The sequence below is a fragment of the Schistocerca piceifrons genome, chromosome 9 (genome assembly GCF_021461385.2).
Source record: "Schistocerca piceifrons isolate TAMUIC-IGC-003096 chromosome 9, iqSchPice1.1, whole genome shotgun sequence".
Taxonomy (NCBI): Eukaryota; Metazoa; Arthropoda; class Insecta; order Orthoptera; family Acrididae; genus Schistocerca; species Schistocerca piceifrons.
Genome location: NC_060146.1, coordinates 165,798,959 through 165,943,137, shown reverse-complemented (window position 1 = coordinate 165,943,137; position 144,179 = coordinate 165,798,959). Strand labels below are relative to the sequence as shown.

The 144,179-nt window shown below is 43.8% G+C and overlaps 1 protein-coding gene across 1 annotated transcript; it reads left to right on the top strand.

The window, feature by feature from the left end:
- The first annotated feature begins 73,727 nt into the window (after positions 1-73,727).
- On the top strand, positions 73,728-141,614 carry LOC124716811 (transcription factor HES-4-B-like). Its single transcript, XM_047243361.1, has 8 exons — positions 73,728-73,850; positions 97,578-97,673; positions 108,382-108,516; positions 114,379-114,692; positions 122,256-122,373; positions 133,499-133,591; positions 137,494-137,507; positions 141,464-141,614. The coding sequence occupies exons 1-8, from the start codon at positions 73,728-73,730 to the stop codon at positions 141,612-141,614; spliced, it is 1,044 nt and encodes a 347-aa protein (XP_047099317.1).
- Positions 141,615-144,179: the final 2,565 nt, after the last annotated feature.

Below are 144,179 nucleotides of genomic sequence, written 5' to 3'. Positions count from 1 at the left end.
CAAGAGAATCAGAGTAATTAGAGATGATACGGAGGTTTTGTCGAGAATCATTTTCCCCGCATGCCATTCGTGAATGAAACAGTGAATGGGGAAGGGATGCTGGTTTCGCAAACACCCCCCGCCACACACTGTAAGCTGATCTGCTGAGATATTTTCTGATTGCGTGTTGCTCATGTAACGCTTTGCTTCGTCCCACAGACATCTCACGAAATGACCTTTACGAGAAAATCAGAGTAATTAGAGATGATACGGAGGTTTCGTCGAGAATCATTTTTCCCGCATGCCATTCGTGAATGAAACAGTGAATGGGGAAGGGATGCTGGTTTCGCAAACACCCCCCGCCACACACTGTAAGCTGGTCTGCTGAGATATTTTCTGATTGCGTGTTGCTCATGTAACGCTTTGCTTCGTCCCACAGACATCTCACGAAATGACCATTACGAGAAAATCAGAGTAATTAGAGATGATACAGAGGTTTTGTCGAGAATCATTTTCCCCGCATGCCATTCGTGAATGAAACAGTGAATGGGGAAGGGATGCTAGTTTCGCAAATACTCCCCGCCACACACTGTAAGCCGGTCTGCTGAGATATTTTCTGATTGCGTGTTGCTCATGTAACGCTTTGCTTCGTCCCACAGACATCTCACGAAATGACCTTTACGAGAAAATGAGAGTAATTAGAGATGATACAGAGGTTTTGTCGAGAATCATTTTTCCCGCATGCCATTCGTGAATGAAACAGTGAATGGGGAAGGGATGCTGGTTTCGAAAACACCCCCCGCCACACACTGTAAGCTGGTCTGCTGAGATATTTTCTGATTGCGTGTTGCTCATGTAACGCTTTGCTTCGTCCCACAGACATCTCGCGAAATGACCTTTACGAGAAAATGAGAGTAATTAGAGGTGATACGGAGGTTTTGTCGAGCATCATTTTCCCCGCATGCCATTCGTGAATGAAACAGTGAATGGGGAAGGGATGCTGGTTTCGCAAACACCCCCCGCCACACACTGTAAGCTGGTCTGCTGAGATATTTTCTGATTGCGTGTTGCTCATGTAACGCTTTGCTTCGTCCCACAGACATCTCGCGAAATGACCTGTATGAGAGAATCAGAGTAATTAGAGATGATACAGAGGTTTTGTTGAGAATCATTTTCCCCGCATGCCATTCGTGAATGAAACAGTGAATGGGGAAGGGATGCTGGTTTCGAAAACACCCCCCGCCACACACTGTAAGCTGGTCTGCTGAGATATTTTCTGATTGCGTGTTGCTCATGTAACGCTTTGCTTCATCCCACAGACATCTCGCGAAATGACCTTTACGAGAAAATGAGAGTAATTAGATGTGATACGGAGGTTTTGTCGAGAATCATTTTCTCCGCATGCCATTCGTGAATGAAACAGTGAATGGGAAAGGGATGCTGGTTTCGCAAATACCCCCCGCCACACACTGTAAGCCGGTCTGCTGAGATATTTTCTGATTGCGTGTTGCTCATGTAACGCTTTGCTTCGTCCCACAGACATCTCACGAAATGACCTTTACGAGAAAATCAGAGTAATTAGAGATGATACAGAGGTTTTGTCGAGAATCATTTTTCCCGCATGCCATTCGTGAATGAAACAGTGAATGGGGAAGGGATGCTGGTTTCGCAAACACCCCCCGCCACACACTGTAAGCTGGTCTGCTGAGTTATTTTCTGATTGCGTGTTGCTCATGTAATGCTTTGCTTCGTCCCACAGACATCTCGCGAAATGACCTTTACGAGAAAATGAGAGTAATTAGAGGTGATAGGGAGGTTTTGTCGAGAATCATTTTCCCCGCATGCCATTCGTGAATGAAACAGTGAATGGGGAAGGGATGCTGGTTTCGCAAATACCCCCCGCCACACACTGTAAGCCGGTCTGCTGAGATATTTTCTGATTGCGTGTTGCTCATGTAACGCTTTGCTTCGTCCCACAGACATCTCACGAAATGACCTTTACGAGAAAATCAGAGTAATTAGAGGTGATACAGAGGTTTTGTCGGGAATCATTTTGCTTCGTCCCACAGACATCTCGCGAAATGACCTTTACGAGAAAATGAGAGTAATTAGAGGTGATAGGGAGGTTTTGTCGAGAATCATTTTCCCCGCATGCCATTCGTGAATGAAACAGTGAATGGGGAAGGGATGCTGGTTTCGCAAATACCCCCCGCCACACACTGTAAGCCGGTCTGCTGAGATATTTTCTGATTGCGTGTTGCTCATGTAACGCTTTGCTTCGTCCCACAGACATCTCACGAAATGACCTTTACGAGAAAATCAGAGTAATTAGAGATGATACAGAGGTTTTGTCGGGAATCATTTTTCCCGCATGCCATTCGTGAATGAAACAGTGAATGGGAAAGGGATGCTGGTTTCGCAAACACCCCCCGCCACACACTGTAAGCTGGTCTGCTGAGATATTTTCTGATTGCGTGTTGCTCATGTAACGCTTTGCTTCGTCCCACAGACATCTCACGAAATGACCTTTACGAGAAAATCAGAGTAATTAGAGATGATACGGAGGTTTTGTCGAGAATCATTTTCCCCGCATGCCATTCGTGAATGAAACAGTGAATGGGGAAGGGATGCTTGTTTTCGCAAATACTCCCCGCCACACACTGTAAGCCGGTCTGCTGAGATATTTTCTGATTGCGTGTTGCTCATGTAACGCTTTGCTTCGTCCCACAGACATCTCACGAAATGACCATTACGAGAAAATCAGAGTAATTAGAGATGATACAGAGGTTTTGTCGAGAATCATTTTCCCCGCATGCCATTCGTGAATGAAACAGTGAATGGGCAAGGGATGCTAGTTTCGCAAATACTCCCCGCCACACACTGTAAGCCGGTCTGCTGAGATATTTTCTGATTGCGTGTTGCTCATGTAACGCTTTGCTTCGTCCCACAGACATCTCACGAAATGACCTTTACGAGAAAATCAGAGTAATTAGAGATGATACAGAGGTTTTGTCGAGAATCATTTTTCCCGCATGCCATTCGTGAATGAAACAGTGAATGGGGAAGGATTGCTGGTTTCGAAAACACCCCCCGCCACACACTGTAAGCTGGTCTGCTGAGATATTTTCTGATTGCGTGTTGCTCATGTAACGCTTTGCTTCGTCCCACAGACATCTCGCGAAATGACCTTTACGAGAAAATGAGAGTAATTAGAGGTGATACGGAGGTTTTGTCGAGCATCATTTTCCCCGCATGCCATTCGTGAATGAAACAGTGAATGGGGAAGGGATGCTGGTTTCGCAAACACCCCCCACCACACACTGTAAGCTGGTCTGCTGAGATATTTTCTGATTGCGTGTTGCTCATGTAACGCTTTGCTTCGTCCCACAGACATCTCGCGAAAAGACCTGTATGAGAGAATCAGAGTAATTAGAGATGATACAGAGGTTTTGTCGAGAATCATTTTCCCCGCATGCCATTCGTGAATGAAACAGTGAATGGGGAAGGGATGCTGGTTTCGAAAACACCCCCCGCCACACACTGTAAGCTGGTCTGCTGAGATATTTTCTGATTGCGTGTTGCTCATGTAACGCTTTGCTTCGTCCCACAGACATCTCGCGAAATGACCTTTACGAGAAAATGAGAGTAATTAGATGTGATACGGAGGTTTTGTCGAGAATCATTTTCTCCGCATGCCATTCGTGAATGAAACAGTGAATGGGAAAGGGATGCAGGTTTCGCAAATACCCCCCGCCACACACTGTAAGCCGGTCTGCTGAGATATTTTCTGATTGCGTGTTGCTCATGTAACGCTTTGCTTCGTCCCACAGACATCTCACGAAATGACCTTTATGAGAAAATCAGAGTAATTAGAGATGATACAGAGGTTTTGTCGAGAATCATTTTTCCTGCATGCCATTCGTGAATGAAACAGTGAATGGGGAAGGGATGCTGGTTTCGCAAACACCCCCCGCCACACACTGTAAGCTGGTCTGCTGAGTTATTTTCTGATTGCGTGTTGCTCATGTAACGCTTTGCTTCGTCCCACAGACATCTCGCGAAATGACCTTTACGAGAAAATGAGAGTAATTAGAGGTGATAGGGAGGTTTTGTCGAGAATCATTTTCCCCGCATGCCATTCGTGAATGGAACAGTGAATGGGGAAGGGATGCTGGTTTCGCAAATACCCCCCGCCACACACTGTAAGCCGGTCTGCTGAGATATTTTCTGATTGCGTGTTGCTCATGTAACGCTTTGCTTCGTCCCACAGACATCTCACGAAATGACCTTTACGAGAAAATCAGAGTAATTAGAGATGATACAGAGGTTTTGTCGGGAATCATTTTGCTTCGTCCCACAGACATCTCGCGAAATGACCTTTACGAGAAAATGAGAGTAATTAGAGGTGATAGGGAGGTTTTGTCAAGAATCATTTTCCCCGCATGCCATTCGTGAATGAAACAGTGAATGGGGAAGGGATGCTGGTTTCGCAAATACCCCCCGCCACACACTGTAAGCCGGTCTGCTGAGATATTTTCTGATTGCGTGTTGCTCATGTAACGCTTTGCTTCGTCCCACAGACATCTCACGAAATGACCTTTGCGAGAAAATCAGAGTAATTAGAGATGATACAGAGGTTTTGTCGGGAATCATTTTTCCCGCATGCCATTCGTGAATGAAACAGTGAATGGGAAAGGGATGCTGGTTTCGCAAACACCCCCCGCCACACACTGTAAGCTGGTCTGCTGAGATATTTTCTGATTGCGTGTTGCTCATGTAACGCTTTGCTTCGTCCCACAGACATCTCACGAAATGACCTTTACGAGAAAATCAGAGTAATTAGAGATGATACGGAGGTTTTGTCGAGAATCATTTTCCCCGCATGCCATTCGTGAATGAAACAGTGAATGGGGAAGGGATGCTTGTTTTCGCAAATACTCCCCGCCACACACTGTAAGCCGGTCTGCTGAGATATTTTCTGATTGCGTGTTGCTCATGTAACGCTTTGCTTCGTCCCACAGACATCTCACGAAATGACCTTTACGAGAAAATCAGAGTAATTAGAGATGATACAGAGGTTTTGTCGAGAATCATTTTTCCCGCATGCCATTCGTGAATGAAACAGTGAATGGGGAAGGGATGCTGGTTTCGCAAACACCCCCCGCCACACACTGTAAGCTGATCTGCTGAGATATTTTCTGATTGCGTGTTGCTCATGTAACGCTTTGCTTCGTCCCACAGACATCTCACGAAATGACCTTTACGAGAAAATCAGAGTAATTAGAGATGATACAGAGGTTTTGTCGAGAATCATTTTTCCCGCATGCCATTCGTGAATGAAACAGTGAATGGGGAAGGGATGCTGGTTTCGCAAACACCCCCCGCCACACACTGTAAGCTGATCTGCTGAGATATTTTCTGATTGCGTGTTGCTCATGTAACGCTTTGCTTCGTCCCACAGACATCTCACGAAATGACCTTTACGAGAAAATCAGAGTAATTAGAGATGATACAGAGGTTTTGTCGAGAATCATTTTTCCCGCATGCCATTCGTGAATGAAACAGTGAATGGGGAAGGGATGCTGGTTTCGCAAACACCCCCCACCACACACTGTAAGCCGGTCTGCTGAGATATTTTCTGATTGCGTGTTGCTCATGTAACGCTTTGCTTCGTCCCACAGACATCCTGCGAAATGACCTTTACGAGAAAATGAGAGTAATTAGAGATGATACGGAGGTTTTGTCGAGAATCATTTTCCCCGCATGCCATTCGTGAATGAAACAGTGAATGGGGAAGGGATGCTGGTTTCGCAAATACCCCCCGCCACACACTGTAAGCCGGTCTGCTGAGATATTTTCTGATTGCGTGTTGCTCATGTAACGCTTTGCTTCGTCCCACAGACATCTCACGAAATGACCTTTACGAGAAAATCAGAGTAATTAGAGATGATACAGAGGTTTTGTCGAGAATCATTTTTCCCGCATGCCATTCGTGAATGAAACAGTGAATGGGGAAGGGATGCTGGTTTCGCAAACACCCCCCGCCACACACTGTAAGCCGGTCTGCTGAGTGTAGGCGGTGCTGGGGACGAGTGTCGGGGCGCGTCGCGCATTTATTCTGGACAGCTGTACGCATCGCATCGACGCAGGCGCGGCCGTGCTCCCCTTTAAGCACCAGGGCCGGCCCTTCCTTCGCAGGCGCTAATATCCGGCTGCGGCCGCCCTTTGCCGCTATTAGCAGCCCTTCGCAGACCTACAGGCCCTCGGCAGCAGTCACTTCTCGATTCCAAAGTGCTGCAAAGATTGGCGACTCTCCTTGGGCCCTCAGAGCATAACGTTCACGAGCGATATATCCTGTGAGTATAGCGACCTCCTTCTGTAGTGTAATCCGCTGTGCGCAAGCTGGTCAGACAGGGAGGTGACAGAGCCAGATCTAATTCACGGGCTGGCACTTCGGCTGTGGTGTGCTGATACGAGGTGCATTCAAGTTCTAAGGCCTCCGATTTTTTTTCTCTGGACTGGAAAGAGATAGAAACATGCGCATTGTTTTAAAATGAGCCCGCATTCATTGTCAATACGTCCCAGAGATGGCAGCACCGTACGGCAGATGGAATTTTACCGCCAGCGGCGAGAATGAGGACTGTTTTAAATACTTAAAATGGCGACTTTTTCCTTACTTGAACAGTGTGCAGTCATTCGTTTTCTGAATTTGCGTGGCGTGAAACCAATTGAAATTCATCGACAGTTGAAGGAGACATGTGGTGATGGAGTTATGAATGTGTCGAAAGTGTGTTCGTGGGTGCGACAGTTTAATGAAGGCAGAACATCGTGTGACAACAAACCGAAACAACCTCGGGCTTGCACAAGCCGGTCTGATGAGAAAGTGGACAGAATTGTTTTGGGGGATCGCCGAATGACTTTTGAACAGATCGCCTCCAGAGTTGGCATTTCTGTGGGTTCTGTGCACACAATCCTGCATGACGACCTGAAAATGCGAAAAGTGTCATCCTGGTGGGTGCCACGAATGCTGACGGACGACCACACGGCTGCCCGTGTGGCATGTTGCCAGGAAATGTTGACGTGCAACGACAGCACAAATGGGACTTTCTTTTCGCCGGTTGTGACAATGGATGAGACGTGGATGCCATTTTTCAATCCAGAAACAAAGCGCCAGTCAGCTCAATGGAAGCACACAGATTCACCGCCACCAAAAGAATTTCGGGTAACCGCCAGTGCTGAAAAAATGATGGTGTCCATGTTCTGGGACAGCGAGGGCGTAATCCTTAGCCGTTGCGTTCCAAAGGGCACTACGGTAACAGGTGCATCCTACGAAAATGTTTTGAAGAACAAATTCCTTCCTGCACTGCAACAAAAACGTCCGGGAAGGGCTGCGCGTGTGCTGTTTCACCAAGACAACGCACCCGCACATCGAGCTAACGTTACGCAACAGTTTCTTCGTGATAACAACTTTGAAGTGATTCCTCATGCTCCCTACTCACCTGACCTGGCTCCTAGTGACTTTTGGCTTTTTCCAACAATGAAAGACACTCTCCGTGGCCGCACATTCACCAGTCGTGCTACTATTGCCTCAGCGATTTTCCAGTGGTCACAACAGACTCCTAAAGAAGCCTTCGCCGCTGCCATGGAATCATGGCGTCAGCGTTGTGAAAAATGTGTACGTCTGCAGGGCGATTACGTCGAGAAGTAACGCTAGTTTCATCGATTTCGGCTGAGTAGTTAATTAGAAAAAAAATCGGAGGCCTTTGAACTTGAATGCACCTCGTATAGCGACCTCCTTCTGTAGTGTAATCCGCTGTGCACAAGCTGGTGAGACAGGGGGGTGACAGAGCCAGATCTAATTCGCGGGCTGGCACTTTGGCTGTGGTGTGCTGATACCACACGACAAGAGCTTACGACAGTTGGTTCCAGAAGTACCGTGGACATCCGTCCGCAGCAGGAACACCGCTGATCGCAAACCAATCACGCTGCCCGCGAAAAACACGTCCCCTACAGCGGCAGCGCCATCAGGGAGAGAGACGTGCTCTTAAATAACCGTGCACCAACAGAAGTTGCGAGTCATTACGAGTGTTGCTACGGAATTCCTGCAGAAGTTCGTGGTATCCTGAAGTCTTCAAGTCGCAGAGTGGGATAGAAACAGTAGTCGATAGATAGTGCTTAGTCTTCAGTAGAAACAGTGAATACAGTTATGTACGGACAGAGACCGCCTACCTAGAGATTCGCTACGTACTGTTAGTGTGGATCTGTTCTTCGAATAGAACGTCAAGACAAAAGATTAGTTTTCTTCCGACTTTAGTTCATGGAACATTATTTAGTTTGCGTTCACGGAATTGTAGCCAACACAGGACAGAGGGACTAAACCTGCATTCTACAATTTGCAGTAACCAGCGCTGCCAAAGTTGAGTAATATATTTTGCCATTCACTATTCTGTGTTACTTTCATTGTGTCTGTGCTGCCCTAGAACCCACACATCTGTCCTACCAAGACACCTTTACTAGCCTCTTCCAGCGGCAGGGAGATTTTCATCAAAGTGAATGCCCCAAGTCCACAACAAACAGTAGGGAAATAATAACAGTATTGCTGTACATTTTCTTAGAAACTGAGAACTGTCCCAGCAGCTGTCTCGACTAGCACAGACAAGCCATGTGCCTTCGATCTGAGTATGGCTCGCCTTCCTTCCCACATACCAAGCTAAGTGGCGCAGTGGTTAACACACTGGACTCGTTCCGAGAGGACGACCATTGAAAACCATGCTTGGCCATCCCGATTCAGGTTTCCTGTGGTTTACGTAAATCGCTCAACACAAATGTCAGGATGGTTCCTTTGAAAGGGCACAGCGAGTTTCCTTCCCCATCCTTGACACAATCCCACCTTGTGCTTCATGTCTAATGTCCTCGATGTCGACATGGTGTTAAACCCAATCTTCCTTCCTTCCTACATGCTGGTATGAGCTACATTGTACCGGCATGTCATATAGTTCTGGTTAAGAGACTGCCAACTGTTGTAATTGCTCAACTCTTTCAGATACCTGGGTGAAACAATTTGTGGCGATGTGAAATGGAATCATGAGGTAGATTCGGTCGTAGGTGTAACACACAGGAGGCATCAGTCGTTTGCTGGAATACTCGGAAAACATAGGCAATCTGCCGGCCGCGGTGGTCTCGCGGTTCTAGGCGTGCAGTCCGGAACCGCGCGACTGCTACGGTCGCAGGTTCGAATCCTGCCTCGGGCATGGATGTGTGTGATGTCCTTAGGTTAGTTAGGTTTAAGTAGTTCTAAGTTCTAGGGGACTGATGACCACAGCTGTTAAGTCCCATAGTGCTCAGAGCCATTTTGAACCATAGGCAATCTGCAAAGAAGATTGGTTACACAACACTCTCGCATCCCTTCCTAGAATATTTTTCAAGTGTGTGGGACCCGTACCTAACAGGACGAACAGCAGGTACTGGGTGTATACAGATGGGCAGTAACAGTGGTCACAGGTTTGTTTGAATTCAGGTGAGCGTCACAGAAGCAGTTAAATAACTTGAATTGGCAGACACCTGAAGACAGACGCCAACAATCAGGCAAATGTGAGTACTTACAGCAGCAGTGGCCAAGATTTCGGCCCGTAGGCCATGCCTGGACCTAAGTGCCGAAGCGCTCAGCCTCGCTTCACATTTCCCCAACCGCCCGCCACGCTGTTTGAGCGCGAGGAGGGGGAAGAGGGGAAAACAGCGAACGCGCCGCATTTACGAGGGCTATTCACAAAGTACATTACGTTTTGGGATTAAAAATAAATAAAGTATTGGAATTTTTTTTATTATATACAGATGAAAGCCACACTTAAATACTACTTTTCTACATAGTTGCCATTTAAATTAAGGCTCTTATCGTAGCGATGGACGAGCTTGGAAATTCCCTCGTCGTAAAATTCGGCCGCCTGCGCCTTCAACCACGTAATGACTGTCTTTTGGGACAGAAAAGGTGTTATTTTTGTGGATTTCCTGGAAAGAGGCACTACAATAAACTCTCAAAGGTATTGCCAAACTCTGCACAACCTCAGAAGAGCAATACAAAACAAGCGCAGGGGAAAGTTGGGCTCAAAGATCTTGCTGATTCACGACAACGCCCGGGCCCACACGGCAAATGCCACTCGTGAAGTTCTCGAATCTTTTAAATGGGAGTTGTTTCCTTATCCGCCGTACAGTTCAGACCTGGCACCGAGCGACTTCCACTTATTCCCAGCAATGAAGAAGTGGTTGGCTATGGAGCGTTTTGATGACGACGCACAGCTTCCAGAAGAGGTAACCACGTGGTTGAAGGCGCAGGCGGCCGAATTTTACGACGACGGAATTTTCAAGCTCGTCCATCGCTACGATAAGTGCCTTAATTTAAATGGCAACTGTGTAGAAAAGTAGTATTTAAGTGTGGCTTTCATCTGTATATAATAAAAAAAATTCCAATACTTTATTTATTTTTAATTCCAAAACGTAAAGTAATTTGTGGATAGCCCTCGTAAATGGCAGTGAGTCGCACTGCAGACGACTTGGTTTTGTATTTCACATTTCTCAACTACATGGATCAGAAACAAAACAGGTTTTCAGTATTAATTATTTTCGGAGCGCTGGGGATATAATATAATTTTTATCTGGTTCAAATTGTCGGTATACAGACGTCGCAGACAATTTCACAGAGTTTCTCACACTAGTTACCACGTAACTGTGACATATTTAGTTTCATAATCGAAAAACGGTCTCACACAGAGATAGGTCGTTCGAAATGTTGTAGCATTTTTGCAACCTCATTATGGAGACTTGGTAAATCTACCTGAAGACAGCAATGTAGACGTCCTAGACAGTTTTAACGTAAGAATATTTGTCATTAAAATTGAAATTACCTTGCGGGTCAATCATTTACATCTGTACATGTACAGGGCACTTTCAATTGAAATAGCAAATGACCTCAAATACAACTCGTAAACGGATGTAAGATTAACAGTGTTCTCACAAACTTTATAAAACTATCGTTGTAATTATTGCAAGATCACAATGAATTCTTCAAACCTTGAGATTTCTTTGATGCCAGGGAGCTTAGGCAAGTGAATTTATCTTTGTCAGAATATGTCCCTTGTACAACACAATTTTCTTTTTAAATGCCTCCCCGTCAAATCAGAAAGAAGTTACCTTGCAATGCCTTAGTGTGAGCGGTGTGCAGTTAGGTCCATTTAAAAAGTCATTCCGGATGTTTTAATTTTCGTTCCTGCACTCGTTTTTCCATCATAGATACAACAATAGCAAGTTTTAAGTCGAAAAATCGTTCCAGGTATGACCCTTAACTTAACCAACATACTCTACAATATATATGAAGTCTCCATGCTCTTCGTTCATTTCCGCTGAGAACTGTTGGAACTGAAAATGGAGTAATAGGTGCGACTTCAGGACTTTTACTGTTTGTAACACCAATTTCTTTACGTGCTCCTTGCCTGCAATTTTAGCACAAAGTAGAAATAACCTTAGAGGTCGGGCAACTGCAGCTAAAGAACTTGTATATAATGTGAACGTCAATCAAACAATTTGAAATAAAAGATGGTAAAATAGTCTATATTAAACTGTCTTACCGAGCGGTTCTAGGCGCTTCAGTCAGAACCGCGCTGCTGCTACGGTCGCAGGTTCGATGCTGCCTCGGGCATGGATGTGTGTGATGTCCTTAGGTTAGTTAGGTTTAAGTAGTTCTAAGTCTAGGGGACTAATGACCTCAGATGTTAAGTCCCATAGTGCTTAGAGCCATTTTGAAACTGTGTGAAAGTCGGCAGTAGCTGTTTATTGTATTTTTCCCCGTATGACGACCGGTTTCATGCGCTGGGGGTATATCTTCAGGTGATAAAAAACTAATACTTCATGTGCCACGACTTCCAAGGTGCAAGTGCGCATAAAAACATATCACTCCTCGGTAAAACCATGGATGAACCTGCAGATATACGCATCGCATCCAAACCGTGCCTGATCAGTAAAACGTCTCAGAAACTCTGTCAAAAGACGGGCTAGACAGCACACGACAATCCACATCTGATAAGATCAAACCATAGTGAAAATCCGCGGGGGAAACAAAGAATTAAGGGACTTTGGAAAGGCTCTGGGAAAGTGAAATTAATCTGTAAAGGAAGTCACATACAACTCTCTAATGCGACCAATTGTAGAATATTGTTACAGTGTTTGGAGTCGATACCCATATGCGTCAACAGCAGACGTCGGACGCATTGACAGAAGCGCTATTAGGATCGCGACAGGACGGTATACGTCTTACGAAAGTGTTGCAGATGTGTTCGGTGAACTAGAGTGGGAACCGTTGGAAGAAATACGACGTACGGAGTTTTGGCAGATTTTAATGGGTAAGTTTTGAGAACCCATATGCTCATGTCTGGGAAGTTTGGTGGTCTGCGAACGTGTTTAAACTCAGAAGATTTTTCCTGGAGCCACTCTGTAGCAGATCTGGACGTGTGTTGTGTCTCATTGCCCTGCTGGGATTGTCCAAGTCCGTCGGAATGCACAGTCGACATGAATGGATGCACGTGATCAGACAGGATGCTTACGTACGTGTCACCTGTCAGAATCGTATCTAGACGTGTAGGTGTCCCATATCACTCCCACTGCACACGCCCCAAACCATAACAGAGCCTCCACCAGCATGAACAGTCCCCTGCTGACATGCAGGGTCCATGGATTCATGAGACTGTCTCCATAGTCATACACGTCTATCCGCTCGACACAATTTGAACAAGGCTTGTCCAACCAGGCAACATGTTTCCAGTCTTCAACAGTCCAATGTTTTTTTCTTGTGTTGACGGGCCCAGGCGAGGCGTACCTTCGTATCGTGCAGTCATCAAGGGCACACGAGTGGGCCTTCGGCTCCAAAAGCCCATATCGATGATGTTTCGTTGAATGGTTTGCACATTGACATTAGCTGATGGCCCAGCATTGATATCTGCAGTAGTCGGCGTAAAGGTTGCACTTCTGTCACGTTGAACGACGGTTTTCAGTCGTCGTTGGTCCTGTTCTTGCAGGATGTTTTTCCGGCCGCAGCGATGTCGGAGATCTGATGTTTTACCGGACTCACGGTCGCCACTTCATCGCTGCCTCGGAGACGCTGTGTCTCATCGCTCTTGCGCCGACTATAAAGCCACGTTCAGACTCAATTAAATCTTGATAAGGTGCCATTGTTGCAGCAGTAACCGATCTAACAACTGCGACACATGTTTTCTTATATAGGCATTGCGTGTATTCTGCCTGTTTACATATCACTGTATTTGAATGTGCATGCCTATACCAATTTGTCTGGCACTTCAGTGTACTGATCATCTCGGTCCCACCATGAGTAAATCTAAGAACCCACCAATGTATCGTCAGGGGTTACTTCGACAAGTTCCAGTTACTAGTGGCCGTGGTCGGACACAAAGCAGTCAGCTTGTAGTCTTGCAATTTCTGCCAGTTCAGCAATAAGGAGTCCAGCAATCGAGTAATCTGCAACTAATAGGTGTAGTACACACGTATTAAAATTCTCGATTTTAAATGGGAATGCAAGATGTGGGTGTAGCAAGTGCCACTTGGGAGAGAATTGGTGCAGAAGAAGCACGTTTCGTAGCAATTGCCTACCCTCAATGTAGGTACTTAGCTTTCTTTTCTGACAGGGAGTTACAAGCACGGAGAATTGCCTTGTCATTTAATAAAAAATGTTGTTATAAATAAGCAGTACCAGTTTTCATATTTGCTCATTTGTTTGTGGTTTAATGAAATACTCGCAAACGCTTTTTTCTTTTACCTTTCGCCCTTCCTTCCTTGTTCCGGGGGCGCACAGCTATCGCCGCATCCTGCGTCTTTGTCACCAGACGCTTCGATCTCAGTATTCTTTCTCATGCTCTTCCATTTCTCTCCTCTCCATTGCTTCTTGGATACCACTTAGCCACATTTTCCGTGGTTTTCCTCCTCTTCTCCTTCCAGGAAGGTGCCATAAAATTACTCTATTGGTCCATCGGTCTTCATCCTTTCTTTTGACATGCCTAAACTATCCTAGCTGTCTTTATTTTATCTGTTCTACCACAAAGGACCTTCAAGAAATTTTGCACAGTTGTCTCTTTTTTTTAATTTTTTGCAGGAGGAGAATGAAATTTTTTGTGAACATATTTGGAACATTCAGCTATACACTGAGCCTGCTCAATGTCGCCTCCACCTGCTGTGACGCATCTGGCCCAACGCTCTTTCCATAATGTAAATGCACGTTGGTAAAATTTTAGGGATTGACTTTTACACCATTGCTTGACACAGAAAATAAGGTCTTTGTCACTATCAAATGTTTTACCGCGCAGATGGGCCTTCAGACGACTAAAGAGGTAAAAATCGGACGGAGCCAAATCCAGACTGAAGGGGGACGAGGAACAATTTTCCAACCCATTTTCCTGATTTTCTCCTGCGTCATAAGGGCTGTATGGGGTTTGGTATTGTCATAGTGTAGTCTGGTGAGCTGACCCTGAAGCTGTGGTGTGTGGGTCTTGATGGCACGTCGCAGCTTCTCCAATGACAAACAGTAAGCTCCCGGTTAATCGTGGAGCCAGGTTCCATGAAGTCAATAAAAATGACACCACACTGATCCCAGAAGAAGGAGGCCATCACCTTTCGGCTTGCTGTTCGTGAAAGGCTTGGTTTCTTCGTCCGAGGGGAACCCGGATGACGCCACTCCTTGGATTGGGTTTGCTCTCAGGTTCGGAAAGAAACAACCATGTTTTATCCTGGGTAATGACGCCGTCAAAACACTGTTTCCACTCTTCAGTAAAGGTCTTCATCAGTCCCTCGCACACATTCTTCCTCATCGTTTTCATTTCTCTTGTCAATAATCTAGGCACCCATCGTGCACAGATTTTTCTGTACCCTAGTGACTGTGATACTTATAACTCCTTCTCAGAAAAGAAAGCTAAGTACCTACATTGAGGGTAGGCAATTGCTACAAAACGTGCTTCTTCTGCGCCAGTCTTCTCCCCAGTGATACCACACTATCCAATGACAAACGAGTCATTTCAGCAAGCTGTCGTGTCGTCACACATCTGTCATTTTGGATGATTTGATCAGTGGTCTCGTTATTCACATCAGTCACTGCTGTCGATGGTCTACCGCATAGCGGATTGTCCAGTAGAAAGAAATCACCTTGTTTAAATCTCTGCAACCACCGTTGGATACTGCTGCGGTCCACTGTGTCCTCCCCATAAACAGGGAGCAACTTTCTGTGCATCGATGTGATAGAGTCATCGCCGGTCTCGAAGAGGAACTTTATCACCGACCGTTGTCGCAACCTGACATCTACTTCACGGTCCATTGTGGCTCACCTGTAAATAAAAGAAAATACTTTTGTACACCAACTTACAGCTAAATGTTCCAAGTATGTTCACAAAAAATTTCATTCTCCTCCTGCGAAAAATAAAAAATTAGAGACGACTGTGCAAAAGTTCTCGAACACCCTTTGTATAACGAGTCTGTCTCCTTTGATTTCCTCAGTTCTTACGAGGTCATATTGAGAAATTCTACAGGCTCTTCTGAAGTGGCTCATTTCTAAAGCTCTAAGTTTCTTTTTATTTCTTTCTGTGAGTTCCCAGCACTAACTGCCATAGGTTGCTTGTTACTGGTTCCACAATGATTTGCATAAATGAATTTCAAACTTCGAACTCATTTTTGAGGATCAAAGCGGAGGATTTAATTTTGGGATAGCCGCCCTTTTCTGCCTGATCCATTGTTGGGCATCTCTTGTTACATATTCCATCACATGATGCGATGCTATTCAGGTACTTAAACTCTTTACACACCTTAATAAGATGTCCATCAGTCTCCAGGCTACTTCCCTTTTCTCCGCAACTTATTCTGTCTTCTCAAAATTAATTTGCAGACCTCACTTTTTATACTCTTCCAACGACTTCCTGAGCATCTAGCATACGAGTATATTCTCTTCATGGTTTGCTGCAACGATCTGATCATCAGCATACAAAAGTGTGTACATACACTGGTTCCCTATTTCAATATCCATGCCAAAGCACTTTCTACACCACAGATTCAATGTCTTCTGCACATACATCTTAAAGAGTGTGAGAGACAGACAGCATCCTTGTTTCAGTCCCTTAGTTATTCTAAAGGTGCCTCTAGACATTTCTTTTCCTACTTTAATGACACATGCTGCTGACTTGCAGAGGTTTCTGATGGTTCTTACATAACGTTTGGCCAGTTCCCCTGACCACAACACCTCAAACAAGCGTTTAGTGGAACTGTGTCATATTCTTTCTCGATATCTATGAAAACCAAACGACTACTTGGATTTTCGTCATTTTAAAAATCAAAAATTTCGAAGAAGATAAAAAATATGTGTGAAATCTTATGGGACTTAACTGCTAAGGTCATCAGTCCCTAAGCTTACACACTACTTAACCTAAATTATCCTAAGGACAAACTCACACACCCATGCCCGAGGGAGGACTAGAACCTCCGCCGGGATCAGCGGCACAGAAATTTGGAAGAAAATTTTTTCTCGTTCTAAAAGTTAGTTAGGCGCTGATGTTGCTGATGTAGTAAAGAGGATGGGTGAGGTAACGAAGCAAAATTTCATTACACTTTGGTAGTAAGCTGGGAACCACTGATCTAGGTGTAGGAACGGAAATCTTGAAGCAGATTAACGCGTATAGGTGTTAATTGGTGAAATGTATTGGTGGATGCGGCGTGTGGGGTTCGATGGGCGGATTGGAGCGTGGAGTGAGGGCAGAGGGGGGCCAGAGGGCCGCGAAAAGACGCAGCGCCGATTTCTGGGCGCCGGCGCAGCGCGGCGCGACTTGCGGACCGCACTGTAGCGTAAATAGCGGGCGGCGCGGCTCGGCGCGCGGCGTCGCGACGCCCGGGCCGCAGGGGGGGAGGGGGGAGGGGGCGGGGAGGGAGAGGGGCGGGGGAGAGTAGGGGAGGCGGCGCGCTGTGACCTCAGGCCCGGCACGCGCCCGCCGGGAGACCGTCGCACACGGTCCGGGGAGCGCCTCACACGATCAGCAAGCGCGACAGCGGTGCGACGTCACGGTGCGAAGTCCAAGGTATCCAAACACGGTGCAGTCTTTATAAAAGTTGCGAGAGGGCAAGATTCGACTAGCAATGAGTACAAGATGTTCAGATAGGGCACTGAGGTTTTTGAAAATTAGGTACAGATTAGATATGAACTGTTTCTCCAAAAATAATACCAACATTGGTGAATTTTACGGGGTATGAAAGAGAAGATGCTAAGAACGAGGGTCAAAAAGCGACCTTTACTGTAGTCTGATTAAAATTATTTGGTAGTTGACAGCTCACACATTGTAGCTGGTTTCTACCAGAGCGCTCAACGTCTTGCTCGAACCGTTCGCCATTGCCAGACTGCCACAACTATGAGCTCACTTCCATTCCCTTGTCCGGCTTTCTTTCTTGATGTCACTGGATCCCAACTCCTGGATCTGAGTCTTTTATTTTGTATTTCATCACACATGATAACCACACTGGAAACAACAAACGTGCGCGCGCACGCACGCACACACACACACACACACACACACACACACATATATATATATATATATATAGACCCGCAACCAAGCGCCTCCCCAGGTGGCGGATAGGGGAATGCCTCCTAGATATAGGTGGTACCGAGGAAATGAAATACTCGGGGCGGACCAAAACTACTAGTAGCGTCTGTTCCCACAGTGGGTGGCTACAAAAGGCGTCTGCTCCACATGTCAGTGGCGGCCTCAACCAACCTCCTGATCTGGAAAGTCAGGTTGTAGTCGGCAGCATGCCATACATCCAACTACTAAACATCATGATGGTACAACAAGAAAAATCTCATTACCCCGGGCCCCAGTCAATAATAGACTGGGATCGTCGTGAGCATCGGATTCCGGGGGCTCACGGACATCATGAGAAGAATCGGAGCTTCTCAAACTCCCTCAAGACCAAACGCAAACACTACATCGGCACACTCAACGTGAACACACTGATGAAGACAGGAAAGATGAAACAACTGACAGACACTCTCGAAAAATTTCAAATCAAAATATGTACACTGCAAGAAACACGATTCACAGACGAAGACCATTTCAACACGGAGAATTTCAGAATATACAAAGGAAAACCATCGAGACAACTGAAAAACCTAAGGCTTTTTGGCACAGGATTTGCAGTACACAGGTCCATCACGGACAGCATAATCGACTTTTCGTCACCAAACGAAAGAATCAGCACCATCACAGTGAAATCAGCCAATAAATCCTACACAATAATCAACGCACATGCACCGACTAATGACTACAACAGGAAAAACCCGGACGAAATTGATGACTTCTGGACGACAATGGAAGAAACTGTCAGAAAAATTCCTGCACATAGAGTCAAAATACTACTGGGAGACTTCAACGCTAAACTCGGAAAAGAAAAGATATACAGACATATCACAGGAAAACATACTCCACACAAGGACACCAACAAAAACGGATAACATCTGATAGACTTTTGCAAAAGCCACGACATCGCCATTATGTCAACAAAATTCAAGAAACCAACACGAAAACTTACCACATGGAAACTCCCCAGCGGAAAGCAAGAACTACAAATCGACCACGTAATAGTCCAGAAAGACTCACAAAAAGAAATTTTGAACATAGACACCCGTAAAGGCTACTTCGACTCAGACCACCACCTACTACAGATCAGAATTCGTCTTTTGCCCAAGAAAAAGCTCCAGAAGAGCAAAATTGTTAGACCAGATCCAGAATACGTTACTTTAAACCAGACACAAATATTACACAAAATTAAAATGGAGAAAACGACAGACTGGACACAACTTTCACGAAGAATCCGAGAGGCCATGAAGCTAGCACAAGCACCACGCACACGGAAACACCGTTGGTGGAACCACACATGTGACCACGCTATTGACCAACGAATCAGTGCATGGAAAAAATTTAGTAGCCATAAATCCCAAGAGAATTGGATGAACTTCTTGAAAACACAGAAGCAATCAAGCAAAATCATTCGCAGTGAAAAACGACAGTATGACAAACGGCGACTGACAGAGATCGAATCGGACTTCATGAAGAACAATACAAGAAACTTCTACAGAACATTCAGAGAAAATATGACTGGATATCAACCACCCAACTTGTGCTTCAGAAGACCGGATGGAACCCTAGAAACCAATACCAAAAACAATTGTGACATTCTGGCAAAGTACTTCGAAAAACTGCTCAACACGGACCCCCCTATGGAAAAAATGATGACAGAAACGAGCACATACAATCCAAATAGTGAACCTCCAACTCTAGAAGAAGTTAAAGAAATAATCAAGTCACTCAAGAATCGTAGAGCACCAGGAGAAGATGGCATCATCGCGGAAATCTGGAAGTTACAAGACCCAGAACTCACCAAAGACATCCACAGGATCTTGGAAGACATCTGGAAGACCATGAAAATTCCTGACGACTGGAAAACTGCCCTGATACATCCACTACACAAAAAAGGTGACAAGACTGACCCGAATAACTACAGAGGAATATCCCTACTACCGGTCACATACAAGATCCTCTCTAAAGCTTTACTGAACAGACTAGAATGCCAGACCGACCACTTGATTGGGGAATACCAAGCAGGCTTCCGTAAAGGGCGGTCTTGTGCGGAACAAATTTGGAACCTGAAAATGATTTTACAACACAAACAGAACCTGATCATTACCTTTGTTGACTTCAAAAAGGCGTACGACTCTATCGACCGGAAAACTCTCTTCAAAATTCTAGCAGAATACAAAGTAGACAACAAAACACGGGCTATCATAGAGCAAACCTTAACCAACACGACCTCCAAAGTAAAGTTCTGTGGTGAACTATCAGAGCCCTTTGAAATTCGAAAAGGTGTCCGACAAGGCGATGGCCTCTCACCTCTCCTTTTCAATCTGGTGTTAGATAAGGTCATAAAAGAATGGGAAACATCACAACAGGGGATAACCTTAGGAAACCTACAGATTAAATGCCTGGCTTTTGCAGACGATTTGGCGATTGTCACGAAAGGTATAAAGGAAACAAAAGACGCTATTGAAAAACTGCACGAAATAGCTTCCAAAACTGGACTACAGATCTCTTACGAAAAGACACAGTTTATGAGCACAAAGTATGGCACGATTTACAAAACGGCAAACTTCAAATACCTCGGTGAAACACTACAAATGAGTGGACATAACAGAGACTCAAACGAAGAAAGAAAGACTAAACTGGACAAGGCATACAAAGTAGTGTGGAATCATTACAACAAGAAGTCTATCTCACAAAAAGCCAAATTACGCCATTACGACACGGTGGTGCTCCCCGAGGCACTATATGCAGCAGAGACCACACTAATCCTAGGCCATACACGTATCTGACAATTAGAAAAAGTAGAACGGAAAATACTTAGGAAAATATTTGGCGCAACTAACAACAATGGGATATGGATCAAGAAACCTACAGAGGAACTGTACAAACATACGGAGACAATCACAGAAAAGATTAGAAAACGCAGACTACAATTCTATGGACACCTATACAGAATGCCATCACACAGGCTGACCAAACAGATGTTTGACTGGGTAACCACTAGAAACAACAAATGGGTGGCAGAGGTAGAAAACGACCTGAACCAACTCAACATAACAGCAGACACAATAAACGACAGAATAAAATTCAGAAACATCATTAAGAAAAGTAAACTACATGAGATACAATGTGACAAACGAACAGGCATAAAATGGACCGAAGAACGCAAGCAACATCACAGCCAGAAGATGAAAGAAATATGGGCAACCAAAAAGGCAATCAAGATAAAGCCGAAGACACAAAGCCGACAACAAGCATGGACAGAGGACCGGAAACAGAAACACAGCGAGCGAATGAGGGAAGTTTGGGCAGCAAGGAAGGCAGCAAAAGGAACTGGCCATGTAGTTTAGTCCAAATGCGCTCTTTAAGGGCAAAACACCAATAATAATAATATATATATATACAACGTTGCATACACAGCACTAACCAAACACTTCTGGATCTTTCCACACAAGACAAGATTCAACGTCATTTATACAATTGTTATAATCACAGAAATCGCCTTGCATATGAAAAACTTCACATGATATTGTGGGAAGTCGAATTTTTGAAGGCCACCAATTAATCATTATTATTATTATTTTTGAGCTTTTCCTCATTACAGAGGCTTATCTCCAACATAATAATTTACTTGGAAATTACAATACAAACAATAAACGTTCTTAAACTATACTCTCAAAATATTTCTCCAGGTGTTTCGATCTTGCGTGTCCTCTTCCTCTGCGGCCATTCTCCTCGCTGTGTGCTGTACATTTTGGAGCCAGGTTGTCACAGGTCGTCCTCTTCTTCTTCTCCCCTCCAGTGTTCCCACTCCAATATCACTTTTGGTATCTGGCTTCATCCATTCGTCGTACATGCCCGTACCACTGTAATTTCTTCCTATCCATTACGTCATATATTCTTTCTTTTATTTCCATTCTCCTTATTACTTCGGTGTTCCTTATCTTTTCTTTCCTGGAGATTCTTGCCGATCTTCTCCAAAAGTCCATCTCCAGAGCTTGTAATTTTTTAATGTGCCTCATGTTAATTGTCCAGGTCTCCGTTCCATACAGAACCACACTCTCTAATATGGATTTGTATATTAATTTTTTGGTTCTGCTCATTACATTCCTGCTCCATAAGACTGAGTTAAGCATCCCAATGACCCTCCGTCCGCTACTAATTCTTTTATTGATTTCTGACTCTGATTTTCCCTCGATTTCTAAAATGGATCCCAAATAACAGAAAGTGTTTATCTTTTTGATTTTCTTTCCTTCAATGTATAGCTCATCTGAATCATTAGTCAAGTATTCTGTTTTTTGGTAATTAATCTTCAAACCCAAAGTTTTGTATGCTACTGCTAGTTGATTGCACATATAGTTAGCATCCTCCCCATCTTGTGCTACGACTACTTGATCATCAGCAAATAATAAATGACGTAGGTACACTCCATCTCTTATTTCTAATCACGTACTATCACATTTACGAGACCATGTTCTAAGGCTAATATCTATATAGATTTTAAATAATGATGGTGACATGAGACAGCCCTGTAAAAGGCCTTTGCTTGTTCTAAATTTCTGTGAAAGTTTATTACTAACTTTAACTTGGCAAATGCTATATTTATACATCTGTTGTATTATTTTAATCAAGGAAGGGTTTATGTTTGCCCTATGTAGTGCTCTCCAAAGTAATTTTCTTGGAACAGTATCATACGCTTTTTCTAGATCTATGAAAATTAATCCTATATTTTTTGATTTTTCCCTATGTTTCTCCAAAATCTGTCGTAATGTGAAAATATGGTCTACACATGATCTCCCAGCCGTGAATCCACATTGTTCTTCTTGGGTTCTAAAATTTTTTTCCAGTTTGTTTTTAATTACTTTCGCAAAAATTCTCATTAATGTGTTTGTAACACAAATTCCTCGATAGTTTGAACAAATTTTGCGATCCCCTTTCTTAAATATTGTATTAATGTAACCTAGCTTCATCTCGTTGGGTATTGAATCTCCATGTATCATTTTGTTGAAGAGCTGTGTTATCAGTTTCACAATTTTGTCAGCACCATATTTCAGACACTCCAGATTGATATTGCCTGGTCCCGGTGATTTATCATTCTTTCCTGTTCTCAACGCCTGAAGTACTTCACTTTCTAAAATCTGGATCTCATCATCTTCATGTCCTTTATCTTCCCCTGTTCCTTCTTCTAGATATTCTTCTCTGTCCTCATTTAATAATTTTTGGCAATACTCTTCCCATTCCTTTTGTGTTATCGGCTGGAGATTAGTTTTGCTTTTTGTATCCTGTCGAAGTCCTTTCAATCCTGACCATGCTTCTTTTGCTCTCCCAAATCCTAATTTGCTATTCCCATGCTTCATTTTTTGCCATCCTTATTTTTTTCATCACTTCATTCTTCTTTTCCTTGTATATTGACCTTGTTTCTTCTGATTTATCATTCAACCACTGAAGGAATGCATTTCGTTTTTCTCTAACGAGGACCTCTAGTTCCTTTGACCACCACTCTGCTGCACGGTTGTGGTTGCTAACTTTTTTACCCAACATTAATCATTGTGGCTGTGATACCAGATTCGTAAATACAACAACATTTTGCAGCGTAATGATCCAACATAGTGGTCAGTGTATAAACCTCAAGTGTAGAAGGTCGAAGATTCGAATTTCGTCAGCGGAACCATAATTTTTATTTTTGTAAATCTGATCAAAGACTTTTATTATAATTTTTATTCAGTTACTTGGTTCAAATTTAACTTTTTTCGTTTCTAGTACTTTGCCACATCAGTTTAGTCATTGTACTGATATTCTACCTATCATTGTACTGATTTTCTACCTATCATTCTTTGTCATTTGGAATCTGCTTGTGTCACCTACAATCCGCAACCAAGTGCCAACCAGGACTGATCATCAGTTGGTAACGTGGCATTCCACATAGCTAGTGTGAGGGTTGTATTGTATTGTATGGAACGACAGAGATACTTCGTCCCCACTGTAGCCCTCAGTGGTTCGCAACCCCACAACAGGCTATAGAGTCCACTCACCCCACCGCCACCACACACTGAACCCAGGGTTATTGTGCGGTTTGGCCCCCCAGTGGACCCCTCTGGGAACGTCTCACACTAGACAAGTGTAACCCCAATGTTTGCGTGGAAGAGTAATTATGGTGTATGCGTAAGTGGAGAAAGTGTTTGCACAGCAATCGCCGACATAGTGTAACTGAGGCGGAATAAGGTGAAGCAGCCCGCATTCGCCGAGGCAGATGGAAAACCGCCTTAAAAATCATCCGCAGACTGGCCGACACACCGGACCTCGACACTAATCCGCCGGACGGATTCGTGCCGGGGACTGGCGCACCTTCCCACCCGGAAAAGCAGTGTTTTAGACGGACGTCTAACCGGGCAGGCCCAGTGTGAGGACAGTTTCAGGTAAATGGTACAACTGAAATTTTCCTGTGCAAAGAAATTATGAAACTTTTCTTCTTCAGTTTGCTCATAGAGGTTAGCCTTGAATACCATTAACAAAGCGAAAGAGATTTTATTTCTGCCACAAATTGTTTATAGTCATTTTCTTGGATACATTGCACATAACAAGATTGTCGTTAGATTAGACCGAGTTTAAATTCAAGGCTACAAAACTCATCATCTGCAACAGTTCAGTCATTGGTCACTTAAAATCAACTGCCAACAGAGCATCTCCCATTTCGGTCAAGCCTTGCAGCATTTGCTTCCAACATTGCTCCATGTTGCACATTAAGAGCATTTATGAAGTGTCGAGCTATGTTTGTGTGACATCTGTAACAGAGTGGTAGCCATCAGTGGATGTGGCAACATCGTAGTGGCAAGTGACAGACATCAACTATCAAGTAATTTAAATCAGACTATAATGAAGATTATATGGTAATATGAGAGGCAGTCAAATGAAACCCGAACTCCTGCCACAAGGTGACTACGAATAGTTCCATTCAATAGTAATCACCACATATGTTAAGACACTTATCCCACTGGGGGACGAGACAATCAATTCCAGTTTTGTAAAATGCAGTGAGCTGCTGACGGATCCACTACTGCACCAGCTCTTGCACTTCCTCATCCGACTGAAACCGATGTTCATGCACATCTTTTTTCAGGTCGCCAATGATGTGAAAATCATACAGTGAAGGACTTGGGCTGTACAGAGCCTCAATCCAACTGGCAAGGGCGGTGGGGGACAGATGGTATTGTGGGACAGGATTGTTCTTTCTGACAGCATTCCAACAGCCTGAGGGCAGATTGCAAAGCAAGAATGGAAACATCCCACATTTCTATCGACTAAGAAACCTAAAGCTGTTGACACAAGTTTGGGTAATGTCGTAATGACCTTCTTCTTTGACTGCAGCGGCCGTATGCTTGTCGAGTTCCTCGAGTATGGAGCCTCACTGAATGCGCTGTGCTGTGAAGACACTTAGCAGAAACTGTGACATGCCGTAAAGTAAGAACGGCTGGAATAGGACGATAGCACCTCCCTGAACACTACCAGTCGGATGACGGCTATGTTTCGGTCATGTGATTTGGAAAGACTGCAATATCCTCTGTGCAGCCTTGATCTTTCACTGTGTGATTTTCATATCTTTGGCCACCTGAAGAAAACCATGTGCGGATGTTGGTTTCATTGAGACGGGTAAGTGCAGGAATAGATGCACTTGTGATCGATCAGTGGCCAATCATGTTCTACAAAACAAGGATTGATCATCTCATGCACCAGTGTGATAAATGTTTTTAACACGTGCTGATTACTCTTGAATGGAACCATTCCATGATCCCATTGTGGCAGGGGTTTGCTTTTCATGTTACTGACCCATATATTTACAGACAAGAAATTACGTACAAGTTGTCCAAATACGATAGTAACGCTTGTGAAAATGGGAAGATAAGAACCACCAACAAGAAATAAAGACTGCCAACATTTTTAAAAGCTGGGCGATATGAAGCACAGTCAAGATATGAAGTTCATGTTGTCCACACACTACATTAGCGTTTGATAATCATAATAGATATGAAGAGCTTATTTCAATAGTGGTACAAGTCCATTTTTGTTCATTGTGGGATACAGAGTCCTAAAGTTAAATGAGCGCAGAAAATCTACAGTTGAGATATCAGAAATATCCAAGCATATGGCTTCTTGCTAGAGATGAACCTTTCTTTCTGTTTGTTTGGATCATTGATTGAAGAAGCATTATAGGCAGAAAAGTGGAGGTAATTGACTTGTACCACTATTGAAATAAACCCTTCATATGAAGTACAACTTGTTTAAAACTTATACTAACATTTCTGAAAATTATGGAGTAAGAAACAGAATCATAATGTGAAGTACATAGTACCACAAAAGTATACTAACATATGTAAGAAAAAGGAAATAGTGAACGCAAACAAGGTAAGAATTGTAGCCTAGAAACAAAGACAATCAAAATTAATAAACAAACAACAGACATGCATTTTCAGGCATATAAGATTCTTTCTTGTACATATCATGTGGTGCATATCAGTCTCAAAAACATCAGTTTATTATATAAGGTCGACTGCACTCATCTCCCAAAGATTGTACAATCTTTTCACAGATGCCGGTTTTCAATGACAAAAGCTTGTTTCAGGTGTCAGGAAAGGCGAACCATACACATACACATAATGTATGTATTTGTGGTACAGAACATCCACACGAGATTGTGCAACCCATTTCTGATTCACCTAAAGTCAATGTCTTTTGTGCCATGCCCTCTTCAAAAGTTCGCAGATTAACTTTATATGCAGAGAAAACTGACAGATTTTGTGTACCTGAACATGGTACAGCAATGGCTTATGAAATAATTACAGCGAAACAGTGGAGACTTCATATTGCAAATAACCTCAACGTTGAATTGTCTCAGTGTCAGATTTAACGTTTTTCCCGTCATGACACTACTTTTCTTCAATGGTTTTCATGTTCACTTAACTCCTATGTATGATGTCTGCTTATGGGGGTATTTCAAAGATCATATGAGCTTGCCTCCACTGCTACTTAAGTTTGAAAAGTTGCTAGGAAAGATAATTAATGTGGTCGCTGATATGACATGTTGGGCGAGGATTTGACTATCTTACTTGTTGTGGATTGGCAAGAGAGCCAACCCACTATGAGAGGAAGACGAAAGGCACGCGTTTTAGCTCACGCAGGCTGGCGTGAGGTCTGGAACAGGACAAGGAAGTTAGACTTTAGCAAAAAAGGACGTAGCTGTTGGAATACTTAACTTTAATCCGTAAATGGTGAACATCGCTCTTGACGGTACATGTTTTACAGCATCAATAGTAACTGGTAATGGCGCTTTGCTAGGCCGTAGCAAATGACGTAGCTGAAGGCTATGCTACCTATCGTCTCGGCAAATGAGAGCGTAATTTGTCAGTGAACCATCGCTAGCAAAGTCGGCTGTACAACTGGGCGAGTGCTAGGAAGTCTCTCTAGACCTGCCGTGTGGTGGCGCTCGGTCTGCAATCACTGATAGTGGCGACATGCGGGTCCGACGTATACTACAGACCGCGGCCGATTTAAAGGCTACCACCTAGCAAGTGTGGTGTCTGGCGGTGACACCACATTACTGACATTTGCCAAGTCACACGCATGCTCACACTGAGTGTGTGCCATATGAGTTTAAAACCAGGAGAGATGCTCTATTCACTGATGTGCCACTACCCTGTCAGTCCAAAAATTTCGAGACTTGGTTTATAAAAAGATATAAACAACTCTAGCATGGGCATACGTTTAAATGAGGAATGTAGGCTTACGGATCTGTATTTAATTTATGGCACCATTATTCTGGCATAAACACCACAAAAGGACCTATACTGGACCATCACATGGAGAAGGGGAAAATCATCAACAAAAACTATTACTATGCATCGTGGACTAACAAACCTAAACCAGCACTTCGCAGCAAACGATGAGATCTTCTGTCATGGAAAGTATTACCGTTGCACTATTGCGTCCATCCTCACACGGCCGGACTCAGCCTTGAAACCATCCAGAAATTGGATTTCGAGCTGCTGCAACATCCCGCATCCAGTCCAGATCTTGCTCCACCAGATTTCAGTTGTTTGGGCTGCTGAAAAACGTTCAGTACACAGAGGTGCAAGAAGTGGTGCATTCCTGGTATTTGCAACCAACCGAAGACCTTTTCAGCAGGAATATACAAGCTTGTAAGGAGTTGGACGTAGTGCATTTCAAAACCGGGTGCCTAAATTAAAAAAAATAATGTGTAAATTGCATTTTTAAGTTACTAAAGTGTTTTATGAGAAGTCCGGATAATTTTTGACTTACCCTCGTAGTACAGTCGATGAGTCAGCCATGACCCATTCAGGAAGATTAGGGATGGACCAGCCTCTCAGGTCAAGGCCCCCTTCCCTCAGAAACCGGACCTGTTTAGACAAGAGCTGAGGGTGAGCACACAGGCAAGAGATCAGTTAACAGCCAGTTATCCCGACAGTTTTGCAGCTAGACTTGGTGCAGTATTGTTTACCAGAAAGGCACTCTGTCACAAGTGACCACTGGTGTACAAATTCTCCTTCTAGCCTGGGTGCCCCTGTCTCCTTTGCAACCATTAAAGCAGCTCAACCTGCCGCAATGGAGATACAAGAATTCATGGGCAATGAAGCATCGTGGTCAAAGCAGGCCAGCTTGGGTTTCCGCAAGCCTGGCAAGCTTCACGGGACTCACTCAGCCTGCTGCACCTGACTACAGAATGAACAAGCATATGATTAGTGAAACTGAACACCGCCCTCTAGTATTACGGGTAACTGTAAAATACTTCTGTTTGCTGATGACACTAGCCTGGTAGTGAAGGATGTTGTGGGAAAAATTAATTCGGTTTCAAATAGTGCAGTGTGTGACCTAAGTTTATGGCTCTTAGAACATAAGCTAACGCTAAATCACAGTAAGTTTTTACAGTCTCTAACACACAATTCAACAAAACCTGACGCTTTAATTTCACAGAATGGGCATATGATCAGTGAAATCGACCAGTTCAAATTTCTTAGTGTTCGGATAGATAGTAAGCTGTCGTGGGAAGCCCATGTTCAGGATCTTGTTCAAACACTTAATGCTGCCATTTTTACTATTCGAACGGTATCTGAAGTGAGTGATCGTTCAACACGAAAGTTACTCTACTTTGTTTATTTTCATTCAATTATGTCGTATGGTATTACATTACTGGCCATTAAAACTGCTACATCAAGAATAAATGCAGATGATAAACGGGTATTTATTGGACACATATATTATACTAAAACTGACATGTGATTACTTTTTCACGCAATTTAGGTGCATAGATCCTGAGAAATCAGTACCCAGAACAACCACCTCTGGCCGTAATAACGGCCTTGATACGCCTGGGCATTGAGTCAAACAGAGCTTGGATGGCGTGTACAGGTACAGCTGCCCATGCAGCTTCAACACGATACCACAGTTCACCAAGAGTAGTGACTGGCGTATTGTGACGACCCAGTTACTCGGCCACCATTGACCAGACGTTTTCAGTTGGTGAGAGATGTGGAGAATGTGCTGGCCAGGGCAGCAGTCGAACATTTTTTGTATCCAGAAAGGCCCGTACAGGACCTGCAACATGCGGTCGTGCATTATCCTGCTGAAATGTAGGGGTTCGCAGGGATCGAATGAAGGGTAGAGCCACGGCTCTTAACACATCTGAAATGTAACGTCCACTGTTCTAAGTGCCGTCAATGCGAACAATAGATGACCGAGACGTGTAACCAATGGCACTCCATCCCATCACGCCGGGTGATACGCCAGTATGGCGATGACGAATACGCGCTTCCAGTGTGCGTTCACCGCGATGTCGCCAAACACGGATGCGACCATCATGATGTTGTAAACAGAACCTGGATTCATCCGAAAAAATAACGTTTTGCCATTCGTGCACCCAGGTTCGTCGTTGAGTACACCATCGCAGGCGCTCCTGTCTGTGATGCAGCGTCACGGGTAACCGCAGCCAGGGTCTCCGAGCTGATAGTCCATGCTGCTGCAAACGTCGTCGAACTGTTCGTGCAGATGATTGTTGTCTTACAAACGTCCCCATCTGTTGACTCAGGGATCGAGACGTGGCTGCACGATCCGTTACAGCTATGAGGATAAGATGCTTGTCATCTCAACTGCTAGTGATACGAGGCCTTTGGGATCCAGCACGGCGTTCCGTGTTACCCTCCTGAACCCACCGATTCCATATTCTGCTAACAGTCATTGGATCTCGACCAACGCGTGGAGCAATGTCGTGATACGATAAACCCCAATCGTTATAGGCTACAATCCGACCTTTATAAAAGCCGGACACGGTACGCATTTCTCCTCCTTACACGAGGCATCACAACAACGTTTCACCAGGCAACGCCGGTCAACTGCTGTTTGTGTATGAGAAATCGGTTGGAAAGTTTCATCATGTCAGCCTGTTGTAGTCGTCGCCACCGCCGCCAACCTTGTGTGAATGCTCTGAAAAGCTAATCATTTGCATATCACATCTTCTTCTTCCTGTCGGTTAAACTTCGCGTCTGTAGCACGTCATCTTTGTGGTGTAGCAATTTTAATGGCCAGTAGTGTATATTTTTGGGCAACTTGGCGTAGAAGGATGCCGCCACTGGCGTGTTTGTTGCTTAGTCTCTGGTGTAAAGTGGTATGCCCAGGTTTGGTCATTCGTGACAATTGAGTCCAGAATGTTGCCCTGTTCGGCTGCAATGCGGTGAAGAAATGCGCGGGAAGCATCAACTCGTTGCCGCATGTGGTCCTCAGTCAGCATGCGTGGCACCCATCTTACGCACACCTTCCGGTAGTTCAACGTTTCCGTTAAAATTCTGTGGGCGGTGCTTCGGGAAACCTCAGAAACCAACGTGCAGAGATCATCCAGGGTGATCCGCCGATCTTCACGCATGCTTTGCTAAACCTTCAACACTGTCGCCTCAGAAATTGACGGTCTCCCGCTCCTTTGTTCGTCGTGAATTTCGGTCCGACCAGCTGTAAACTCTCTTCAACACTTACGAACATTTTTGACACCCACGCACGACCTACCATACACTTCCGTCAATTGGCGAGTGATTTCAATCGTCGCAGTGCCCTTTGCGTTCAAAAACCGAATAACTGCGCGCAATTCGCACTCGACGGTAACATCCAACGGGAGCTCCATTCTCAACGGCTGCCAAGCCAAGACTGAGCGCCTCAGCGCGGCGTGCGCGTGTTTACACACAGCGCGTGAAGCACTCTACATAACAGTGTGACCAACTGCCACACAAGCAGGGTTCTGTACTTATAAAAAAAATAGGAGACCTTACTTTTGGGATTACCCTCGTACTTAAAACGAAAGCTGACCTACGAGGGTTGCCCAGAAAGTAATGGACTGCATTTTTTTCAACAATTCTTTATTGAACATAATGAGAAATACACACACTAAAGAATGGTGTTTTATCTACGCAACCTATTTTTCCACGTAATCTCCACGCTGTTCTGTAGTCTTTCTCCGGCGCGAAACAAAGGCCTGTACGCCCTGTCGGTAGCAGTTCTAATCCTGGTGGCGGAGTCAGTGCTTCACTGTTTGAATCACCTCCTCATCGTCCTCAGATTGTCTTCCACGAATGGCATCCTTTAATGGCCCAAACAAGTCCGAGGGGGCTAGGTCTAGGCTGTATGTTGGATGGGATATGACTGTCCAACCGTGTTTTGCGATGTGTTCAACAGTCCGCAGACTTGTACGGGACCGAGCATTGCCGTGTTGCAGCAAAACATCTCCTGGGTTGCTGTGGCGCCGAAGTCGCCGGATGCGCGTCTTGAGTTTTGTTAATGTGTTGGCATATGCTTCTGAATTAATGGTACCGCCTCTTGGCGTCATATCAATGAGAATCACACCTTCACAGTCCCAGAAGACGGTGATCATGACCATAATTGCGGAAGCAGTTGCTTTGAATTTTTTCTTCTGTGGGGAATGGGAATGGTGCCATTCCATCGATGGTCGTTTTGCTTCGGGCTCAAAACGGTAAACCCAGGTTTCATCACTTCTCACAATCCGGGACAAGAAGGTGTCCCCCTTAGCTTCAAAACGCTGCAGCAAATCAAGACAAATGTTTCTAGAATGAAATTTCCACTCTACAGCGGAATGTGCGCTGATATGAAACTCCCTTGCAGATTAAAACTGTGTGCCGGACCGAGACTCGAACTCGGGACCTTTGCCTTTCGCGGGCAAGTGCTCTACCGACTGAGCTACCCAAGCGCGACTCACGCCCCGTCCTCACAGCTTTACTTCTGCCAGTAGCTCTTCTCCTACCTTCCAAACTTTACAGAAGCTCTCCTGCGAACCTTGCAGAACTAGCACTCCCGAAAGAAAGGATATTGCGGAGACATGGCTTAGCCACAGCCTGGAGGATGTTTCTAGAATGAATGGCTGTGGCTAAGCCATGTCTCCGCAATATCCTTTCTTTCGGGAGTGCTAGTTCTGCAAGGTTCGCAGGAGAGCTTCTGTAAAGTTTGGAAGGTAGGAGACGAGCTACTGGCAGAAGTAAAGCTGTGAGAACGGGGCGTGAGTCGTGCTTGGGTAGCTCAGTCGGTAGAGCACTTGCCCGCGAAAGGCAAAGGTCCCGAGTTCGAGTCTCATTCCGGCACACAGTTTTAATCCGCCAGGAAGTTTCAAGACAAATGTTTTTTTCTGTGCGATTTGTGATTTACCATTAGACACCACGGGAGCCATCTTGCACACACTTTTGAATATCCAAGAGTGTGGATAATTGCATCCACAGTTCCTTCGCTGATTGACAGATGCAGAGCCAACTGCCGAGTCGTAATGCGTCTGTCCTCCCGAAAGACATCATCAGCTCGCTGCAAAATGTCAGGTGTGACAGCCGTGGATGGTCTCCCCGACTGCTGCAAATCTTGGAGCTCCGCCAAACCGCCTTCTGATGACCTCACCCTCCGTGACCAGCGACTAATTGTACTTCTGTCGACAGCAGATGCTCCATAGACTTTGCACAAGCGATTCTGAATATCGCCCACAGGTTCTTTCTTTGCAGTGAGAAATTCAATGACGACATGTTGCTTGTAACGTACATCATCTACAGACGCCATTTTGAAACTATCCTGCAGTCACGCTATCTGTCGGATGTAACGGAAACTTGGCACGCTTGCTCAGGAGACTTCAGATAATTTCGAATTCGCAGCATTGTTTTCGGCTGAGAAGAAAAACGCGGTGCACTACTTTCAGGGCAACCCTCCTATAAGCAACCGTAGATGATACTATACTGTTGGCACAAAGTAAAGAAGAATTTTTAAAGACTCTCTTGCTGAACCTGAAAGAAGAAAGTGAAAAAACTCGTCATAATCTGAATGTTAAGAAAACGGAAATTATGGCAACTACACCTATCATTTGATGACAGATAGGAGGAGAAACAATGGAGGTAGTGTCTACGTTCAATTGTCTCTGTTCCCAGATTTCTGATGACGGTGACTGCAGCCACGGAATCAGAAGACGCTTGCAGCTTGGTAGAAAGGCAATGTCAAACCTTGTCAAAGCTTTAAGGAGTAGAGATATGACTTTAGCAACAAAGATACGTATTGTAAGGGCTATGGTCTGTCCAGTTGTGATGTATGGATGTGAAAGTAGACCATTAGAAAGGCGAAACGGCGAAGAATAGACACCTTTGGAGTGTGGTGTTGAAGGAAACGTCTTAGAGTCCCATGGACTTCAAAGTGAACGAATAGGTCAATATTACAGCAAATAAATCCTGAGTGGTCCCATGAAGGTCTTATACTAAAATAAAAGCTGAGCTATTTTGGACACATCATGAGAAGACATGTTTCACTGTATAAAAACACTAATGCTGGGGAAGATCGTAGGCAGTAGAAGAAGAGGACGTCAGAGGATGAGGTAGATCGATAGCATCACAGAAGTAATGTGCTCCAACCCGGAAAGTCTTCTGGCGTACTTTGACTCGTGAGGTCACGGGAAGTCAGAACCGACTAAACGAATAGAGAAGGTGAGAGAAAGAGAGCAGGTTGCCCGTTCTGCTGGCTAAAAGGCCGGCATGGGCGGATTTCAGAGTACTTGACGGCTCAACACAAAAGTTTTGTCTCAAGTACAGATAGTGTTGAGGATCAGTGGACAAAGAGTTCAAAACCATCCTACAATATGCATAGATGAGTATGTGCCAAGCAAGGTCGTAAGAGATGGAAAAGAGCCACCGTGGTACAACAACCGAGTTGGAACACTGCTGCGGAAGCAAAGGGAACTTCACAGCAAACATAAACATAGCCAAAGCTTTGCAGACAAACAAAAATTACGCGAAGCGAAATGTATTGTGAGGAGGGCTATGCGAGAGGCGTTCAATGAATTCGAAAGGAAAGTTCTATGTTCTGACTTGGCAGAAAATCCTAAGAAATATTGGTCTTGTGTCAAAGCGGTAGGTGGACCAAAACATAATGTCCAGACACTCTGTGACCAAAATGGTACTGAAACAGAGGATGACAGACTAAAGGCCGAAATACTAAATGTCTTTTTCCAAAGCTGTTTCACAGAGGAAGACTGCACTGTAGTTCATTCTCTAGATTGTCGCACAGATGATAAAATGGTAGATATCGAAATAGATGACAGAGGGATAGAAAACCAATTAAAATCGCTCAAAAGAGGAAAGGCCGCTGGAACTGATGAGATACCAGTTCGATTTTACACAGAGTACGCGAAGGAACTTGCCCCCCTTCTTGCAGCGGTGTACCGTAGGTCTCTAGAAGAGCGTAGCGTTCCAAAAGATTGGAAAAAGGGCACAGGTCATCCCCGTTTTCAAGAAGACACGTCGAGCAGATGTACAGAACTATGGACCTATATCTCTAACGTCGATCAGTTGTAGAATTTTGGAACACGTATTATGTTCGAGTATAATGACTTTTGTGGAGACTAAAAATCTACTCTGTAGGAATCAGCATGGGTTTCGAAAAAGACGATCGTGTGAAACCCAGCTCGCGCTATTCGTCCACGAGACTCAGAGGGCCATAGACACGGGTTCGCAGGTAGATGCCGTGTTTCTTGACTTCCGCAAGGCGTTCGATACAGTTCCCTACAGTCGTTTAATGAACAAAGTAAGAGCATATGGACTATTAGACCAATTGTGTCACTGGATTGAAGAGTTCCTAGATAACAGGACGCAGCATGTCATTCTCAATGGAGAGAAGTCTTCCGAGGTAAGAGTGATTTCAGGTGTGCCGCAGGGGAGTGTCGTAGGACCGTTGCTATTCACAATATATATAAATGACCTTGTGGATAACATCGGAAGTTCACTGAGGCTTTTTGCGGATGACGCTGTAGTATATCGAGAGGCTGTAACAATGGAAAATTGTACTGAAATGCAGGAGGATGTGCAACGAATTGACGCATGGTGCAGGGAATGGCAATTGAATCTCAATGTAGACAAGTGTAATGTGCTGCGAATACATAGAAAGAAAGATTCTTTATCATTTAGCTGCAATATAGCAGGTCAGCAACTGGAAGCCGTTAATTCCGTAAATTATCTGGGAGTAGGCATTAGGAGTGATTTAAAATGGAATGACCATATAAAATTAATCGTCGGTAAAGCAGATGCCAGACTGAGATTCATTGGAAGAATCCTAAGGAAATGAAATCCGAAAAAAGTAGGTTACAGTACACTTGTTCGCCCACTGCTTGAATACTGCTCACCAGTGCGGGATCCGTACCAGATAGGTTTGATAGAAGAGATAGAGAAGATCCAACGGAGAGCAGCGCGCTTCGTTACATGATCATTTAGTAATCGCAAAAGCGTTACGGAGAAGATAGATAAACTCCAGTGGAAGACTCTGCAGGAGAGACGCTCAGTAGCTCGGTACGGGCTTTTGTTGAAGTTTCGAGAACATGCCTTCACCGAGGAGTCAAGCAGTATATTGCTCCCTTCTACGTATGTCTCGCGAAGAGACCATGAGGATAAAATGAGAGAGATTAGAGCCCTCACAGAGGCATACCGACAGTCTTTCTTTCCATGAATAACACGAGACTGGAACAGAAGGGATAACCGATAGAGGTACTCAAAGTACCCTGTGCCACACACCATCAGGTGGCTAGCGGAGTATGGATGTAGACGTAGATGCAGATTCGAAGCGGTTCTAGGCGCTTCAGTCTGGAACCGCGCGACCGCTATGGTCGCAGGCTCGAATCCTGCCTCGGCCATGGATGTGTGTGATGTCCTTAGGTTAGTTCGGTTTGAGTAGTTCTAAGTTCTAGGGGGCTGATGACCTCAGAAGATAAGTCCCATAGTGCTCAGAGCCATTTTTTTTACACCTCTGCTGGTAAGACGACACTTTGCTTCAGAGGACCGCCGCGGAGTATACGTGTGTCTTGTCGTATAGTGGAGCGCTGCTACTCAACAAGTAGGCTCGGCGGCAGTCATCATTGGCTCATCGGCTGACTGGCCTCCTCTTTGCCGCCGGGCAGCCGCCATCCGCCCCCACGTCAGGCTGTTTTGACAATGTTCTGTGCGCGGCGGCGAGCGCACGATAAGCCGAGAAGAAAATTAGTTTATGTCACCACGTCGCGCTGACGGCATAAAAAAAGCACACACCCACCCACACACAGACGAGGGTAAAAAAAAAGAGTTGAAAAAAAGACATCCCGTGCGTACGGCGGGCGCAAAGGTTCCCATTTTATTCGCTCTCTCTGAGGGATGAATGAATTTATTGTTCCAGTCTCATAAAAATATTTGCGTAGCGTTAAAACCGGCGACGGCCGCAGCGTAAACGTTTGCGTTGCGTTAAAGCCGCGGATTGATTTCCTTTTCTTTTTCTGCGTTTCCCTCTTTCCCACGTCATTTATTTAATTTTATTTTTTTGTTCTTATTTAACGATGTCTTGAAATCTTATGGCGCTCCTATTGTTTAATTTTCCGCAATTCTGTAAACCGGTGAAACTTGATTACCGCACGATATGCACCCAGAACTTGGTGATAAACTGTCTATTAAGCGGTACTGATTACAAATACGGAGTTTGCTTTCTGGTTAACAGTATGGGGCCTGCTGGGTGGTCTTCACGAATTCTGTATCGAAACGGATTTCTGTTTGAAATAACCAGAACCTCGGCTCTATAATGGAATATTTAAAACCAAACCAAGACTCCCTTCACACACACACACACACACACATATATATATATATATATATATATATATATATATATATATATATATATATATATATATATATATATATATATTGCTTGCCGTTTTAGTCAAGTTTACTGTTGTCTCCTTCAAAGTAGCTCCCTTCTGATTGCACACACTTTTTCCAGCGTTTCTGCCATTGATGGTAACGTTTCTGGAACTCATCTTCTGTAATATCCTCCAAGACCCTCGTTACAGCTTTTTGGACGTCTTGTGTTGTTTGAAAATGGTGTCCCTTGACCTTCGTTTTGGCTCTTGGAAATAGAAAAAAGTCGCACGGAGCGATATTTGGTGAATAAGGTGGCTGTGGAAGTACTGAAAATTGTTTTGAGGTTAAAAATTACTGTACTGACAGAGCAGTGTGGGATGGCGCATTATCATGATGCAGAATCCAATTACTACTAGACGAACCGTTTCTCGATTGATATTCAGTTCTTCTGCAATCATTTTCACGGATAATCTTCGATCAGATCGTACAAGTTCACGCACCCTGGCCAAGTTGACATCCGTCTCTCAAAAGTAGGTTAGATTTATTCTCACCTCTCTTGCGCAATTCGTCTTTGATTGGATGTTAATTTTGCAACCAGGGAAGATCAGAAAGTGACACACAATAATTGCGTTATCAAAATGTTTCATAGGTAACACAACAAAAAAACAGAAATGAACTTACATCTTTTACCTACTTTTTTACATACGAGGTGCGACTATAAAGTAATCAGACTGATTTTCTTTGCAAGATGTGGCAACCATGCAGGCTTACGTAGTCACAATATCTTTGACCTTGGTCTATAAGCTGCTTCTAGTCCAAGCGGCACATCGGTGCAAATGCTCAGTCGTGAGTTGTGCTGTAATAAGTTAACATCTGTTTGTGTCTCTCGTCACGGAAATGGAGCCACATCTATAATGAAATATTTAAAACCAAAGTAAGACCCCCTTCACACACACATACACACGCTCACACACACACACACATACACATATACATACATACACACTCCACAAATCTCTCAAAAGTAGGTTAGATTTATTCTTACCTCTCTTGCACAATTCATCTTCGATTGGATGTTAATTGTCTTACCAGGGAACACCAGAAAGTGACACACAATAATTGCATTACCAAAATGTTTCATAGGTGACACAACAAAAAAAAACAGAAATGAACCTATATCTTTTACCTACTTTTCTACATACGTGGTGTGACAATAAAGCAATCAGACTGATTTTCTTTGCAAGATGTGGCAACCATGCAGGCTTGCATAGGCACAATATCTTTGACCTTGTATAAGCTGCTTTTAGTCCAAGCAGCACATCGATGCAACTTCACAGTCGTGAGTTGTGCTGTAATAAGTTAACACGTGTTTGTGTCTCTTGTCACGGAAATGGAACCACATAATATTGCGCAACATTATGCCTTTTCTTTTTACGTTAAATTGGGTGAAAACGCGACGACAGCTTACGGTAAGCTTCAGAAGGCTTTTGGAGAGGAGGGTATATCAAGAGCTCAAGTTTTTCGTTGGCTCCGTCTTACTTGGTCAAGTTACCATAATTCTTTAAAATTCACCTTAATGTTTTAACGTGTAATTGCCTCCCTCGCTTGTACTTCAGGCCTTCAGCTGTTAATTGTTTGTAGCATTGCTTGTGGCCTTCAGCTGACAAATAATTTTCAATTCTTTCTTAATAAGGCCTTCAGCTGTTACTATAGCTTGTTCCAGTTTTTAAGAAAATATGTTAGTATTTGCTAACGTGTAACTGTCTTCCTCACTTGTAATTCAGGCCTTCAGCAGTGGAGTTTTCTGAAGTTGCTTGTGGCCTTCAGCCGACAAATAATTTTGAATTCTTTCTTAGTAAGGCATTGAGCCGTCAGTGTAGTAAGTTCCTTTAAAATGATTGTTGAAAATTATTTCCTCTATAAAGTGTATGTGTTTACTGTAGCCAACGGTAGCTGATTACAGCCCCATCCACAATCGTTGCCTTATATTGCCTGTCCCTGACTACCAGGTCACAGCACGCAAGAGGCCCGCCAACATGGTGTAAGCCAAAGTACGATTGTGTATACCGTGTATGACAACCGCTAGTATCTCTGTCACCTGGAACGAGTCTTAACGATTAACAGCACATTTCCCTCTAATGAATGGATTTTGTCGATGGGTTCTGCAACAGACCATCACAATTATGGGATTTTTGTCATCAGCCCTCTTTGCCGATGAAGCAACTGTCACCAGGGCAGGCGTCATCAATCTCCATAATGATCAGATGTGGGCTACAGACAATCCTCAGGGAAAGGCTGAGGTGTCTCATGAACATCGGTTCAGCATCAGTGTGTGGGCAGGGATTCCTGGCGACCACACACTTGGACTGGTTATTACTCCAAAACGCCTGGACCGAGGAATGCACCCGTTCTTCCCGCAGAATACTCTGCCTGGGCTGCTTAAGAGCGTGCCTTTGGCAATACGACAGGTTATGTGATTTCTGCATTACAGAGCAACACCACACTTCTGCATTGCAGTTCACCGACACCCCAACATCTTCCCTAGATGTTGGATAGGATGCGGAGACACTGTAGCAAGGCCTTCCAGATGACTAGATTTTTACCTCTGGAGACAGCCGAAAAGCGTTATGTATGCTAAACCAGTTCCTGATGTGCAGACCTTCAACAGCGTGTTTATGACACGCGTGACACTGTTTAGAGAGAAGCCGAAACATCCGAAAGAGTGGGACAATCATTGACACGATGTGTGAACGTGTGCGTTTCATTCCACGGAGGACATTTTGAACATCTGTTACGTCGTGGATGCCATGCAGCTCTGTACTATGTTCCAGGACGACTTGTCATTGTTGCACGCACACCATCCATTTCCAAACATATGTTTATCAGATCTTTTCCCCCCATTCTCAGTCAGAAATCCGTCCCTGCAGTTTGTCGGTTCTGTTAATGTTCATCATGTAAATGTAACTTCATCAGTAAATAGTATTAACTGGATTACTCTGAAATTTGTAATTGAAGAACCTGAAAATTCCAATCGTCTACCTTTGTATCATTCTTGAAGGTGTCGAATCGACTGTAAATGACAAGGATGGAGGTCAGCCTACATTCTTGAATGTGGAGCACCTATGTGTATAGAGATTCTGTGTGTACTTGATGAAAAATTACGTTATATCAAGTGAATAATGTCTTACACGTCATCCACACTGAGTTCATTTGCACGTTCAGATGAAATATGACTTCTGCCCACCGCACCATTCTCCCGAAGTATAGCGAAAACAAGAGTAAACACTATTTACGCTGATGCTCTCCACTTCGGAAATCGTCTGCCGTTTTCTCCATAAGCAGTAGCAGCACCAGCGTCTCTGCTACAGAACCCGTACACAGATACCAGCCGGTGTACTCAGCTTTGTACAGCGTCTTTCGTATACGAGGTCTGCTCAAAAAATTCTGGAACATTCTAAATTTCACGCCAGTGGTGTGTTGAACCGAAATGCGGTTGGCATCCCTGCACATCCCTGTGTTTAATGTGTAACTGCCGGAAGTTTCATTGTTGTATGTCTGTTAGTTATTGCTCAGTTCTGTATTGAGTAGAACATTGTTTCGCACAGTTTACGAATTTCGAGACGGCAGAGTTAGAGGAGCTAAGCGCCTGCATTAAATTTTACGCGAAACTCAAGAAAACCTTTACAGAGACACACCAAATCATGTTTTCCACATTTTCCTTTCCTCTCCGAGTCTACGCAGAATCTCCTCACTCCTTACCTTATCAGTCCACTTTCTTTTTAACATTCGTCTGTAGCACCACATCTGAAATGCTTCGATTCTCATTTCTTCTGGTGTTTCCACACTCCATGTTTCACTACCGTGCAATGCTGTGCTCAAAACATACATTCTCAGAAATGCGTTCCTCAAATTAAGGCCTCTGTTTGATACCAGTAGACTTCTCGTGGCCAGGAATTCCTTTTTTCCCAATGCTAGTCTGCTTTTATGTCCTCCTTGCTCGATTCGTCATTGGTCATTTTGCTACCTAGGTAGTAGAATTCCTTAACTTTATCTACTTCGTTACCATCAATCCTCATGTTAAGTTTCTCGCTGTTCTCATTTCTGCTACTTCTCATTACTTTCGTCGTTCTTCGATTTACTCTCAATCCATACTCTGTACTCATAAGACTGTTTATTCCATTCAGCAGACCCTGTAATTCTTCTTCCTTTTCACTCAGGAAAGCAATGTCATCAGCGAATCTTATCATTGATATCCTTTCACCTCGAATTTTAATTCCACTCCCAAATCTTACTTTTATTTCCATCATTGCTTCTTCGATGTACAGATTGAATACTAGGACGAAAGACTACATCCGTGTCTTACATCCTGTTTAATCCGAGCACTTCGTCCTTGGTCGTCCACTCTTATTTCCTCGTGGCTCGTGTACATATTCGTCCGCAGCTCGTGGTCTCGCGATCGCATTCTCGCTTCCCGAGCACGGAGTCCCGGGTTCGATTCTCGGCAGGGTCAGGGATTTTCACCTGCCTCGAGATGACTGGGTGTTTGTGTTGTCCTCATAATTTCATCATCATTCACGAAAGTGGCGAGATTGGACTGAGCAAAGGTTGAGAATTTGTACAGGCGCTGATAACCCTGCAGTTGAGTGCCCGACAAACCAAACATCATCATCTTGTACATATTGCATATTACCCGTTCTCCCTATACCTTACCCCTATTTTTCTGAGAATTTCGAACACTTTGCACTATTTTACATTGCCGAACGCTTTTTCCAGGTCGACAAATCCTATCAACGTGTCTTCATATTTCTTTAGTCTTGCTTCCATTATCAACGGCAACGTCAGAATCGCAATTCTGGTGCCTTTAACTTTCCCAGAGCCAAACTGATCGTCATCTAAAACATCGTCAACATTTTTCCATTCTTCTGTGTATTACTGTGACTGTTGAAACCACTCAAAATAACCGGTTTCAGAAATAACCAATTTTCGGTTTTTATTCGTATTACTTCCTGTGGTTAACGAAGAAATCGAACAAAGACTGAAAAATTTTGGCTTCCTCAGCTTCAAGATACGTAGAATTAAATTACTAAATTAAATAGGCGAACAAAAGAAAATTAGTCCTTCCACTGTGGGGTATTTTTCACCAAGTGGTAAATAGTGGAATATTATAAAAAATCGCCGTATTCTTCGACTGATTTTAATTTTTTGAAACTCTGCTCGAAAATCACGTATTTGTGGCTCAAACCACTATTTGGGCATTAGGAATAGTCAGTGCCAAAGAGTGAAAACCGAGGTTGAAAAACTCTATTTTTTGTGTTAATTTGTCCGTTGGCTACGAGCAGGTAAAGGCATCTTACGTAATATTTTGTAGTCTCAGGCAACAGGGAATGAATTGTTAAATTAGAAGATTTCTCCTCATTTTTTGTCACAAGTTTATTATGGCTACTCACATTCTTAATTCTGTAAAGGTTCCGGTGCCGCACTTCGTCAAATACCTCCGTACGACGAATGTTGCCACTCTGTAATACTATGTCCCAAAACTACCATACACACCAGATCAGGGAAGTCTCGCAGACAGCATGTACACGCGTTCCATCCTATTGGCCACGTGGCTTTGCTTTTCCCATTTTCTATAAAAACACAATGAAAATTTCACTAGTAAAACCTACTCTTTTTTTAAAAAAAGAAAAACAAGGGTCATTTAGAAACCAAAAATTTTAGCACTGCTGTTATGGATGATTTATATAAGTAAAAATAAAAAAAACCTGTTACAGCTTATATTATGTTGGAACATATATTGTGTTCGAATATTTTGCATTACCGCGAGGGAAATGGTTTGTTGACACATAGTCAAGACGGACTTGGAAAACCTCATTCTTGTGGAAGACAATTAGCTCTTTAATCACACGAAGTGTTGAGTGCTGTCGGCAAGGGATTTGAAATTAATTCTGTATTTCTGTATTTCCAGAAGGCTTTTGATATCGTACCTCACAGGGGCTTGTAAGCAAATTACGTGCTTATGGAATATCGTCTCAGATCTGGGACTGACTCTGTGATTTCCTTTCAGAGAGGTCACAGTTCATAGTAACTGACGGAAAGACATAGAGTAAAACAAAAGTGATTTCTGGCGTTCACCAAGGTAGACTTATGGGCCTTCTGCAGTTCCTTATCTATATAAATGATTTAAGACAAAATCTGAACAGACGTCTTAGGTTGCTTGCCGATGATGCTGTCGGTCATAGTCTAGAAAAGTCACCAGAAGATCAAAACTAATTGCAAATTAGGTATCTTTATGGCGTGGAAGTTGGTAGTTCACAGTAAGTAATAATGTGAGGTCATTCACATTACTACTAAAAGGAATCCCTTAAACTTCGGTTACACGATAAATCAATCAACTCTAAAGGCCGTAAACTCGACTACGTACCTAGGAATAACAATTACGAACTACTTAAATTGGAAAGAACACATAGAAAACTTTGTGCGGCGGACGCACCAGAGTCTGCGTTTTATTGGCAAAGCGTTTAGAAGATGCGAAACATCTACTAAAGAGACCGACTACACTACAGTTGTCCGTCCTTTTTTGGGGTACTGCTGCGCGGTGTGGGAGCCTTGGAAGACATAATTAAGAGACTACACCGAGAATATATATATATATATATATATATATATATATATATATATATATATATATATATATATATGACCTAGCAGATAGTGTCGGAAGATCCATGAGGCTTTTCGCGGATGATGCTGTAGTATACAGAGAATTTGCAGCATTACAAAATTGCAGAGAAATGCAGGAAGATCTGCAGCTGATAGGCACTTGATGCAGGGAGTGGAAACTGACCCTTAACATAGACAAATGTAATGTATTGCGAATACACAGAAAGAAGGATCCTTTATTGTATGATTATATGATAGCGGAACAAACACTGGTAGAAGTTACTTCTCTAAAATATCTGGGAGTACGCGTGCGGAAAGGTTTGAAGTGGAATGATCATATAAAATTAATTGTTGGTAAGGCGGGTACCAGGTTGAGATTCATTGGGAGAGTCCTTAGAAAATGTAGTCCATCAACAAAGGAGGTGGCTTACAAAACACTCGTTCGACCTATACTTGAGTATTATTCATCAGTGTGGGATCCGTACCAGGTCGGGTTGACGGAGGAGATAAAGAAGATCCAAAGAAGAGCGTCGCGTTTCGTCGCAGGGTTATTTGGTAAGCGTGATAGCGTTACGGTGATGTTTAGCAAACTCAAGTGGCAGACTCTGCAAGAGAGGCGCTCTGCATCGCGGTGTAGCTTGCTGTCTAGGTTTCGAGAGGGTGCGTTTCTGGATGAGGTATCGAATATATTGCTTCCCCCTACTTATACCTCCCGAGGAGACCACGAATGTAAAATTAGAGAGGTTCGAGCGCGCACGGAGGCTTTCCGGCAGTCGTTCTTCTCGCGAACCATACGCGACTGGAACAGAAAAGGGAGGTAACGACAGTGGCACGCAAACTGCCCTCCACCACACACCGTTGGGTGGCTTGCGGAGTATAAATGTAGATTTAGATGTAGCGAATGTCGCGGACATGATACAGGATTTGGAATGGAAATCATTAAAACAGGGGCGTGTTTCGTTGCGGCGGGATCTCCTCACGAAATTTCAATCACCAACTTCCTCCTCGGAATGCGAAAATATTCTTTGACACCGACCTATATGGGAAGAAACGATCATCATTATCAAATAAAGAAAATCGGAGCTCGCACAGAAAGGCACAGGACTTCTTTTGCTTGGTGCGCTGTACGAGAGTGGAATAATAGAGAATTAATGTGTATGTTTCGTTAAATGTGATTGGCAGTGTAGCCATGTAGATAACCAAGACCAAATAAATGCCTAAAAGTACCGGTATTTCGAAACAAAAATACCGCTATCGTTTTTAACAGTTCGGTTTATCCCATTGCTAGCTTAAAAGCTATGAGTTAGCAAATACGCCCGAGCGTGCAGGCAACCCGCGCTGCAGGCGTGTCGTTTGGGTCAGCGGCGCGCAGGGGCGGCCGCCGGGCCTTGGCCGCGCCGCAGCGAGCGCACCTCGCTAATTTTCGGCCGGGCGTCGGCGGTGGCGTCGGCGGCGGCAGTGTGGCGTCGCGACGCTCTGAGCCTGCCTGCCGGGGCCGGCTTAAAGGGGAACTGACGCCAGTGCGCGCCCGGCGGCAGCGCATCGCGCCTCTGCGCTCGCCTCGGCGCACACACGACGTGTGGCGGCTATCACCGAAAAAGCCGGTTTTTGATTATGTTGGTTTTTTCAACGAAAGTTTAACCAATCAAAAAAACCAGTTCCTGAAATAATCAATTTTCGGGTTTTTATTCCTATTATTTCCTGTAATAAATCTAACAAAGATGCAGCAACAAAATATTAAATTACGTCAACAGGCAAATAAAAATAGTCCATTCACTGTTAGCTCCTTTTCTCGAAAAGTCATACATAAATCACTACTCTAAAAAATCGCCAGAATTCTTGCGCTGATTTTAATTTTTTGAAACTCTGTTGGAAAATCATGTTGTAATTGGGGATCATATCACTATTTGGGCATTACGAGTAGTCAGTGCTAAAAAGTGAAAACTGAAGCTGCCAATCTCTATTTTTCGTGTTAATTTGTCCGTTTTCAAGAGCTGAAGCAGATAAAGGGGTGTTCTGCAGACACAGGCAGCAGATCAACTGTTTTCTATTTTTATTGTTAACTGAATGAAGTGTCAAGATCTAAGTTTTATTCTTACATTATGTCGTACGATTGTTGTGGCACCTCTATTTTTAATCTTTTAAACCAAAGGGAGCAGTGTACTTCACTGATACTGCACTTGCAGACTATAGATGGTGCCATTCTGTAATATATTTGATTCAAATGGTTCAAACGGCTCTAAGCAGTATGGGACTTAACATCTTAGGTCATCAGTCCCCTAGACGTAGAACTACGTAAACCTAACCAACCTAAGAACATCACACGCATCCATGCCCGAGGCAGGATTGGAACCTGCGACCGTAGCAGCCGCGTGGTTCCGGACTGTAGCGCCTAGAACCGTTCGGCATACATTTGATGTCCGACGGCGACAGTAAGAAACTATCATTACAGACCAGTCTGGAACAAGTCGTACACACTGCATGTACGCACATACCATCTAACAGGCCGCTCCACATGGTAACAGCTACGTTGTTATCTCAGCTATACTGTACCAATTCTTATGCCATTTGTTTGTTGCTCATTTCTATCGACACTGTTATTGAAACAGCGTTGATCGCTATTCCCATTTTCTATAACAACGCAATTCTTGATGCAATGCAAACATTAGAAATAAAAAATTTTCGAACTTTGAAAACAGTTTATTCAAAAACGAAAAATTTTGACACTGCTGCTCTGCCTAAGCGATGTTTCGGCTTTTTACCTGGTTATTACTAAAAAATAAAAACACTTGCTATAACTGAAACCAAAAAAATACCAAAAAATACCGGTTATTCAGAAGTAAAACACCGGTATCAGTTTCAGTTGGTCGATTTTGCTCATCCCTAAAACACACACACACACACACACACACACACACACACACACACACACACACACAACACAAGCTACCGCACATTGAGGTATAGCTTCCTCCACACTTCGACGCGAATGCCACCTGCCGACTGCATCTGGCAACCAGTATGCCATTTTTCAACCCAGAAACAAAGCGCCAGTCAGCTCAATGGAAGCACACAGATTCACCGCCACCAAAAAAATTTCGGGTAACCGCCAGTGCTGAAAAAATTATGGTGTCCATGTTCTGGGACAGCGAGGGCGTAATCCTTACCCATTGCGTTCCAAAGGGCAGTACGGTAACAGGTACATCCTACGAAAATGTTTTGGAGAACAAATTCCTTCCTGCACTGCAACAAAAACGTCCGGGAAGGGCTGTGCGTGTGCTGTTTCACCAAGACAACGCACCCACACATCGAGCTAACGTTACGCAACAGTTTCTTCGTGATAACAACTTTGAAGTGATTCCTCATGCTCCCTACTCACCTGACCTGGCTCCTAGTGACTTTTGGCTTTTTCCAACAATGAAAGACATTCTCCGTGGCCGCACATTCACCAGTCGTGCTGCTATTGCCTCAGCGATTTTCCAGTGGTCAAACCAGACTCCTAAAGAAGCCTTCGCCGCTGCCATGGAATCATGGCGTCAGCGTTGTGAAAAATGTGTACGTCTGCAGGGCGATTACGTCGAGAAGTAACGCCAGTTTCATCGATTTCGGGTGAGTAGTTAATTAGAAAAAAAAATCGGAGGCCTTAGAACTTGAATGCACCTCGTAGGTACCCCCACTGCCGAGAACAGTGGCACAGTTGAAAGAGCACGTCGAAGCTGCTGTGATTGATAGGATGTTGCAACGTAAGGTATCGAACGAACTTGACTACTGCTTGGACGTGTGTCGAGTGACCAGTGGGGGCATTCACAGAACATTTGTGGAATCTATAATGCGAACTAGGTGATATTGCGATTGTTTTCATGCATATTTGTGCACAGACTACTGTAGAAAATTTAGAATTATGATCTATGTCACTCCTGTATGTCTCCTCAGAACAGGGTATCGGACATTCGCCAGGAAAGTTCAATGTAGAGACTGTTAGTAAAATTTACTCAAAAATGTTAAATGATCACTTGAGAGCGACAGCAGATGCATTCCTGGGAGAAGAACAAAGTGGATTTAGGAAGGGGCGCTCTACGAACGTGAATATTTTCAACATTAAAATAATTCTAGCAAAATGATGTCAAGTCTTTTTAGAAAAGACATCTCGCTTTGACTGGTTACGAGAAAGTTTTTCACTTGGGCATTAAAAACAGACAATGGACAATAATGGATATCCCATACATCTTAAACAGAAAATAATCACGAAACACAAATAGGTCCAAAGCAGAAAAGATAAAAATAAATCAAGGCTTCAAGGAAGAATGAAGCTTGTCGCCGACAAGTTTTCATAAGAAACTAGGAGAAGGAAGTACACGAAGATATACAACTGAAAGGAACGTATCATCTGAACACTGTGCTATATGCAGGTGTCACAGTCTTCATATAGAAGAAGAAAGCAAACATGCAACATTCGATGTATTGATTATGTCAGATAGGTAGGGAATGCTGAATCTGAAACTGAAGTTATGGTTCGCTACGGAAAATACCCAGTCCGACAAAAATTGTTATTAAAGACAAGGAACTGGAACAAGACTTCAGTTTTAGGTTAGAGAGCGACACTAAACAGCGATAATGATATACGGAATAAAATCATGATATTTTATCACATTTGTAGAGCTATAAATAAAATCTTGAAGAAGAATAAGACGAGGAAAACAAAATTAAAGTTATACAAAACTATGGCTGTGCCTGTCTTGAATTTTATAGAAGATACTTTCATGACACACTACTGCCATTGCAAAGTGATGTCAAAGATGTAACAGACATTCTACATTACTTCACTGGTTACATCAGAAAATTACATATGCAGTCGAACGTGAACAAGACAAAAGCATCAATTATGTGGGCGTAAGTATTACAAGACGCAACACATACACATTCAAAATTTATAGGAAAAGTATAGTGACCGACACCACAATTATTGCAACCTCATGTCACCAAAACGTCCATAAACAGACATCATACAGATCAATATTATACAGGGAAGTAAAATATCTTTGAAGAAAAAAAACATGCAACAGGAAATACAAAAAGTGGAACAGGTTGCAGTTGCCAATGATTATACTGATCCATAATTGACACAGTACTGGACAAAGTGAAGAAAGACCCTGCCACAAACAACGGTACAGAAAAAATGCAACAACAAATCTTTATGTAACCTCCTATACATTGGCAACATATCACAGAAGATTTCAAACATTTTTATAAAAACCACAAAGTAAAAATCTGATTTTCTACATCTAATAAACTACAACAAAAACTAATACATATCGCAAAGTGTAATCATGACCCATTGTCACACACTGGAATATACAGCGGAACAGGTCAAGAGATCCCCATGTTTTACCTAGGACAAACAGGCCTAGATTTCAATGCCAGGTGTAGTGAGGAAATTAATGCCTACACACACACACAACATCAGCAAAAGCCACACACATATGCAATACTGGACATCCATTTGAAAAAAAAAAAACAGGGAAAAATGTCGGAGTATTCCACTGACTAACTAAAGGGCATTAAATGGATCTGTTCGAAGAACTTGAGATATATTCATATAACAAAAACTACGAAGATAAAATATTAAATGAAAAACTTGACAGTGAACAGCCAGTTTCTTCAGATGCTTCGACAGTATACTTAAATAAAGACGCTGACACACAGAAATAAGTACGATTGTAAATAGAGCAAATTATAATCCAGGTTATTAAGATAAATATCCACTATACAGAAGTATATCATACTCTGTGGAAGGTCTATAGAATTATCTCTGACGACTACATCTAAAACATCTTGGTAACTATTTGTTTACGTACGTTTGTTATTCTCAATATATACTGTGCACAGAAAATTGTATGCGATGTTTAATGTGTGTGAGACTCTACAGAATTGGACCACAAGAAAACTGTAAGTACAGTTCCTACCAAATTTCAGTACTAACCAAGTATGGAGATCGATATTCAACAAGAAAGTGCGCGTTTTTATGTATAACAATAAAAACAACACGATAATCCAGATCCTCATACGTCGAAAACATTATAAAAATATGACACAGTACACATAGAAAAACGCACTTGAAAATGGGAGTCATTTCCCGAAACGCGCCGTGAAAGAAGATCGTGACTGGTAGCAAAAAAAGTTATTTATAAACAACCCCATTCTTTTCACAGTCACAGGCTTTCACAAACCATTTATAATTGATCAGATCAGATGTTTCTTCCAGTTCAGGTTTTCACCAATGTGTACGGAAGGTTGTTGTAATAGGAGGATGGTATACATAGAAACACACGACTTTTTTGCTGGTATTTCAGTATAGCAACTGAATTTAGAGTCACATGAAGGGAGGCACATCAAAAACCGCCATAAGCAGATTCCGCCATTTTCTGCAGATTTTATTCTTGCTAGACGTGAGGTAGTGTTTTGTGCAGCGTTTGTAAATATTTAGATTTCTTCACGTTTAAGTGGTGTATGATATATTAAATATACTTTAAGGATGTTGTTAATTCTTCAGGTATAAATTTTTATGATGAGTAAAATTTCTATGTATAAAAGGCAATTTCGTGACTGATGGAGAAGGCCAGGATAAAATACTTTAGTCGTCGTTTAAGAACGGATTTTTCGAAATTCCAACCCTAATGATTTGAAATGGGGGATGAATGTTTTTTATGTCGCTATTAAGGTAACTACGAAAATTGCCATATGGTTTCTCCGTCAGAAATAAAGAAATACATGTTCCAGCATTTGTGGAAATTTAATACTATGGCGGTGAAATAGTGGGTGAAAGCTTTTTTTGAAAATATATCAGTATTAAAGAACTACTAAAGTATTTTTATAGCTTCATCTATGAAAATTGGTAATTGACTACTCGGTTACAAATAAAAAATGCGTGTTTCAGTGTTTTTGGACTACGAAAACTGATAGTTGGTTTCTCAGTCAGAAAAAAAATATGTTTTTCAGCATTTTTGGATATTCAACCACTAAGGGGATAAAATAGTGGGTGAAAGATTTTTTGAAAATAAATAATTACTAACCAACTACTAAAGGTTTTTTAAGGCTACAACTATGGCAACTGGTATTTGACTTCTCGGTTAGAAATTTTAAAAAATGTGTTTCAGTGTTTCTGGAAGTTCAACCCCTAATGGAGTGCAATAAGGTATGAAAATTTTTATGAAAATGTTTCGCTACATTAAAAAAATTTTTTAAATTAGTATTTTACTTCTCGATTAGATGTAAATAAATATTTGTTTGGGGATGAAAGTTGCTGTGGAAATATCCCCACAAGAACGGAAAAGGCATGATTAACAAAAACTAGGACTCAAGGTACCAGAATCGCTTTTTGGTCAAAAGTACATTCGGAATAGACCATGCTCATACGGCCTTAATTAGTGTGAAAAGCTTAGAAGGAATTACAATTTGTGAACGACGTAAAAATTCGATTAAATAATCACTGTTTGCCATACAGTCTACACAAGCGAAGCAGCAGGCACTAAGCTACTTGTGTATATTTTTAAAACTGCTTTCGCAACTTGTGGATAGCAAAGCAATACTTGGTCGGTGGTGCACCATCTTGTATCTGCAAACAGGAGAACATCGTCTGCCAAGGGACACGTGACTTTAGCAGATGAACTGAGGTTCTTTAATGTCTTAACAATTTTCCCCAGTTTGAAAATGGAAATTTGTGTTAATTGACAACAACTTCTACTTCAAAATATGTTTAGCTTGTAACTGGTTTTTAATAATACTTCTTCTTGACTTGATTTTCCTTACTGATTCTTAGTGTGTGGCAGAGTAATAATATAACACATAACTATGAAATACAATACTGATAAGATTTTCTCGATTGCTACAGTTTTAAATTTGAATAGAACATTTGTTCCTAGGTACATGACTGTGTATGTTGGAAGTGTTACACGTTTGCAAAACCCTTACATTTTAGGAATAATTTCTATAGTTCCAGAAAAATATATGCAGTGCCTAAAAAGTGAATGCTATCATTCAAAAAAGGAATAAGAAAATATGTTAAACTTGTGTTACACGGCTTCTATTCTGAAAAGTGTTCTGAGGCACAACACTCTCCTTTGCAACCGAACATTTGGAGCATTCTACCCTGTTTACTAACTCCTGTTCGTGTATTGCCTCAATTGTTTCTATGACATGGTGTACAGGGTGTTTTATCCAAATTTGAGGAGCATCCATTTTCAGAGACTCTCTAAGTAATTCTTTGTTTAATCGCATCAAGAATCACTTCTGTTGCTTTTTCTCTTACAGGATTTGTTCTAACACTAGCATCGTGTGCAGAAATACCAGTTTCGTTTGACGAGTGTTTAGTGTATGGTCATTTACATACATAAGGAATAGGAGTGGACCCAAAATTGAATCTTGTTGAGCTCGCTTCCTCATTTCTCCATAGTCACTAAAATTTCCCCTTTGCTTTTTGCTTGTTAAGTACAAATCAAACCAGTTTGCGTACAGTTTATACAGGTAGACGTGCCTACAAATTGCACCACAAACATTGCAGAAAAGGAAAGCGCTCTTGATGTACGCTTTTCATAGAATGAATTGGTAGTTAGGGTGTCGTAATGTTAGACAGTCAACAGATTGTAATGACACTTAGAAAGTGTATTTTTGTACAAACACACACTTTCGAAATGGAACAAAGCCCATTGACATTAATAGAGTAAAACTAGGGCAAATTAAAATGTCAGTAATGTTTTTTTGTGGGATAACAGTGTGAGTCATTTACGAGATATCGTATGTTGAGTCGGCCGCTGTGGACGAGCGGTTCTAGGCGCTTCAGTCCGGAACCGCGCTGCTGCTACGGTCGCAGGTTCGAATCCTGCCTCGGGCATGGATGTGTGTGACGTCCTTAGGTTAGTTAGCTTTAAGTGGTTCTAAGTCTACGGGACTGACGACCTCAGATGTTAAGTCCCATAGTGCTTAGAGCCATTTGAACCATTTTCGTATGTTGAAAAGTTCCCACAGCAATACTTGTACAATACCTGTGATAGCACAGACTAAAGAACAAAACAAGCGCGTACACCAGTTGTGTGGATTCTGACCATCATAAGTTGTGTTCAGGATTACCACAGGCCGCGGCGACAGGTTTCTAGTCTGATATGCAATGACTGCTGTACATGTGCTAGCATTTCGGAGGAAATGTCCAAGCAGGGTGCAGTAATTTGTCACTGCATATCATCACGTGTAGTTGGTATGCCATTGTAGATGGCGCCTTTCAACTTTTGTCGGAGAAAAACGTCTGCAAGTGCCAAGTCCTAGAAAAGAGCTGGCCAAGGTACAGGTCCTCTGCGTCCACTCCAACAATTTGGAAACAGTTCATGAAGAGATGCTGTAGTAGTTTGTACAGTAAGGGCTGGACAGCCGTCACGTTGCTACCGCAGGTTCCTCCTACTCTGCAGAGTAACGTCCACCAGTATCTGTGGAAGATGGTCTGTTAGGAGGCTGCGACACTCGAGCGCGTTCAGTGTATCATCTACAAAAAAAATGGGCCTATAAGCTGGTGGTTCGCTGTCGCACACCACACGTTTACACTTCATGGACGCTGAGATGTTTCGCATGAAGAAGCCAATGGGGATTCTCAACAAACCAATAGCTCATGTTTCGGCGGTTTATCTGGCTATGATTGGTAAATCTGGCTTATCACTAAACTAGATCATGATACATCTGGAATATCCTGTCTTACTGCCCATGTACGGAAGTTAACACGATTCTCATAATAGTTTCCATGAAGCTCTTGATGGAGAGAGATGGAAGCTATGTCGATGGGGAATGCATAGGACATCTGCGCGACTCATGACATTTACTGATGCGATTGCACAGCAGCTGTGGATCAACTGAAACAGCAGCAAGAATACGAATTTCCTCGTCTTCTGTCGTCAATTGTTTTCTTTTCTTACGTTGTACAGGTGTCGCACAACCACTTTCAGGTAATTGGCTGAAGAAGCTGATAAATAATTGGCGAGTTGTCGAGGTCTACTGGGATATCTTGCTGTGTACTCCATATAAGAAGAAAATGCGCTCTTCCGACAATCTCCATACACCATGAGCACATCGGATTTTTCTGCGTTGGTAAATACCTCGTTCACTTGCGACGTACTGCGTTTACTGTGACACTAGCTGACTAGCAATTCGCAGTGCTCTCGAAGACCACATCTACATCTACGTCTACATCTACATGGTTACTCTGCAATTCACACTTAAGTGCCTGGCAGAGGGTTCATCGAACCATTTTCATACTACTTCTCTACCATTCCACTCTTGAATGCTGTGTGGGAAAAAGGAACACCTAAATCTTTCCGTTCGATCTCTGATTTCTCTTATTTTATTGTGATGATCATTTTTCCTAATTAGGTGGGTGTCAACAAAATATTTTCGCATTCGGCAGAGAAAGTTGTTGACTGAAATTTCGTAAATAGATCTCGCTGCAAAGAAAACCGCCTTTGTTTCAGTGACTGCCACCCCAACTCGAGTATCATGTAAGTGACACTCTCAGCCCTATTGCGCGATAACACGAAAAAAGCTGCCCTTCTTTGCACTTTTTCGATGTCCTCCGTCAATCCCACCTGGTAAGGATCCCACACCGCGCAACAATATTCCAGCTGGGGACGGACAAGTGTAATGTAGGTTGTTTGTCGCATCTTCTTAAGTGTTCTGCCAACAAAGTGCAGTCTACGTTTGGCCTTCCCCACAATATTATCTATGTGGTCTTTCGAATTTTAGTTGCTCGTAATTGTAATTTAAACGTTTTTAGTCGAATTGACAGCCTTTAGATCTGTGCGATTTATCGTATACCCAAAATTTATCGGATTTCTTTAGTACCCATGTGGATAACCTCCCACTTTTCTTTGTTTACTGCCAATTGCCACTTCTCGCATCATTCGGAAATTCTCACTAGATCATTTTGTAATTGGAACTGATCGTCTGATGATTTTACTAGACGGTAAATTACAGCGTCATCTGCAAACAGTCTAAGGGGGGCTGCTCAGATTATCATCTAGATCATTTATGTAAATCAGGAACAGCAGAGGGCCTATGACACTACCTTGCGGAACGCCAGATATCACTTCTGTTCTACTCGATGATTTACCGTCTATCACTACGAACTGTCGTCTCTCTGAGAGGAAATCACGAACCCAGTCACACAACTGAGACGATACTCCATACGCACGCAATTTGATTCATAGTGGCTTGTGAGGAACGGTATCAAAAGCCTTCTGGATATCTAGGAATATGGAATCGATCCGAGACCCCTTGTCGACAACACTCATTACTTCATGGGAATAAAAGAGCTAGCTGCGCTGCGCAAGAACGATATTTTCTGAATCCGTGTTGGTTATGCATCAATAAGTCATTTTCTTCAAGGTGATTCATAATGTTCGAGTACAGTATATGCTCAAAAATCGTACTGCAAATTGAGGTCAGTGATATGGGTCTGTAATTCAATGGGTTACTCCTATTTCCTTTCTTGAATATTGGTGTGACCTGTGCTACTTTTCAGTCTATAGAAATAGACCTTTCGTCAAGTGAGCGGTTGTATATGTTTGCGAAGAAAGGCGCTATTCTGTCTGCATACACAGAAAGTAACCTGATTGGTATACCATCTGAACTGGAAGACTCGCCTTTCTTAAGTGATTTGTTTCGCAACACCTAAGATATCTACTTTTATGTCAGTCATGCTGAAAACTGTTCTGGTTTCGAATTCTGGAAAGCACACAGTAAGAAACCGTAAAAACATTGTGCGTAGCAACTATGCAGGTGCAATGGCACAAACAAAAATCGGTTTGGAAACTTTTCAAATATCACGTAGACGACTTGCACTAGACTCCAGCACATACATTCTAATTTAGCCTGCTTTTAGCCTTTTAATGTCAGCATGCGTTGTTAAATTTAAAAACGTGTGTATTTGCACAAAAATATACACTTTTCAAGTACTATTACACTACTGGCCATTAAAATTGCTCGCCAAGAAGAAATGCAGATGATAAACTGGTATTCATTGGACAAATATATTATACTAGAACTGACATGTGATTACATTTTCACGCAATTTGGGTGCATAGATCCGGAGAAATCAGTACCCACAACAACCACCTCTGGCCGCAATAACGGCCTTGATACGCCTGGGCATTGAGTCAAACAGAGCTTGGATGGCGTGTACAGGTACAGATGCCCATGCAACTTCAACACGATACCACAGTTCATCAAGAGTAGTGACTGGCGTATTGTGATGAGCCAGTTGCTCGGGCACCATTGACCAGACGTTTTCAATTGGTAAGAGATGTGGAGAGTGTGCTGGCCAGGGCAGCAGTCGAACATTTTCTGTATCCAGAAAGGCCCGTACAAGACCTGCAACATGCGGTCGTGCATAATCCTACTGAAATATAAGGTTTTGCAGGGATCGAATGAAGGGTAGAGCCACGGGTCGTAACACATCTGAAATGTAACGTCCACTGTTCAAAGTGCCATCAATGCAAACAAGAGGTGACAGATGTGTAACCAATGGCACACCATATCATCACCCTGGGTGATACGCCATTATAGCGATGACGAATACACGCTTCCAATGTGCGTTCACCGCGATGTCGGCAGACACGGATGCTACCATCACGATGCTGTAAACATCCGAAAATGACGTTTTGCCATTCGTGCCCCCTAGTTCGTCGTTGAGTACACCATCGCAAGCGCTCCTGTCTGTGATGCAGCGTCAAGGGTAACCGCAGCCACGGTCTCCGAAGTGATAGTCCATGTTGCTGCAAACGTTGTCGAAGAGTTCGTGCAGATGGTTGTTGTCTTGCAAACGTCCCCATTTGTTGACTCAGGGATCGAGACATGGCTGCACGATCCGTTACAGTCATGCGGATGAGATGCCTGTCATCTCGACTGCTAGTGATACGAGGTCGTCGGGATCCAGCACAGCTTTCCGTATTACCTTCCTGAACCCACCGATTCCATATTCTGCTAACAGTCATTGGATCTCGACCAACGCGAGCAGCAATGTCGCGATACGATAAACCGCAATCGCGATAGGCTACAATCTGACCGTTATCAAAGTCGGAAACGCGATGGTACGCATTTCTCCTCCTTACACGAGGCATCGCGACAACGTTTCACCAGGTAACGCCGGTCAACTGCTGTTTATGAGAAATCGGTTCGAAACTTTCCTAATATCAGCACGTTGTAGGTGTCGCCACCGCCTGCCTTGTGTGAATGCTCTGAAAAGCTAATCATTTGCATATCGCAGAATCTTCTTCCTGTTGGTTAAAATTCGCGTCTGTAGCACGTCATCGTGGCGTAGCAATTTTAATGGCCAGTAGTGTACAATCTGTTGATAGGCTAAGAACGCGAGCCTCTGGCTACGAATAAATTCTGTGAGAACTGCGCATCACTAGCATTTTTGCATTTCCGCAGTATTTTGCAGTGGAGTGCGGTGATTCAAGCTGTGTATAACTTAAGATTTCCTGGAAGAGTAAGATGACCAACGCAATCAAACGCTGTGGAAAGGTAACAAAAAATCCGACTGGCCATATTTTGTGTGTGTGTGTGTGTGTGTGTGTGTGTGTGTGTGAGAGAGAGAGAGAGAGAGAGAGAGAGAGAGAGAGAGAGTGTGTGGATCGGTGTGGGAAGGAGGTTCTACGAACGAAGCCAGGGGGAAGAGGAGGAGCGAGAAGGGGACGGAGACTCGGGGGAAAACAAAAGGAAACGCTGGCTGGGACCGAGGAGACCCACCGTGGCAGGGAGGAGGTGGCCTCTCCGGTCTCTCGGCTGGTCCGGCTGGCGTCGGCTGCCAAGAGCGGAATGGTGAGGGGGTGGTCCAGGGGGGGGGGGAGGAGGCAGCGCGAATTAATTCTGCGGGGAGGGGAGGGCAGGGGAAGGGACGGGCCAGATAGGGGCGGCGCGCTCCAAATCCCAAAATAAAAACCACCCTCCGGCTCCGGCCGGGAAAAAGCGCGGGGAGCTGTGCGCGGGCGGCGTAGCCCACCCGGTGCCGGGCCGACCCGCCCAGTGGGAGGCGACGCTTCTCTTCACGGCAGGTGCGTGTGGCGACAGCCCGTCACCCGGTCCCAGGAAGAGCCCCGGCCGTTACCGAAACACGGGGTGAGACGGAACAAGATCCAAAGAAGAGCGGCGCATTTCGCCACGGGTTTCGTTTGACAGTGGGGAGAACGCCATTCTGGCCCTGTAGGGATGGGAAAAACCAACTGGTTAACACCAGTATTTTTATGTATTTGTTTGGTCTCAGTCACAACAAGTATTTTTCTATACGAAGACAGTAACTTGTTCTCGAAAGAACAGTTACTGTTGATGACCGTGCAGCTTTTCCCTGGAATAAACGATGACTAACTGAAGACCTCAGCTGCCGACAGGTGTTGTTGATGTACCTCGTTGTGGACAGCTAAAAATGTGTGCCCGACCGGGACTCGAACCCGGGACCTCCTGCTTACATGGTGGACGCTCTACCCATCTGAGCCATCGAGGACACAGATGAATAGCACGACTGCAGGGACTTATCCATTGCACGCTTCCCGTGAGACTCATATTCCCAACTGTCCACAATTCTACATTGTATTGTATCTTATAGACATTTGCCCAACCACTCATTACTCGCGCACGCTTTGGCGATTCCCGTAAGAGTTTGGGCAACCTGTGCGCATTCGCACAGACGAAGGTCAATGGCTGGGTAGCCTTTAACTACACTCCTGGAAATTGAAATAAGAACACCGTGAATTCATTGTCCCAGGCAAGGGAAACTTTATTGACACATTCCTGGGGTCAGATACATCACATGATCACACTGACAGAACCACAGGCACATAGACACAGGCAACAGAGCATGCACAATGTCGGCACTAGTACAGTACCTTTCGCAGCAATGCAGGCTGCTATTCTCCCATGGAGACGATCGTAGAGATGCTGGATGTAGTCCTGTGGAACGACTTGCCATGCCATTTCCACCTGGCGCCTCAGTTGGACCAGCGTTCGTGCTGGACGTGCAGACCGCGTGAGACGACGCTTCATCCAGTCCCAAACATGCTCAATGGGGGACAGATCCGGAGATCTTGCTGGCCAGGGTAGTTGACTTACACATTCTAGAGCACGTTGGGTGGCACGGGATACATGCGGACGTGCATTGTCCTGTTGGAACAGCAAGTTCCCTTGCCGGTCTAGGAATGGTAGAACGATGGGTTCGATGACGGTTTGGATGTACCGTGCACTATTCAGTGTCCCCTCGACGATCACCAGTGGTGTACGGCCAGTGTAGGAGATCGCTCCCCACACCATGATGCCGGGTGTTGGCCCTGTGTGCCTCGGTCGTATGCAGTCCTGATTGTGGCGCTCACCTGCACGGCGCCAAACACGCATACGACCATCATTGGCACCAAGGCAGAAGCGACTCTCATCGCTGAAGACGACACGTCTCCATTCGTCCCTCCATTCACGCCTGTCGCGACACCACTGGAGGCGGGCTGCACGATGTTGGGGCGTGAGCGGAAGACGGCCTAACGGTGTGCAGGACCGTAGCCCAGCTTCATGGAGACGGTTGCGAATGGTCCTCGCCGATACCCCAGGAGCAACAGTGTCCCTAATTTGCTGCGAAGTGGCGGTGCGGTCCCCTACGGCACTGCGTAGGATCCTACGGTCTTGGCGTGCATCCGTGCGTCGCTGCGGTCCGGTCCCAGGTCGACGGGCACGTGCACCTTCCGCCGACCACTGGCGACAACATCGATGTACTGTGGAGACCTCACGCCCCACGTGTTGAGTAATTCGGCGGTACGTCCACCCGGCCTCCCGCATGCCCACTATACGCCCTCGCTCAAAGTCCGTCAACTGCACATACGGTTCACGTCCACGCTGTCGCGGCATGCTACCAGTGTTAAAGACTGCGATGGAGCTCCGTATGCCACGGCAAACTGGCTGACACTGACGGCGGCGGTGCACAAATGCTGCGCAGCTAGCGCCATTCGACGGCCAACAACGCGGTTCCTGGTGTGTCCGCTGTGCCGTGCGTGTGATCATTGCTTGTACAGCCCTCTCGCAGTGTCCAGAGCAAGTATGGTGGGTCTGACACACCGGTGTCAATGTGTTCTTTTTTCCATTTCCAGGAGTGTATATATACGAAGACAGTAACTTGTTCTCGAAATAACAGTTACTGTTGATGACTGTGCAACTTTTCCCTGGAATAAATGATGACTAACTGAAAACCTCAGCTGCCGACAGGTGTTGTTGATATACCTCGATGAGTGGTTGGGCAAATGTCTATAAGGTACAATACATATGTAGAATTGTGGACAGTTGGGAATGTGAGTCTCACGGGAAGCATGCAAGGGATAAGATCCCGGGTTCGAGTCCCGGTCGGCGCACACATTTTCAGCTGTCCACATCGAGGTATATCAACAACACCTGTCCGCAGCTGAGGTTTTCAGTTAGTCATCAAGTATTTTTCTATTTCGCTAATAACTGACGTGCCAGTTTGCCGTAGCAGTGGTGCTGCAATTTTTAGTTTTAAATAGAACGTAAAAGAGAACGAGATTGGGACGGCTTCCGAAAGATTGATATTGTCTTTGAATGATATTGTTTTGGTGAAACTGTAAGTAGGCTGTTTAAGTTTTTATGTTGGTAACGCCACGTAGCGCTCTGTATGAAAATCACTGGCTGTGCTGTGTCCAGTCTGTGGCTGGTTTGCATTATATGTTATTACAAAAAAGTGCGGCCAAACTTTCAGGAAACATTCCTCACACACAAATAAAGAAAAGATGTCATGTGCACATGTGTCCGGAAACGCTTAATTTCCATGTTAGACCTCATTTTAGTTTCGTCAGTATGTACTGTACTTCCTCCATTCACCGCCAGTTGGCCCAATTGAACGAAGGTAATGTTGACTTCGGTGCTTGTGTTGTCATGCGACTCAATGTTCTATAGTACTAGCATCAAGCACATCAGTACGTAGCATCAACAGGTTAGTGTTCATCACGAACGTGGTTTTGCAGTCAGTGCAATGTTTACAAATGCGGAGTTGGTTCAAATGGCTCTGAGCACTACGGGACTTAACATCTTAGGTCATCAGTCCCCTAGAACTTAGAACTACTTAAACCTAACTAACCTAAGGACATCACACACATCCATGCCCGAGGCAGGATTCGAACCTGCGACCGTAGCAGTCCCGCGGTTCCAGACTGCAGCGCCTAGAACCGCACGGCCACCATGGCCGGCAATGCGGACTTGGCAGATGCCCATTTGATGTATGGATTAGCACGGGGCAATAGCCGTGGCGCGGTACGTTTGTATCGAGACAGATTTCCAGAACGAAGGTGTCCCGACAGGAAGACGTTCGAAGCAATTGATCGGCGTGTTAGGGAGCACGGAACATTCCAGCCTATGACTCGCGACTGGGGAAGACCTAGAACTACGAGGACACCTGCAATGGACGAGGCAATTCTTCGTGCAGTTGACGATAACCCTAATGTCAGCGTCAGAGAAGTTGCTGCTGTACAAGGTAACGTTGACCACGTCACTGTATGGAGAGTGCTACGGGAGAACCAGTTGTTTCCGTACCATGTACAGCGTGTGCAGGCACTATCAGCAGCTGATTGGCCTCCACGGGTACATTTCTGCGAATGGTTCATCCAACAATGTGTCAATCCTCATTTCAGTGCAAATGTTCTCTTTACGGATGAAGCTTCATTCCAACGTGATCAGATTGTAAATTTTCGCCATCAACATGTGTGGGCTGACGAGAATCCGCACGCAATTGTGCAATCACGTCATCAACACAGATTTTCTGTGAACGTTTGGGCAGGCATTGTTGGTGATGTCTTGATTGGGCCCCATGTTCTTCCACCTACTCTCAATGGAGCACGTTATCATGATTTCATACGGGATACTCTACCTGTGCTGCTATAACATGCGCCTTTACAAGTACGACACAACATGTTCATGCACGATGGAGCTCCTGCACATTTCAGTCGAAGTGTTCGTACGCTTCTCAACTACAGATTCGGTGACCGATGGATTGGTAGAGGCGGACCAATTCCATGGCCTCCACGCTCTTCTGACCTCAACCCTCTTGACTTCACCCAAGAATGCGAAGTAAATATTATAGAATTCAAATCACGAATAAATGCCAACATGACTACATATCGTCGGTGCAGCGAAGCAGCTTAAAATATTTAATAAAAGCAAGTCTTCCAGTACAGACAGCATACCAGTTAGGTTCCTTTCAGAGTATGACGATACAATAGCCCCATACTCAGCAATCACATACAACAGCTCGCTCGACGAAACATCCGTACCAAAAAACTGGTTAGTTGCACAGGTCACACCAATACTCAAGATAGGAAATAGGAGTAATTCGCTGAATTACAGAACCTTATCATTGCCGCCGATTTCCAATAGGATTTTGAAACATACACTGTGTTCTATCATTATGAATTACCTAGAAGGTAACGGTCCATTTATTCGCATGAAGTAACGGAGGCTGTCGTCAGGCGATCTCAAATTAATTCCATATTTTAGGATTTCTAGGATGCTATTGACACTATTGCACACAAGAGACGTCTAATGAAATTGCGTCAGAAAGGTCACAGTTCGTAGTAATTAACGGAAAAATCATCCCCAAGGAAGTATTATAGGCTCTCTGCTATTTCTGATTTACACTCATGCTCATAAATTAAGGATAATTGCAGAATGTGGTGCCACGCAACGTGGCACTACACAGAAATGGTGCTAATAGCATGGGCACATAGGGAACACACACACAGATCTGTAAGTCCACGGTATTGGTAATAAATTGAGAAAACCGTCCCGAAACACATGTGCTACAAAACGCCACTGTTTCCTGCGCATGCACCCCGACATCAATATGGGATATGATCACCATGCACACTACACAGGCCGCACAACGGGTTGGCATACTCTGGATCAGGTGGTCGAGCACGTGTACCAATCATAATCCCACTCCACATCATCAAACCAAGACCTCCATACAGGTCCCTTTTAAGGACATTAAGGGGTTGGCATCTGGTTCCTGGTTCACGCCATATGAAAACCGGGTGAGAATCACTGTTCAGACTATACCTGGACTCGTCCGTGAACATAACCTGGGACCACTGTTCCAATGACCATGTACTGTGTGCTTGACACCAGGCTTTACGGGCTCTCCTGTGACCAGGGGTCAGTGAAATGCACCTTGCAGGTCTCCGGGCGAGTAAACCATGTCTGTTCTGTCGTCTGTAGACTGTGTCTGGAGACAACTGTTCCAGTGGCTGCGGTAAGGTCCCGAGCAAGGCTACCTGCAGTACTCCGTGGCCGTCTGCGGTGGGATATCGGTCTTGTTGTGGTGTTGTACACTGTGGACGTCCCGTACTGTAGCGCCTGGACACGCTTCCTGTCTTCTAGAATCGTTGTCATGATCTTGAGATCACACTTTGTGGGACGCGGAGGGCCCGTGCTACGACCTGCTGTGTTTGACCAGCCTCCAGTCGCCCTAGTATTCTGCCCCTCATAACGTCATCAGTATGTGTTCTTTGAGCCATTTTCATCACACAGTCACCATTAGCACGTCTGGAAACGTCTGCACACTTACTCGCTGTACCGTACTCTGACATGCACCAACACACCTCTGCGTATGTGGACTGCTGTCAGCGCCATCGTGTGAAGACCGCAGGTCAAATGTACCGCATGGTCATACCCCGGGGTGATTTAAACTCGCAAACCGCCCACCAGAGCGTTGTTTCACCATGTATCCGCATTATCCTTAATTTATGAGCATGAGTATATGTAATGATTTAGGAGGCAATGTAAGGAGATCTCTTAGACTACTAAAGTCATCAGAAGATCAAAACCTATTGCAAAATGACTTAGACAAGATATCTGTATGGTTCAAAAAGTGGCAATTGTCTCTGAACGAGGAAAAATGTGAGGTCATCCACAAGAGTACCGAAGTAATCCATTAAATTTCGGTTACGCTATAAATCACATAAATTTAAAGGCTGTCAATTCAACTAGGTACCTACAAACTACCATTAGGAACAACTATAACACTGAACAACAAAATTGAAGTGAAAGAGTGTAAATTGAATGATTTTGAGTTAGTGATGTTTAGTTCAGTATAAAATGATACAAAATCGTCATCGTCATAAATATTTAGCTCTAGTTTTTTTAAAAAAAGTTATCTACATTTTTGTACAAATAACTCACTAACTAAATATGCATTCATGCGCCAAGATTCAACATAACAAATTTTAAGTGAATAATTACTTGAATTACGTTATGTGCTATGCATTGATAAATTTCACTGCCATTATGGAAGTACAAAAGTAAAATATTAAGAAAAAATGAAGATAATATTACACGAATGAAAATACTTTGTAAGTCTACTTTGTACCAGAACTTTACATAGTTCTGGTACAAAGTACAATAAAAACACGAAAGAAAATATGTAAATTAACTGGTCACAAATGATTGTAAAGGATTACAAATGTTAAATGTCCATATTTACAGTATATACAATTACATATATTGTTCAGAGATAAATTCAGAAGACGACCGTTTTCGCTTGGCATGATGTTCATACACATACTCGGGAACATCCCTTATGACAGTCCAGCAGCAATCTGCTAAAATAGTAGGACACCACTTCCGGGCATACCTTTTCTCAAATGTGGCAATATTTTGATGAAATTGCTCTCCATGTTCATCACTTACTGCACGACAATCTTTGGAGGAGAAGTCAAGATGACTCTGTAGGAAATGCATTTTCAATGACATGCTGCAGCCAAGTTTTTCGTAAGATGACAACATGTTATCTACAATTTCCTTGTAATTTATTCCCTAAGAACTGTAAACAGACTGTCTTAAAACATTCCCATGCATGCTTCTCTAACCTTGTATGATTCCATCAAAAGTATGGTTTCCAAAAAGCTCTCGTTCTGTGAGCCTACAAAGATGCCCTCCTTTGGCATCACTTAAGTAAGGGACTTTTTGCCTTCAGTACGTAAATGCGTCACCATCTTTGTCCATTCCCGTAACAGAGTTTTTCATGAGACCCAACTTGATGTGCAAGGGAGGGAGCAGAATCTTTTTAGGGTCTACTAGAGGTTCACTCTTAATTTTCTTTATACCTGGTTGGTGAGATTTTCTGGTGGGCCATTCATGTTTACTGTAATGAGATGCACGAGCTCGGCTACCGCATTCACAGAGAAAGCAGCTATATTTAGTACAGCCTAACTGCATACCTAATAGCAGTGCCACCACTTTCAAGTCACCACAAATCTGCCATTGAGAGTCATTATACTTGGTGGCTTCTAGTAAAATTTTCATAATTTGGTATGACTCTTTCATATGCACACTATGTCCAACTGGAATAGAAAGAAGCTCATTACCGATATGTAAAAGCATTGCTTTTCAGCTCGACTTTAGCAAATGAATAAAGACATTCATCAGGGTTGTAATTAATTCTGAGAGTCTTCATTAGACCATTTAGTCTAAACATGCCACAAGACTATCTTGCATTGGTGCTCTCTTCTGCGGTAGAATGAAACATTTACATTGCTTTCCAGAAAATTGCGCTGCAGCAATCTTGATGCTAAAATCTCAGCCTTAGCTCTAGAGAGCTCCAAATCTGTGATGAGATCACTTACCTCATTTTGAGACAATTTTTGTGGATTATCAGTTGATGATATATTTGGAAGAAACTCTGGATCTTGTGATGTATGCCGCGCGGGATTAGCCGAGCGGTCTGAGGCCCTGTAGTCATGTGCTGTGCGGCTGGTCCCGGCGGAGGTTCGAGTCCTCCCTCGCGCGTGGGTGTGTGTATGTTTGTCCTTAGGATACTTTAGGTTAAGTAGTGTGTAAGCTTGGGGACTGATGACCTTACCAGTTAAGTCCCATAAAATTTCACACTCATGTGCATGGTTCAGGACATTCAGAATCCCCATCGGAAGTAATCTCGTACTCTGTCGGTGGTTCAGGTAATGGCAGTCCTTCCCCATGTAGAACTGGACGTATGGCAGATGGAATGTTAGGATATCACTGTTCGCTTCTTCTTCTTCTTCGGTATTCCCTTCTTGATAGGAGGAACCATGCAAAAGTAGCAGTGACTGACATAGTTAGTGCCAGATTATGGGCACTGCAAAGGGCATTGAACGTACTTTCCTATGCATCCAGTTGCTGAGGTTGCTGGCACAAGTGTTGCAGATCACAGATGGAGCCCAGGGTCTAACCTGATCACCTGTTTCGTACCCAAAATAACAGCTGTAAGCTTTTGCAACAAGTGGAGTTATTTGCTGTTTTTGTGAAGCAAATTTCATTTCTCCACATGCATTGCGAAATATGTCAGTACTGTTAACAGAAACTCGTGGCATTTTTGTTCACTTCAATAGCAGTCAACTTGAACAACTGTTGTTAACCTGGAAACAAATGTGCAAAAATTATTACATGCATTAATAAAGTCACTGAAGTTGAAGAGGAGGGAGACAAAAAGATCACTAAAACTGGTATCAAAGTGTTTATATCCAAAATATTGCACACAAGGAAGACCAGGGACAATAATATAATTCATTGTTACTAGTTATTATGACTTGGACAAACCATTATAATATTTGATTTTAAACTTAACATGAAAATCCGTATTAATCTCACCGTAATAAAACAGTGTAAAATGAAAACTAGAGCTAATTTTGAATTGTCTTTGTGATATTCGCGATCACCACATTAGAATTGATAGGAATTGGCTATTTTCATTCGATTTACATTTTCATTGTTGCACAGTGTAATTGGGAAGAATACATAGAAAATGTTGTGAGGAAGGCGAACCAAAGACTGCGTGTTATTGGCAAAACGCTAAGAAAATATAACAGATCTGCTAAAGACACTATGTACAGTACGTCTGTTCGTCCTCTGCGAGAGTATTTCCGTACAGTATTGGATCCTTACCAGACAGGACTGACTAAGGGCAGCCTGTTTTGTATTCTCGCAAAATTGTGGCGCAAGTGTCACGAATATTTTAAGCGAGTTGGTGTGAAAATCGTTAAAACAAAGCCGTTTTGCGTTGCGGCCGAGATCTTTTCACAAAATTTTAGTCACCAACTCTCTCCTCTGAATGTGAACATATTCATATTATATCTTTGCCATCCCACAAAAGGAGAAATGATTATTGTAATAAAATAAGAGAAATCTGAGCTCGTAAGGAAAGATTTACGTGTCCTCTGTTATTATAGGTTACCTATCTTGAGCTGACTGTAATCTAATTAAAAAGAACAGATGTTAACAGCTGCTCCGGAAGATGGCCACGAAAACAAACGTATTATTTAAGTGTTCATTTTGACCACGCGCTGTTAGACAGTGGAACGGTAGAGAAATAGTGTGAAAGTGGTTCGAAGAACGCTCTGCCTGATAGTTAAGTGTGAATTACAGAGCACTTATGTAGATGTAGATGTAGAAACGACTGCATTCAAATATGCACGCCATAATGTTCTTTAAAATACTAAGTGCATTATTATGAATAATTTAAGATGGATACTTCAGGTCGAAATTAGTTCGTGGAGGACGGCACGTTGTCAAACTCACCGAATCATGTATATAAAAAATTGTACCTATTGGGAAAAGCTAATACGAGATCTGAATGCAACACAAAAAAGAAGTTCAGAAACAGGGAAAATTTCGTAAACTTCAAAAAACATGTTGCGTAGTGTCACAAGGTTCTCATTTATTTTCTGCTTTTGTAAAAAATGGTTCAAATGGCTCTGAGCACTTAACATCTATGGTCATCAGTCCCCTAGAACTTAGAACTACTTAAACCTAACTAGCCTAAGGACATCACACAACACCCAGCCATCACGAGGCAGAGAAAATCCCTGACCCCACCGGGAATCGAACCCGGGAACCCGGGCGTGGGAAGCGAGAACGCTACCGCACGACCACGAGATGCGGGCTGCTTTTGTAAATAATTCACCTCTCTTGCACTGGTACAAAGACCAATGAGCGCACTGCACGAGTAGTGATCAAGATCATTGACTCTGTGTTTAGTTTTACTCTCAAGAGCCAAAGAAACTGGTACACCTGCCTAATATCGTGTACGACCCCCGCGACCACGCAGAAGAGCCGCAGCACGACGTGGCATTGACTCGACTAATGTCTGAAGTAGTGCTGGAGGAAACTGACACCATGAATCCTGCGGGGCTGTCCATAAATCCGTAAGAGTAGGAGGGACCGGAGTTCTCTTCTGAACAGCACGTTGCAAGGCATCCCTGATTTGCTCAGTAATGTTCATGTCTGGGGAGTTTGACCAGCGAAAGTGTTTAAACTCAGAAGAGCGTTCTTGGAGCCACTCTGTAGTGTGGGGTGTCACATTAACCTGCTGGAATTGCCCTCGTCCGTCTGAATGCACAATTCACGTGAATGGTTACAGGTGATCATACAGGACGCTTACGTGCGTGTCACCTATCAAGAGTCGTATCTATATGTGTCACTCCAGCTGCACACGCCCCAGACCATTACAGAGCCTCCACCAGCTTGAACAGTGCCCTGTTGACATGCAGCGTCTATGGATTCATGAAGTTGTCTTCATACCCGTACACGTCCATCCACTCGATACAATTTGAAACCAGACTCGTTCGACCAGGCAACATTTTTCCATTCATCAACAGTCCAACGTCGGTGTTGACGGTCCCAGGCGAGGCATAAAGCTTAGTGTCGTGTAGTCATCAAGGGCTCACGAGTGGGCCTTCGGCTCCCTAAGCCCATATCGATGATGTTTCGTCGAATGGTTCGCACGCTGGCACTTGTTGATGGCCCAGCATTGAAATCTGCAGAAATTTGCGGTAGAATTGCACTTCTGTCAACGATTCTCTTCAGTCGTCGTTGATCCCGATCTTGCAGGATCTTTTTATGTACAGCCCTGCAGGATTAATGGGGTCAGTTCCCTCCAGCACTACTTCAAACATTAGTCGAGGCCATACCACGTCGCGTTTCGGCACTTGTGCATGCTCGTGAGGGCCCTACACGATATTAGGCAGATGTTCCAGTTTCTTTGGCTCCTCAGTGTATGTAAATTTGCGTACCATCTCTGTCGGGTGACGCAGTGCTTGTAGAACTGTTTTACTGATTTCCCATATGGCCTTCATTCTCTTCCTATGAGCTATTTTCCTTTCTTCAGTCCACTTCGTTCATGGCCTCTTTGGACCCTCATTCTCTGTCCCCCTTCCGCCCCTCCCCCTCCCCCACTCATGTGAGAAATCAGGTTAAATCCTCCCTCATCGGAGAACATAGTTTTTCAAGCTGCCTTGTTAATAAAGTGAAGTGCGTTTGGGTGAATACATTTAAAAAAAATTCATTTGCAGCGTGCGGAAAAATGTTCTTGGCAATTACTGTCATTTATATATAGCTGCTATCGTAGCAATCAGTCGGGATTACTGAATAACAAACGACATTGCGAGATGTTCCGCTACGGTCCGTCAGCGTACAACGTCACGTTTGCTGCCGAAGGGGCGGCATAATTGCTGGCGCCCGCGCCTATAACTTCGACGCTACGTAGCGTCATCGGATGACGTTTCCGACACGGTTCCTATCCTCGATTTCTTCCTCAAGACAGCTTCTACAAGTCTGTCGGACACCTTATATATCCAGTTCCTTGTGATGGCCATTTCTCACAGCAGCTGTGTGTAAATTGTAGTAATTTCGAAGAAAGCACGTTTTTGCATGCTGCAAAGGATTTTTTTTAAATTTATTCACCAAAATGCATTTCGCATTTTTAACACGGCATTTGTTTAATAGCGTTTAATTCATTGCTTAAAAAATCATGCAATTTTCCCCGATGAGCGAGACTTGCGAATGGCTTTTCACATGGGGCAGGGGTAAGGGTAAGGTGGACTGCATGATTTTAAAGTACTGCATTACACGTTTTACTGACATAGAAGATGCCTTCTTAAGAAGACGACAGGAGTCAGAATGAATCCCATGGAACTAATTTGTTTCTAAAGAGATTTTCGGTATTGATAGAACCTGAAGAAATTAATTAAAATTTGTGCCACTGTCCTGTCGGGACTTGAACCCATAGCTCCTGTTATTTTGTTATTGCGACGTGCTGTTTCCTTCGCAACACCAAAGGAATATACATATACTGTGCGCACCATGAAGAATAAATCACGAGGGGGATAAAGACACTAACATCCATCCACAATAGTGTGCCAGTTCAAGAATTACAGTATTTCTTTCCACGTCGGTTTGCCGTAAGCTTCAAGATGGAAAAACGTCCCGTGTGCCGACATCTACATTTACATGCACATAGTTACTCTCCAAATCATACTTACGTGTCCCACAGACGGTTCATTGAACCACCTTTACACTAGTTCTCTATTATTCCAGTCTTGAAGGGCGCGCGGGAAAAACGAACACCTACATTTTTCCGTGCAAGCTTTGATTTCACTTTTTTTATGATAATCGTTTCTCCCTATGCAGATCAGCGCCAACAAAACGTTTTCGCATTCGGAGAAGAAAGTTGGTGACTGAAATTTCGTGAGAAGATTCGGCCGAAACGAAAAATGGCTTTGTTTTAGTTACTTCCATCACAAAACCTGCATCATGTCCGTGACACTCCCTCCCTTATTTCTGGTAATACATAACGTGCTGTACTTCTTCATACTTTCTCGATGTTCTCTGGTAATCCTATCTGGTAAGGATCCCACAGTACTCCAAAAGAGGACGGACAAGCGTAGTGTAGGCAGTCTCTTTAGCAGATCTGTTGCATTTTCAAGTGCTCTGCCTATAAAACGTAGTCTTTGGTTCGCCTTCCCCACAACATTTTCTATGTGTTCGTTCTAATTTATGTTGTTCGTAATTGTAATTTCTGCGTATACTGTCGAATTTACGGTCTTTAGATGTGATTGATTCATCGTGTAGCCGAATTTCAACGGATTCCTTTTGTCATTCATGTCGATGATCTCTCACTTTTCATTACTTATGGTCAATTTCCAATTTTCACTCCATACAGAAATATTATCTAAATCGATTTGCAATTGGCTTTAATCATCCGATGAGACGGCCGCTGTGGCCGAGCGGTTCTAGGCGCATCAGTCCGGAACCGCGCTGCTGCTACGGTCGCAGATTCGAATCCTGCCTCGAGCAGGGACGTGTGTGATGTCCTTACGTTAGTTAGGTTTAAGTAGTTCTAAGTCTAGGGGACTGATGGCCTCATATGTTAAGTCCCATAGTGCTTAGAGACATTTGAACCGTTTTGAGCCATCTTCCGATGACTTTAGTAGACTATAAACGACAGGATTATTCCAAACAGCCTAAGACGTTGCTTAGATTGTCTCCGAAATCATTTATATAGATAAGGAACAGCAGAGGGCGTATAACAACACGCCAGAAATGCCTTCTACCGCAAATCCAGTAACATGGGAGACGATATTCCATAAGCAGGCAGTTTGATTACAAGCCGGTTGTGAGGTATGTTGTCAAAAGCCTTATGGAAATCTAGATTACGAAACCAGTTTGAAATCCCTTGTCGATAGCACTCAATTATTCATGTGAGTAGATAGAACACTGCATATCGACGTTAATGATACGGGCTTGTACTTTAGTGGATTGCTCCTGTTGCCTTTGTTGAATACTGGTGTGACCTGAGCAACTTTCCAGTCATGAGTACGGACCTTCATCGAGCGAGCGGTTACATATGATTGTTGATTGTGGAGCTAGTTATTGGCATATTCTGATAGGAAGCTAGCGGAAGACTTGCATTTGTTAAGTGGTTTTAGTTGCTTCACTACTCAGAAATCGTGGGGCTGGCATGGGGGAAGCATTTTTTAGGTAAGCAAATTAGCAGCCACATTTCACACAGATCGGAAAAACGGCGATCACATCCTCTATTTTCTCAATTGCAAAGGAAATAACGCGGCATGCTGCCTTAGAGTACAACATAATTAATAAAGAGAGTGGAGGAAGCGAGAAAGAATTGCCACTGCGAGAGTTTTGCGGAATGCGGGAATACATCTCCCGCAACGCGTCAAATGATACGCAGGTTAAAAAGTATGCCAGCTGTTTTGAAATCGGGTATTCAATTATTTGTTATTGACTGCGCCGGAACAGGAAAAAAAGTGGAAATAAAAAAAAGAGAGAAGTGTGTTGCGCGCTGCGCTGGCTGTTGGTTCCGGCGCGCCTTGTTAAAGAATCGCAGCGGCGGCTGCTGCCGCTGCGGCGGGCGTCGGCGTCTCGCCAGCGGTAGCGGCAGCAGCAGCGGCGCCGTCAAAGCGACGCCTGTGTGTGTGTGTGTGTGTGTGTGCGTGTGTGCGCGCGCGCGTCGCGCCGGTGTGGGTGTGATTGAAACCCGGCGGCTGGCGGGCTGCCGCTCCGCAGCCAGGGCCGCCACCCGGCCGCGCTGGGCGCGCGCGCTCACAAAAGGGCGGCTGGCGGTGGGGTGGGTTGGCAGGCCTGCAGGCCGGCGCGGCGCGGCGGGGAAGCCCCGGCCCGGCGCTCGGCGCGGCCGCCAGCCAGTAATTGAGGTGGCGCGCGCCGCCGGCCGCCACACGCCGCCCCGCAAGTCGTGCGCCGCCCCGCGCCGCACAGGGTGCCCCGAAAGTTCGCTGCTGCGCCGCCCACGCTCTGCGAGCCTGCCTTCCACCAGTACTCTCGCCGTGCACACCCATTTACGTTCGTACCGTAGTCGATTTCTCTATTAAGCACACGGGTCCAGGAAAAAGTAGACATCGTTGATACATAATATCTTTGGAACAAAATGACATATCGTTGCAATTTTGCGTGGTAGTGTGATCCATTGTTTTCTCAACAGATCTTCGCGCGCGTTGTTGTTTGAACAGCGCAAGTGTTACTGGAAGTACGGAAACATGATGGAGGCACAACGGCAATGGCGTAATGTGTTCTGAACTCAGCCACCAACACGTACAACAGTTTATCGCATTCGTGGTAAATTTGAAGCTAACGGTACTTTTCAGGATGTGCATAAGGAAAAGTCTCGCCGACCAAAAACATCAACAAATCCAGCGTCCAGCGCTCCTGTGTTGCAACATTTTACTAGGTCACCTCAAAAATTGTGCAGCACAGTGAAAGAGGGGTAAGCCGAGCAACCATAGGATCTACATCTACATCTACATGGATACTCTGCAAATCACATTTAAGTGCCTGACAGAGGGTTCATCGTACCACCTTCACAATTCTCTATTATTCCAATCTCGTATAGCGCGCAGAAAGAATGAACATCTATATCTTTCCGTACGAGCTCTGATTTCCCTTATTTTATCGTGGTGATCGTTCCGCCCTATGTAGGTCGGTGTCAACAAAATATTTACGCATTCGGAGTGGAAAGTTGGTGATTGGAATTTCGTGAGAAGGTTCCGTCGCAACGAAAAACGCCTTTCTTTTAATGATTTCTAGTCCAAACCCTGTATCATTTCTGTGACACTCTCATATTTGGCGATAATACAAAACGTGCTGCTTTTCTTCGAACGTTTTCCAAGTACTTCGTCAGTCCTATCTCGTAAGGATCCCACACCGCGCAGCAGTATTCTAAAAGAGGACGGACAAGCGTAGTGTTGGTGGATCCTTAGTAGGTCTGTTACATTTTCAAAGTGTGCTGCCAGTAAAACGCAGTCTTTGGTTAGCCTTCCCCACAACATTTTCTGTGTGTTCTTTCCAATTTATTCCTTTAGTGACCAGTGGGAACTATAGTTCCCACTTATTTGTTTTCGCTGTAAGTTCAGTTGTAATCCGTGTTCCCACTTCTAACGCGTGCTACCATCTCTGTTAGAGTGCGCTAACTTGTCAACGTTTTGGCGAAAGCTGTTGTATTTCTACCTTGTGAGTCAATCAATCCCGAAACGCAGTTCCCGCGTGAAAACGAGCCACTGCTTCGACCGCTACAGCGTTTTTTTGGATAGTGTGCTTTCCTTTTGCGTGTGAAGTGACTTGTGTTGTATTTATCTACTTTTATATTTATGAGGGAGATAGTATTCGTGTATATTTGCTGGATTTGACTGAAAATTACATAAATATTACAAGGTAAGTTAGTGGAAGCAGAAGTGAAGTATTCTGCCCATTGGCTGTGGCAGAGTATAATAAAATAATGGGAGGAGTGGATAGATTTGATCAGCTGCGTGAACGGTATGCTGTAGGCCGTCGTTCATGAAAGTGGTGGCACAGACTGTTTTTCTTTCTTGTGGATCTGGCAGTTGTCAATTCCTACGTTATGTGGAAGCTACAGAAGACAGAAGCAGACCAGCTAACATTTAGATCGCACTTGGCAAGGCAGCTGATCTCTGGCTTCTCAAGTCGTAAGAGAAGAGGAAGGCCTTTGAAACGCCAAAAAGAGGTGTGTCTGGAGTACCAGATGAAGTTTGTCCGGAGAAAGTTGGACACATTTCCCTACAAGAGGTACAACAAACAGAAGATGCCGCCAATGTAGCACCAAGAACAAAGAAAAGAGAACAAAAATAATGTGTAGCAACTGTCGTGAACCTTCGTGTGTAGCATCATGCTTCTCTAAGTGCCATAGTACATCACCTTAGTGAACTCAAAGGACAGTATGAACTAATACAAATATAAATGTAATGTTTAACATATTTTTGTACTGAAAAATAAAGGAAACACATTTTTTAAAATTATCAATTGAAGTTACTCCAGAGTTCGGTGGGAACAATAGTTCCCACTAATTTTTTTATACTCGTAGGCTAAACTCTCACTTTCAAAATTTAAATTACGATTTTATGAACGGTTTCTTAGCCCAATAAAGTGTCACTAGCTAAAGTGTCAACAACTTCCGGAAATAATTTGGTCACTAAAGGGTTAAGTATTCGAAATTGTAATACCTAGGTATTTGGTTGAATTTACGGCTTTTAGAATAGACTGATTTATCGTGTAACCGAAGTTTAACGAGTTCCTTTTAGTACTCATGTGGATGACCTCACACTTTTCGTTATTTATGGTCAACTCCCACTTTTCGCACCATTCAGATATTTTTTCTAAATCGTTTTGCAGTTTGTTTCGATCTTCTGATGACTTTGTTAGTCGTTAAACGACAGCGTCATCTGCAAACAACCGAAGACGGCTGCTCAGATTGCCTCACAAATCGTTTATATAGATAAGGAACAGCAAAGAGCCTATAACACCACCTTGGGGAACGCCCGAAATCACTTCTGTTTTACTCGATGACTTTCCGTCAATTACTACGAACTGTGACCTCTCTGACAGGAAATCGCAAATCCAGTCACATAACTGAGACGATATCCCAAAAGGACGCAATTTTACTACGAGCCGCTTGTGCGGTACAGTGTAGGATGAATTATGAAGGCTGCAAAGTGGAAAGTGTACATTCCGTCAATTACTACGAACTGTGACCTCTCTGACAGGAAATCGCAAATCCAGTCACATAACTGAGACGATATCCCAAAAGGACGCAATTTTACTACGAGCCGCTTGTGCGGTACAGTGTAGGATGAATTATGAAGGCTGCAAAGTGGAAAGTGTACATTCCAAGATCGCTGCATGCTATAAACGGGGACGATACGGACCGGAGGATGGAGTACTGCAAATGGTTTGAGGCATACTTCGCGAGATGTACGGTATGCAGGGATGGTTATTTGGTCTGACTAGGTGCCATTCAAAGTGAACGGTACTGTACACCGACACGACTGCAAGAACTGATCTCCTGAAAATCCTCGCGTTTACAAGGACAAACATGCTAATTTACCGTGTGGTTTGACTGGCCCATTTTTCTTTGAAGGTACCGTAGCTGGTGAGGAGTATCTTCACATACTGCAAACATTGATTTTACCTAATTTTACCCGCCATCCGAGAGGTGTTTGGAAATGAAAGATTTTACCACAACAAGATGGCACTCCGTCTCACTACCACAGAGCCCATTTGGATGAAAATCTATCTGGACGATGTATACGTGGAAGAGGAGCACTTGAGTACCCACCATAGTCTCCAGACCTTACAACTCTTGACTGCTAACAGGGGACCTTGAAAAATGAAGTTAAACAGAAGCGGGCCGCAGTGAACGAGCTACGAGAAACCATCGAGGCGTCCTGTGCGTCTATACACCGGCCAACACCGACTGCCGTAGTTCGACAACAGTTCAGCGGCATCGATGTTGTTCGGCTGGTGATTGGTGTCACGTTGAGCACATGAAATTACCTTCCACCCCGTGCAAGTATTGAAACGGTATGCCATTCTGTTCCATTAATATTGACTATCAAAGAGTGGCTACATTTTACTTAAAGTATGTTGCAGCTCTTCATGTCTTAACGTCGATATGCGGCAAGATTTTGGAACATATATTCTACTCGAACATTATAAATAATCTCGAGAGAACGGTCTGTTGACACATAGTCAATACGGATTAGGAAAAATCATTCTTCTCAAACACAACAAGATCACACAAAGTGTTGAATGCTATCGACAAGGGATTACATTTTTCTTCTGTATTTCTGGATTTGCATAAGGTTTTTGAGACCGTATGTCAAAAGCCGCTTGTAGTAAGATCGCGTGCGTATGGAATGTCGTCTCAGTTGTGCGATTGGATTCGTGATTTTCTGTCAGAAAGGTCGCAGCTCGTAGTAAGGACACAGTTCGTAGTAATTGACGAAAAGTCATCGAGTAAAACACAAGTAATTTCTGGCTTTCCCCAAGGTTGTGGTATAGGCCCTCTGGTGTTCCTTAGCTATATAAACGATTTAGGAGACAATCTGAGCATCCGTCTTAGGTCGTTTGCAGATGATGCTATCGTTTATCGTCTTATAAAGTCATCAGAAGATCAATACAAACTGCAAAACGATTTAGGAAAGGTATCAGTATGGTGAGAAAATTGACAACTGACCCTAAATAATGAAAAGTGTGAGATCATCCATATGAGTGCTAGAAGCAATCCCTTAAATTTCGGATACGATTGATTGATGAGAACACTTAGAAAATGCAATAGATCTATCAAAGAGAGTGCCTACTTTACGCTTGTACGTCCTCTTTTGTAGTACTGCTGCGCGGTGTGGGATCCTTACCACATAGGATTAACGGAATACATCGAGAAAGTATAAAGAAGGGCAACACATTTTGTACTATCGAGAAATAGGGGAGAGAGTGTCGCGGACATGATATAGGATTTGGGGTTGTTTTTCGTTGTGGCGGAATCTTCTCACGAAATTTCACCCATCAACTTTCCCCTCCGAGTGCGGAAGTATTTTGGTGTGCGTTTTTTCCACACGCTTCTCCTGTGTGGGATAAAAGAGAATTTGTGCTAATGTGGTTCAAGTGAACCCTCTGCAAGGCACTTAGCTGTGATGTGCAGAGTAGCCTTATAGACGTAGATGTAGATATTAGATTTCCTAACTTCAGTAGCTAGTGTTCTTTTTTTTTTTTTTTTTTTTTTCAAATGATTTTTGGTGGCGGTGCTGAAGAGGTTTCAGGTTTTATGGAACGGTTTTATAGTTTACGTTGTATAACTACATATCATAAATATATTATATACTTGCTTTTGCCCGCTACATCGTCCATGTGGATCTTGAAGCAGCATGAATTTTGAAAAATCCTGAAGCTTATTATCGGCGAAAGAAAAAAACAAATATGAAAACGGAATATAAAACTGTCAGTAGAATGCAGCAGTAAAGAACTGATATGTTTCTGATCACAGATACAGTTATTTGAAGTATGAAATACCAACAGACCGTTCTAGGAAGGCATATTACTGCTCAACAAACTTGTCAACTATAATAGTGACATCGGTTCAAGACTGAATTCAAGAATGTCTATGAATAACGGGGTTAATTTGTTAACTGTTATTATTATTATTATTATTATGGTACAACGTTCCAAAGTACTACTCTTTTCGGATTCTGTCATTTCTACCCTGCTTTATTCAGTTCAGTTTAAAAAACTGCTGCTGTCACGATTTTTTCTTACCGTATAATGAAACTTGGGTCGATACACACAATAAAAAGTTTTGACAGTTTTACTCATTTTCATGGACAACTCTCGCTTGGCCGATAATCTGATTACGGCAAAATTGTTTTCCTAAGACAGTTTCCCCGTATAACCTACAGATTCCGATTTCCCGAGACTGACCCAATTAAAGAAAGCACCCTGTATTTACAGAGAACGCGGCTACTAGGCAGCATATGAAGAGGAAACATTACTAGATTTTAAGTTAGACATTCTGGCGTTAGGAGCTTGATTATTATTAATAGTAGTGATGCTGTAACTTTTGGTTGGTAATATTTACTGACAAAATACAACCTAACGCTATATTGCGTACTTAGGCTATCCTGTGTGGCAGCTTTTTAGTACGACTTTAAAAGAGAGAGAGATTATTAATTGATCACCGTTGCGTCGGTTCTCGATTGTGTTCAGGAGACGTACGGATTGATTACGCGAATAATTGACCTTTTGACCCGGATTGCCTTCACGCAATCAGCATCTTAGATGAAAATGCCTTAGGGAACTATTTGAATATAAAAATGGAAATGAAAGCAAATTAGTGGAATTTCGTAAGGGAAAGATTAACAGATCGGAAGTTGAACACATTAGTGGTCTCCCAAATACAATCGAAACACCGTGATAAAGAGCGAACCTGTAACAAAGCTCATATACAATTTGAACATCATTTTTGGTTAGTGAGAGAAAATTACTGCATCGTAAAATATTAATATGTTTTGAACAAATTGGCTTTAAACTACTGCACATTGACAAATACACAATAAATGTAAGACTTACATCTGATATTTCTTTTGTAAACGGCGCAGTCCAATAATCGATGCTTTGTCAGTCCGTTCCTTCTTAAAATTAAATGTCCTTGCGTGTGCGTAAGTACATTGTATCCACACACGAGTTACCGAAATGTTTGTTCGTCGTTTCACATAGTTTTTACACAACATAAAAATACAACTTGTAGCAATGCTGTGTAGTACGTATTAACATGTCGGCGACCAAAAGTAAAGTGATAATGAAGTCTCTAGAATATTTCTTAACAAAAGATAGATTGTTCTTTCTTCTGTTTCGCAGCTTCTTGCTATGAAGCGTTGCGGCAATGATTTTAAATATTTGCGCCCAGAGGGTCATAGTGTTTATTTAGAGTATTTAAACGCTAGCCGCGCGTTTTGGTGTAGGCGCATATTAAAAAAAAATAAAAAATAAAAATCATCTCTTTACTCTCGCGCTGTGATGCTTAGCATCTTCACGAACTACACCTCGTTGGCTGCCCTTTTCTTTAATGACAAATATCTCACATGCAAAGTAGCTGTAATCGAATAATATTACAACATCTAGCAATACAACTGTGAAAACCGCATCAAATTTCGCGCAACAGTTTTTGCTCCTACAGACATACGGACAGACAGACAAATAAACAAAAATTTTAAAAGTAATTGTTTTGGCTTACATTACTGTTCTGAAAGCCCCTCACATTAAGTTTTGTTAAATATCTCCCATGTACAGAATCGGCCAGTTGTAATTTTATTATATGTATAGATTTTATGTTGTACTATATCAGTAAGAAAATGTCGCCCAACGAGTTCTCCGTCTGCATGTGAATGCTAATCTCAGCACCTGTTCTGAGGATTTTAATACGCACTTCAATAAATTGACTAAAAGTTTATGGGTTAATTTATAAATATTTCATGGAAACTGGCTAAACAATGATGAATTCAAGTCAGACGTCCCGTTTTTCCTGGCCGGCCGGTGTGGCCGTGCGGTTCTAGGCGCTTCCGTCTGGAACGGCGTTACCGCTGCGGTCGCAGGTTCGAATACTACCTCGGGCATGGATGTGTGCGATGTCCTTAGGTTAGTTAGGTTTAAGTAGTTCTAAGTTCTAGGGGACTGATGACCACAGATGTTAAGTCCCATAGTGCTCAGAGCCATTTGAACCATTTTGAACCGTTTTTCCTTCGGAAACTACTCCACGGATTCTGATGCGATTTTGTCTAACAGATAGATTGATTCGTACGGAAAGTTTGTGTATACCATTTACAAGTCGCACATTTTGTGCTACAGTACAATACAGTAACCGAGAAGAGGGTTACGGGTTGATATAAGTCGTGAAGCGTAGGAGGCACTGCACATGAAAATGCCGTGGCGTCAATGCCAGGTGGCAGTGGATCATAGCATCATAGATCCAGAGGGGAACAGCAAACAGCTTGCACAATACGCACCACTTTACACTACGCCTACCTCTAGCACGTAAATTTTCAGTACAGCGCAAACATTCTTTTTTAAATGCGTACAGCAATACAAATTTCCGGTAATATACACCAGGACAGTTAATAAAAATAGGTATATCGATATTTCCAACAGAAGATATGAGCAGGCCGGTGTGGCCGAGAGGTTCTAGGCGCTTCAGTCTGGAACCGCGCGACCGCTACGGTCGCAGGTTCGAATCTTGCCTCGCGCAAGGATGTGTGTGATGTCCTTAGTTTAGTTAGGTTTAAGTAGTTCTAAGTCTAGGGGACTAATGACCTAAGATGTTAAGTCCCATAGTGCTTATAGCCATTTGAATCAATTTGCTTAACTGTAACGTGTCGTCCTATTATTCATTTTGTGATATCATTACCTTAGTTGCTTTTAGGTTATACTGCACAGTACATCTAGTTATTATTTAACCACTTCATTCATTGGATGTTAAATTCTTAAGTACACCTAGAATTAAGTGTTCTAGAAAACAGTTTTCTCTGAAAGCAACGACAAAATGAAATGAGTTTGTCTTTGTCATTACATTCAGTTCCTGAACAACTGTAAACGTGTGTGGATACTTGCGGGATTTCATCGCAGCTCCGTTACATGTGCTCCGTGACATTCCACATTCCTAAGATAAACGTCGAACAGACTTTGCAGGAGAGGCCAACAAATCCTTGTTTCACGTCAGTCACTTTTTCTTCCTATAATGGCGCGCATCCCCGGCCGTGAAGATCCAACACCGTTCCACCACTTTGTTCACTAACTTTATACTCTTGTTTATCATAAGAATAAACCTGATGTAAACATTAAGTCATTTATTCTTCGGCGATTCCTTGACTCTCATTGGATTTCGTTTCACGTGGAGAGGAAGTCAAGCTGTGACCAGTGCACTCAAATAGGATCATAATGATACGTTTTGTGTTGTGTTACATGCACGTAGACTGAGCTATAATGGGGGACAACAGCTTTACCGGCGCATTAGACTTAGACAGCAATGGCCAGCCAGCGGTCCTACTAACCTGCGATGGTGTGAGCAGTTGCAGTTCGGAGGTAAAAAGAAACGAGCAAAGAAACAATGTTGTTGTTGTTGCGGTCTTCAGTCCTGAGACTGGTTTGATGCAGCTCTCCATGCTACTTTATCCTGTGCAAGCTTCTTTATCTCCCAGTACCTACTGCAACCTACTTCCTTCTGAATCTGGTTAGTGTATTCATCTCTTGGTCTCCCTCGACGATTTTTACCCTCCACTAAATTGGTGATCCCTTGATGCCTCAGAATATGTTCTACCAAACGATCCCTTCTTCTAGTCAAGTTGTGCCAGAAGTTTCTCTTCTCCCCAATTCTATTCAATACCTCCTCATTAGTTATGTGATCTACCCATCTAATGTTCAGCATTCTTCTGTAGAACCACATTTCGAAAGCTTCTATTCTCTTCTTGTCTAAATTATTTATCGTCCACGTTTCACTTCCATACATGACTGCACTCCATACAAATACTTTCAGATAAGACTTACTGACACTTAAATCTATACTCGATGTTAACAAATTTCTCTTCTTCAGAAACGCTTTCCTTACCATTGCCAGTCTGCATTTTATATCCTGTCTAATTCGACCATCACCAGTTATTTTGCTTCCCAAATAGCAAAACTCATTTACTACTTTAAGCGTCTCATTTCCTAATCTAATTCCCGCAGCATCACCCGATTTAATTCGACTACATTCCATTATCCTCGTTTTGCTTTTGTTGATATCCTCCTTTCAAGACACGGTCCGTTCCGTTCAGCTGCTCTTCCAGGTCCTTTGATGTCTCTGACAGAATTTCAATGTCATCGGCGAACCTCAAAGTTTTTATTTCTTCTCCATGGATTTTAATACCTACTCCGAATTTTCCTTTTGTTTCCTTTACTGCTTGCTCAATATACAGATTGAATAACATCGGGGATAGGCTACAACCCTGTCTCACTCCCTTCCCAACCACTGCTTCCCTTTCATGCCCCTCGACTCTTATAACTGCCATCTGGTTTCTGTACAAATTGTAAATAGCCTTTCGCTCCCTGTATTTTACCCCTGCCACCTTCAGAATTTGTAAGAGAGTATTCCGTCAACATTGTCAAAAGCTTTCTCTAACTAAGTCTACAAATGCTAGAAACGTAGGTTTGCCTTTCCTTAATCTATTTTCTAAGATAAGTCGTAGGGTCAGTATTGCCTCGCATGTTCCAACATTTCTACGGAATCCAAAGTGATCTTCCCGTGGGTCGGTTTCTACCAGAAACAATATAGCTTCGAATGTCATTTAATTTTTAAAAAGAATGAAATAATATTCGGCAAAACTCCAACACTACCGCGCGCTTCTTAGGTGACCAGACGGAAAGCATAAAATGCTCTCGCTCTTACCTTACATAGTATTCTAATTACAAACAGGGGTGATGAAAATTCCTTACTCAAACACAGGGTTATTTCTCTGAGTGGGGTATGTGTGATACAGAAGCCTACTGCAAGGATTTCACCGTGCTATTGAATAATGAAGCCAATGAAGTTATTGATTACAGTCAGTCATCGGATAATCTCTTAGCTTTGAATAATGAAGCCAATGAAGTTATTGATTACAGTCAGTCATCGGATAATTTCTTAGCTTCTTCCTTATCCGAATTCGAGAAATACATTTCAGTCCTGGAATTGTCATCTGCTACGTTGATGCAGTGGTCAATCAACAACAGGCTCCACGAAGCCACCCATGCGCCGCATTTTCTCCTTTTCTTTGATAACATACCGTTCTATATCCCGCCAACGTTCTGCAGTGACGAGAAAAAGAAATGACTCAAGCAAGACTTAAACCAGCGAACCACGAACGGCAGTAAAATAGCGCTACACATACAATATCAGAGTGTGTCTCAGATATATCTAATACACTCCATCAAAACCGATTATCTCCGTAAGTTTACGAAACACTTTAAGTACATCTCGGCGCTTTTTAACCCTGTTCCGCTAGGGAACAGTAGGTAACCTCAGCCATTTTCATACTGCGTATTAACAGCGCGACAATCAGAGCACAACAGTGCAGAGACAGTGGCTGTACACTATTTTTGAAGTAAAAGCTACATAGCTATAGCGTGATTAAGAAATACTTTGATGGCTGTTAACACATTTGAATATCTTAAGGTTTAATTTAACGTAACCTAATAGTAATACGAGGCGTGATTTTTTAGGTAAGTACCGTTTTGAAATTAAAAAAAGACGTTCTACGATATCTCAATAATTTTATTTTTACATGAAAGCCTGTACCTTAATCTACGCACTGACGCCATTACAGTCTGATTCTTCCTTGTTTACGTTGTGTACTGAGTGTTTAAGATGCCTTCGATAATCGTGAGTCCCGCCGACTGTGAAGTACGGGCTGTCATAAGATTTCTTAGTGCTAAAGACCTAAAAGCGATCGATATTCATCGTGAGATCTGTGCAGTTTACAGAGAAAACATTATGTGTGATGGAATGGTAAGAAGTGGATGAGAGCATTTGAAGATGGCCGCACAAATGTGCATGATGAACAACGGAGTGGGCGTCCTTCGGTCGTTAATGAAAGTTTGATGCAGAAAGTGGACAATAAGGTGAGAGAAAACAGACGCTTTACGATTTCCTTCTTGTGGGATGACTTTCCTAATGTTTCTCGTAGTGTTTTGTATGGCATTGTGACCTAGCACTTGAATTACCAAAAATTGTGCGCACGTTGGGTACCGAAAATGTTGACGGATGTGTAAAAAACCAAACGTTTAGACAGTGCATTGACTTTCCTTGAGCAGTACCACAACGACGGTGATGATTTCTTAAGCCAAATTGTTACGGACGATGAAACACGGGTGGCCTACGTCACACCAGAATCAAAGCAACAGTCCATGGAAGTTGAGCAAGGGCATCGTTTTGCTGCAAGACAATGCCCGTCCGCATGTGGCGAATCAGACCAAAGATCTCATTACATATTTTCGATGGGAAAATCTAGATCATCATCCGTATAGCCCCCATCTTGAGCCCAGTGACTACCATCTGTTCCTGCACTTGAAGAAACACCTGGACGGTCAGCGTCTTCAAGACGATGACGAAGTCAAAACAGCGGTGATGCAGTGGTTAACCAGTCGGGCGATAGACTTCTGTGAGGCCAAGTGCCTCAATATTGACGGAAATTATGTAGAAAAGTAGACTACGGTACAAACTTTCATGAAAAAATAAAATTATTGAGATATCTTAGCATGTCTTTTTTTAATTTCAAGACGGTACTTACTTGAAGACCACACCCCGTATATCTCATACATAAGTAGGACCTAGTTCCAAGAGCGGTAAAAACATCAGTGTACGTGTGCTACGGCTTCTGAGCAATCGTCGTGTTTTGTTTGTTTACATCAGGCTTATTCTTACGATGAACGAAGTATAGTGTGCAGCATTTAGACGGTATATGCTAGTCACCAGACCGTTCAACAAACATTCGCTGACGTGTCTTAATGGAACCAGTAATCCAATATTGTTTCACAAGAAACACGCGCTCTTCGAAACAATAGCGATACATTGTCACTAAACGCTGAACACTGAGCTGCAGCCACAACGATTCGCGGAAACACACTGTTACGTCAAACTATTTTGCAGAGACCCTAGTTCTCAAGCCAAACATCGCAAATTACATTGTGCAGTTTCAGCGGAATTGCTACACCTGTTTGTGGAGCCTTTATCAAGTGGACACCCTGTAATGGGGTGGACACAAATATGGAAACTCCACAAACACATTATCATGCCTAAAACGGTGTGGGAGAAACGTTGGCATTCAACATAGCTTCCAGTCGTCTCGGAATGAATAAGTACAGGTCCTGTATTGTTCTCGTGAGAATCTTATTCCATTCTTCCTGCGAAATAGCGGCACGGTAACGATGATGAAGATTGATAGCGATCACGCGCCTTTCTTTCCAAAGTAGACCACCAAGGCCCAATAATATTCATGTCTGGTGACTACAGTGGCCGGGGAGATGCGACACTGCATCCTCGTATCCACAGAAACACTCCTGTGAGATGCGAGTCTACTGAACAGGAGCCCTGTCATCTTGGATCACAGCATCACCGTGGGGGAACAGACATTGTACCATGGGATGGACCTGTTCAGCGGAAATGGACACATACTCCTTGGCAGAAATGCGACTTTGCAAAGTAACTATGGGGCCCATGGAATACCAAAATATGACTGACGATATCATCGACCAATTCCCGTCATGTTTCGCTCTTAGAACGTAAACACGGCCAGAAGTTGGAAACAGTGTGGAATAAGACCCATCTGAGCAAATGAGTTTCTTCCATTGCTACATAGTCCAGGTTTTATGGCTTCCACACCACATTTTCCTGTTATGGGCATTTGCATCACTGGTGAATGCTTTTGAAATTCCAACTCGTCCTATAATTCCTGCTTGTGGAGCAACCCTCGTGTTGTTTTGCTGCTGAAAGGACTTGCGAGTCCAACAATCACTTCTGCACTGACTTTTGCAATTGTCAGAGTCTCATTTTTCGCTACAATCCTCGTTAACGACCGTCAGTCACGATCACTCAATACATGCTTTCGTCCACATTGTGACTTAGCGGATTTTATTTTCCAAGTTTCGTTCTATTCGGTAAAGTCTTCGACACGGTGCCTCTTGAAACTCCGGACACTTTGGCTACCTCGACTACGACAATTTGCCCATGTTCGAATTCACTTAGATCTCCCTTGATGCACTCATAACAACAAACAACACTGGTCTGTGCATGACTGATACCAGCGATGTAATGAATGGTTCAAATGGCTCTGAGCGCTATGGGACTTAACTGCTGAGGTCATCAGTGCCCTAGAACTTAGAACTACTTAAACCTATCTAACCTAAGGACATCACACACATCCATGCCCGAGGCAGGATTTGAACCTGCGACCGTAGCAGTGCGCGGTTCAAGACTGTAGCGCCTAGAACCGCACGGCCGCCCCGGCCGGTGATGTATTGAGGATACTGCACATGTGCCTTTAGTGATCAAATATAACAGCGCCACCTGCAGCTTTTGGCTAGCATCCACATACGTTTATGTTGTAGCAAGCATATCTCGCAGTGTTTCCATACCATTGTCCAACTGCTGTAGACAATAGCACTGTCCGAAAACACCCTTCAGCGTTATCCACTGCATGATTTACATGAACTGTTAACTGTAACAGTCCAGTTGTAGAGCTCACAAAGAATACCAAGGCCGGTAGATGCACACATTGCAGGGCATGCGTTGCGAGGACAGTAGTGGTGGGGGTTATGAGCAGGCGCTGTAGGGGAAATGCCGAGCGCTGGAGGGGAAGTGCCATTCTAAGTGGAAACCTATGCTCACACTTTTTGTAAGTATAAGTGCCTACACTTGCATGGTGACCATTCAAAAAGATCTGTCACCTCTACTTTGGTTAGCATCTAAAACGAATTCCGCCGAAAATGCAGCGATTTATTTTCGCCCGGCTTGTTAACCATTTGTACATTTTAGAGAAACACCATGACTGATGAATTTTGAGTAACACTTACATGTTTCTCTCGCAGCCATGTTAAAATTTGCTTCTTTTTCCAAAACACAGTGGAGTTTGCACAGTCTCACCACATTAACATGTTGTGCAGTCGCAGTTGCGAGAGGATTCTGAAAGAGTGGTTTATTAAGTTTATTAAGTGAAGAACTAAGGAAAAGTAAGGTCAGTAACTTAAGAAAAAGCACATCCTCGGTGCAAAATAAACATGTCATTTCTTCACTTATGTTATTCCAAGACCTATAGCATTTCTCGTTTCACCAGCTATAGATGGACTTTAAAAATTACTTAATTTCATCGAAAAAGTCTGTGGGTTTAGTGGAATAACACGTTAGGTGAACCAAAATATGAATTTCCCAATTATGATTCTCGTCTATATGTACACTCAAAACTTAGTTTGCTCTACCCTCGCTACTGACTTCTGTTGAGTTTGCTCTACCCCTGCTACTGACTTCTGTTGATGTGTTACATTTATTGAAGAAATTGTACTCCTTGCTGGAGAAAATTGGATCTATTGTGTTTTAAAGCCCATTGGCAGAAAACCAGTTAATAACTTTTCCAAAGACATTATTTGTATCATTTTCTATTGGAGTTTCTTTTACTGGATTAATAATGATGGTTGTAACATTGGCAAACAATGTCAGTTTAGCTTCTTGTTTCAGATAAGAAGGGAGGTCATCCACATACCTCAAGAACAGATAGGGACCCATGATCGAACCTTGCAGAACACCCCAGTTACATGAAGTGCCAAATTTCCTTAAATCACTTAAACCATATAAAGAAACTTTTTTCTTCCTGTTCTGTAGATACGACTGAAACCACTCATATGCGGTTCCATTTATACCATAGGATTGTAATTTCTGTAATATAATGTCATGATTCACACAATCGAATGGTTTGGATAAGTCACGGAAAATACCTATAGGTGACATTTTACTACTTAAAGACTGTATTACTGTATGTGTGCCATGAAACTGTATGTTGCTCCGAACTGTGATTTGCTAAGTATCCCATTACTGTTGAGATGGCTGACCACCTTAAGTACACTACATACTCGACAGTTTTTGAAAATGCTGTAAGGATACTGGCCAGTAATTATTGACATCTGTGGTGTCCACTTTTTTTTTAGAGGCTTGACAATAACATGTTTTTACCTGTCTGGGAAAATACCTTGAGCTGGAGATGCATTACATATGTGAGTCAGCTGTAACTGCTCCACATTGTTTTTATGTCTTGTTAGAGATGTCATCTACTCCAATAGAACATTTATTTTCAAATGTTTAGTGATTTTCCTTATTATGCAAGAGGTTGTTAGGTGAAAATTAATCTGAGTAAGATTTCTCAAAACTGACTCTTCCATGTACTGTTTGGCATTTTCTTTTGTACTATTCTCTCCAATTTTTTCACCTACACATAGTAAATGGTTGTTAAATACATTAACTGTTGGTTAAGATGGTCTCATGCTCTTTAATAGTAATACTACCTACCTCAATGATTATTTTTCCTGTCTCCCTTCTAACTCCATTCCATATTGATTTGATTTTGTTGTCTGTGTTATTAATTTCATCTCTAACATACATCTTTCTTGATTTTCTGACAACTTTTTCGGTATGTTATAATAATTTTTATAATGTAAAATTACTTCTGCATCTTTATTAATTCTTGCTGTGTCATAGTGTTTTCTTTTTCTGTCTAAAGATACTTTAATACCTGTAGTAATCCAAGGTTTATTTGAAAACTGTTTGGTTTTACATTTAGTAATTTTTTTAGGAAACAATGTTCAAAAAGGGATATAAATCTGTCAACAGACAGGCTACTTTGCATTTATCATTAGCATTGGCTCATTAATACATCTCCCCAATTAAAATTTCCTAAACTTTTTCTGAAGTGCTTTATAGATACTGGGTTGAGCAACATTACACTTTTACTTAATGGTTTCTGAACTGTGCAGCCTGCTATGATTTGTACGTTAATCAATTGTGTATCATGATCTGATAATCCATCTATCACAGGCAAAGCATGTTTTAATTATACATCCTCTTGCTGTACAAGTATTATCTACTAGAGTGCTACTGTCTTGAGCTATACTTGTAGGCAAATTGATCACTAATTCTCAGTTATTAACAAAGCTTGTAGTTCAGGTTTCCTACCAAAATTGCTTAGAAAGTTTACACTGAAATCATCACAGGTTAATAACTTCTTCTTTTTGTCTGAAAGACAGCATAATAGAGAGTCAAACCTTTTTATGAATAGCTCTCAGTCTCCTAATAGAGACCTGTACTCTGTTGCCAATATCAACAATACATTATCTAGCTGCGGTTCACATGGACTTAACTTCAAAGTGCTGATTGACACCAAATTTGCTTACTTCTACAGTTTTGTATTTATACCCTTATTTCGTATAAATGGCAACTCCTCCTTTACCCATGCTACATCTGCAGATGTAAGATGCTAATTTATACGCATTAATACTAATAATTTCCATCGCCACAGTTACACTGTGTTCTTATTTTTGAGATGACCTAGACACACTTAGAGTTCCACTGCTTTATTTTTATTCCCCTGATATTTTGTTGAAGTAAGTTGATACTATCCTTAGCTTTACCCATATTACTGTAGATGAGGCTTCTTTATTCTATTTTTCTTGATTGTTGTCTGTCTGGACTTTGGGTTTAACCTAAGAAACCTGTCTGCCTGGTCCCCATAGAGATCATCCCTTGTGTGACTGTGCCCCCTCCCCCTTACATTATCTGTTAATAGAGAAGCTAACTTATCTTTCTATTTAGGTGCAGGCCAAGAATAGTGTATCCCCATCTACCAATAGCATCAACCTGATGTCGGTGTCTGGAGCATCCTGTTCAGCTCACTGTTAAGATGCCTTACAGCACTGTTTACCCAGGGCCGATCATGGTGCTGAAAGACCTCTGCAAACTGCACATTTGTGTGCCCAGTTTCTGCTCCTATTGTGTCCAGGTCACTCCTAACACTATATATTGGAGTCATAACCAGGCTGTTTCCTGCTCCCCCTACTATAATTACCTGATCTTCCTTCCTGCATAGCTGACCTAAGTTTTCTGTCACCTTGCTAAGGCTAGAACTTGGTTTCACAAAACTTGGGAGCTACAGTCGCAGGTTCGAATCCTGCCTCAGGCATGGTTGTGTGTGATGTCCTTAGGTTAGTTATGTTTAATTAGTTCTAAGTTCTAGGCGACTGATGACCTCAGAAGTTAAGTCGCATAGTGCTCAGAGCCATTTGAGCCAAAACTTGGGACCTAGTGCTCTGGACCTAATTTCTCCTGCAGCTGCTGGCCTACCCCCCCTCCCCCCCGCCCCCCACCTCCCATGGCTGCTACCCAGAAGCAGAATTCTTCTTTTCCTTTACTGATTTGCTCCCGACCTGCCTTTTTTCTTTAAGCCATCTTCTGCTTCAACCTACATTCAATTACATCTGCATCTACAATGCTACGTAGTGAGTCATGCTGCCTGTGGTAGAAAAATCATCTTAAAATTCTCTTGGTTTTAGTGAAATAAAAGTTCCTAAAGTTTGCCGAGTTTCACGAGAAATTTTGGGGTTCCATCGAACTGCTCTCTGCTATCAGGCATCATCCAACTGGGAACTAAATACATGTGGGGTCCCACAAGGTTCCATTTTAGGGCCCTTACTTTTTCTTGTGTATATCAAAGACCTTTCATGAGTAACATTACCAGAAGCCAAGTTCGTTTTGTTTGCCAATGATACAAACATTGCAATAAATAGCAAATCAAGTGTAGTCTTAGAAAGGTCAACTAATAAAATGTTTGTGGACATTAATCACTGGTTCCTAGCCAGTTCTTTGTCACTAGACTTTGAAAAAACACACTACACGCAGTTCAGAACTTGTAAGGGTTGTCCCAAGAGTATACGCCTAACATACGATGACAAGCAGATAGAAGAAGTGGACAGTGTTAAATTCTTGGGATTACAGCTTGATAATAAATTCAACTGGGAGGAGCACACCACACAACTGCTGAAGTATCTTAACAAATCTCTATTTGCAATGCGAATTGTGTCAGACATAGGAGATATAAAAATGAAAAAGCTGGCATACTATGCTCATTTTCATTCCATAATGTCATATGGGATTATTTTTTGGGGCAATTCATCAAGCCAAGCTAAAGTTTCTGGGCACAAAAACGTGCAGTAAGAGTTGTAGGTGGTGTGAACTCAAGAACATCTTGCAGAAGCCCATTTAGAGAACTAGGGATACTAACTACTGCTTCCCAATATATTTATTCCTTAATGAAATTTGTCATTAAAAATATATCACTTTTTCAAGCCAACAGCTCAATTCATGGAATCAGTACTAGAAACAAGAATAATCTTCACTAGGATTTAAAGTTACTTAGTCTTGTACAGAAAGGTGTGCAATATTCAGGAACACACATTTTCAATAACTTGCCAGCAGCCATAGAAGTCTTAACAACCAATGAAATTCAGATTGAGAGAAGCCTAAAGGATTTATTGGTGGCCAACTCCTTCTACTCCATTGATGAATTTCTCAGTAGAACCAACTTATTTGTGCACAATTACAGTGCAGTAATGTGTTCATTGTAAATAAGTGTGTGTGTGTAAGTACAATCTAACTTCTGCACCAGTCCAGTGCAGTAATGTGTTCATTGTAAATAAGTATTTAGTAGTTGTATTACACGTTTATTACCTTACAAATAAATAAAAAACTTTTTTATTTTAAATTCAGTGCATTAGTATTTGTAAAATGATTCTTTCATATAGCGTTCATTAAAAAATGACGACCATGCCACTTGGGACTTGTTTGAGTTGTAAATATTTGTCATGTATTGTTTTTCTGACATGTTCTACATCCTGGAGGACCTCCTTACTATAGATCAATTGGAATGAAAGTAAATCTAATCTAATGTGAGTGCTGAGCCTCATGTACTACCATAAATATAAAAAAATTCCAAAAATCCTTCTGGTGTCCTTGTGAGTGACTATCCTAGAACCAACTACGAATTGCAATGCCTGTCTAACGGCATCCACAGGCATCTAAAGTTTGGTTTTTGATATGTCCTGTTTATTAACCGAATTAAATAATTTAAAATGCTTTCACAATCTACTGATTAAAACGCATAATCTTATGTTAAAATTTTAACAGAGTAAGACATATATTACAGTTAGCAACTTGAGGCAGTGTAGCTGGCGGCACACAAATACCCTTACTTTAAACACTCAGTATTTGGAGAATGAGAGCTGCTAGGGAATTGTAACAAACTTTACAAATAATTTCAAACCTTCACTAAACTTTTTCTCTATGACGCCGTCAAAAAGTGGTGAATGGAAAAAAAGTTAAATCACTTAATTACATTTTCGCCATCCATGCAGTAAGCCTTACCTTTTTACTACCAATTCTATCTGCAAGGCGTTTTGCAGACAATATCTATGTATAACACTGAACGTACGTACAAAATTGTATCATTGCATGACATTAGTTCAGGGGATGTGACAGCATAAACAATGAGATGCGTCAAAAACTTGTTTTTGCTTCCAATGTAGCCCGAATTACCCACATTATATTCATCTATTTTTCATAATCAGAATACTTAGCGATTTCCAAGAAACTTTAAGCGTAATTTCAAGCTGTTTATAAACCACTCTCGCTTAGAAACTTAATTTCAAATTTTTAACACATGAACTACTTTGTAAAGTAATCCGGCGTTTGAAGCTGTTTCATACATGGAAGGTCGGGTGTTTACTGGTTCACCGCTAATCGTGTACTCGGGTACTGTTGGATCCTTTCTCATTGTTACGGGCAATATCTTGCATATGTCAGTTCTGACCCTGTGCATATTTTTATTCAATAAATTATTCCCTACAGTAACTGATTTTGATGCCCATAGACATCTGGGAGGCGACATCGAGTGGTTTAGAGCTAAACCGTTTTGTGGAAACAGAACCCGCTTTTTACCACATGAAACTACATAGGGTGAACTCCGTTGCCTGTTACGGTTACGCATAGTTACTCGGTTTCGTTTCATTTTTCCTCTGTATGAAAGTGTCAGCTAGGCATATATCGTAGCATCACATGTATCACTATTCATTCGCTGGTGGTGTTTATTGATAATGATGTTCATTTGTTCTCAATATAGCTGTAATTTGATGTTTTTCTGTATTTGTCGAGAGAGAAGACACCGTAATGAAGTATTGTAATGGAGTAATTTATTTCCACGTGAGCACTTTGTGACGTAATGAGAATTACTTAACTTGTGTGACTGTGAATAGTTTTTACATTGTTGGGCTACCATGTCAGGACATCGTGTTTGATTCCCCAGATAATTTAACACATAAATCTCAGAATGCAACAGAAACGGTCTGCAATAACGCGAATATCTGCACTAGTCATACAGGGGACATTTTTAGTTTAAAATTTCTGTCTTTGAAATTACTATCAGATTGACGTAAATGCAAAATACGCCTCTGCTACGGGACCGTTTCTTTGTTTGCTCGCATTGTTGACCCGGTATCGTTTTTCGGTGACCACGAGGCAGTTTGGCTGTTCGGTGCCGCCAGCGCCATCTCTACGGCGAACAGAGGAACTATCTGCAGCTCCAACCGCCGATCTGATAAATTTTCGAATTCCCGTTTTACCACCAGCACTACGGAAAGGCAAATGCGAACTGTCTCGAAGAGTCTAAACGAACGTATCGTTCGGTGTTTCATTCCTGTCATCAGCTTTGTGTTAATTAAAAAACACTGTTCCAATTTGAACCAGTATTCAAAGAAATTTTAAAGTTACTCATCTGCCTTTATTTACCATTGTCTAATATCCAGAGTATACGTTGTGTTGAAGTTCATTGTGCTATCTTCCATCACGATATTTACAAACTCTACTACAATTTTTAAATCAGTTGGGCTCAGCAGCTGACGTGCCCTGCGTCTCTCACAGAAATCATATAGTGATCACAATGCGATTTTATTCATAAAAAAATGTTCATCCTAACGAGGCTAGAGGATAAGATTATCGATTCGTACAGCAAGACTTTGCAGATGTGTCAATAGTCACAGGAGAGGGAAATAGCCTGCGTCAGTGTAATTAATATTTTCAAAAACTGACGATTCACTTCAAATATTTTCATTTGCACTGGACTTATTAAATGTGACGAGCTTGTAAGATTATCAATATGAAGAGAGTAAGGGAAAGAGATGAAGTAATTCTGTCAGAGACTATTAAGGAGTTGCAAGAGCAGTTGAAAGAAATGGATAGTGTCTTGAAAAAACGCTATAAGTTGAAAATCAATAAAAGTAAAACAAGAGAAATGGAACGTTCGTGAATTAAATTAGGTGGTGCTGAAGGAATCAGATTAGGAAATGACACACTGCAAGCAGAGACTGAGTTATGCTATTTGGGAAGCGAAATTACTTATGATGGCGGAGTAGACAGGATATGAAATGCAGGCTTGCTATATAACTAGGAAAGCATTTCCGAAAAGATAAATTTGGTAACATCGAACATGACTTAGGAAGTCTTTTTTGAAGGTATTTATTTGTCTGGAGTGTGCTCTTGTACAGAAGTGAAACGTGGACGGTAAAGATTTAAGATAAGAAGAGAATAGAAGTTTTAGGGATTTGGAGCTATAGAAGAATACTAAAGATTAAAGGGGTAGATAAAAAAAGCTAATGAGGACATACTTAACCAAATACGGGAAAAAAGGAATTTATGGCACAGCCTGAGTAAAAGAAGGAATCGGTTGATAAGACAAATTCTGAGAGATCACGTGATCGCCAAATTTGCTAAGGGGGGAAGTGTGTGTGTGGGGGGGGGGGTGGGGGAGGAGGTGAGGTAAAATTGTATAGGGGGACCAAGGTTGACTCACAAAACGGGTTCAAATGGATATAGGCTCTAATAGTTATAAAGATTGCATTGAAATTAGTTTATAGTGCTGAGTAATGTGGGAAAAAACCGCAAATTGGCATTCATAAGAAGAAGAACAACACCAAAAATGCAACAGGAGCGTAAAATGTAAGAAATTGTCCACGCAACCTGCCACTGATGATGCCTTGCAGAAAATAAAGGCGAAACGCGTATGGCACTAAAATTGTGTTTTATTCAGTTGCGTCAGACGGTTCATAAGTAAAAATTATCAATATTCCGTAAAGTTATAACGAGGCTTGCACAGGATAGAGTGGCGTGGAGAAATGAATATTTCATGCGTGAGGGATGGCACTATGAGACCTGCGGATGTCGACGAATACAAATAAGAGTTTCTTCGTCAGTCACTTCACTTGTCTATTCTGTCACTGAGCGTTTCGATGGTTCACACCATCGTCTTCAGGTGGACAACTGTTTATTTACATAGCTGGGTTTGGTGGAGAGTACGGACGTCTTTTGACAGTAGCAGACCAAGGGCAGTGTAGGTTTGTTGTGTCTTTTGCTAATGATAAAAATTGTTTATTTAGAAAAGGCTCTTGAAGTTTAGAAACATGAATTACCGACAGTTCCAGTAAGTAAAACTGACTGTCAGGCCCCGCACCTGAAACTGACATAGATCTACAAGTCACTCAGCTCATTACTTCGCACCCAATCCTAACTGCCGACTACCTTCCAGCAGAAGAACAGATAATCGTATAAAAGACCGGAAGACCCCGTGTGGGATTATTCAGCTCCCTGATGAAAGTCTTAATATTTGACGCCACTCCGGCGACTTGTACACACCCACGAATAACGGATTTGCTAAGCAAAATGTAACAACTGAATTTAAGTTAACGTACTTCAATTTCCGCCGTACGGTTATACAAGGGAATTTCAAAATAGAAGTCACACATTATTGTGGCAGTCCAAGTCACTTTTATTGACTGCTGCACTAGACTTAAACGTGACATAGATACATGACACTATTTTTCAGCATAGTTGCCAAGTTTCTGTAAACAACGGTCGGAAACGTTTAATTCATCGACGGTAAAAGCCCGCTCCTTACTCAGGGAACAGCTCGAGAAGTGCTGGATAACCTCTGTCATCTCACGTGTTCTTGTGGCTTGACGAAAAGATGTAATTCTCTAGTTGCTAGATCCAGCCTTTCCGGTCACCATCTTCCACACGTCTGCAGCTTTGGTGAAACTATCGCCACCATTTCAGAGCACTCGGGCGCGACACTGCATTCTGTCGATATACCACCAAAATTTCGCGGTGTATCTGTGTGCGGTTAAGGCACTTTGCTCAGAAGAATCGTACCGTCCAGCGTACTTCAACTCTGGAGTGCGTTTCTAGCTGTAGTTTTAATCGCTCACTGTGATGCACCTATTATAGAACAGAACTGTGTCTGATGGAAGCCAGCAACATGCTACTCTCTCCTGACACTGCGGCAATCTTCTTGTGTTACAATCTTACAAGAAAAGATCCCAAACGGTAGGATCTCCTTTTTTGAAATCATCTACAGCATGTTGTATGTCATTGTCCCAGGTATCACACCCTGCGTCCGTTCAGACTTGTAGGCCCTCGTTTGCGAGTAATCGACGAAAAAAAAATTCGAATTTCGCATGTTGCTTTATAGCTTTAAAAAAGGAAAATGTATTGTATGTGGTTGCGTAGCGTGATAATTATACTACAGGCCTCATATGCATGGTTGTGTGTTCGAATCTCATTAAGTGGTTTGAAGCACTTTATTTTTAGATCTGTATCGAAAATACTTTGATCATTAATTTCATTGTGTTATTTGGTTTAATAGTTTTTTTTATTTCTGTTCCTTTGTCACATCGTTTTAGTTACGATATTACTCTTTTCAATATTGTTCTCATTTTTTCTTTCTATCATTTTTATCATTCTTTTCCCAATTGGAATCTTTGGACATGTTAATTCAATTATTTTTATTTATCTAACATAATATTTAAAGATTTGAAATTGCGAGTCGATCGAGTGAAAAACAAATGACGAAATAATCTATATTGACTGTGCAGTTGTGTCGAAAACGTAATTTTGGTTTCGATATGTTTATTTTCTTGGGTGGTAATCGTCATCCAAACATAAATTTTTATTGCACTGCGGGCAAAGTAACACGCATGACGTTTTAAACGAAAAAAGGGGTTATGAGTAAAACGAAATTCAAGCAGAATGAGGAATACAGACAATGAACGCAACAACATGGACGAAAATGTGGGATGATGCAATGGGAGATATTAAATCGATGTTAATACAGGGAAATACATAAAATCACGTGCGCGAAGATTCTGAGGAAAAAGAATTATAGGAAAGAAAAATAGAGCAATTGAAAAAAAGTTAGTACGGTGATCAAAACGATGTGACAAAGGAACGGAAATTAAATAATACATTTAAACCAAATAACTCAATAAAAATAATGAAAGTAATTTCGATAAAGAATTTGTTAAAAGTATACGTAACGCTTGATAAGATTCAAAGCCGCAACTCATTGCATATGAGGCGTGTGCCAATAACCATTACGTTACACAATCAATATATTTAATGCTTCTTTGCCGGCCGAAGTGGCCGAGCGGTTCTAGGCGCTACAGTCTGGAACCATGCTACCGCTACGGTCGGAGGTTCGAATTCTGACTCGGGCGTGGATATGTGTGATGTCCTTAGGTTAGTTAGGTTTAAGTAGTTCTAAGTTTTAGGGGACTGATGACCTCAGATGTTAAGTCCCATAGTGCTCAGAGCCATCTGAACCATTTTAATGATTCTTTTTTAAAGGTGTAAAGTAGCATGCGAAATTTCGATCCTTTTTTCATCAATTACTCGTATACTGTGGCCCACCAGGGTTAATGGCTGCAGGGTGTGATAATTGCAACTTTAAGGTACATCTTCGTGAAGATGGTTTCAGAAAGTCGATCCCACTATTGAGGTCCTATCCTTGTCAGTGCAGAGCGACGTGTGTAAATTACTTTGTGATGTCCTTACGTATTAATGTCCACACCACTTTGGATTGCCCACGACTTATCTGTGCATACCTATGAAATTTTGAATCGCTTACTAACACCACAATGGCCTTGCGAGGCAATAGCTTAAATTTCCCGAAAGGTTTCACATTTTATTGGCCGGTGTGGCCGAGCGGTTCTAGGCGCTTCAGTCCGGAACCGCGCTGCTGCTACGGCCACAGGTTCAAAGACTGCCTCGGGCATGGATGTGTGTGATGTCCTTAGGTTGGTTAGGTTTAAGTACTTCTAAGTCTAGGGGACTGGTGACCTCAGATGTTAAGTCCCATAGTGCTCAGAGCCATTTGAACCATTCGTTTCGCATTTTGTTGTCGGGTGCATGTGAGAGTACGAAGAGCACGTGATGTAGCGCAGACAGCTGACGCGCACCGTCCTCTGTTCCGTGTTGCAGGCCAACAAGCCACTGATGGAGAAGCGACGCCGAGCCCGCATCAACCAGAGCCTGGCCGCTCTCAAGACGCTCATCTTGGACTCGGCACGGCTGGAGGTACGCCTCTCCATGTGCTACAGTACTCTGCGCTGCGCTGTCTCAGTCACCTTGTACTACTGTCCATACTATCTGGGTCGGGTTCACAGTCGTGTGAGACATCTAAAAAGATATCATCCTCGCCTTTGACTGTCAAAACTATTTATTTACAAAAATACACGAATGAAATATCCGTGTCCAATCATTTTCAGGCAAAAAGCAGTGAAAGTTTCCTGCTTTGACAGATGTCAAAATTTGTAAACTGGTGTGCAACACTTAAGGATGAAAGTAACTTTGCACCATCTGCCAGTGTCAAGTTGAAACACGAACCATGCATAGAAAGAAATGCTACGGTACAATACAGTAAAATACGAGGGTAACTCCAAAAGAAATGCACACTGTTTTTGTAAAAATACAGTTTTTATTCTGCATGTGTGAAAGTTTTACAGTGTGTAGATACATCATTCCCGCTTGTTTTCAAACTTAGTTCAACCTGTTCCCGTGAGTGGCGCCGTCACAGCATGTCTTCAAGATGGCTGCTACACTCGACGCTCGTCAGAAGCAACGTGCTGCCATTGAATTGCTGTAAGAAACATCCACAAGTGGTTGAAAAAGGTGTATGGAGATGCTTCTGTCGATCGCAGTACAGTTAGTCGGTAGGCAAGCAGGTTACGTGAGTGGCACGGAAATATTGAGGATTGTCCTCACAGCAGCAGGCCTCGTACTGCACACACTCCAGACAGTGTGCAGAGAGTTAACGAATTGGTCACTGCTGACAGACGCATCATAGTGAACAAATTGTTACGCTACGTTGGGAAAGAGGAGGGAAGTGTTTGCAGAATACTCACAGTACTCTGCGCTGCGCTGTCTCAGTCACCTTGTACTACTGTCCATACTATCTGGGTCGGGTTCACAGTCGTGTGAGACATCTAAAAAGATATCATCCTCGCCTTTGACTGTCAAAACTATTTATTTACAAAAATACACGAATGAAATATCCGTGTCCACAAGAAAAACGGTATGCAGCGAACTATTGGAACAGTATGAGCATGGTGGAGATGAATTTCTTGGAAGAATTGTGACAGGTGATGAAACATGGCTCCATCATTTTTCACCAGAGGCGAACAGGCAATCAATGGAGTGGAATCATGCAGAATACTCACAAAGAAACAAGAAAAACGGTATGCAGCGAACTATTGGAACAGTATGAGCATGGTGGAGATGAATTTCTTGGAAGAATTGTGACAGGTGATGAAACATGGCTCCATCATTTTTCACCAGAGACGAACAGGCAATCAATGGAGTGGAATCATGCAAATTCACCCAACAACAAAAAATTCAGAACCACAGCTTCTGCTGGAAAAGTTATGGCTACGGTGTTTTTCGATTCCGAAGGACTCTTGCTTATGGACATCGTGCCAAGTGGAACCACCATGAATTCTGCAGCATGTGTGACAACACTGAAGAAACTTCAAGCTCGACTGAGTCGTGTTCGACCACATCGGTAAACCAGAATGTTTTGCTGTTGCACGACAATGCACAGCCACATGATAGTCAAAAAACCGTGGAAACGATCACAAAACTCGGATGGACAACACTGAAACACCCGCCTTAATTCCTGACCTGGCTGCACTATCATCTCTTCGGGAAACTGAAAGACTCTCTTCGTGGTACAAGGTTTGAAGATGATGAATCCCTTGTGCACGCTGCCAAACAGTGGCTCTAACGGGTTGGTCCAGAATTTTCCCGTGCGGGTATACAGGTGCTGATTCCAAGATGGCATAAGGCAGTTGAGAGGGATGGAAATTACGTGGAGAAATGAAAATATTGTTCCTAAAGGATGTACATACACACTGTAAAACTTTCAAACATGTAGAATAAAAGATGGATTTAAAAAAAAATAGTGTGCATTTCTTTTGGAGTGACCCTCGTACGAAAGGTAGCTGAAGGAAATATGCCATGACACGAACGGAAATGAGACTCGTGTTGAAAGACAATAATAATGGTCAAGTCACATGGATTCTTGATGGTCTCCTGGACGACACTAAAGGCGGGACATGCTTCTTAATAGAGTGTGTGATCACCACAGGTGGCAATGCATGCTCTGCAATGCGGTCCCACTTTGGCCTCAGGGTTGGTAACGGATTCTAGTGGTAGGGCGTTCCATTTCTGCATCAGCTCGGTTGACACCTCTTGGTAGTTGGTGCCTGTGGACATGCAGAAGTACATCTCCCCAAAACATGCCACACATGCTCTATGGGGTTTGAGTCGGGATAGCGTGTAGGCCAGTCCATTCGGATATTATCCTTTCGTTCCGAGAGCACCTTCTCCTTTGCTGTCCGATGCAATCGCGCACAGTCATCCATAAAAATGAAATCCAGGTAGAATGCACACCTAAAACATGCCCATGCCGAATGAGTACGTTGTCACAACAATGCAGACAGGTTGGTGTACCGTGTTTAAAGATGTTGACATCAGTACACTCATGCAACATTATGTCTCCCAAAACCGTCAGGTACAACAATGTTTCTGGGTGCATTATGTGTCCGCATGTTTCGCCATTTAAGGGTACATCCAGATTTGTCGAAGGTGATCGTTTCTGTGGTCCACGTATTATGGTGTGAGGAGGTATAATATTGCATGGGTGTATTGGCCTCCAAATCTTTCAAAACAGTGCAATCACTACTCAGCGTTATTGTCCTCCTTCCATATGTGCATCTTCTCAGGGGCGCATTCGGCCCTTCCTTCATTTTTATGGATGACAATGCACGATCGCATCAAATGGCACAGGTGAAGGAGCTCTTGACATGACAGGCTATTCGGTGAATGGATGGCCTACCCTTCACACCGACTCAAATCCCATCGAGCATGTGTGGTATGCATTGCAGAGATGCACTGTAGCATGTCCACATGCGCCAGCTCCCATCCAGCGGCCAGCAGCTGTGACTGAGCGGTTCAAAGCGCTTCAGTCCAGAACCGCGCTGCTGCTATGGTTACAGGTTCGAATCCTGCCTCGGGCTTGGATGTGTCTGATGTCCTAAGTTTAGTTAGGTTTAAGTAATTCTAAGTCTATGGGACTGATGACCTCAGATGTTAGTCCGGCCGGTGTGGCCGAGCGGTTCTAGGCGCTGCAGTCCGGAACCGCGGGACTGCTACGGTCGCAGGTTCGAATCCTGCCTTGGGCATGTATGTGTGTGATGTCCATAGGTTAGTTAGGTTTAAGTAGTTCTAAGTTCTAGGGGACTGATGACCTCAGATGTTAAGTCCCATAGTGCTCAGAGCCATTTGAGCCATTTTGAACCTCAGATGTTAAGTCCCATAGTGCTTGGAGCCATTTGAACAATTTAAAACCCTCCAGCAGTGTTCAACCGCGCTGGTGGAGGACTGAAACGCTCTACCACTACAACTCATTACCAGTCTTCTAGCCAGTACGGGAGCACGTTTCAGAGTATGGATTTCCGTCCGTGTTGATCACACACACTATTAAGAACCACGTCTTGCCTTTAGTAATGTCCAGGGGACCATCATAAATAGACGTGACTCCAGTTTAATTATGTCACTGAATAAAAGTTTCACATCTGCTGGTTTCATTGTATATATCTTTCAGTTACTAACCGTGGTATACTGCAGCATTTACCTCTATGTAAGGTCCAAGTGCCATCCAGCTGTGTTACTTGACAGGTGAAAGCTCTTTCGTTCTTAAGTTTCGTACGCCAAACATGGACAAAAGGGGAGCTTCAAGCATAAGATGGTTACTTCCAGTAATCTTAGTTTATTATAGTTCTGTTCATAAAATAACATATGATCGCTACAGGGAACGACGCAAGTAGAATGTTGCCAAATTCATCGAACCTTGCGAACATACCCGCATCTCTCCTCTACTAAAACTCTGCCATGACTCTAAGCACGAGATTAGTTTAGATTAGATTAGACACAACCGCCTAGGCAAATGCTAGTGCCAAAACACCCGCATTCAGCTGAGGGTGCTGTTTTTATTCTAGTGCCTACTAACGTCATTCCCATGGCGTCAGAATTACTGTGTCTTATGATAGCCAATTATGCATATAATTCAGTGCATCCAAATGAGACTGGGAATCCCTCAGAAACTGCCGGTTCTCCTGCGTTCATAATGGTTTGGTCGAACAGGGATAAAGGGTTCGAAAGGGCTAAAAAGCAAAAATCGCTAGAAAATACCAAAATAAACAGAATGTCATTGTGATGTATATCAAACGATTTCGTTTGATCAGAGGATTATGGAACTGAAATTGGATACTGTCTAAGCAGAGTATAACATAATTTATTTACGTGTATTTACAGATGTTTTAATTGATTAAAGTAATTTTTCGTTGTCTTTTCAGTAAAAGTCGTTGTTAGAATCCACTTACTTTCACCTTCTGTTTCGAGTGAAATATATCAGTTGCCTCAAAAGCCTTTTCTAAAACAGTGTCACAATTAAGGTGAGCGTGCCCTCATATCCGCGTTTGCAGGATTTGTCGATGGGACCATGCCCAACGAAGCCTACTATATTTAAGATGTGTTTCTGACTTTTAGTAGAAGTCAGTAAAGCTAGCGGTAATATGTAAAAGAGAAAGCAAATAAGAAAACATTAACCACACCAAGGAAGCTGATAATGTAAGTACAAGTGAAAGGATCATTGTGAGATGGGTAGTTTCAAGTAGTTTTGTGCCGTAGGCGAAAGCGTCTGTTATGTTACATCACAATGAACTTTTATTACGGAAATTTAAATTACGACGGAAAAAGCAGTTTTTGTCTGAAGCAATCGATTGGAACAGATCGAATGGTCACAATCGATCTGGCATTTAGGAAAAAAGTGGTGATTTCAATAGAGTTACTACACCATAATTTTGACGAAGCAGACGATATTCTCTTTTGTGAGAACTTGACGTGCCCGGAGGCGTCACTTTTGTCCTATTCTGTGCTGTTTCATTTGGAAACACCATGGTGCCACCATTGTAAAACTGAGCGAAGAGTATTGTTTCTGCAGTAGATGTTCCACACCTACACTTTGCTCCCTGTTTGAAGGAGGAAAGATTGGGTGTGTTCATGTAAAAAAAGAGTACAAGGGGTCATACGCTTTCTTATGTTGTATTTTAGATTATCCTCATTTTGTGTGCTGTAGCCCCATTCGCCTCACACAGTCAGCGTACGGTCGCTGTTGAACGCGATGTTCAGCACCCTCCAGGTGCCGCAACAACAATAACAGGAAAGATCAGAGTAACGCACAATAACGGTGTTACCAAAAAGTTTAATATATAACAAAAACATCACAAATGAGCTTGCATCTCTCACCTTTTTTCCTGCGTAGCTACCAACGATCTCAACTCATTTGTCCCATCGTGGTACGGTACCAGTTTCAGTATGCCCTATTCGTAGAAATCCATTCGGTTGGAGTGTAGCCATCTGCGGTCAGGTGATTTTGCTTCCGCATCTGGCACAAAGTGTTGTCCGGCCAGAATTTCTTCGTGGGACCAAACAGATGAAAGTCCGACGCTGCCAAGACCGGATTGTTCTGGAGCACCTCCCACACACATTTGACGATTTTCTCTCAAACACAAACATGGGGGCGAGCATTTTCAAGAAGTATGACACCGTCAGCATTTAGGTTATGGCGTTTGTCACGAAGGCTACCAAAGGGTTAATGTAGGCTGCAGCATTCACAACAGCGAAGTCCACCAATAACACACCATGCATATCCCAGAGCGCTGACCCAAACACTTTCCTAATAGACTGAGTAATTTTTAATTTTTTCGTACCGGGGAACGAGCATGTTTCCACTCCATAGAGACCTAATCTACACTACTGGCCATTAAAATTGGTACACCAAGAAGAAATGCAAATGATAAATGGGTATTCATTTGACAAATATATTATACTAGAACTGACATGTGATTACATTTTCACGCAATTTGGGTGCATAGATCCTGAGAAATCAGTACCCAGAACAACCACCTCTGGCCTTAATAACGGTCTTGATACGCCTGGGCATTGAGTCAAACAGAGCTTGGATGGCGTGTACAGGTACAGCTGCCCGTGCAGCTTCAATACGATACCACAGTTCATCAAGAGTAGTGACTGGCGTATTGTGACGAACCAGTTGCTCGGCCACCATTCACCAGACGTTTTCAGTTGGTGAGAGATCTGGAGAATGTGCTGGCCAGGGCAGTAGTCGAAGATTTTCTGTATCCAGAAAGGCCCATACAGGACCTATCCTGCTGAAATGTAGGGTTTCGTAGGGATCGAATGAAGGGTAGAGCCACGGGTCGTAACACATCTGAAATGTAACGAGCACTGTTCAAAGTGCCGTCAATGCGGACAAGAGGTGACCGAGACGTGTAACCAATGGCACTTCATACCATTACGCCGGGTGATACGCCAGTTTGGCGATGACGAATAAACGCTTCCAGTGTGCGTTCACCACGATGTCGCCAAACACGGATGCGACCATCATGATTCTGTAACGAGAACCTGGATTCATCCGAAAAAATGACGTTTTACCATTCCTGCACCCAGGTTCGTCGTTGAGTACACCATGGCAGGCGCTCCTGTCTGTGATGCAGCGTTAAGGGTAACCGCAGCCATGGTCTCCGAGCTGATAGCCTATGCTGCTGCAAACGTCGTCGAACTGTTCGTGCAGATGGTTGTTGTCTTACAAACGCCCCCATCTGTTGACTCAGAGATCGAGACGTGGCTGCACGATCCGTTACAACCATGCAGATAAGATACCTGTCATCTCGACTGCTAGTGATACGAGGCCATTGGGATCAAGCACGGCGTTCCGTATTACCCTCCTGAACCCACCGATTCCATATTCTGCTAACAGTCATTCGATCTCGACCAACGCGAGCAGCAATGTCGCGATACGATAAACTGGAATCGCGATAGGCTACAATCCGACCTTTATCAAAGTCAGAAACATGGTACGCATTTCTTCTCTTTACACGAGGCATCGCAACAACGTTTCACCAGGCAACGCCGGTCAACTGCTGTTTGTGTATGAGAAACCGGTTGGAAACTTTCGTCACGTCAGCACGTTGTAGGTGTCGCCACCGGCGCCAACCTTGTGTGAATGCTCTGAAATGTTAATCATTTGCATATCACAGCATCTTCTTCCTGTCGGTTAAATTTCGCGTCTGTAGCACATCATCTTCGCGGTGTAGCAATTTTAATGGCCAGTGGTGTACTTCGGGCGTGTTTGGTACGCCCACGAATCGTCACCAATGACGATTCCTTTCAGAAAGTCGCGCCCTTCTGCGGCGAAACGCTTTGTGTGATCCAAGCCTCTCATCATTCGCAGGCGCCTGTGGTTGTCTGTCAGGTTCTCAGGCACCCAGCGATCACCAACTTTACGAAATTTCAACGTGTCACGAACAGTATCGTACACCGCACCCTAGTTAATGTTGAACCGCTGCGAAAAGGTTGGCAGTGGCGCACGCCGATCGTTCAAAACTGCTGCCTCGATGGCTCCGACAGTCTGTGGGGTTGCAGCTGTCACCATCTGCCGGGAGCGTGGTGAATCGCTGAGGCTCTCACGGTCCCCTCGGAAGAATACACACCACCTGAAGACATTGCCCTGCGGCCCATACAGTAGTCCCCGTACACACCACCCATGTTTCTGTGAATTTCACTCGTCTTATGCCCTTTGGCCCACAAATATCGAACTACACTTCGCTGCTCTTCACAAGTTTACAACAGTGATGTGCGCGCCATGTTTGTTTCGTAGTTCAGGCTTCTCTCTCGTCATGACAAATACCGCTATAGCGCAAATGTGGAACTACGAGGCGTGTTTCTTAAGTAAGTACCGTTTTGAAATTAAAAAAAAAAACACGTGCTAAGATATCTCAATAATTTTATTTTTACATGAAAGCCTGTACCTTAATCTACTTTTCTACATAATTTCCGTCAGTATTGAGACACTTGTCATAACGTTGTACCAGTTTTTGAATACCCTCCTCATAGACGTCTGCCGCCTGACTTGTTAACCACTGCATCACCGCTGTTTTGACTTCGTCATCGTCTTGAAGACGCTGCTCGTCCAGGTGTTTCTTCAAGTGCAGGAACAGATGGTAGTCACTGGGCGCAAGATCGGGGCTGTACGGAGGATAATCTAAGAGTTTCCCATCGAAAAGATGTGATGAGATCTTTGGTTTCATTCGCCACATACGGACGGGCATTGTCTTGCAGCAAAACGATGCCCTTGCTCAACTTCCATGGACTGTTGCTTTGATTCTGATGTGACGTAGGCCACCAATATTTCATCGCCCATAACAATTGGGCTTAAGAAATCATCACCGTCGTTGTGGTACTGCTCAGGGAAAGTCAATGCACTGTCTAAACGTTAGGTTTTGTGCACATCCGTCAACATTTTCGGTACCCAACGTGCACACAATTTTCGAAAATTCAAGTGCTCGGTCACAGTGCCGTACAAAACACTTCGAGAAACATTAGGAAATTAATCCCGCAAGGAAGAAATCGTAAAGCGTCTGTTTTCTCTCACCTTATTGCCCTCTTCCTGCACCAAACTTTCGTTAACGACCGAAGGACGTCCACTCCGTTGTTCACCATGGACATTTGTGCGGCCATCTTTAAATGCTCTCACCCACTTTCTTACCATTCCATCACTCATAATATTTTCTCCGTAAACTGCACAGATCTCACGATGAATATCGATCGCTTTTAGGCCTTTAGCACTAAGAAATCTTATAACAGCCCGTACTTCACAGTCGGCGGGACTCACGATTATCGGAGGCACCTTAAACACTCAGTACACAACGTAAACAAGGAACGATGAGATTGTAATGGCATCAGTGCATAGATTAAGGTACAGGCTTTCATGTAAAAATAAAATTATTGAGATATCTTAGCACGTCTCTTTTTAATTTCAAAACGGCACTTACATAAAGAACACGCCTCGTATATCGTCGTGAAATTTCAACATCGTGCCAGCAATACCAGCGTGTTAAAAATTGTCGTGCGTTACTTTTCGATCCTCCCTCGTACGTATTTATCTTTTTTTTCGTGCCGAGTTGTTCTGGGCTTTCAGCCCCATTCTCGCACAACCATTCCTGCCATCAGCCAGACCGCCAAGCTGGTATCCGGCGCAGACATTTACCCAGAATGGGCTGCGACCCCGAAATTAGTTTCGTTAAACAAAAGGTAATCAAATAAAACTAGAAACCGAAGTGTTGCTGCTGAAGTTGTATTGCCAAAGCAAATACTTCGTCTTCTCTGCGGTGGCGCGGTTCTTTCCGTTCCTTTACGACAGACCTGCACCTACCTGTGAACATTTGTCTCAGCAGATCATCAGTAGGAAAGCCGAGTGAAACCTACTGTACTTCGACGTGAACCAGGCTGCAATTAAAGTCACTAATCTACGTTTCGGGAGAAACACGAAATGAAAGGTTGGAAAGTTTGTCATCAATTAATATATTCTGAAACTAGGTGAAGAAGTATCACTGCCAAGCCCGTGTTAGCCTTAACACAGTCACTCACAATCCCTTCCACTCACGTTAGAATGTTTATGGGGTTGCATTTCCCGAAAACGTAATAGCTACAAAAATACTGATTGTTTTTGATTGAGAATGCTCGCCAAATATTAAGTCTGTCGGTACCAAATGCAGTCACAGTTTTTAGCGACCGACCTGCTCAATACGCCACGCGGAATATATGTCTTTTCTCGTCACAAAATTCACTTAAAAATTCCGAAATTTCTTCACACCCATCTGAATAATTATGCCGTCACTTTACAACACTTTTGATGTATGAAACACTGCTAGATCCGGCAACTTATTGTTTCCATCGGAACTACTCCTACACACGTCCGAACTGTTTCATGGCTAGCCTCCGACTCCTCTCTAGAATACTCCAAGTCTTCTCTACCAGCAGAGAAAGGCGCGAGAAGAATATTGCTTTACCATTGGTCAGTTTACTCAACAGCCAATAGCAAAACAACATTCTCCCGCGTCAGTCCGCGCTCTTCATCCATAACCAATTGCAAAATAGTAAACCTAATGACTGCACTTTTTACCGACGTAATTATCTAATATGCTGAAGTTTTGTTTATGCATAAAGTTATTTACTATTGATATTTATACCTGAATTAACTTTCCCTTTACCAAAAACTTATTTTACAAATCTATTCTACAAAAATCCCCTTTGTCCATATCCATACTACTTCGAAATGTTTCGCACTAAATCCCACTACATAACTCGTTAAACAGTTATCTTCATATTAACCTTAAACCACACTCACGCATCATTCATATTGCTAAAACACATTTATAACATTTTACATACACAAAAAGAAGTAGTAGCACTTTATGAAAATACTAGAACAGTTTATGAAAAACATTCTATTACTTTAGTGCACTCTAGTGGGCGCAATCGAAACTAAATCAGTCCCCTATCCAATACTGTCCTCTATCGGCTGATACATAAACTACGTGCGCGTACAGTCTCGCGTCACCATCTGTCACCATCCAGCTCTGAGACACGTCTCCCACTTAACCGCCTCCAAGGCAGGATCGTTATATGGTGCTAAGCGTCACTCTCCTAAATGGCCCGAGAAGTTCACGATCACACAGTACTGGCAACAGCACATTTGGCTTAAGTGCACTGAATGTGATTTGATGACGATGTCGCCTAGTCGTCAGATAATGAAGGCGTGAGTGTGGCGACGCTGCAGAGTGATGCCGGGCGGCTGTTGCAGCAGAACACGAAGCACTCCAAGCTGGAGAAGGCGGACATCCTGGAGCTGACGGTGCGCCACCTCCAGCGGCAGAAGGCGCTCGGCTCCAGCTCCGTGCTCTCCAAGTTCCGCGCCGGATTCCAGGAGTGCGCCCGAGAGGTGAGTTCCTAGTGTGTCCGACAAGTAAAAAACCTGTACATATCGCAGCCCAAAAAACTGAAGTCCCAAATTTCATACCTCCACAAGCCTTAAATTGTGCATTTATGTGTAAAAGTAACACACATAATACACTCCTGGAAATGGAAAAAAGAACACATTGACACCGGTGTGTCAGACCCACCATACTTGCTCCGGACACTGCGAGAGGGCTGTACAAGCAATGATCACACGCACGGCACAGCGGACACACCAGGAACCGCGGTGTTGGCCGTCGAATGGCGCTAGCTGCGCAGCATTTGTGCACCGCCGCCGTCAGTGTCAGCCAGTTTGCCGTGGCATACGGAGCTCCATCGCAGTCTTTAACACTGGTAGCATGCCGCGACAGCGTGGACGTGAACCGTATGTGCAGTTGACGGACTTTGAGCGAGGGCGTATAGTGGGCATGCGGGAGGCCGGGTGGACGTACCGCCGAATTGCTCAACACGTGGGGCGTGAGGTCTCCACAGTACATCGATGTTGTCGCCAGTGGTCGGCGGAAGGTGCACGTGCCCGTCGACATGGGTCCGGACCGCAGCGACGCACGGATGCACGCCAAGACCGTAGGATCCTACGCGGTGCCGTAGGGGACCGCACCGCCACTTCCCAGCAAATTAGGGACACTATTGCTCCTGGGGCATCGGCGAGGACCATTCGCAACCGTCTCCATGAAGCTGGGCTACGGTTCCGCACACCGTTAGGCCGTCTTCCGCTCACGCCCCAACATCGTGCAGCCCGCCTCCAGTGGTGTCGCGACAGGCGTGAATGGAGGGACGAATGGAGGCGTGTCGTCTTCAGCGATGAGAGTCGCTTCTGCCTTGGTGCCAATGATGGTCGTATGCGTGTTTGGCGCCGCGCAGGTGAGCGCCACAATCAGGACTGCATACGACCGAGGCACACAGGGCCAACACCCGGCATCATGGTGTGGGGAGCGATCTCCTACACTGGCCGTACACCACTGGTGATCGTTGAGGGGACACTGAATAGTGCACGGTACATCCAAACCATCATCAAACCCATCGTTCTACCATTCCTAGACCGGTAAGGGAACTTGCTGTTCCAACAGGACAATGCACGTCCGCATGTATCCCGTGCCACCCAACGTGCTCTAGAAGGTGTAAGTCAACTACCCTGGCCAGCAAGATCTCCGGATCTGTCCCCCATTGAGCATGTTTGGGACTGGATGAAGCGTCGTCTCACGCGGTCTGCACGTCCAGCACGAACGCTGGTCCAACTGAGGCGCCAGGTGGAAATGGCATGGCAAGCCGTTCCACAGGACTACATCCAGCATCTCTACGATCGTCTCCATGGGAGAATAGCAGCCTGCATTGCTGCGAAAGGTGGATATACACTGTACTAGTGCCGACATTGTGCATGCTCTGTTGCCTGTGTCTATGTGCCTGTGGTTCTGTCAGTGTGATCATTTGATGTATCTGACCCCAGGAATGTGTCAATAAAGTTTCCCCTTCCTGGGACAATGAATTCACGGTGTTCTTATTTCAATTTCCAGGAGTGTATTTTGTCAAAAAATACTTACTCTCAGAGGTCGGTCAGGAGCACACAAGTTTTATAATACAAAAAAAACATTCGCTCGGTGAATGTGCAAATTGCCGTGCGGTTAGAGGCGTCATGTCACGGATTGTACGACCCCTCCTGCCGGAAGTTCGAGTCCTCCCTCGGGCATGGGTGTGTGTGTGTTGTTCTTACCAAAAGTTAGTTCAAGTAGTGTGTAAGTCTAGGGACCGGTGACCTCAGCAGTTTGGTCCCTTACGAATTCACACACATTTGAACATTTGAATGTGCAAATTGTGCCATTAGAGCAACTTTTGAAGAAGTAGGGAGCTCTTTTAGATGTTTGAATTCGAAGAAATAACAGCTTCTGTTGCTCATCCTTCGTCAATGTTTTACTGTACTTTTGGATCCGACAGATAGCGCGTTCTGTTGTGTCATTTAGCCGGCCGCGGTGGCCGTGCGGTTCTAGGCGCTCCAGTCCGGAACCACGCGACTGCTACGGTCGCAGGTTCGAATCCTGCCTCAGGCGTGGATGTGTGTGATATCCTTAGGTTAGTTAGGTTTAAGTAGTTCTAAGTTCTAGGGGTCTGATGACCTCAGATGTTAAGTCCCATAGTGCTCAGAGACATTTGCACCGTTTGTTGTGTCATTTACTTCTTTCATCTGAGAGCAGCGGTGACAAAGTTCTTTGAATACTGGATGATCTGGCCATTCTGTAGCGGATAACTGTAAGAAAGATCCTGATTTCATACTCCCCCCTTCAGCCAACACATCGAAAAGACAAGTGGTCTGTTCTGTCGCAAGATTCTCTTATTTCAGGTCTTCCAACCCTTCCAATTTCTTCATTACCTTGAGTCGGCGAAGAGTACCAGAAATTCGTGGGCGTTGCAAGTTTTTCACCATGTTTGCCCCTGTTTCTACTCTATCATCAAAGAAGGCTGGGGCAACCAAGTGCTCAGATGGAAACCAAAGACACCTGCAAGGAGTCTTACGTGCTTTATTAGCTACAGTTTTGTGGCATAATTCTCGAAGAGAGTAGTATGTCTGGTATCATCGTAAGGACTTCTGATGCTAATATGCGCTTCATTTCACTCCCTGATAAACAAGACTGACAGATAAAGCCAAGCCAGTTATCTTTTGGACTTCTTGTTGTGTTAATTTAAACTGAAATTGGTAAAGAAATATTTTCAGTGTGTAAATGCCTTTCGCCATCCAGCGAGCATGATGCGACTGAAAGCTCGAAATGACTCGTTAGCACGTCTTCCACCACCAAGGAACAATAAGGATAATTATAAAAATTCCTTATAATCATCTCTTGCTTGCTGAACTTGCGACACAACTGGCATTGCTCCTACCTTGGTACGAGATGATTCATGCCTGGAAGAAGAACGCTTTGGGTAGATTATGGAACCATTCTGTCACAGCTTGCTGCACTTCTTCTTCTGATTCATAGTGGTGCCCCAGGGGTGCTGAGTTAGTGGCCCAGTAACGTGGAAATCACAGGGATTGAACCCAGGACTATATTTAGGGTGGTCTACCACTTCCCGCTTTCACGACGCCAAACGTCCGTGGGTTTGTTTCGCAACATGAGGCCGGGCATTGTAGTCCAAAGATGATGCCATTTGTAAGGTTACCCCAGGCGTTTATTCTCGACGGAGAACGTCGCGCCTTTTTTTTCGCGTTTATCGTATCTTCTTTGGGGAGGAACGCCAATAGAAGAGGCTCCCGCTCGCTGAAAAGCGCACTCGACATGATCTTACCAGCTGATGTTGTGGAAAAGAGCCGGCTGTGTGACCGAGCGGTTCTAGGCGCTACAGTCTGGAACCGCGCGACCGCTACGGTCTCAGGTTCGAAGCCTGCCTCGGGCATGGATGTGTGTGATGTCCTTAGGTTAGTTAGGTTTAAGTAGTTCTAAGTTCTAGGGGACTGACGACCTCGGAATTTAAGTCCTATAGTGCTCAGAGCCATTTGAACCATTTTGTGGAAAGGATTTTCTTTGGTTGAGGTGAAACTGCATGCTTCCACTGCATACTCTCCCGTTTGTATTCCGATTGAAACAATACGCATATGGATTCATCTCCAGGAATGATCTTGGAAAGGAATTCGCCGCTCTCGTTCTGATATCGCGTCAAATGGTTCAGTGATATTCCCATTGTCTTGTGTCGCTGTTCCCCGGACAAACATTTGGGGACCAACTGAGCACAAGCCACCTGGTAACCAAGTTTATTGCACACAGTGGCATGAACACTGCCATGGGACTCCTGCACTTGAGCAGTAATGACACCCAAGGTGACCTGTGTATCAGTTTGAACGCAATTGTCTGCAGCAGCAACTGTCTCATCGGGAATATGATTCGTCACCTGCCCGTGTCGCGCGCATCATCCGTGAGCGTCTCCTTGCCATGACGAAATGCTGGCACCACTTGCACACTGTTTTGTCTCAAACACAGTTCGCACCATACATACTTTGCATTCTGCTGTGTATGTCCGCTGGACGGACACCTTCCTCACAAAGTATATCACACCTCATTCCACTTCCTTGGTAACGTTCGTCGCAGGCACCGCCATTGGTGTGTCACACTGCACCACATTTTTCCTGGGGGAAGAGAAAGAAACAATGATAAATGACCAATCTCTCCTAACTTGCCACACTACGCCCATGCTCAAAAAATATAAAATTTATTGTCGTCTACACATAGGTGTTTATCAACAGCATACAGGACTAACATCTCCCTCAACATGTTGTCCAGATATATGCAACTGGACCTTTTTGTCAGACGAATCTTAAAGATTTAACTACTAGGAAGTCTTTTCTGGATGAATTTACACTACTGGCCATTAAAATTGCTACACCACGAAGATGACGTGCTACAGACGCGAAATTTAACCGACAGGAAGAAGATACTGTGATATGAAAATGATTAGCTTTTCAGAGCATTCACACAAGGTTGGCGCCGGTGGCGACGACTACAACATGCTGACATGAGGAAAGTTTCCAACCGATTTCTCATACACAAACAGCAGTTGACCGGCGTTGCCTGGTGAAACGTTGTTGTGATGCCTCGTGTAAGGAGGAGAAATGCGTACCGTTTCCGGCTTTGATAAAGGTCGTATTGTAGTGTATAACGATTGGGGTTTACCGTATCACGACATTGCTGCACGCGTTGATCGAGATCCAATGACTGTTAGCAAAATATGCAATCGGTGGGTTCAGGAGGGTAATACGGAACACCGTGCTGGATCCCAAAGCCCTCGTATCACTAGCAGTCGAGATGACAGGCATCTTATCCGCATGGCTGTAACAGATCGTGCAGCCACATCTCGATCCCTGAGTCAACAGAGGGGTACCTTTGCAAGACAACAAGCATCTCAATCATCTGCACGAACAGTTCGACGACGTTTGCAGCAGCATGGACTATCAGCTCGGAGACCATGGCTGCGGTTACCCTTGACACTGCATCACAGACAGGAGCGCCTGCCATGGTGTACTCAACGACGAACCTGGGTGCACGAATGGCAAAACGTCATTTTTTGGATGAATCCAGGTTTTGTTTACTGCATCACGATGGTCACATCCGTGTTTGGCGACATCGTGGTGTACACACATTGGAAGTGTGTATTCGTCATCGCCATACTGGTGTATCACCCGGAGTGATGGTATGGGGTGCCGCTGGTTACACGTCTCGGTCACCTCTTGTCCGCATTGATGGCACTTTGAACAGTGGGCGTTACATTTCAGATGTGTTACGACCCGTGGCTCTACCCTTGATTCGATCCTTGCGAAACTCTACATTTCAGCAGGATAATGCACGGCTGCAGGTTGCAGGTCCTGTACGGGCATTTCTTGATACAGAAAATATTCGACTGGCCGGCACATTCTCCAGATCTCTCAGTAATTGAAAACGTCTGGTCAATGGTGGCCGAACAACTAGCTCGTCACAATACGCCAGTCACTGCTCTTGATGAACTGTGGTATCGTGTTGAAGCTGCATGGGCAGCTGTACCTGTACACGCCATCCAAGCTCTGTTTGACTCAACGCCCAGGCGTATCAAGGCCGTTATTACGGCCAGAGGTGGTTGTTCTGGGTACTGATTTCTGAAGATCTATGCACCCAAATTGTGTGAATATGTAATCAGATGTCAGTTCTAGTATAATATATTTGTCCAATGAACGCCCGTTTATCATCTGCATTTCTTCTTGGTGTAGCAATTTTAATGGCCAGACTTTTCAAATGCCCCTCGTACATAGGCGCGATGCCAGGCTCACGGTCATTGTATCCTGGAGTGTGAGACGGAGCGGTCGTCGGTCTGGCAGGTGGGCCGCTTCCTGGAGTCGCCCGAGGTGGTGCTGGCGCCGCCCGAGCCGCACGCGTCGCTCAAGCAGCGCCTGCTGCGCCACCTGGAGAGCTGCGTGGCCGAGCTGGACCTGGACCTGGGGCTGGCGATGCGCGCCGAGGAGAGCTCCAAGCCCGACTCGAGCTCGGGCCAGGCGCAGGCCCCGCTGCCCGGCTCCTCCTGCTCCTCCTCGTCCGCCTCCGCCTCGTCCGCCGCCTCCAGCACCGCCCCCGCGCCCGGCGCCCCCGCCGCCAGGGGCGACGAGAACAACAATCGCGGCCAGCGCACGCACGGGTGAGTGGCGCCTCCTTTCGGTCGCTGTCTGCGTAAAACACTCCCAGCCTCACTACTTCCTTTATTGATCGCTTCATTCTGATGATGTGGGGACCGCTGGCAGAGCCATATTGGTGCTCTTCAACCAAACGATGGCAAAATTTTGTACATGCAGAGCGACAATTAAAAAAACCCACTCACTTGTGGAACGGATATCTGACTGGAAATTAAGGGAAAAAGGTCCTTTGAACATGTGCCGAGAAATAGACGGTGCGTGTGCAGTGACAACAAATCGTCCGAGAACACAGTAAAGATCTACATCGCATCCATGTCACATCAGATGTTCAGTATCCTCCAACAAATGCAATACACGTGTTCACAAGTCACATTGTGGCCTCTCTCTCTCAATAATGTCACTGATATTGTGAACACATTGTTGAAGAGACTTAGATTAGATTAGATTAATTATTCATTCCATAGACCCACAAAAGAGGGAATCCTACCAGGTGTGGAACATGTCAGATAAACACATTACAAAAATGCAATTAGAAAAACTTTCATTAATTTTAATGGTCCTCAGTCAATAAACAGTAAAATTATGTACATGAATTAAATTTAAACTTCTAATATTTACAGGTTTAATACTTACACCTGCTTTCATTAAATCCATCATTCAGACATTTGCTAGTTGCTTGGCTATTAAAACCAAGTATTGTCAAAAATTAAAGTAAATTATTCATTTCAATGATCCACAGTTAAGAACAGTCAAATCATGTACAAGATTTAAAATTAAACTTCCACTATTTGCAGACTTAAGACTTACATCTGCTTTCCATACATCCATCATTGCCACAGTAGGTAGTTACTTGGCTGTTACAACCAAGTATTATCAAAAATTAAAGTATAATAAATTTTCATTAAAATGGTCTAATGCACTAGTTGAGAAACTCACGGATGGAATAGAAGGAGTTGGCCACCGAAAACTCTTCTAAATTATGTTTAAATTGTGCCTTGTCTGAAACTAAACTCTTAATGGTTGCTGGTAACTTATTAAAAATATGTGTTGCTGAACACTGGACTCGTTTCTGGGCAATCCTGCACATCAGGAACCGGTTCAGCATACACAACACTTTTCAGATGCCCCACAAAAAAATTAGGAGGTTTACATCCAGTGATCTAGCAGGCCATGCTACAGGACCTCCATGTCCGATCCAACGTCCAGGAAAGATTCTCTCGAGGTGTCAACGAACTGTAATGGGGAAGTGGGGTGGTGCTCTGTCATTCAGAAATCACGTGACCTGTCATACTGCCAAAGACACGTCCTCAAGCAGCCTGGCAGATGTAACGAAACTACTATTGTAACGTTACGTGGGGAAGACAGTGAAATTTTCCTCAGGCGAAAATTTTCAACACCGAAAAGAGATTATTTGATTTAAACTAAACCTCAAAAATTTGTTGTTATTCTTGTGTTCCAAAGGCATCAAGAAACGTGTGATCATGGGGGCTTTTCTTACTAATGACATTGGCCTCCGCCACTCAAAGAATTACTTTGACACAAATGCAAATGTTTACTGCTAGAACAGCTTCCATTATATTATACTTTAGTAATTAGTTATGCGGTGACACTTATATAGTTCAGTTGATTTCTTATACGCATCTTAGTTCGGTGTAACTCGAAGTAATCTGCTTCCTGCTGCTGCTGCTGCTGAGGTAGTCGTTTCCTCGGTCCATTTCATGTGCTAACACCATCAAGTTACGTGAATTCTATGAAATACTCCAGGTACCAAGTCGTTTTTATAGTGGTTTTTATGACAAGCTGCACCATTTCTTTTTAGTGGGAGCCCACTCCTCATAACAGGCTACATAGTCACAATACTGTATTACAACAATTACATTATTGCACAGACGTGCGACACGGTGGTTGCTTCTTAGAACTGTCTCCAACTGTCCATTCTTGAGTGTTGTGCTCCTCCTATTTATACGTTTGTTAACAATCAGGTCAATAAAACTACAGTGTAAATTTATTAAATTAACAATTGAAAGTTTAACATTTTTATGAGTAACTATCCACAGAACCTTGCTTATTTTATGCTGAAACTGGCAAATACAATAGAAAAGACTTTTACATAGGATGTACATCATATTATATAAAATACTGAAAGATAACAATGCTAACCTAAATTTTCTTAATTATGGCTTCATTTGTAAATGCAAAATATTGCGAACATATATTGGACAAGCATGACCTACTAGTAAACAAATGGAATAATAAATTTCATGAGATTTAATGTATTACGCGAAATCACTTATTAGGTACCATTGGAATTACGGAAATTTGAAAACAGGAATGTAAAACTAAAAGGGTTGTTTTATTTCACAGAGTATTCTTCAGGAAGTCGAGGCGTTTTGGAGTAATAGCCGGTCCAAGCATGTGGTCGCCAAGAATCCCTGCCCATACGTTGATGCTGATGAGAAGCCTCAACCATTCCCCAAGGATTGTCTGTAGTCCACAGATGACGATTATGTAGCTTGATGATGCCAGTTCTGATAAAGGTTGCTTTATTGGTAGAGAGGAATGATGTCGGAAATCCCGTAATTGTGATGGCCTGGTGCAGAAACCGTCGACAAAATCCTACCCATAGACGGAAATCAATTTCTGATAATAATTGCACTTGTTGTAGGTGACAGGGATTGTATCAGTTGTCATGCAGGATACACATAATCGTACTTCGGCCTACACCATGTTGGGAGGCCACTTGCGTGGAGGTTGTACTAGGTTTCGTCTCAATATCCTGTTGATCCCAGTCCTACGAGTATGCACACTCCACCATGCTCGTCCGTGTGAAAGGACCCATGATCACACAGACCAGAAAAAGGGCTTGAAATGTTGTTCGATGTGGCTGGTGTGTGTGAGGGTACTTGTTTTCGTATGGCTGTGCTGCCTCTCGACCGTTTTCATCCGCTTGGGCGTAGACAAACACCATAGTAGTTTGTTCCTGACATTGAATACTGGACCATTCTGCTGCTTACAGTAAGTTACATCAATCACACAGCCTGCAACAAACAAGGAACACACGGTACATGGTCAGAAGAACTGTCATTCGTCAGTGCTATCTACCGTGGCAACGATACGTTTCGAAACACATGTTCATAGGCTCTCTTCCATTTTCAGCCAGGAATCCGTCCCTACAATTTGTCAGTTTTATTAATGTTCACCCTGTATGAACGGTTGCCGACGTTTCTGGAGATCTTGGAAGCAAGCAGGGAAATTTTAAACTGTGGTGCTTGTAAGGTCATTTGTCACAGCCCATTGGATGTCTTAGATATCTTGACAAAGCTTTCCTTTCAGCCGCGGGAACAATGAAAAATTGCTAGGCGAAAGGTCGGGCGAATATGGCGCATATGGGTGGCAATAACAGAATATCTGGCCAGATACTCGGTAACAGATAAAGGAGTATGGGGTGTTGCATTGTCATGCAGTAAGAAACAGTCCTGAAAATCCCGCAGATCGGGGCGGCGACGCCGAATTGCTTCTTGCAAACGTTTCGAGACTTCGATGTAAAGATTTTGGCTCTCTATTTGAGATGAAGGAAAATACTCGTGGTCAAATAATCCCTTAATGTCAAGGAATGTGATCAACATTGACTTTGTACACGATCTTTGTGGTTTGACTTTTTTCAAGGCTGGTTATCCGTGACTCCACCATTCTGGACTTTGACGCTTTGTGCGAGACTCATACTGCTCGCACCAACTTCCATCTCCAGCGACAATCTTTGATAGAAATTTGGGGTTTCGTTTGGCTGTTTCCACTAATACAGAAGAAAGTCCTTTCCTCTTTGTGTTCATCTGTTAGTGTGTGAGAGACGAGTTTTGCACTAAGTTTCCCTTTCCACCGGCCGCTGTGGCCGAGCAGTTCTAGGCACTTCAGTCTGAAACAGTCGCAGGTTCGAATCCTGCCTCGGGCGTGGATGTGTGTGCTGTCCTTAGGTTAGTTAGGTTTAAGTAGTTCTAAGTTTAGGGGACTGATGACCTCAGTGTTAAGTCCCATAGTCCTCAGAGCCATTTGAAACGTTTTCCCTTTCCCGATCATTCAGTGTAAAAGCTTACGACACACGTTACGATGCAAATTAAGTTTCATGATGGTCTTCTTGCAATAACTGCCTTACACGCTCCACGTTTGCATCGGTATGGGCAGCAGACGGGCGACTAACTCTGGGATCCGCACTGAATCCCTGCCTTCAACCAAACATTTTTGTGCAGTTCGAAAGCACGACTTCTTGAAAGTGCCTCTCCAGCATATGCATGCTTTTATCATTGTTCACATTTCACTAGCGGTTATCCCGAGCTTAACGCAGAATTTAATGTTCACGCTTGGTTGATAATCAGCAGCCATTGCGTCACCGTAACTAATGTGCTAATAACCCAAACAGTGTGTTTCTTTAGTCCTGCCACCTACTGAATTGCCGAGGAAACATGGCGAAGGTCATTTCAAGGGAGCACATATACTAGGTAACATAGCAACAAAATTTGTTCCTTTTCACTACTGCTGACTCGGAAATTTAAAAAAAAGACTGTCCTGGAACTTTTCTGACAAGGAGAGTGAAAAATCCTCTACTTCACTAGCTTTCTTTACTGATAACATCGTTCTGCTGATGCGGGGACTACTGGCAAATCATTGCAAGATTTTTATATGTATACTATTTTTTCTAGTTGTAAGATGGAGTCATTGAGCCCCGCGGTTCCCCTCACTGCCGTTGGAGGAAGTAGGCTGTGGTTTTCACCTCTCTCATCATCAAAATACAACAGAAACAAGACCTCACACAGCGCAAGAACCCATTGCTCTCACCTTTACATGATATATACTCTTACATAGCTCCCACACTCCAGTATCACACAATTCTTTATTTTAGCACACAAAATCGTACTGTTGGTTTCCACCATAGGGTGATGTAGATTATTGGTTTCCCTTCATCAGATCTTGGGCCCTAACATTTCCCAGATCCTTCCAGTAGTTTCAGACAAGATGAAGTGGCTTTGAATTCTACAGAGAGGTAGGAGCACAGTCATTTACGAAACCGCCACAGGTAATCAGCCATGACGCATCATCATATTGAGGCAACGTTTTAGCGACTTCTTTACTCATTATTTTCAGATGAAGTGCCAGTTTCGTGTGTGGGGGTGTTTTTCATGGCTACTAGACCACAACTTCCTCTTCTGAGGCAATACTGGGCAAGTAATCGTAAGAGACTACCCGAGCCTATGGTGGAGGTTGTGGGTGTCTGACTGCCGAGTCCTGTAGCCCTATTCTGTATCTTCCATATCGTACCGTTATGTAGGCTAGCCTCAGTAGTAACGTCACTTTCGGTCTGGTAGCGGAAGTTGCTATTCTGTATGCTACTGGGGCGTGTTAACGATCGGTTCGTTTCCCGATTGTTCGTCTTCTGTACCGAGAGGTTGCGAGGTGCCAGTAAGGCCATTTGTTTGGTTCGGTTTGCTTTGATTGTGGAGATAATTTGTTATTTTAGAAATAGTGAGTAAATTTTAGTTTTGGATTTAGTGATTATCTTTTACTGAAGAATCACTGGGATGCATCCAATTGGAAAACGAGTTCATAAATGTTATTGCACATTGTGGAAGTGGACACAGTGTTCATGGTACTGTTAAGAAGAAGGCAAGAGCGACAAAGGCGAATGAAATATTTGAGAGCAACTTTGTGATGAGGTACAGACTGAGCAGGGGGGCACCCCAAAATTTGGTTTAGGAACTGTGGACATACATGAGGGCCCATCAGAGACCTACTGACATCCCTTTGCGCTTCAAAATTTGGTTGAGGAACTGTGGACATACATGAGGGCCCATCAGAGACCTACTGACATCCCTTTGCGCTTCAAGATACTTTCGTCCAACAAGTCATGAAATGACTGTATCAGCTGAACAATGAAACTTCCTGGCGGATTAAAACTGCATGCCGAACTGACAATCGAACTTGGGTCGTATGCATTTCGTGAGCAAGTGCTCTGAGCTACTGAAGCACGACTCACGACTCGTCCTCACAGCTTTACTTCTGCAAGTACCTCGTGTCCTATCTTCTAAACTTCAAAGAAGTTCTCCCGCAAAACTTGCAAGACTAACAGAGATGGCTCTAAGCACTATCGGACTTAACATCTGAGGTCATCAGTCCACTAGACTTAGAACTACTTAAACCTAACTAAGGATATCACACACATCCGTGCCCGAGGCAGGATTCGAACCTGCGACTGTAGCATCGGTGTGGTTCTGGACTGAAGCGCCTAAAACTAAGACTAACACTTCTAGTCAGTACTGAATTTTCCCACGAAAGGCAAAGGTCCCAAGTTTGAGTCTTGGTCTGACATACTGTTTTAATCTACCAGGAAGTTTCATATTAAATGGTTCAAATGGTTCAAATGGCTCTGAGCACTATGGGACTTACCTGCTGTGGTCATCAGTCCCCTAGAACTTAGAGCTACTTAAACCTAACTAACCTAAGGACATCACACACATCCATGCCCGAGGCAGGATTCGAGTCTGCGACTGTAGCAGTCGCGTGGTTCCGGACGGAAGCGCCTAGAACCGCTCGACCACTCTGGCCGGCAGTTTCATATTAGTGCACAATCCACTGCAGTGTGAAAATTTCATTTTTGCTGCTGGATATTTCTTATCAGTAATCATATGCAATGGTTGGTTTTTTTCTTCTAGGTTTTAACAACTCTTAACTTCTTGGGACATGGGTCTAATCAAAAGGGGATAGGGACTGACAATTCAGCTGCCATGGCGGCATTGGCAAAGTTGTGAGGGCTCTTCCTGCGCCTGCAGTGGAAAACAATATGATATGGTGTTTGGTAGTCATGTCAGCTGGCCACTTCAGGTGTGGGTTGCTGTGCCCACTGCGATGCGCCGTGCCGGTTGAGCAGTCGTCAGGTGAGCGTGCCCACAGCTGCTGTGGTCACTTGTCTTTCATTGGCTGGCACGAGGAGATAAGGCAACACGGCATGGGCCTACCTCGCTTTATCAGGAGTCACATCGACTCACTACCTAATGGCTTACGGAATTGCACAGAGGTTCGACTGCAATAATGCTACTGCTCGGGGCATTTACCTACCGAACTGATTGGCACAGAGACCAAACGACACTGAACAGGCTTACTGGAGTAGTCCGTCCATGATTTGCTGTCACTGGAGTACGCATGTTTGATTTTGAGCAGATTTTTAGCAAATGGGTTCTGGGATTTGGACGATGGAAATGACGATCTGGGCTTCAGCTGGCCGCTTCGGGTGTGGGTCGCTGTGCCCACTGCAACGTGCCGTGCCGGGTGATCAGTCGTCGGGTGAGCATGCCCACAGCTGCCGTGGTCACTTGCCTTTTATTGGCTGGCATGAGGAGACAAGGCAACACGGCACGGGTCTACCTCGCTTTTTCGCACAGGACACAGGTGTCTGTCCAATTTCGCCTAGAACTTTGCTGTTTTGGAGTTGTGCTGGCAGCTGATGGAAAGGGCGTGCAGAGCCAGAGGTTGACGTGGACAGCTGGGAACCTGGGTACAGCACAGTGTTTGTCATGTTGCAGTGCCAGTGGGAAGGCATCCCCGGGGTCGCTGCTGGGTAGCCGCCTGCTGTCCGCAAGCCAGAGCCCGGAGCCCGCATCGCCGCTGGACGCCACCAACCCCCTGCTCTCCGTCGTACAGGTGACTACACTACTTTCCTTCCCTAACCTACTCCACTGTACTGCTGCCTACTCTACTGCACTGTGGCTACCAGCCGCAGCGTTTTTTTTTTTTTTAATACAGGGTGAGCACTAAGTCTTGCCCTGATTATAACAAATTATTACAGAATAATCGTTTGACATAATAATTTCAATTTGATGCCATTACATAGGTTAGTGTTACTAGTTTATTTAAGACTACTTACGTTAGTTAACCTCAATGTGTGCTCCCTTGGTAGCTCGGAGAGTGTCGAGGTGGTATTCCAGTTCGCACCAGGTGTTTTGTATCGTGTATACAGTCACAGTACCCACAGCGGCTTGTATCCTAGCCTTCAGTTCGTCGACGTCAGCAACTGGTGTGACGAAGACTCTGTCCTTGATGTAGCCCCAGAAAAAAAAAGTCAAGGGGCGTAATGTCGGGAGAGTGGGGTGGTCGGGGTGTTGGACTGTTCCTTCCAATCTACCGATCCAGAAATGTTTCATCCAGGAAATCATGCACTTTCAAAGCCCAGTGTGTGTGTGTTTTTGGGGGGCGGGTGCTTCATCTTGCTGGAAAATTATCCATGGTTGATATTCTTCTAACTGTGGGGCTTCGAGCTGAGTACTTCATCATCCTTGTTGGACAAGGAGAAACAAATTTCGTCTTCAGTGAAATGTAGTAAAGGACAATCGTTGTCCAAGTAGCGGGTACTAAACATAATTACACACATGGAAGATAATCCACAGCATGAGTCCATAGCAATATGACCGTGTAGTACAAACAGTGCTACCGAACTGAAAGACATAAGATTACCAAATTTCAAACAAAGTGTCAACTTGATGGTGCATATAAAACTGTGGAATCGGCCAGAAAATTTGTGTGGAAATGAAGACACCATTTTGCAACTTCAGCAGTATTTCCGTATTTCTTCGTTCCAGAACAACTGTGGGTTATTTAAACCTTCATAGAGTGTTTTTCAGTACAACAGGGTGCCATAAGTTTGAAAATGGCAGCTAGTCGACAGTTCGTTCTGATTTACAGATTGTACTAGCTGAGCAGCTTTTCTGCCAGGTGGGTCCTTCCTCGTCATTGCTTTACGTAACTACATGCTCCATCTTCTCAGCTGTGTTTAGGCCCTCCTTTAAATTACTCGTCTGGGTGTATAGCCTTAGGGCGTTTTGCCATTCATAAAGTAATGTTCAATCACCACACGAAATTCTTTTTCGTCTATTTTTTGACTATCACTCAACTTCCTTCATTCACACGAATGCCAAACACAAAGAAATAGTCCAATATGGTGAAACTTGGTGTGCGTTCTTTCCAAAGATGCTACTAACTAAACATGACGTCGATACGCGCCGCTGGTGCCATCTCTCGGACTTTGCACTGACTTTTCAAACGCCTCTCGTATGTAAGTGAGCAAATTTTCCAGACATCATTCAGCCATTGCTTCATTCACCCATCGTTGCTTCGTCTTCTGTTTCTCCGTGTAGTAAGCCCTGGCGTTTCCTGTATATATATAAAGAAAAAAAAATCTGATAAGGACATGACAACCTCTCCGGGCGAAAGGACAAGTGCACTGATTTCACCGGACGACGTCGTGAGCGAAGTAAACGGTGCTGTAGCGAGATAACGTGACACAAGAGACCCTGCGATAGTCTGTCCCATATTTACACATTCCGTGGACACCTAGCCTTACTCATGGGTATTGGATTCTTTAAAGAATCGACGGTGAGGTTGCTGGTACTCGCAGAAGGCACTGCCTTCTTTCCTGCTGGTCGCTACTTCCTAGGGTGCTACGGAGGTGCCAGTTGCATGGTTACCCTCCTCCCTCACAACGATGGAACCTCTGCGACAGTACTGCCTTTACCGTGTACAGTGTACGGTGTTGACGGACAGGGGCGGTGTGTGGTCGGCCCATCACACACGTCTCACCCTCATTGATCGGCCCCTACTCTGGTCTCCGCTTCGCTTCCCGCTCGCCGCATTAGCATCCTAACACGCCACCTGTTGCTAAACGGCAGCCGCGTGTGATGTTACGTCACCGCAGCGAGGGGGCGCAAAGCCACACGTCCGCTCCTGAGTGACGAGCAGACCGCCGCTTCGTACGCCACGTCTTGTCAGCAGGAGGACACTCTGCCATAGATACGCTTTCAACGAAAAGTGGGGAGCTAACAGACGCGACTTTAACCTCAAAATGTCGCCTGGCCAGTCACCTCCCAGCACTCGCAATGGACGTTGCGCAACTGGATCTCGTATCGCCAGATACCAGATAGTCTACACTTAGGTGCATGGGTTGATGCCGTGTTCTCTATTTCCAGAAAGCGTGCGGTAGAGTTCAGCTCTGCAGCGTAGCGAACACAATACCGGCTTAGAAAATATCAGCCCTGGTTTGTCACTGGACTGAAGACTTCCGAACAAACAGAACACAGCACGTCATTCTTAACTACACTGAAGTGCCAAAGACATTCAGATACAGAGATATGTAAACAGGCAGTTGCGGTGTATCGATTTCCGTGGCTCTCTTGGTCATCACAACGAGATTGCCACGCCAGAAGAACAAAGATAACCACAGCATTTACGAAAAGCAGTATGACTTTATTGTAAAGCTGTTTTTCTAATGCTATTTAGCTTGAAGATGAGGTATAACCCTCGAAACATGTCGTTAAATAAATAAGTAATACAATAGTTGACAAAATCTGTGACTGGTAGCGGTAATTTAAAAAAAAACCTTGAATTATTTGAAAGTGGGTCCCGCCCTGGAAATAGTGCTCAAGTAAACAAAAAAAAGTGAAATTTGCAACTTTGGCTAGTTTTCCTTCGTACTAGCGGGACAAACCTTGTTACTTCCTTTCTCAGATTCACTGGACTGGTCCTTAACTAACACGAAAACCGAAATTCAGCCACAGGATGGTTGCCAAATTAGGCTAATCTGTTTCGGACGAGGGGTTGGGCGGGAGGGGGGGGGGGGGGGGAAGGAAAGTGATGTCACAAAGTTAAAACGACTTTATCTTTCAGTGGCTCTGCTAAATGTGCCGTCACTGGAGTCACACGACCATGCGTGTTTGCACACGCAGTTACCGTGACAGCCCTTGAGAGGCACCGCTTAATGAGTTGCACGTGGAAACGCGGCTTTCGGACAAGCTGCTTCAGTGACATCATTTACGAGGGTCGCTCCAAATGAAATCCACAACCATTCTTTCGAAAACTCAACTTTTGTTCTATGTCTTTACTACGCATGGAGGTCATAGCGGCATTGTCCTCACTTATATTCATATTTAATTGAACCTGTTCCTGCAATTCGCGCTGTGGTCGTCCTCCATCTAGATGGCTGTTGAACTTGATGTTTGTCCGAAGTGACGAGCTGTTGCAGAGTTCCTATGTTCTGAGAACGAGACCGTCACAGACATTCGCAAGAGAATGAACAGAGTGTTTGGGGATCTACATCTACACTACTGGCCATTAAAATTGCTACACCATGAAGATGACGTGCTACAGACGCGAAATTTAACCGACAGGAAGAACATGCTGTGATATGCAAATGATTAGCTTTTCAGAGCATTCACACAAGGTTGGCGACACCTACAACGTGCCGAATTGAGGAAAGTTTCACAACCGATTTCTCATACACAAACAGCAGTTGACCGGCGTTGCCTGGTGAAACGTTGTTGTGATGCATCGTGTAAGGAGGAGAAATGCATACCATCAAGTTTCCGATTTTGATTAAGGTCGGATTGTAGCCTATCGCGATTGCGGTTTATCGTATCGCGACGTTGCTGCTCACGTTGATCGAGATCCACTGATTGTTAGCAGAATATGGAATCGGTGGGTTCAGGAGGGTAATACGGAACGCTGTGCTGGATCCCAAGGGCCTCGTATCACTAGCAGTCGAGATGACAGGCATCTTATCCGCATGGCTGTAACGGATCGTGCAGCTACCTCTCGATCCCTGCGTACACAGATGGTGACATTTGCAAGACAACAACAATCTGCACGAACAGTTCGACGACGTTTGCAGCAGCATGGACAATCAGCTCGGAGACCATGGCTGCGGTTACCCTTGACGCTGCATCACAGACTGGAGCGCCTGCCATGGTGTACTCAACGACGAACCTGGGTGCACGAATGGCAAAACGTCATTTTTTCGGATGTATCCAGGTTCTGATTACAGCATCGTGATGGTCGCAGCCGTGTTTGGCGACATCGCGGTGAACGCACATTGGAAGCATGTATTCGGCATCGCCATACTGGCGTATCACCGAGCGTGATGGTATGGGTTGCCATTGGTTACGCGTCTCGGTCACCTCCTGTTCGCATTGACGGCACTTTGAACAGTGAACATTACATTTCAGATGTGTTACGACCCCTGGCTCTACCCTGTGAAACCCTACATGTCAGCAGGATAATGCACGACAGCATGTTGCAGGTCCTGTACGGGCCTTTCTGGATACAGAAAATGTTTGACTGCTGCCCTGGCCAGCACATTCTCCAGATCTCTCACCAACTGAAAACGTCTGGTCAATGGTGGCCGAGAAACTGGCTCGTCACAATACGCCAGTCACTACTCTTGATGAACTGTGGTATCATGTTGAAGCTGCATGGGCAGCTGTACCTGTACGTGCCATCCGATTTGTGTTTGACTCAATGCCCAGGCGTATCAAGGCCGTTATTACGGCCAGAGGTGGTTGTTCTGGGTACTGATTTCTCAGGATATATGCACCCAAATTGCGTGAAAATGTAATCACATATCACCTCTAGTATAATATATTTGTCCAATGAATACCCGTTTATCATTAGCATTTCTTCGTGGTGTAGCAGTTTTAATGAATAGTAGTGTACATCTGCATCTACATAGATAATTCGCAAGCCACCGTACGGCGCGTGGCGGAGGGTACCTGTATCACTACTATTCACTTTCTTTCCTGTCTCACTCGCAAATAGAGCGAGGGAAAACACGACAGTCCTTATGCCTTCGTGTGAACCCTAATTTCTCGTATCTTATCTTCGTGGTCCTTACACGCAATGCACAGGGTGTCCCAAAAAATGTGTATATTTTTTATCCCAGTACGCTAATATTTATTAAGGTACGATAAAATTTCCAAATACAAAATAATGTGAACAAATGTAAAAGCAAACCATTTATCGAAAGTGTTGAAATTGTTAGCCATTGTGGTCCAGAAACAACTGATAATGCTGACCGATGAAATCCAACATCTTCCTAACCGTTGCAGTTGGTCTTTTGGCACATTCGTTTTCAGTGGCTGCTTTCAACTCATTCATTCTGGACATGTCCTTTTTCCTCAGTTTTAGGTCACTGACGAATAATTGTGAGTCTAGTTGGTACATCTCGTTGAACCTTCATTCTGAAATATCTTTGCACTTCACTTACGTTCTCAGTCTCAGTATCGTCTCAGAATGAACTTTTGTTGCTCAAGATCCAGACTGCTTTCAGCCGTTTTTCAAGCTGTCACACCCGAAAAAGGGAAAAAAGACGTTGTAGTTATGAGATGTAAAATACCGTATACATTTTATGGGGACACCCTGTATGTTTACAACAGCAAAATCGTCTGCAGTCAGCTTCAAATGTCGATTCTCTAAATTTTCGTAATAGTGTACTTCGAAATGATCGTCACCTCCATGGATTCCCATTTGAGTTCGCAAACCATCTCTATAGGACTTGCGTGTGGTTCGAACCTGGCGTTAACAAATCTAGCAGCCTGCGTCTGAACTGCCTCGATGTCTTCCTTTAACCCGACGTGGTACTGATCCCAAACGCTCGAGCAGTATTCAAGGATAGGTCGCACCAATCTCAAGTGGCTCTGAGCACTATGGGACTTAACATCTGAGGTCATCAGTCCCCTAGAGCTTAGAACTACTTAAAGCTAACTAACCTACGGACATCACACACATCCATGCCCGAGGTAGGATTCGAACATGCGACCGTAGCAGTCGCGCGGTTCCGGACTGAAGCGCCTAGAACCGCTTGGCCACCGCGGCCGGCGCACCACTCTCATATATGCGGTCTCCTTTACAGGTGAACCACACTTTCCTAAAAAATTTCCCAATAAACCGAAGTCAACAATTCGCCTTTCTTACCACAGTCCTCAAATGCTCAATCCATTTCATATCACATTGCAGTGTTACGCCCAGATATTTAAACGACGTGACTGTGTTATGCAGGACACTAGTAATGGTGTACCTGAACGTTACGTGTTTGTTTTTTTCTACTCATCGTCATTAATTTACATTTTTCCACGTGCTGCTTGGGGCAGTACAACCAGTAGATGGGCAAGCAGGTTATCAAGACCGAGCACTTCACGGACTCCTCACAACACGTGGCATATTCACATTTCTGGTTTTGGCTGTCAAATGCGTGTAAGTGAAACAAGTGTCAGTCCGAGCGGAAAGAAGAGGCGGGAGTGTGTGCAGAATATTGAGACAGTGCAAGCTGAAAAAAGTTTGGGTTCTGAGAATGTTAACGAATACCCACAAAGAAGCAATGGACAAAAACACCCACCCTCTTGCACTCATTTGGCACCGTGGGATTACCATCTCTTCTACATCTACTCCCATACTCCGCAAGCCACCTGACGCTGTGTGGCGGAGGGTACTTTTAGTACCTCTATCGGTTCTCCCTTCTATTCCAGTCTGGTATTGTTCGTGGGAAGAAAGATTGTCGGTATGCCTCTGTGTGGGCTCTAATCTCTCTGAATTTATCCTGTTGGTCTCTTCGCGAGATATAAGTAAGAGAGAGCAATATACTGATTGACTCCTCGGTGAAGGTATGTTCTCGAAATTTAAACAAAAGCCCGTACCGAGCTACTGAGCGTCTCTCCTGCAGAGTCTTCCACTGGAGTTTGTCTATCATCTCCGTAACGCTTTCGCGATTACTAAATGATCCTGTAACGAAGCGCGCTGCTCTCCGTTGGATCTTCTCTATCTCCTCTATCAACCCTATCTGTTACGGATCCCACACCGGTGAGCAATATTCAAGCAGTGGGCGAACAAGTGTACTGTAACCTACTTCCTTTGTTTTCGGATTGCATTTCCTTAGGATTCTTCCAATGAATCTCAGTCTGGCATCTGCTTTACCGACGATCAACTTTATATGATCATTCCATTTTAAATCACTCCTAATGCCCACTCCCAGATAATTTATGGAATTAACAGCTTCCAGTTGCTGACCTATATTGTAGCTAAATGATAAGGGATCTTTGTTTCTATGTATTCGCAGCACATTACACTTGTCTACATTGAGATTCAATTTCCAATCCCTGCACCATGCGTCAATTCGTTGCAGATCCCCCTGCATTTCAGTACAATTTTCCATTGTTACAACCTCTCGATATACTACAGCATCATCCGCAAAAAGTCTCAGCAAACTTCCGATGTCATCCACAAGGTCATTTATGTATATTGTGAATAGCAGCGGTCCTATGACAGCCCCTGCGGCACACCCGAAATCACTCTTACTTCAGAAGACTTCTCTCCATTGAGAATGACATGCTCTTCGGTAAAACTCTTCAGTAAACTGATGCATTGAGGTTTGAAGATGAAGATTCCCTGTGAATACTGTTAGGCCCTCGCTCAAATGCGCTGGTGTTCACTTCTGCCCTGTGCAATTCTTACAAGGAGAGGTCCCCAATGGTGGGACCCCCTTTTGGAAACCATCTACATGGTGATGCAGTTTAAGGTCCCTGTTGTGATACTCTGGAGCCATTCACCCTGGCGGGCACTCGTTAGCGAGCAATAGAGGAAAAAATTTGGAATTTTGCGTAATGCTCTTGAGCTTCAAACTAGAAATTCCACAGAAACTGGTCGCTTACGTAATGGCCTCAGGATAAGCCTCACATGCGAGAGGTTAGGGCTTCGAATGTCGTCAGGCGCTTCGCAAATTTTTATTTTTTAACCTTTACCTAAAGCACTTTGATCTTTGTTTTTATTCAATTAATGGGTTTAAATGTAATTTTTTATTTCTGTTCCTTTGTTCATTTTAATTACCGTTTAAAATTTTTCAGTTGCTTTCATTTTGTCTTCCTACAATTCTTTTTCCACTTGGAACCATAGTGCATGTGATTTTAAATATTTCCATGTATTAACGTCGATTAAATTTCGCCCGTTTCATCATCCCGTATTTTCATGTATCTTATTGCATTCATTATGTCTGTTCCTCATTTTGGTTGAATTTCATTTTATTAAGAATCCTTTCGTTTAAATCTTCATCTGCATTACTTTATACGTACAGCAATAAAAATTTATGTCTTAAATGTTTGTATGACGATTACCATCCCAGAGAATGTACATCTTGTGTCCACTATTACATTTTTGGCGCCATTGCATATATATATATTATTTCGTCTTTTGGTTTTTTTAATCGGTACATTGGCATTTTGGAATATTTAAATATCATTCTAGATAAATGAAAAAACTAAATTCATATGTACAAACATTCCAACTGGAAAAAGACTGAGAGGAAGACAAAATGATAGCAATTGGAAAAGTTAATACTGCGATTAAAATGAAGTGATAGAAGAATAGAAATAAAATAATTACATTTAAATCCGTTAATTGAGTAAAAAATGATCAAAGTCATTTGGATGAAGATTAAAAAATAACGAATGTGAAAGTACCTGACGAAAATTCGAACCAACAACCTCTCGAATAACATTCTTCTTGTATCAGTATTACGCTATGCAAACGACCTATCATTTTTAAATCTTCAGAGCATCACACGAAATTACAAATTTTTTTTTCATCGATAACGCGTAAATGAGGGCCTATTATGGTGAATGGTTGCAGGATGTGATACTTGGGACCTTCATCTGTGATACAGTATAGATGTATTTCCTTTGGAAATACAAACTCCTTGTCTTGCAGCAAGAGAAGGCATTTTTTATTTGCAAAACAAATATTTCTGTGCAAACAAACATAGTGTAGATAGTTTCGAAAAGTCGATCCCACCGCTCGAGACCTCCCCTTGTTAGTTTCACAGTGGCGTAAGGCGATTGAAGTGGATGAAGATTACGTCAAAAAATTACGTTTAGCTTGTCAACAGCTTGTCAATATACTGTAAAAATATCAAAAGTATGTAAAAAACTAGGTGTTTAAAAAAATATTGTGCTTTTATTTTGGAGTGACCCTCAAACGACGCCAGTCCAAGAAGTTTCGAGATGGGAATTAAAAAATAGAATAGAGAAATGTTAAAATGGCAGTTGTAATGCCTTGCGGCAGTGGTAACACCGGTTCCCGTCAGGTCACCTAAGTTAAGCGCTATCGGGCTGGGCTAGAACTTGGGTGGGTGACCATCCGGTCTGCCTAGCGCTGTTGGCAAGCGGGGTGCACTCAGCCCTTGTGAGGCAAACTGAGGAGCTACTTGACTAAGTAGCGGCTCCGGTCTCGTAAACTGACATACTGCCGGGAGAGCGGTGTGCTGACCACATGCCCCTCCATATCCGCCTCCAGTGACGCCTATGGGCTGAGGATGACACGGCGGCCGGTCGTACCGTTGGGCCTCCCTTGCCTGTTCGGGAGGAATTTAATCCATCGCAAAAAAATTTTCATACTGCCATGTGTAACTGTCAGAAGAGACCTTCACTGGGATATTGTTCAACTCGCGCGTCACATTGTCTCGAATATCGACTACGTCGTCGAAGCTTTAACCCTTTTTGTGAAATGCTGCGCTGATAAAATTCACAGTAGTTTCGTATTGTTAAACCAAATCTCGTCAGGTCTGATGATTTTTCTAGAAGAGAACCGCCCACATTTCGCATTTCAATCAGACTGTGACAGGCGTCCACGCATCGCCTTCTCTGTTCGGGAGGCAAGGTATGTGGAACAAGTTTTGCACGCGCTTCTCTCTTCTTCAAAATATTCTGCAGAATTTATCGAACACGCGGTTTAGACATATTACTGCATTGTAATTTGTGTGTACACTACATCCACATGTACACTACTTAACACTGCCTGCTCAAAATTGGCTGCACATCTGTTGTTTACAGTTGTTTGTTCAGGGCGCCACCGTAAATTGCAACACTGACGTCACGAATAAAACGGGGCTTGGAACTTTTTTGACAGACAATGTATAAAGACATCTACAAAAATTTTAGTTCTCCCCGTTATTTCGAAATTCGTGTCTCAGATACTAAAATTGGCTTTGAGGTAACCGTATACATGCGTTTGAAATGGGTCCAGATCCCCAATGAAAAAAAAACCAACAGTTCCATGCAGGTATTTCACGGAACTCCTGAGAAACGTCAGTACATGGTGGAATGTCGAGATGCTCGGATGCAGGCGTGAATCCGTCGTGGCATACACCAGGGATGAGACCATCAATTCAGCCCTGGTCTAAGCTGTCCCACTCTTCAGTAGTGATTCTGCATGAGTAGCACGATGTCCATGGTCGTTGTCGACGTCCAAAAACAGTTCATTTCAATCGATCCCACACATGTTGTGGCGTAGTGATGTATGATGTGGCGCTCTTCACGGTTGTTGGAAATGAAGATTCGCGTAAATGTCCTCGTCCTGTAAAATCTTGAGGTGATATACGACGTCCTGTAGCCTCTGTGATCGCTGAATTTGGTTCTGGGGCACTCAACTGACAGTTGCTTTGATACAAATGTTGTAGATATCGACCATCCTGAGCACCTCTCGAAAATGGATGCCTGTGGGGTGTTAATCCTCAACACTGCCTGTCAGTTGGGACTGATTCCATGTTCACACCTCGTCACTTTGACTCCAGTGCACACACTGATAAAATTCCTCAGTTGACAAGCCTTCTACACGTAATATTGATCCGATCATCTGTCGGGATTGTCCTCAGTGGCGTGATGGATGTTCATTCTACTCTTCCAAAGATGTCTGCAATCTGGTACTACTGATGCTTTATTTTCAATTGAATAGCGTTAATGGTAACTGTGCATGTCTTTACAAACAACATCACAAGTGACCTTCCGAGCAGTACAGGACAGTTACAAAATAGACACACCTGCAACGCATATTGGAGTGGTGGGATAATTTTTTTGATGTGTGTACAAGCTTGCACCGAGCAGTTAGCCATTTTAGCAAGTAGGAACTGAGCAGATAGTGCGAGGAGATGCACCACAGTGGGAATGTGGGCTGGTCTGTGCAGCAGCAGGTGATTCCGTCGCGGCTGCCGGACGGCCAGCTGGTGTTCCTGCTGCCGTCGCACTACGTGCAGCTGGCCGCCGCCGCCGCCGCCGCCGCCTCCCACATGCAGGCGCTGGGCCACCACCTGCACCACGGCGTGCCGCCCCCGCCGCCGCCGCAGCTGTCGCCGGCGCTGTTCGCGCCGCGGCCCGCCTCCGCCTGGGACGCTGCCGCAGCCGCCGCCGCAGCGGCCGCCGCCTCCGCTGCCGCCGCCGCTGGGCCCTCCACCCCCGTGCCGCCCACCTCGTCCGCGGCCGCCGCGCCGCCCCTGCCGTCGCCCCCGGGCTCTGCGGTCTTTGGAGGTCGGCCGGATTCCCGCGCCGCCTCTGTCACAGCACCGTCGCCCCCGCTCGCTGGGCCCGGCTCTCCGGAAGTCCTCACGCAGTCCTCCAGGTAATGGCGACCCTGCTGTCCTTAATGTAACGTTTCACTTCGTGTCCAGACTGCATAACACGAGATTCCCTCCAAGTTTTTCTCCCATCAGTCTCCATACTAGTTCGATGTGGCCCACTACAAGTTTCTCTCCTCTGCCAACTCGTTCATCACTGGGTCCAGCTCTCCGAAAGTCCTCACACAGTCCTCGTGGTAACTACGACTCCTGGCCCCCGAGGCACTGTCCTACATGTAACGTCTCTCGTCATATCCAGATTACAGAATACCAGATCCTCTTCCAGTTTTTCCCCATCAGTCTCCTGACCTGTTCGATGTGGCCTGACACAAGTTTCTCTCCTCTGCCAACTCGTTCTTCACTGGGTCCGGCTCTCCAAAAGTCCTCATATAGTCCTCCTGGTAACTACAACTCCTGGCTCCCGAGGCACTATCCTACATGTAACGTCTCTTGTCATATCCAGATTGCAGAATACCAGATTCTTTTCCAGTGTTTCCCCATTAGTGACTTGATCAGTTCCATGTGGCCTGCCACAAGTTCCTCTCCTGCTGGCACAGCTCGCTGAAAGTCCTCAGGCAGTCCTCTAGGCAATGGCGAACCCTGGCCTCCGACCTGTTGTCCTAAATGTAACCTCTCCTGTCATTGATGCGTCCCACCACACATTCTTCCCCTCTGCCACCTCTCTTATGACTGGACCTGGCTCGCTGGAAGTCCTCATGGACTCCTCCAGGTAACTACAACTGCTGGTCCCCGAGGTACTGTCCTACATGTAACGTCTCTCGTCATATCCAGACTGCAGAATACCAGATTATCTTCCAGTTATTCCCACCAGTTTGATGTGGCCTGCCACAAGATCCTCTCTAGCAACTTTTCGTTGCTGGCCCAGCTCTCTGGATATCCTCAGGCAGTCCTTCAGGTAATGGCGACCCCTAGCCTCCGACATGCTGTCCTAAGTGTTACATCTCACGTCACTGATGTGACCCACCACATATTCCTCCCCTCTGCCACCTCTTTTGTCACTGGACCTGGCTCGCTGGAAGTCCTTGCACAGTCCTCCAGGTAATGGCAACTCTTGTCCCTCGACCTACTGCTCTGAATGTAATGTCTCACGTCATATCCAGACTGCACAAAAGGAGAATGTCTTCCAGTTTTCTTTTCTATCAGCCTTAAGTCTGGTTCAATATGCCCCACCACGAGTTCCTGTCTTGTGCCAACTCGTTTGTCTCATTGTCCACCTCCATAGTCGAGCGATCAGCTCAGCTGACTGACATGTGATTGATTCAGGTCGGTCTTTCGACTGGTTTGGAGATTTTATCCGCTCAAGGATTGGGTGCGTTGTCATCATCATTCCATCATCGTCGACGTGCAAGCCGTCGATGTGGTGCCGAATAAAAAGACCTGCACTAAGCAGCTGGACAGCTCCAGATTGGGTCTCCTGGCCAAAAATGCCACACAATCACATTTTATTTTCAGTTTGGTGTAGCAGTTGCATCCAACTGCATCCAACGTCCTCAACTCTTTGTTTGATATACAACTGTTCAGTAAAGAATGATCATAATTTTTTTTACAGTGTACCTTTGGTCATGCCCATAATTCTGATGATCATTCTCTAGATATTCTCCTTTGGATGTGACGACTTGTCCCAGCATTACTGCCTGTCTGCAAAAATATGCTGGTAACCATTCTCGGAAGGTCCATCAGAATCTCCTCTGCAGCGATCACTACTGCTTTCGATGTGGAAAATGTCTCCGGCGAAGGTGTTCCCTCAGAGTAGGGCCTAGAAAAAAGTTATACGGGGCTAAATTCAGACAATAGGGAGGGTGAAGAATGTACTCCACAAAGATTTTTGAAAGATATTCAGTACATGCCATGGAACCCACCACACAGGAATGTTCCTCCAGTGAAAATTTTTGGGTGATACCCAATGAAATTTTCACAATTTGAGAAAGTGTTGGTAATATTATTCGCCGATGTTCTCTCACTGTGACAGCAGCAGTGTTTTCTGCAGTAAGGGCAGTTGATTGAGTCCCCTCGTTCAACAATTTAAACCATCTTCGACCTGTGATGTAGGGAAGGACAGACTGTCCAGAGGCCTCCTGTAACATTGCATGCAGTGGCGGAATTCAGTGTAAAGTCCTGGATGTTTACAGTGAAACTAACATTGTCAGCTGGAATAGTTGTCAGTACAGTTTATGTGCAAGAGCATGAGATCCAGTGTACTTACAAATGCATTCAAATAGTATTGCATTTGACGTCAGTAGTACAGAGTATAACAAGACATTAACGATTCAGGTGGTAGAGGGAGAAACTCAGTATAAAGGCAGTCAGCTCTGTGTGGTGTTAGCGTGTGCATACGTGCCCTTACTACGGATGGGCAACAGACACTGTAAGTGACCGGTTGTGATAATACCTCATGGAAAACAGTTATCATGTGATAAAAAAAGCAAAAATTGATGTGTACAAGGAAATGGGACTCTTTAAATGTGAAATCGCCAAGAAGTTGAACCACACAAACACAGTGATCGATAATTTCGTTAGATTTGGCGCACGGTATGGACAGTCTAATCAAAAAATTATTTGAGGCATCGAACGGTTACTATTATGCAAAGCCAGGGGTCACAATCCGTTATTCTTTTCAACTTGTTGAGGATTTACAGTTATCGGCAGCTATCAGACGTGTACGACAAATCTTGTCAAATGACAAACATCTTGCTTTCAAGAACCTACTGCAGCAACCTGCTCTAATACCGAAACATAAATGGGCCTTATTGAGGTTTGCTGGACTTCAGAATGGGATAAAGCTATCTTCAGTGATGAGAAGAAATTCAATTTAGATTGGCGGGATGGATTTCAATATTATTGACATTATGTGAGAACGGAACAGCAGGTAATAGTGAGAAGAAATTTTGTTGGTGGAAGTGCTATGATTTGGGCAGCCTTCTGCGCCAAAGGCAAATCACGTCTTGCTTGAATGATCAACACAAATGTACACTAAGATGTTAGGGAGAGAACTGATTAGAATATATGATGACTTAGGGAACGGAACTCTAATGTTTCAACAATATAATGCATCTGTGCATGTTTCTGCTACAAATAAAAGTAATTTGAAGATAAAGGTATCGATGTCTTGCCCTGGCCTGGACGTAGCCTGGATATGAACCCCGTGGCAAACCATTGCCCAATGCTTGCAAGGAGTGTTTACCGCAATGGAAGAGAATATGAGGCCTTATGTGATCTGAAAAGTGCGGTACGAGAAGAGTGGGTGACAATTTCACTGCAAGAACCATAAACCCTAACAAAATCAATCCCAAAGAGAATTTTTGAGGTACTTAGGAAGAACAGAGGTTGAACAAAGTATCAACAGAGCAATTACACAACAGGACAGTGAGTACCTTTACACCAGTTTCCATTCAGGAAATGCAAACACCTTATTTTGTTAGAACAGCTGCATTCGTTCGTGTATCGAATCGAAAGTAACTATTCAGTAAAACTTCTCGGAGCTGGCACGCCCCATCTGTTGGGAGGATCTTCTCAAGAAATTGGCATAATGTGTTTCATATTTCATTCAGCGCTGTATCTTCTCGTGAGTTCATATTGCAGCATCTCCATTCCATTGCCATCATATACGCGACTTACCGCTATCCTTGAAATCCAGTTGATTGCATTGAGGTTCCCGGGTTCGATTCCCGGCGGGGTAAGGGATTTTCTCTGCCTCGTGATGACTGGGTGTTGTGTGATGTCCTTAGGTTAGTTAGGTTTAAGTAGTTCTAAGTTCTAGGGGACTGATGACCATAGATGTTAAGTCCCATAGTGCTCAGAGCCATTTGATTGCATTGATTTTTTTGTCAAGGGAAGTATGTCATATCCAGATAGAGAATCACCACCAATGTGGTCTCTGTCTAAGTGGTATAGCGAAGGAAGGCTATGATACAATACATCAGAGTCCACACTTACATGGCTTTTCTGCACACCAGACACAGTATTCATCCGTGTCCATCGTCCTGCAACGTGTGCAAAGAGACGAATCAGCCATGTTTATGATGTGCAGTCTGGCCCGTGTCATGCACTTGTGATTAAAGAGAACATAGCACGAAGATCGAGCCGCCAAGCTCAAGTACGGTGGGTACACACAACGCCAGAGAGTGGGCCAGTTTCTCATTGGATATCGCTGTACCATCACGTTCTTGTCGTGATACTGCATTAAGGAGCGATAGCTGTCTCGCACTGTCGGTCCTCTGAACGGCGGCGGCTCATGGCAGACATAGCTACAGTCTCCAAGAAACGTTGCAATACAAGTAAGTTACAGCGACTGGAGCAGGCGATACTTGAGAGCATGGCATTAGCTCGCCAGTCAGTTGCCGACGTTATCGCATGTGTCCGACGGTACCATATTCTGAACATCGCCCACATGAACAGGGCTGAAGCCTTAAGGTGGACATATGTAAGACCAAGGCCACTGTCCCACGTGCCGAGGGTTAGAGTGGCATAACAGACCTTGAGTATCATCCTGCAACTGTCAAAATATCCGAAGATTGCCACCTGGCGATCCACGGTTCCCGACGGCAGTTGAAATAACTGTGCAATATGTGTCAGCCATGACAAAACATGCATGTTGACATATTGCATGAATTGTATCACGCCCAGCACTTGTAAAGAATTATCTCGCACCCGAACGTGAATAATCTGGAGCAGATGCCTATAACTCGCCATGGCAGTCCTTTGTAGATCACGGGTGGATGGAATCCCCAGGCATCTTAACATTTGCACCACTCGTAAAGGGCCGATGTCCCCATCCAGTCCTTGTGAAATGGGCATTATCCCAGATTTCGCTGTATTCAGAACACTTTCGCCATGATTCCATACTGTGTGACTGAATTGGAGGACCTTCCTCTGTCAACCACATGAAGAACAGTAGGTTGTCTGCATCTGCTCGACTGATGAGTTATCCCTCATCTCCGTGCCAGTGAGCATCTGCCTCAGCCTGTTCATGAGTGGCTCAAGCGCTACCACAGAGAGGACCATTGATAGCAGGCAGCCTTTTTTTTATCGTGCTCATAATCGGAATAGGTTCCCTATCTCAGGCGTTCATTATCATTTTGGGGACCACATCCCATAGCACTGCATAATGATCTGGATAAAAATGGGTGGAAACGCCATGTGGCACATGAACAATGTTAGGAAGTTCTGATTAATCCAGTCAAAAGCTCGATCAAAGGTGGTAACCAGTGGGATAATGTCTCTGCGGCCACTGAGTGCCAGTTGTACGTTGCTGATTAATGCATTCCACCAGATTATATTGACAGACGTTCACCATGTTAGATACCCTCAATATAATCGCTCTGTATCTTGATCATCTTTCCCCATGCAGGTGGAGGTGTTGTACGCCATCAGTGTGCCGATCTCTGTCGATATTTCGCAAGGACCACCCTACGACATAGATGATGTCGTCTCTTCTGTTATAGCACATGCCATAAAGAGCTTTCTCCATTTTGACGACTAAGTCATAACCACACAGACCCATACTGGGTGAATGTAGTGGATGTTATAGTATTGTCAACACTCATGTATGCAGTTCGTTGTGTGTCATCGTAAGTTGTCATGAAGGATGATGAGATACAGTACAGCAAGGAGGTAGGGAGCTCAGTGGGCCTCTCAAATGGGGCTGATCTGGAATGACATCCCGATAATCCCAAAACACGCTCCGACCGAATGTCACTTCAGTCTTGCTCCATGCATGCTGTTCGTGTTTACTAAACATACTAGTGTGGCGCTTGAACTGGCCTCCCGCATTTTGAGACAGTTTACACTGCAACCGACTCAAACACAGTCGTTGACCCTCGCTGATTTACTTTGGCTGACCTACTGCTATCAGCTACAGACAGCACACATGCCACTGGATGCACATCCTTCATTTTACAGCAGTGTTCCCACTGCTTTTTATCCAACCCCAGTATTTACGAAATACAAGTTCATTTTCAAGTTATAAAATCTCCCATTTTTTTCTCAGGTCTCGAAACAAGTAGATATATGTGATTTGTTTTGAAATGCGCATGCACTCATTGTGAATGCATGACAGGGATGCAAGCACTGTATGGCACACAGAACTCTAGTGGCAGCAGCGAGAGTCACGGCTGTTTTTTTTTACTGACAATGACGACGTTTTCATTATAAGAACAGCCTCTAATAATTCCTTTACTCCATTTGCATGGTGTGGCAACAATTGATATTTATCGCGAGTAGAGTGACGTGTGGTGATGGTGTTATGGATGTGTGTAATGTATGATCATGGATATGACAGTTCAAAGAAGACAGAACGTCATTTGGTGACAAACTGAGACAATCTCGGCCTTGCACCAGCTGGTCTGATGGCATGATCGAGCAAGTGGAGAAGGTCGTTTGGAGGATCGCCTAATGAGTATGGAACACATCGTCTCCAAAGTTGGCATTTCCTTCGGATCTGTGCACACACTCCTGCATGAGGACCTGAAAATGCAAAATCGTCCTCCAGGTGGGTGCCACGAATACTGATGGATGACTACAAGGCTACACATGTGGCATATTGCCATGCAATGTTGACCCATGATGACACCATGAATGGACTTCCTTCTCATCGATTGTGACAATGCCGACTTTATGTCGCACTCTTATTAAGTATGTTTGAGGAAACATGCAGTAGCACTGGGACCCAATAGACTATTATTACAAGGTGATTCGTGAGCTGTCATTGCATGTGCCATCTCCACAGTTTTATGGTGAAGTCAACCGTGTTAAGGCACACATTGTCACTCTCACACGTCACAGGATGGAGGGTCCACCTATAAGGTTCATATGCTTGGTGGGTATGGCAAGGAAACCTCCATCAGTGAACATGGGATATGTGAGAAACGATAAGTTCGCCAAACTGATTAATGCATTCCATACTGCAGACGTTTTGCATCTGACATCAGAAGGGATGTAGTTTCATCATTTCTGGACAGATTTCGTCGGCTGTTCACTGGTGCCTACACAGATTCTCTGCTGTGGGAGGGTATCGTGCGACCAATATGGGTGAGACTGAACCAGATGCATGAGGGACTGCTCCTGAAACCGATCACGGAAGATGACATATTGGGGGCACTCAAAAAAGGGCAGCAAACAAATCGCCTTGACTGGACGGCTTGCAATTAGAATTTTATCAGACTTTTACAGACCTCATGATCTCCGAATGGCTAACAATGTACAGTAAGAAAAAAGGATGGAGGTCATGCTTAAAGTGATTATAAGATCTTTGCCTGACTGATGGTGACACAGTTCAGTATCGACCGGTGTTGTCACACAATATTTTCCCAAACCAAACATGCATTGGAGTACATAGCAACGTACAACTGGCACTCAGTGGCCGCAGAGACATTATCCCACAGTGTTGACACTACTTTTTATCCAATCCACATATCTAGTTAATTGTTCCTACTCTATTTAACTATTCGCACTAAAACGGAACGCTACTGATCTGTGTAGCAGGTGGTGACCCTTTAGCTCAATACCAGTCGTTATTCGCAGGGTGGACGAAGCTGACGACGACGATGACCAGCCCGTCGACTGCTCGGTCGGGACGGCGGCTGCCAGGCTGTCCCCTGAGCCCGCGGAGGCGGCCATGGACGCCGCTGGAGCGCTGGAAGCCGAGGAGGGTCCCGTCTGGAGGCCGTGGTAGGCTGCAGCCCAGGACTCTCAAGCCACTGCAGGTCGTCCGACGCCAGACTGGACACTCGCCAACCTGCCACGGACTGTAGGCTTTCTAGCAACACACGAAGAAGAGTCTAGAGACATTTCCACGTAGAGCTGCCAGGAGGCACAGCGTATGAATTATGTGACCACGTAGAATTTTCCTAATTGTGACAGCTTCGTTAGTCTATTTGACAGTTGGTCGAAAAGGCAATGCAGACAACTAGGCTGGGTTCTCAAGTGAAATGGCGCCAGTGGAAAATGAATAGGGCACGAGTGAACTGAATCAGAACGATTTGTAGATTTTCCATGTGACTTCGTATTCTTTTCCTTTCGACTCAACTCAGTTCGCCAACTTCACAATTGGCTATACCAGGCTGAATAGACCCAGTTCCAGGCTGTTCCACCAGAACAAGGATCAAAATTCGAACCCAAAACTTATATGTCAATAGGATTAGCCGCTGCTAAGTTTAGACAATTAAGGAATTAAACATTCTGGAATCATTCTCTTCTCGTATGCCACACCCCGAGCCAAAAAGTTTTACAAACATCCTTAAACACCTGCCAACAGTTCCCTTAAACTAAATAGTGACAGATACCACAGCAGCTGTTCCATAACTTAACAGGTGATGGCCCCAACGAAACAAGTGAACCCTTTAGAAGGCTGCATATTCCCATTTGCGAGGACTAGATTTCGACTCACCAGCCCACCTTTCAGATTTAGTTTTCCCACGAGTTTCCCACATCGCTTGGATGGATCCTCTGAAAAGGAGACAGCTGATTCCCCTGCCCATCTTCTTCCAGTCTATGCTTGCATTCCGTCTCTAACGATCTCGTCGTTGACGGAACGCTAGACTGTAACCATCCTTCCTTCCTCCCTCCCTTCCTTCCTTCCTTCCTTCCTTCCTCCGTTCCTTCGCTTTACAAAGAGAACGAATGCAAAACTCCATCTAGCCTTCAAAGTTGCAAATGAACTACAATTATGTTTTTTTGTAATACTAGAGCAACTAGGTGACACAAATAATGGATAGCTCTGAAAAACCTAATACAACCTAACGAAATCCAGTAAAAACTTTTTATTGACGGAAATTTTGCTATTTCGACTTGGCAGTTATTAAAAAATTTTCATTGTTTAACAATTAGCTCATGCAGATGGCTAATCCCTGTACGTTTGTCCTACCACTGAATTTCCCTGTTCTCCACTTACCATATGAGCTGAGGTACCGTCTATTTATCCTTTAATTAATTGTTTATTTTGTACATCGCCCTTCACCTATAAGCGCAGATCAAGCTGTTAAGACTGCCCTGAGGTGGGTGGGGTTGGGGAGTGGGGGAATCACAGGTTGATTAATCTGGTGGCCTTCGTGTACAGCCGGTATCACCAGGTTTTAAATGGCTCAGTCACTGAACAATTCCCACACACAGGTGCTTGATTGCTACGCAGTGAGTGAAGTCGCTCCATCCAGTTTAGTCATTTGTTGTGTGGTAGTAGAGCGCTATGCAGTTAAGAGGTAAAAACGAAAATTGCAGCGTCTCAGTATACCTGTTCAGAATACAATAGCTGTGACAAGTACCACATATTAGAAATTAGATGATCGCTTGTGACAAGTCAATACGCCACTTCGCCAGAGCATGGAGGGCACTCTTGAACTGCAGTAGGGCAGCTTTCTGCCCAGTAGTTAATTCTTTTCATTTAGTAGTTATTTACTGGGCTGGCTTGTTTGGCCTCTGGGTTATAAAATTTTACAATTGGAATATAAAAAATGAGAAAGTAAACTAGGTGACATTTACAACGCAATGATGGTGATGTGATGTACGTCCTTCTCATAGGGGAGGTGGAGTAATGGGGTGGGCAGGGACTGTGATGTTGGAAGTGTTGCAGAGGATTTTATATGGAAACGCACATGCGATATATGAGCAGGAAGGAACTAACAGGCCTAGCACAGGTATTAAAAGATGAATGGAATGGCATCTCAGCAAGGAAAAGCTGGGTTGGAGCCTTCATTTGGGATGTGGTGGGTATGGTACGCTATGTCTGGAAGAAGGGGTAGATTTCAGGGATGTCTTCATGGTCTAGAAGTATAAAATTTCCTTGAAAGACATGAAGAGTTTGGAGATGAAAGGTAGGTGTGGTATGTTGATAAAAGCCAAGGTTCTTAAGGATGGGGCCAACTGTAGGGTGCTGGGACTCTATTTATTGGGAAATTGTATACTATCTGATCAAAGGTATGTGGACACCTATTAGTGGACACAAATTAGGGATGTGTTCATCCTTGACATTGCTGACATCTTGGACTCTGCTGGGGACTCTTTCATTATGGTGTCTGAATGTCTGGAGGAATGGCAGCCCATTCTTCCTCAAGAACCGAAAAGAGAGAAGGTAGTGATGTTGGTCACTGGGGTCTGAAGCGAGGTCAACGTTCTAATTCATCCTAAATGTATTCCGTTGGGTTCAGGTAGGGACTCGGGGCAGGCCAGTCCATTTCAGGAATATTATTATCCACAAACTGCTGCCTGACAGATCACTATGAGGGGAACACAACCAAACCACTGC

Excerpts from the sequence above, each read along its gene's own strand:
- LOC124716811 (XM_047243361.1), top strand. The coding sequence starts at position 73,728 with ATGTGGAAGCTACAGAAGACAGAAGCAGACCAGCTAACATTTAGATCG. Across the intron at positions 97,674-108,381 it reads TGGACTCGGCACGGCTGGAG|AACACGAAGCACTCCAAGCT; the intron begins GTACGCCTCTCC and ends CTGTTGCAGCAG. Across the intron at positions 114,693-122,255 it reads CGCGGCCAGCGCACGCACGG|TGCCAGTGGGAAGGCATCCC; the intron begins GTGAGTGGCGCC and ends GTCATGTTGCAG.